We start from the raw sequence: 144,179 nt of genomic DNA on the forward strand, positions 1-144,179 counted from the left end.
TTACGCAAATAAAATTGGCTAGCTTTGTTGGCCTGAATGACCTGTTCTCATCATAACTGATGTAATATTCTAATATAACAAATGAGTAATTTCTGATGAGGTTGTTAGAATCCTTTAATTAAATAATCAAATGAAGTTCTACAGCCAAATTGTTAATAATCTCTCCAAAAAAATAATGGTTAAATGTCACCATCAAGCTTTGAATCAAGCACGGTTGTCTGTAGTATATGGTAAATCACAGAAACAAAGCAAGGTCAGATTTCCATTATTAGGTTTTTTGAGATACTGCATGTTAACCTTGCTATTTATTTGGAGAAGACATTTTTATTCCGAAGAGTATGGCACGTGTTAATGATGTTCTGCTCCACACAAAATATTTTGCAAAAATGTTCAAAACATTTTTCTTATTTCAATAATTAAATATATATTTGTTGTGGCTGGATTGTCGAGGTCTGATGAAGGGGCACTTTAGGTCTGGAGCCATTCCCCAGTGGTAGATACAGGGGCATCTGTTACACCAGTGCATACTATCATCAGCAACCTTCTTCCAAATTTTTCTGGTGAATTCCCAGATTCCCCCAGGCCAGCTCAGATATATAATTCTGCCATTGTACCTTGGGTCATCTCCCATTGTGCTGCACCTTGCATATAACTTTTGTGGGTTGCTGACAAAGGGGCATATGAACTACATGCCCAAACCACCTTAACTTGTTCCTTTCAATCTTTTATTTTTACACTATTGTTTGTTCCCTTATGTACGGTTTTAAACCTGGCCTGTCCTAAACTCCCTGTCTCCCCATACCCTAGTTTAAACAATCCTTGACTGCTCTACTCATTTGCCTCACTGACACTTTGGCACCCCTCCAGCTCAGATAACAGGTCCCAACTGTTCCAAAAGGAGTCCCAATGCCCCAAAATATATATCCTTCACCAAGATTTGAGCCACACATTAAACCTTCTAATCTCCTCAATCTTAACCGGACTGGCTCGTGGCACAGGCAGAACTTGGGAGAAGACTACCTTGTCAGTTCCTCAGCCTGGCACATATTTTTGTAAACTTTGGATCACAGAACTGACAGACTACCCTCACTTATGTCATTTGTTCCAACATGGACAATGCAACTGAATCCACCAAGCTCATCAGCTCTTCAAGGTAGGTCTCCCAACTGTACACCTAGTAGGCAACACACCGTGGACAACTCTCTGATGCCAAAAGAACAAAATCTTGTGTGAAACATACAAGTAAAGTGCAATATAAATGATTAGTTAAGTAATGAATATTATGTATGTCACTGAGCGTTCTTACAGGATTGCCTTTGACACTGATTTCAGGGAGGTTAAAGGAGCACTATATCGGCTCAGTTTGGTTCTCAAAATTCATCTGACCAAGCAGTGAGGCCAAGTCAAACACATGCAGCAGCTGAGTGACAGATGTCAAGAGAAACTGAAATGTATGTTCTGCACCCTCCTTTCCTGGTTAAGGGAGATGGACAACAATTGAGATTTATGAATGAAGTCTTCACTGATCCACCCGGTGATAAATTAATAAAAAAAAGACCATTTTCATGACAAAAGTGTGAGATATTCTCATTTTTAAAAAAAAGTTGAGAAATAGTGGATTTGTCTTGAAGTTTCCACAATTATGCTTCACCTTGAAGATTTCTAGAGCCAAATTGCTCAAAATTTTGATCATCAATTGGACATCAGTTGGGCTTCTTTAAGGTCTAGGACCTATTTTGAATTCACTTTCTATGGACTTGCTACAACTAGTTAGATATTATCAGTATCATATTTTATGAATTTATTTTTCATATAGAAATTAGACACCAATTTGAGATGTCCTACTGTAGAGTTACCACCTGACAGTACATATTTCCCAGGTTGTCTCACAGAGTTTCAGAACATTTTCCCTACTAGATTTTTCCTTTTTTTTTTTTAAGACCTTCATGCTTTGCTGTTCTAAGGTTATGTCTTTACACAATGCTTAAAATAAGTTTAACAGGGCTGCACAGTGTCCCATCAGCCAGCACTACTACTTCACAGTTCCTGTCTTGCTGGCTCAAATCTTTGCCCAGGCCATGTCATTTTCAAACCCTTGCTTGTTTAGTTTTCTCTTAATACTGCAGTGTTCTCCCTTGTCAAGAAGACATGTTTTAGTTAATTGGTGACTTCATATTAAGCCATGTGTGTCATGGACTGGCTCTCTGTCCAGGCAAAAGTTCTTGGCTTGTACCCAAGGCTACTGGGATGGAATATCTAAAACAAAGCCTATTTTGAAATGAATGGATTTGGAAAAGATTTAATAAGTAAATATATAGTGTATAATTTTTGTTAAAACTGCAATATATTATTGTCTAATCATTTCCAGGTTATAACTACTGGAGGAATTACTTATCATGATAAGCCCTGGCACAGAGAATGCTTTCTTTGTACTGGATGTAAAAAACAGTTAGCAGGGCAACGCTTTACTTCCAGAGATGACTTCCCATATTGCCTTGATTGTTTCAGTAATCTTTATGCAAAAAAATGTGCCGGTTGTGCCAAGGCCATTACAAGTAAGTACAACATGCTCATTTGTTTCATAGTCTTTATTGTAGCCCGCAGCATTTTTCTTTTATTGTTCTCTAAATCTTTTCGTAAGTATTCAGTGTGACAGAATACACTATGCCCTGGATTGTTAGATTTATATTTAAACTAACATAATCATGATAGCTTCTAATGTTTCAGAACTAATTCTGAAGTGACAAAATATTTGAGATTTCACCTCTTGATAAAACACTTTTACAGTGTTGCATTTATTACATCAGGTTAATGTGGATGTTACATTTTTTCCATATCCTTTCAGAAGCCTTACTCCGTCAATGGAATTTTTTCACTTAAAAAAAATAGACAAGTATATGAAGCTCCTGGCTGGAAACCCCACCTCCTTTCTTGAACCCAAGAGAGGCCATCACTATTATTACAGTATGAGTGCTTCTAGTAAAGCACATTGAATCATTATATCTGGTAATATTTTGTAGGAACCACCTTGTAACTTTGCTATTGGACTGCAGATTGGATGAAAAGCAATTCAGTACATCCAGTTATAGCTAGTAATCAGTGTAAATTTCAATGCCCAACTAATAATACCTCATTTGCCACATGTTGCTGCTCTACAAATACCACTTTCCAGCTGAACTACAACATCGGGGTGCTCTTAACAATTGATAATTTTTGATAACATTGCTTTTAGAAACATACTGTACTTCTGGAGAGGATAATGTAGAAAGAAGTCTGGTGTACCCAACACTGTTCATAGGGCCTACTTACACAAATATGATTTATAATCAGCATCAGGCATGCAAAGCACATTGTTAAGCTTGGAAGCAACATAAGCATAATAAGTGTCCTTTAGGAGCTTCAAGAAATAGTTTTTTAGGGTCGAGAAACTGCACACAAGATCACTATGTGGAATGCCACACGTCGGCTGGAGTGGTGTAAAGCACACCACCCTTGGACTCTAAAGCAGTGGAAACATGTACCCTGGAGTGATGAATTATGCTTCACTATCTGGCAAGTCTAATGGATGAACCTGGTGTTGGCAGATGCCAGGAGAACACTACCTTCTGATGTGCATAGTGCCTACTGTAAAGCTTATTGGAGGAGGTACAGTGGTCTGAGAATGTTTTTCAGTGTTTGGGCCAGGTGCCCTGGTTGCAGTGAAGGACACCAATAATGCTACAGCATACAACAACATTTTACACAATTGTACATGTTCAGCTTTGTGGCACAAATTTGGAGAGGCTGTTTTTCTGTTTCGTCTTGATTGTGACCATGAACACAAAGCCAGGTCTATAAAGAAATGGTTTGATGAGTTTGATGTCTAAGAACTTGAACCCTAAGCCTAACCCTCAACCCCCCTGAACACCTTTTAGATGAATGGAAGCACCAAATGTGACCCAGGATGTGTCATCTTTAAGGTTGTTGGGCACAATTTTCCCACAGACATAATCCAAAGTTTTGTGGAAAGCCTTCCCAGAAGAAGGATGCTGTCTGAGTGCAAAGGGGGAGGCCAGACTCCATATTAATGCTGTATACTATTTGGAATGGGATATCCAACAAGTTTCATACAGGTGTTATTGCCAGCTGTCCACAAATCTTTGACTATATACTAAAGCATTCCTTGTGGTTGCTTCTCATAAAGTACCCAAAAGGCAAACAAAAAACCTGTTTTGGATTGAATTTCACTTCATTTCAGGTGTTGTTTATCATTTATCTCTTTTTGCACTATTGGGATTAATAAAGTCTATCTATCTATCTATCTATCTGAATCCTTACCACCCGTTTAGTCATCAGACTCGGGAGAATAATTCAATTTATGGACAGATACCTGGCTGGAGATGGAAATTAGATATCTGGGTCTTTTTACAAAATGTTTCATTTTCACTAAGGTAAGAATGTACTGTGATGTTAGGCTTTACATCATAAAAGTCCCATTTGACAATTCCTCACCTCCCTTGTTTTAGATTCTTTCACCGCTTAACTATTTACGAAGGCAGTGCTCCCTTCGATATAGTGTTTACTGCGGCTGCTATTTTGTTTTCGGTGTTTCATCATCTTTCAACTGAGTGCACTGGTGAGATTAAAATAAACTGAGACAAACTGTTTTTGTTTCAAAACACATGACAGCTCATCTTTCAATTTGTGTTTAATCAAACTATACAAAATTTCCATCTTATAGCTATTTCCTTATGTGTCTGTTCACTACAAATCAAAACTAGATACCTTTACAAAACACCACCCATACATTGGTAAATCTGAAATATAATGTAACCATTGGAACTACTGATAAATAAAAAGTTTCCAAAGCAGTTACAGTACATCAGGGACAAGGGAGCATTTTTTATCATAGCGACTTAAGCTTTTTGCCCCTGTTGATCTTCCTTCCATAAGCTGTTCGCAAAAGACACTAATGATTGATGTCCAGTTTTACTGACCATTTGTCACTGTCAGTGCCGCATGAGCCAGTTTTCCCAATACAGTTGACCAAACAGGCAAATTAAATAAATCCACTCCTTTAATTAATGATTATTCTTTCATTTTTAGAGACATTCATCCAACTGAGTAAACACTGTTTAATGAGCACAGTTAATTGAAAAAAATGAATGCATTTGTAATATATGAGTCATCCTAATGTTTTTGTCACTTGAAGGCACTTTAATGTGAAGATTCACAAAGAAGGACTGCCACAATTCAGTTATTTGGCCCTTTCTACATCCAGCTGTATTTTCTGGCTCCACGTCTCCTATTACACAATTGCTAAGACAGTCTTCTGAACACCATCCATTTTATTATTCTAGTGCTAATCTGTCCCTCATTTAAAAGTAGTATTTAGCCAACTCTATATTTTAAGTCATTTTTTTGTTCCAGCCAATGAGCTAATATTGATTATTTGCAGATGACAGTGATGGCGTGAACTGTGGTTTTGCTGTTTCAGAAATGTAGCCTCTATTTGAATATTACATATATTTTTTGATTTTTATTTCAGGCCTTGCAGGAGCAAAATATATCTCATTTGAAGAACGCCAGTGGCATAGCGAGTGCTTCAACTGTATTAAATGCGCCGTCTCACTCGTAGGACGTGGATTCCTCACTCTTCGTGATGATGTCGTATGCACTGACTGCGGTCGTGAAAAGTAACTTCTGGTGAAAGGAAATAGGCAGTCATTTTGTATCGGAAGTATAGCATGTTGTGTTCTTTGACACAGTGGTATGCAGTATATAAAACAGGTGAATGTTAATACTAGGTTGAAAAGTTAAAGATACTTAGAATTTTAAAAAAAGGATAATAAGCCTCCAAAGTCAAAATGTCTAACTTTTTTAGTGCATATTAAAATGTTTTCAGATTTATTCACTTCTGCTTGTTAGCCTTATACTTTTAAATCATATGCTTATTTTGCAAGTTGCCTTTATTTTGCAAGTTTGCCTGATAATAATAATAATTCTTCACATTTTATTTCGCATTTTTCACTATTCAAAGCGCTCTCCCATGCAGGGAGGATTCGGGACACAAACCCATGTTCTCCTTACTGCAAGGCAGCAGCGCTACCACTGTGCCACTTGACTGGTACTGTGATTGATCTGATACTTTATTCTACATAGTTACTGAAAAATCTTTTCCTGTTTAATGATTCTTAGAATCATACACGTTATGAAATTTTAATCAGAAGACAAATAAAAAAATGTTACCATGACCCCGGAGAGTGGTAATGTGTATGTTGGTTAGACATGGAAGTTGGAATTTCACTGTACTCTGTACAAGTGACAGTACTACTATTACTCATAATTTTGTAAAAAGCTGGCCAAGCCATAGTGGCCTACTCCATATTATCCAGCTTGTGGTACAAAATCTGCCAGTTAACTGGAGTCTATCCTGGGATGGTTAGGTACAAGGAGGGAAGCATGTTTGTAGGGGTGCTGGACCCAGTAGCGTAAGGATCCATGGTCACTCACACCCCAGGTAAGCTGATTTGTGATATTTCTTAAATAAAAAGATATTTTGTATTTTAACACATGTATATAATGGTATTTTTTAACGAGCAGCAAGATGTTGCATGTTGGTCAAACATGCAAGTAAGAATTTCACTGTGCTCTGTAAACTTGACACTACTACGCCTACCATTACTATTTTTAATTTCACTTAAGTGTGTCTTTCAGCTTGATCTGTAGAAGTGGTGTCTGGTGAGGGTTAATTCAAGTTGCTGCAGTCCTCTCTGTTACTAACTGACTAACTCCTACCTGTCTTACATTTTTATTTGTTAAGATAGAGGGTCTGAATATGGCTGCTGAAGGGAGCACCCAATAGGTGGCTCAACTTCTACCCAGTTTGATACTTTAAATTTTCAAATGATATTTGAAACCAAAAATAAAAATCCAGGCGGAAAATAAATTTTCTTTTAGCATTCCAGCCTGTACTCGCAGCAGTAAGAAAAACCCCAGAGTACCAGCCACTTCATCTAATTCACCATTCACTTTTTTTTCTCAGTTTTGCCAAATATAGAATAAACCCTAGCCATTTGGGCAGAGGAATACATGAGGTTAAGCACAGTTTTTATCTCTAGGAAATATCATTGCCGCCCATCCATTTTCAGAATGCATTTTTTTCTAGTACAAGGTTGAGAAGACCTGGCAGCACCTATAGTAAGATAGAAAGCCAATAACTTCACATATAAATAATATTTTAGAAGAATTATGTGTGGCTAGAATGAATACTGCATGTTTTGGATGCATACTTACAACAGCAGAAATTTAAAGGTCAGTTCTGTCCGGGCTGTGCTTCATTACTGCTACATTAGGAATGTTTTAATATTTATCGTATGTGTCTTTTCTATATCCTGTAAATTCTTTATTTTCTCCAGAAATGTAAGTGTAATGGAGCTGAAATAAAAGCAAACAAATTTTCTTGTGTTTTGAACAATGCAGTGTCAGATCTGAATTAAGAATGTGATTGAAAACTGCATTTGAAGTATAGTTTCTGTGCATTTGTAGATGTATAGTATGCTGCTTTACATTACTTGTGCAAGAAGCTTCTTTTATAAGATGGACATCTAATTATAAAAGTAAAATTGTTCCTAATTGTTCAGAAAGTTTTAAAAACTGTAACCATATTACTTTTGTTTTCATAAGCATTTTAAAGCAATAAACTGTGGCTTGAAAGTACAGTTATTTGGCATTGTTTTATTTATGAACTGTGTATTTGCAGTGTATGTACATTTTTTATTTTAATTTAAATGCATCGTTGCCCTGCTGCCTTAAACTTTTGATTTAAGCTAACATGGCAATAATGTACCGTTAAGTACTGTATTTCAAGTTTATTCAACTTAATTTTGAAGACAGCTAAACTTGTCAAAACCTTCCATTATACCAACTAAATTGACTTTCCAATTTAGTCAAGTATTTTTATCATATAGCCTAATTGTCGGCTTGCTAGTGGCCTGGACCTAACATTCTCACCATCAGGTGTAAGACTGCCCAGGATGGAGTGCCAGTGCTTTGTGGGGCACACAATGAACACAATGAGTCTTTTTCATTCCTGTTCAGTTTAGAGCTGCCAGCCAATGAAACCCATACATTAGCACACAGTTCAGTCAGAGATACACTCACATGAATAATACAACAACACTGTTATTGTATTCCAAGAAAAAAATGGAATCATAATTTCTTTACGTTTCCCAGATCACAAAGCCACATGAGAAAAAAGGCCCAGTGTGGCTCCTAATATATGTCAAAAGAGTAGCAAACATCAAGCCTAACATTAATGTGTTCTTGCTAAATTGTAAAAACTTATATGAACTATGAATATATGAATATGTTCTCCAGTTTAAGATAATATAAGACATCATTTTCCATTGAGTTATGAGAGGTAGATTTGCAATCCTCTGGTTAAGCAAGATGAGTCTTCATGTATGCAACCAAATATAGGAGACCGCAATAGATTTTTCGTTACATAAAATTATCGCATCTGGTTCTACTCCAAATATTGCTGTTAAGGGGTTACGAATGATTTTAGATTTGAGGCAGTCTGAAACAAATGCCAAATTTTTAAACCAGGATAGTGAGAGTTCCAGACAAACCCCACATGAATTGGAAAGAAGCATCCACAATCATATTTATGTTTCACCATAATATTTCGGCACTAGTGTTACAATTCTAGGGTATTGGAATGTGCAACGTCCATTTTTTACACGTGTTTTGTAATTTAATCTTAATTCTAAAACTTCTTATTTTTTAATTGCCAATTTTAAAATGACAGCGCACTATATCATGTACATTACAGTTTCTGGATTTACCAGCAAATCTTATCTATTAGTTATTTCAAAATCTAATAAGTCAGAATTATTGTATGTTTTCTTGACTTTGATTTTCGTTTAGCAGTTAGGCCTACATATTTTGGCTTTTTCAGGTCTCCTGTCTGTAACCCGTGCCCATTTTGTTGGAGCATTCTCTTTCATCTCCGACTCCTGCCGCAATAATTTTTACACTGCCATTTTTTGTCCTTGTGGCAGAACAATTGGTGTGATTACATTGGACAACACATTTTGTCAAGATTTTTGCTCCCTAAAGAATATTTGGTGATTATGACAGCTTCAAGTAGGACACAAATAAATTCAGACTGCAGCACGAAAGCATGTTTAATGATGCTGACATATTGCAGTAGTTCAGTTAAACTAAAATATTTGATTTGTACTTGGCATTTGTTGCTTTTTGTTTCAGTGTTCGACCATAGTTGGCCAACATTGACTTGCCCTGATATCGATCTTCTATCATTGCAATGTTCGTCACTGACTGCACCAAATTTAGCAGAGTAGAAGTCCAAGTGTGAATACACAAGATGCATCTCTAGTGACATGGTGCTCTCCATGGTTTTGTATGCTTCAAAGTGTATCAACCAGCTGGACATAGCTTGGTGCTTTATAAATAGCGAGAAAATTCTCACCAACTTCCTGGAATATCTTCAATGTGATTTCCATCCACCACAATAGCAGATTTTTGAATTGCTTGTTACTCAGTGTACATACATAATTGGATTAAGGTGAATAACCGGGTTAAACAGAAACCTGCTTTCTTAATAATCTACATTTACATTCTCAACTAATCTTCTGAAGTTCTCCTTTGCCAAAACACTCCAACATCTTTAAACTGCCCTTAAAAATATTTAAACTTCATCATGGGCTTCCGTGAATTTGAAAATAAGCATCACATCTATGACAATTTTCTCTTTGTCTTATAAATATGTTTAGTCAAACTGACACTTTTTTAATCAGTTTCTGTAACTGTATTGCACGCAGTAAACTCTTGTGCTTGACTGTGTGTTTGAGCCCTGCAAAGGACTGGGTGCTTCCTGCCTTACACCCAGTGTTGCTGGAATAATAATAACGCAGGTATTTTTACTTCAATAAGATAAGTAGTGCATTGGGTTACTCGTTACATTAAAAAGTAATTATACTATGTAATGCGCATCACTTTCTGTGTGATACTCCTACTGCTCTCAAAATTGTGTTGCCAAGTTTAGCAGTGTACTCTCAGCTCATCAACATAAATTTGGCGATATCTGAAATACTGAGACAGATCACTTGAGCCAAGAGAAAGGAATAATATGATTGCCGAAACATTTGCCACAGGCAATTTCTTTTGTGGATGCTTCTGCCTGTGGCTGCTAAAAGCAAGTACAAATACATGCTCAGGCTGACAGAATGTCACAGACATATGCAAACTACAAAATTCTTAAGAGCAGCAGGGTTAAGGGTTTACATGGCATTATTAGAAATCGGGTTTCTATGAATAATCGGGTTATTGAAGCACATGTATACAAAATTATTGATAACATGTTTGATTTGTAGGCCAACAAAAATGCTTTCCTTAATCTTGGAATCGTTTATCTGTAGAAACATCTGTCTCACATATTGAAATCCATCACTTTCCTTGCTTGTTGTTTTATATGAAGATGAGGCAAAAATATCTTTTTTGGGTTGACAAGTGGTTTATGAACCACACATCTCTTCTGTGAAACCAAATGCTTATGGATGGGGTGAGTTCTTATTAATGTATGTGACTTTTCAGCATGGCTGTCCCATTCAGAAATGTAATAGCAGTACTTGGTGTATCTGAGCTGCATTCATAGTAGCATTGCCACTACTTTTAAATTACCACAGATATTTCAGTTATAGTTGTTGTACTGTATATCTATACTTATAATATGAATATGAAATCACAAAAAGAAGGAATTGTAATAAAATGCTATATGGGATGGGAAAATGTAAAGGTGATTGTTGTGATCAGCTTGTCAAAATCCATGAGATGCATCTGTGACGATGCGGGTTCAGCTCCATGCTCCTCTTCTATTAGGGAGCCCTTGAACCCATCACTGTCGGTAATGTCACAGATGAGCTAGACAGTGAGGCAATAAACAATTGAGCAAAGGGGATGATGTTTAAAGTGCAAAAGTGCTTTTATTAAAAGAACAAATCAAAAGTGCAACAGTGCAGTTTTCAAAGTTCAATAAATAAATAAACAATCCATTAAAGAAACGTGGAGGTTAAAAGACACAACGAGGTTCAAACATCTACAGGAAGCAGTCTTTAAAAACAAATGACAATCCCGATGCTTTTTAGTTACTCTGGCGGAACCCCTGCTACTCCCGTTTGGGCTGCTCTACAGGCGAGACACTCTTTCTGCAGCTGGCCTTCTACCTGCTCCTACTGCAACTGTCAGTAGCCTTTCCGATCCTCGGCTCCGGTCGGCTTACCCTGACAGTGACCTGGGAAATCCACCAACGGCCAAGGCTCTCATGTGGTGGACACCACGTTCCCAAGTCCTGATTCCCCGCGGTCTTCCGTGGAGAATCATCCACTTTCTCGTCACTCCCGTCCTTCATAAAGCTCTGCGGGAGCGACAACCACTACGCCTGGGGTGTCGGCCTCACACCCAGGTTGTCTGTTCAGCTGCTGTGAGCTTGTTCACTCACTCACTCGCACCGGCGCACTCGCTCTCTCTCCCTTCCATTCTTCCTTCCTGCAACCTCCGTTTCTTTCTTTTACTTCTCTTTCTTTCCTGTTCTTCTTCCTCCCTTAACCGGCTCGCGCTTTGCTATATATGCGGGGAGGACATGGCAGCTGCAGCCCATTAGCCACAGGAACAATCATGGATGTGGGCAGTTTCCCACCTGTGCACTTTTAGGTGAAAACCGCCCACACCGCAGATCGCCCTGCGGCTTGCTACAGCCACCACGCCCCCTCGCTAAGCCGCGAGCGCTGCAATTATTTATTTAATTAAAAATGGCCTTTGGTGGGAGAGCTGTGGACCCATAACACCACAGCATTCCAAGGTTCAAAATAAAATTGGAAAAAATATGATTAAATGAATACCACATAATGGTATAGGATTTCATTTAAGTCAAAATAGACTTTACATGTGAAGTAAGTAACTTGTTACTTGCAGCAGTATGGTCCATCCATCCATTTATTTCCTGACCTGCACAATCCAATTCAGGCTCTTGAGAAGCCAAAGATTTTCTTGAAAACATCCAACTCAAGGTAGGAACTAATACTGTAAAGGTACGGTCATAACTGAAACTGGTCTGGAAACTCCACACTGGGTAAATGGGATTTGTCCAAATGAACATGTACATTTATGAAATCTGATACACTGTAGCAGTATGCCAGGTAATGGATATATGTTATTTATCTTTTGATTTGCTGTTACTGAGCAGTGTTTAAATCCATGTTCATTTTTAATAGGGCATACATTTGTGTGACATACTGCATAAGAGAGATTTCAAGTCCAATTTTTAACTCATACCTGTATAGCATTGTGCAGCATGCGTTAACAGTCTGGTACAATTTCATTTTGGAAGATGTAGATAAAACTATTCCGGTCCTTCATGGTAGGCACCAAAATTATTCTCAGACTCTCACACCACACGACAGTTCTTGGAGTAGCATTGTAAAACGATCTTGGGTCCCTCATCTGTCATTGTTGAATATAAAGTGTTAAAGTGTACCTGCAGTGGGCTAAAAAAGCCATCCATTTCAAATCAAGTTGCATTCTTCAATCAAATAAGAAATTAATATTAATGGCAAACCTTTAGGCCTTTGAAAGGAAGTAACGGACATAGAACAGTTAGTGCAGGAATTTTCTTTGGGTCAAAAAATTCTAGGTTTGTGACATCATAAATAGATTTCCATGATATAATCATTATTACCATTACAAACGATTCTGTTTTTTTCATTATTATATCAAGTGAAAATGTTCTATGTTTATTGTGTCTCTATTTGCAAATTATACTTAAAGAGCGAATATAAATTAACATCTAATTCTGCCTCTTCTGATTTTATAAATTCAGTGTGTATTTCTGGTCAGGGAATATGGACTTGTTAATGTTCCTATAGTTCAAAATCAAATTGGATCATTGTAGAGAGGGTGGTCCAGATCTAATTATGTAATTATTGCATTGCATTGCATAAAAAGTTGCATAGTTAGATCTGGACCACCCTATACATTGATAAGATTGATGACATTTTATTCTTTACTCCAAAAGTGTCATATATCAAATTTTAGAGGTGTTATTGTAACTGCCAAGTTAATGAAATATTCAATATTTTAAAATTTTGCTCAGTTTTCAGGATATGTTGGGATTGGTTTTGGACACTTCCAAAGTGAGTTTAGCTCTTAAATAACTGTTAAACTAAACAAAAACAAAGATTTCTAGTTTTTAAGAATTATTACAGATGAAACATTTAAACATGTATAATTTCACCCAAAGCATCATTAACTTACTTACTTACCTCCACCAATCCTGTTGATCCTTTGCAGTGGCTTGAAACTGAGGTAGGCTCCTCAGGTCCAGTTTCATCACTTTGATTCTAATAACCTTTATTGCTGTGCTTGTTTTTGAGAAAATCATCTGTAGTAGAGAAAAATTACGACATAGGCAATTCAGTAATGTTCCTTTATGCTGCCACTTCATCGGCAGTCCCCATTCCATGTACCTCGATGCAATGGCATCAATAGCTAGAATGTGTTTGTCATACTTTTCTAATCTTTACAAATCCTGAACAATTATCATACTTCAGAATCTTTTCACACTGCTCTGCAATGTCTGTTACCATATCTTGAATGTACGGGATGCATCTCATGTTAGATTTCATCACAGAGTTGTTGATATCAAATGGGTACATTATAATTTTGAGTGCACTAAAACAATTTTTATAGTCAGCCTGTTTTATTTCATTTAAAATATGTAAATCTCTAAGGCAATGATAAGCATTTTTTCAAATAAATTTAAACTCCAAATGTGGGCTCTGTTGTTTCTAGAAACCTTTTTGTCCCCCATGACAGCTTTATAGTGTATTCATGTAATATTGGGGTTTGTTTCATCTTCCCTTTCCGCTTTGTTCTGTTCACTTAAATTTGCTGTTGATTTGTTTTTTAGTCCACACAAAATCAATTAGTTATAAGTTTGTTTGTGAAAATAAAATGTAAACTAAACACAATAGAACATACTGTTTATCACATCACCAGATCCAAATACAATTCAAAAACAATAATGGCATGTTTGACTGATTTGGTTTATACATTTTTGCAATTTCATATAATTGAAAGAGAGGAAATGTCAGCCTTATGTCACAACATGGATAATTAAAGGAGCATTAGTTTCTGTGAATTGTCTGATTGGGTGTGTGTGTGTATTGGAAGGGGTCACACTTCATCAGGGGTCCTCATAGCGCCCAAACACAGCATATCATCTTCCTGGTGCCCTGTCCAGTTGTTGTCTTCACCTTGTACCCACTGATTGCTGGAATTGGCTCCAGCTTCCTTAACACCCTGCCTTGAGTATATGCCTTGTTTGGCGTTTGATCCTGTGTGAGCAGTTGATTTTACTCTGTTTTAACTCTGTTTAGTTGTTTTTACTATGTTTTAATTAGTTTTATTTATTGTTTTTTATTACTTATTTATTATTTTGTTTTTGTTTAAAATTTATTTTAGCCTATGTTCAGCACTTTGGTCAGCGGCTGTTGTATGTAAAGTGCTTTATAAACAAAGTTGACTTCACTTCAGTGGGTTAAGAAAATGGACGGGTTTGGCAGGAGGACAGATTTAAACACAATCTAAAATTATCATCAATTCTGTCATGTCTCCAAACTCCTTCATTATTATTGCTGGTGGAACGAAGTTGAGTGCTTGCAGAATCTTGAATAAGATGGACAAGCTGGTTGGGCTGAATGGCCTGTTCTGGCCACATTTGTTCTAATCTCTCATTTTGAATGTTTGTGTGTGAATTAGTGTGCACACGTGTGTTTAGTACAGCAGCTCACATTTTTAATTTGAAAAAGAGTAGATGAAGAAGAACTTGCTCAGCAGGCTTGTTAGCATAAGAGCCACGTTTGTGTATTGTATGTGTTAACCTGTTAATCTTGTGTGTTCTTGATAAAGATCTTATAAACATGTTTTTAGAATTGTGGCTTGTAATTGTGATTTTGTTTCTTGGGCGGCACGGTGGCGCAGTGGGTAGCGCTGCTGCCTCGCAGTTGGGAGACCTGGGGACCTGGGTTCGATTCCCGGGTCCTCCCTGCGTGGAGTTTGCATGTTCTCCCCGTGTCTGCGTGGGTTTCCTCCCACATTCCAAAGACATGCAGGTTAGGTGGATTGGCGATTCTAAATTGGCCTTAGTGTGTGCTTGGCGTGTGTGTGTGTCCTGCGGTGGGTTGGCACCCTGCCCGGGATTGGTTCCTGCCTTGTGCCCTGTGTTAGCTGGGATTGGCTCCAGCAGACCCCCGTGACCCTGTGTTCAGATTCAGCGGGTTGGAAAATGGATGGATGGATTTTGTTTCTTTTTATATCATTGGTATCATTAATAAATACTTTAAGTAGCTCATGGAAAGCAAACCGAGGACGAAAAATCAGTGAAGCAGCTGTGCTAACCACTGTGCTAAGGTGTGTGTATCGTGGTGACACTATTAAACAAATTACAATAAAAGAGAAAAAGGTTACTTTCTGCTTTACCCTTCTTTTAATATGCACTGCAATTTTTCTCAGTTCTATCTTGAGTTGAGGTTTTTTTCATAATTCTATGAACAATTCTGATATGCAACAATATATGATATTAGAAGAAAACGGGAGCATTACTCATAATCATCTTAAAAAGCCTGCTCAAATGTAAAGCTAACTCCACATTTTACCAAGACTTTCCCCTGAAATCAAAATTAAGAAAAGACTTTAAAATACCTAAACATTAAATTCAAGCGCCTGTGTTCTTTGAAGTGTTATTGAATACTGCATTATTTTTATTAATGTTAGTTTTGATCATTTTTAAAATTTATATCAGTTTGCAATAGTTCGGTCAGAATTTAGAGTTTTACCTGTGACATACTGACATCTAGTGTCAGGAAGAAATACAGAAAAAATAAGACCAATGATGGAGGAAATGAGGTGATTTTTGTGCAGTTTTCTCAGGGGGGTGGGGGGGTAACACTTATCCTGCAAGTAATTGCATTCAGATCATACATCAGGCTGTTGTTGCTGAAATAAAATTTAGATGATGACATAATTTAGTTAGCTTCCTGACACTGGGCACTGGCAGCTGCAGAATCTTGTGATAGTCTTGAGATTTTATTGTTCCCTGCACAGACTCAAGGCACCCTGTGCCAGACGCAGCCCCAAAACATCACCGAGCCTCCTCCAGGTTTCACAGTAGGTATGATGTTCTTTTCTTTGAAAGCTTTATCTTTACATCTATGGTCATAGTGCTGATGTGACTTGCCAGGCAGCTCCAATTTTGTAACATCTGTCCCAGAAGCATTGTGACTCATCCATTACAACTTTAGCAAATTTCATTCTGGCTTTTTTAAGTATTTCTTTCAACAGTGGAGCCCTCCTGGGTCTTCATCAATTTAGCCTACTGTTACTCAGAAACCAACGAATGGTGTGATAAGACACTGAGTTCAGGTTGTACCTCTTTGGAAGTTGTCCTTGGCTTTTTGCCTACCATTCCCACTATCCTTCTACCCATTCTGAGCTTGAGTTTTCCCTTTTGACTGCATCCAGGGACAATGGATACAATCCCATGGACCTTAAACTTAATAACATCTGCAACGGTTATCACAGGAACATCAAGCTGCTTGGAGATGGTCTTCTAGCCTTTGCCTTTAACATGCTTGTCTGTGATTTTCATTCTGATCTCCTCAGACAACTCTCTCCTTTGCTTGCTCTGGTCCATGTTCAGTGTGGGACACATGATGATAATAAACAGCAGAGTGACTACATTTCTCAATTTAAATAGGCCATATGACTGATAGCAAGATTGGAGAAATGAATGATACTAATTAAAGGGAACAGCTAGTTTGAAAATAATCAATTATTTGTGATCTTTTCTGGTTCTATCAACAAATGTATTTCGTCCATTTTAGAATATGTTTCTGGAATAAGTAATACTTGATATCTTTTGACACTTGCTTTGCTCTACTCAATGATACATCAAAGGCATGCAAGTATACCTGGGACAATTCCTTTTCATTTAATCAGTATTCAGGAGGCCTCAAGCTCTTTTTCAATGAGCTGTAAGAGTTCCAACAAATTTGTCAATGTCTGAAATATACCTTGTAGAGGTCCATCCAGTTTTGTTTTGTGTGTGTGCTGTGGCATTTTTCATTTGGTGCAGGAAAGTTAAGTAGCTCATCAGAGTCACTTAGTCCATTTTAAGGAATGGCAAGCTTTTAATTTATAAACCAATGCATTAGCCATCAGTCAGTATCAAAGTCAAGAAAGAAAAGGAGAAAGGAGATTACAGATCATTCTGTTGAGTTTATTTAGTTCGATGGGGTCTCATTTCCTGTGGCTTCACAGGTTCAGGGACCTGTATTCCATTTTCAGGCCAGCTACTGTCATGGTGCAGTGTAAATGTCCTTCCTGTGAACATGTGTTTCTACAGGGGCATTGATTTAAAACCAAACTTTCAACCTGCTGCATGACTGGCACAGTTGTTGTTGTGTGCTTTATGATTGTACCTTTCACAGAGGGATGACTTGTCCAAAACTATTTCTTGCATAATGTCCATTGTTAGGCACTAAAACCATGTACTGGGTATAGCAGGTTCAGAAAGTGAATCGATGGCTGTAGCTTTTGTTTGATATTCTTAAATATCCTACTCAGAGTTACACATGTTTACAACCATACAATGCAAACAACCATATAATTGGCTATATATCTGTTTTTGTGCAGGGTTCCAGGTACAGTATTTACTATAAGAATAGAAGGTAAATATAATGCAGACAAGAAAGCAAATCAAAGATGAAAGAGACAAGAAAATTGCTGCTGCAATAAAAAAAACTGTAATAAGCAAATGACAGGATAGCATAAAATCAAGACAACTGGCAGCAAAAGCAAGTATCTCAGTCCACCCCTTGGAGCTTTTGCCCTTTATGCATTTTCCATTATGTGCAGTTTTCTCTTCATGACATTTGGTGTGTGAGTTAACTGTCAGATATAGACAAGGTAAATGGATTGCTATCTAGTCGAGTGGCATGATGGCATTATATTCGAGGGTTAGGTTCAAAACGAGCTCACTTTGTGTCTGCGCCGGGTTTTCTTTATGTACTGAGGTTATGCTTTCGACATCCCAATAAGTCAACTTGAAATTGTTTAGGACTTTTGCTTATATGTTTAGCATTATTTTTTTTGTCGTTTTAAATATTTTACTCATATTTGGGTAATGTCATTCATTCACCATTGTGTGTTTGTTTTTTATGGGCTCTGCCATTTTGGATGCTTGGATTTCATGAGGGCCGCCTTTTTGTATGACTGGTTGTAGCAGTGCTACTAGAGTTTGAAACTGCAACTCCCAGCAGTCCCTGCAGTGCCTCTGATTGGTTTCTGCTGAGGGTGCAGGGGCTGTTAGGGTCAAAGGAGGTCAGCACGGCTTTTAAAAAGGGGCCAGTGACCAAAAGGAAAAAAAAATAAAGTATTTTGTGTTTTGTGTTTCAAGTTCCTGTCTGTCTCCCTCCCGTTGGGTTTCCTGTGTTTATTCATTTTTGTCTTGGATTGTTTTTTGGTTGGGGTCTGGATTGTCTGCTGTCTGCCTGTTACTTGATGACTGTCTGGGGCTTTATGGCCTCCTGCGAAGAAAGGAGCGCTCCTGAACCGGCCCACCCATCTTCACCATTTCAGGATATACCGGTAGAACTATCTTTACATTCCCATTCAATGTGCGGATCTCTGGACTATTTACCTTCATCGTTACATTTCATCTGTTGCCATTTTTCATGGACTTTACTGTGTGTGCTTTGTTTGTGCTTTGTTGTATTTAATATATAATCGCAGTAAGGGGAACAGGGGCGGTATTGTTGTTTCATGTTAATACATTCTTCATTTGCTGCTTTATTTCCATTGGCTTTTTGTCTCTGTTTGTGAGTGCGTGAAGGTCAGGCCAAGGCTTGGGAGCGTCACTGGAATCTCCACTAAAAAAATAAATAAAATACCATCTGTTCAACGGTGTGAATCTTAGCAGCACCAGACCACTACATGGTTAACAATAATAATAATAATAATAATACATTTAATTTATATAATGTGGTAGGGTTGCTGGCATGCAATGTATGTGCCACATGTAAAAGGTTTTAAACTGAGCAGAGATTGAAGCACCATCAGCCCTTCATATCTGCGAGTTCCACATCCCCAGATTCAATGGATCAATAATGTTAAAAAAAAAATCCAGAAATTTCCAAAAAGCAAAAGTTATATTTTCAGCACACCTTGCACTGTCCTGAATCTAAGCAAATGATGTGTTCTGTAGGCATATCCAGCTGTAGCCTAATGTTATAGAAGTTCAATAAAATGGCTCATAGCAGTAAACCTACAGGTCTTATATGACTGCCAAAAGAGAAGCCACTACACTGCTCTTCATTTGGCTAGTTCTACTCACACAAAGCACCCTTGCTGTACTCTGTAGGTCAATCAACTGACAATAACATTTTATATTCTCTTTTTATAAAAGCAAATCTCTTTTTTGCTCACCTATCCTACCTCCTACCTGCTTTTTCTTTACCAATCAACAAAGTGAGAAACATTTTTACACTTCCCATAGTGCTGCAGCTCTAAAACAAAACATAAAAGATATACACATATTCTGGAAAATAAAGACACTCAAACAAAGAAGACTAAACAATTGCTAAGCAAAAAGTTAAACTGAAATTGGTCTTCCTTAAACTGTTGCTCCCCCACAAGACATTCAAAGTAAATCTGTCCATCAGCCCACAGACACCCGGCCAGGGCACCAGCTTTAAACTTAGGTAAGGGTATCTATGCACACATGTGTGTGCAAAAAGCTGTTCAGCCTAGAAATGACTTTGACTCACACAGACGCCTGTACACAATCAATACACTGTAAATTAAATACTAAAGTTTCAACCAGCAAAACTTTTATTAATGACATGATCACACGTGTGCTTTGTGGCAAACACTGCCTTGCATTTTTTTTTTAAACAAAAGCCCTTCATTTAGAAATCCCGAGTGTGAGGTAATGTGAGGCTGTTGGTGTCACATTGTGTGTGCTAAAAAGCAATTAAATGGTCGACTTAATCCCTCAAAGTCAAAAAGAGAGTGTAAAGTGCTCTCTCTTGAAAAGAAAAAAAAAAGTAGTTCTTTTGAAAAGTGGCATGTTGCTTGCTGTCATGCCACCTCGGTCTTACTTGACTAAAGAAAGTCAAGGCTCAAAGGGGTTACTGAATGCAATGCACGTTTTTTATGACCCAGTCCAACAACTCTCCAATCACCCATCACTCCCACAGTCGCCGCATGTCCTGTCTGAAAGCATCACGGGAACTGTAGTGCTTTTTATCTAATTATATACAATTTATATATACATATATATATATATATGTATATATATATATATATATATATATATATATATATATATATATATATATATATATATATATATATATATATATATATATATATATTGTGAGACTCGCCCGGACACCATCAGACAGACACTGCATCTTTATAAAACTTGTGTTTATTTTTCTTCTTTGCAACCAACACAACACAGTCCCGCATAGCACACTGTGCTCCTTACACCAACCACCGTTACTCCGGGCCTTTCTCTCAATGTCCCTGGGCCACCTGTCCTCTCTCTCCAGGAGCTCTGTCCTACTCCTGCTCCCGACTACAGCTCCCTGATTGGAGGGAGGCAGCCCCTTTTATCCTTACCCGGATGAGCTCCAGATGCTCTACCTGACGTCACTTCCTGGTGTGGCAGAAGTGTCAGGAGAGCACCCGGAAGCACTCTGGGTATCCCTGGAAGGATTGTCCTCCAGGAGTGTGGCGGAAGTAAATATGTCCCGGGCTCTATGAGGCTCAGGGCGCCCCCTGGTGGTGGATACGGGCCCTAACGGGCTTGAGCCTCAATGCTCCCCTTCTGTGGCCCTCTTCTGCTGCAGGGCAGTTGCCCCCTCGTGGCCCGGAGGACAAATGCGCCACCTCTCGGTCCTTCCAGGCATCCCAGCCGGGTCTGACCCCCAGCCTCCTGCGACAATATATATATATATATATATATATATATATACATCTCACCACACTTGTCAAAGTCTTTTTCCCATAAAAATACAGTATAGCAACTATTTACATGAAATTTACATTGGATCAGGTATTATAAGTATTCTAGAGATGATTTAGAGTATACAGGATGATGTATGTAGGTTACTGTATATGCAAATAATTCGCCATTTTATATGAGGCACCCAATTGGTATACACAATTACACAGCAGTACAGCAGGAGCCATTGTCCAACTCTAGTTGATTGCTTGCTTTAAGTTGTAATTCAAAGTAACGTTCTTGGCTTTTATGGTGAAAGGTTCTTATTGTGGCCCTGGCCCAACACCACATATTCTCTCTTTTCTGGATTTGGTTCTTTTTCAGTTTTCTTTGTCACTGTTCTTTGCTCCTGTTTTCTTGTTTAGCTTAATTACTAAAGAAGCAATACCTTTAGCTAGTCCTAGTCCTAATCAGTTAATTGGTTTAGTTAATAAATTTTCTTCAAGTGATGTGGTAGTCAGAAGGATAGTTGTTATGAATTTATTCATGAAATTAAACTTTTATTTAATTTTGCGTGTAATCTTTCACCCTTTTGCAAAGTTTTGGAATCATTTGGGGTTTTTTTATACACTGGATTACAAATGTGATATTAGTTAGGGATTGATGGATTGATTTTCATAGTGTAAAAATATTTTGTTTTCATAGCCATACTTATATATTACCCTTGCCACTGTTTTTAGAACATTAATTTAGATGTGAACATGCCATTCAGCCAACCAAACTATCCCCTTACTATAATTCTTCCAAAATAACATCAAGTCTGGTTTTGAAAGCCCCTAAAGTCCTACTGTCTACCACACTACTTGCTAGCTTGTTGCAAGTGTCTATCATTCTTTATGTAAAGAGAAATTTCCTAATCTTTGTGTCGAAATTTACCCTTAACAAGTTTCCAACTGTGTCCCATGTTCTTGATGAACTCATTTTAAAATAGCAGCCTCGATCCACTGGACTAATTCCTTTCATATAAGGAATTATGCTCTTGTTGTTTCGTGTTCTTGTTGCTATGAAAACATCCTACATTGTTAGGGGTGTGTCCTCAGAGGGCATGACCTTTGGTAACAACACAACAGTTTTAAAAGGACAAAAAGAGGTTAGTTTCCTGTTGAATCATAAAACAAACCTTTAGTGCCTTATAATTCAAACACTCTTAACTGTTCTCTGGTATTTTTTGTCACTTTGATTTTTGACTCGTGATATGGTTTTGGTAGCATTTCAGCTTTCTTTCTGGTTTTGACTTTATTTCTGACTTCTGACTATGCCTTTTCTTCCAGATACTTTTAAAATACCTTCCTAGTTTTCCTAGCAGAATACCTAAAGGACAATTCTAAGTGAAAGGGGACTGAAATCCCACAGCAAAAAACTGAAGCTCTCAAGCTGACCTCGGGTGACGGCTGCTTTAATATTCCATTTTTTCATTTAAGTGTCTTGTCTTAAAAGTTTAAGTTATGGCTGCCCTTTTGGTGTTTAGTGAATTTAACATTTGGAAATAAATTAATATTGCTCCATTTGTTTTTTCATGATTATCTTTTTTTATTAGGATAATGCTTTAGGCTTCATTAATTACAATTTTCCTTTTTAACTTAATTTTCTTTTTGGTTTATTGTTCTTTTTGTTGTCTTTTGTTTGCATTGTTATCCACTTTTTGTTTGCTTATGTAATAAATATAATATTATTTGCTATTACACAATAAGTATACTGTATGTTGTACTGTATTTATTTATTGGTATTTTAATTATGGGTAAGGATTTTATGGTATTGGGTTAACCATCACAATGATTCATACCATACACATTGAGACATCTCCAGACTTTGAAATACTTGAAGAAAACTCGGCTAAAAACAACAAACCGATCACTCGAGTAAGAATTCATTTAAAGTTTTGAATGTAGCCTTGGCCTGGTTTCTGCTTTTGGGTTAATGTTTTTTGATGATCCTGCTAATCGTTTTGCAGTGTTGTGGTCCTAGCCCATCTACCTATTGCCCTGTCTTATGCCTAAAACTTGCACCTTTGCACACACAATCAACCCAAAAATCAAACTAATAATGGGCAGATTAGGTTAACTGGTGATTCGAAATAGGCCCAGTCTGCGTGCATTACACATCCTCTAGGGCTGGTTTGTCCTTAGCCATAAGCTGCCAAGAGAAGCTCCAGCTCCCCTGAATTGCCTTAAGCAGATGTAGAAGACGGACAGATTGATCTCTGAAGTGTACATGTTAGGTTAATCGTGGTGTCAAAACTGGCTCTGCCCTGCAATAGACTTTTAAATTGTTTCTATTCAAGCGCAAACACTTGCAATTACAGTTTTCAAACTCCAGTTTCTGAGAATGTTCAACAAATTTCTTGTATATTTCCAAATATTACCCAAATAGATGTTTGTTATTTTATTGTCAGACGCATTCATTGATTTTATCTCCGATTTTGGTAGTAGACACAGCAATGGAATTTTTTTTTCAAATACTCCTCCTGAAGAAACCTTCATTTATTGATGTGTTTGCTTACCTTGATAAATTATTGATGGTTTACTTGCCATGACTATGAAGCAATTTAATGAGCCAGTGGTTTTCAAATTGTTTTGTCTGGCTGTGAAAAAGATTCTATAGACCAATGGCCACTTTCCTCCTTGGCTGCTACAGCATAAAAAATATATAAATAACATTGGAAAATTGCATTGCAAAAATTAATGTGAATTATTTTAAATAAATGAAATGGAATAACTTTGTGCACATCGCACGTGTAAGGAATTTGCTTTTGTAGTTGTTCACAATGATACATCAAATACTTAGCGTAAGAAACCAAAACTTCTTCACAACACTTCTGGATGGTTCCTTGAACTGTTTCCACTGCTGACAAGAGACTTAGACTGTTGAGACGCTTTCATTGGCTTTCTGGAATGAAGTGACACTCGCAAATGTGCCCAAGAATCATGTCACAGCCTCAGGAGGGTGGTGAGAAGCTTTCATGTGGTTGTATTCATAAAGTTCTCATGTCAGCAGTCAGCAAATGACGGTTTAATCAGAATCAGAATACTTTACTAATTCCAAAGGAAATTACTTAAATGAAAGGAATTATTTAATTACTACATGCCATCATCTTCATACACCAAAATGACTCAAACATACAGCACAGAAGCAAATAAAAGATAAAAAAAGAATTGAAAATATATATTAATGGAGTGGTGAAGGAGGAAATAGTCAAAAAAGTTATTTAACCAAATATAAGTTTTATTTGCAAACAAAGATGGTAAAAAAAGTGCAAGTTCTGATTATTCAGAAAGAAGGATGAATACTTTCTCAGTAAGGTTCTCAGTTACCAGTGTGCGCAGTGCCTAAACAGTCATTTCACTATAGTATATCACATGGCCCAGACACAATCAAATTAACGTTTTCATGCGATTGGTGGGTTTCCTAACATAATTGGTGTTATTGACAGTACACGAATTAGAATTAAACCTCCACGTCAATGTAGAAAATAATTTCCTACCATCAATGTGCAGATCATCAGTCACAGAAACCTCTTTATAAGGAATGTTGTGGTCAAGCTGCTAGGAGTTGCAAAAGATGCAGGAATGTGGGCGAACTGAAAAAATAGGCTTAACTGGGGGTGTGCATTTCAGGTTTGAACCCCCCCCCCCCCCCCAAATATCTTTTATGACAGTTCCAACTGATTGATCAGAGATGGAATTATGATTTAAGTACTTTCTCATCCAACCCCCCTGAAATTAATTCCTGGCTACACTCAAGGCTGAATGTTAAGTGTCCCTTGGAAGAGGCTGAGATTCATATTGCATGGCGAGTGGGAGAGATCAAGCATCCTTTATATCTCAACCTTGTGGAAACCTGTGAAATGCCCATCATCTTCGACAGGTGAGAGAGATGCAGGATGTGGCCCCAACAAAAAAAAAAGGTTGAGGTTTGTGTTAGTTTGTTAAAAGATGGCTTCAGCATTCAGATAGTGTCCTACAGTGGAGGCACTGCTATAGTTCATCCATCTAATTTATTCATGTTTCCAACTGATCAGGTTGCCAGTACCAGCTACTGGAATCTCCTAGTCTAGCTCTACCCACTGCTGCCACCTCTTTGCTATGGCATCAATACCATTTCTACTCAGCTATCCCAGGACTTTTCAACTTCTACCACTAGTACAGAAATTGTACGTTCACAGTACAGCTATCTTCATGACATCTCTTTTCTCCTGTACTGGAATTTATTTATAGATTTTTAACAGTGTGTTGTATATGTTTTCATTTTTTCTTTTTTGATGGCTCAGGTTCCTGTTTAAAACTGCCATTTTCAACAAAAGTTTAGGTAGCAATGTCTCCTCAAGGGAAGGTTTTTTTGAGCATAGTTTCTTTTCACCAGTGAGAGTTTTTCCCTTCTCACTGATCTCCTTGCCAGAGCTTGATGAGAAACTAATAAGAAGAGTGTGAGTGAAACTCTCATCATTTGTTTTTGAAAAACCGGACATTAATCTAATGACCATCATAACATGATATAGGCTGTTAGAAGGAGATCAAAAGTTAATGAGATTCATGGTCTGGGGAGAAAACTGTTTTTACTCCATGTAGTTTTAGGCTTATGCGCTCTAACTTTTCCCAGATGGAAGGGTTTATAAGATCAATATTGGAAGGGTCAGTAATAACGTTGATTGCATGCTTTCTGGACATGGAATTATAAAAGTTATTAAACTGTAGATATTTCTTCTCACACATGGACAGCTGAGGATCACCATCCAGGCTCAGAAAAGGCAAAAGAAGGCACCAAAGCTAATAACGTCTCTTTTCTCCTCTACAGCTCCAAAAAGCTGCCCACTGATGGTGCCTCTTCCACGCCCCCGTTCAACTAAGCCACAACTCTTTCAATAAATATTCGAGGGCTCCCGGAAGATGGAGTCTATTTCTGAGGAACGCAGTCCCGCATGATGGAGCGCTTCAACCTGGACCTGATTGAGGGAGCTGATAATTTGTAGAAGCCAAAGAAGCATCTATTATGCCTGATTTCTGTTGTGCCACCGCATGCTCATTTTTGTTCAATGTTTTTGACTTTGCCAGTAAATGGAGTGGCTCTGTTGGCAGCCCAGTTTTTCTTTGTTTCTCCTCTCCCTCATTTGCACCTCACATTCTGCTAAATCCCATGACTTTGTATTGGAAAAATTAATGAATGACAGACATTCTTAGTAGAGACAGTTATAGCTGAAGACAGAATGATGTCCTTCATTGTTTTTTTCAGAAGATCATGGTGGATTCATCCAATATATTTGTTATTCCTCCATTGAATGAACATTATTCATAATATACAAATGAGTCCATACTGTAGGTATCTCCTCAGCCTACCAAAAACTTTAGGACATTAATTGATGACTGATAACACTGCTGATGTTCACAAACAATGAAAATTCTTATAGCTAAGTTGTCTCCCTTAAAGAAAAATGATCTATGCTGCTTCTAAAAAAGGAATTCAATCCATCATTCTAATTTGATTTGGACCAGAGATATGAAATCAGAGTTATATAGCAAGATCGTGTCCCTCTGTTATGGATGAGAGAGTGGTTGAGGTCAGTGAAGAGATAAGCCAAGATCAATCTCTTACTGGTTAATGGTGCTGAAACAGGCTTCGGCTTCCCAAAACAATGAGTTGGATTAAAAGGGTACAAAAAATAGATGAATGTTTTATTGTTACACGTGTTGGTGAAAAAAAAAAAAGTTTTCAGAAACACATTTCTCTGTTCTGGGGTGGGCTGGCGTCCTGCCTGGGGTTTGTTCCTGCCTTGCGCCCAGTGTTGGCTGGGATTAGCTCCAGCAGACCCCCGTGACCCTGTGTTAGGATATAGCAGGTTGGACAATGACTGACTGACTGACATTTCTTTGTTATTCAAATGAATTTCTAAAAAGCATAGCATGTGAAATACAGCAGCATAACATTCTGCTTGACACTGTACTGCTGATTGCTCTTCCTCACCTCCTTGCACTGACATGGGAATTATAGGCTGCTTTCAATGCATGCTCTTCAAGTATACACAAGTGCATGTTATCTTCTTATATAATACGCTACCATGTCTGTCCATTTGTCTGTCCAGGATTTTAAATTACCTGTAGCTCGCAAACTGTTTGAACTATTGACCTGAAATCTGGTACACATATACTAAGTGACGTCTACATCGGGGTGATGATTGAACTCCTCTTTTAATTTTTATTTTATTTTATTGTAGAATCAACTCTCAGCAGTGGCCAGCAGCGGCCAGCAGCGGCCAGCAGGGCGGCAGTGCAGCATATGCATACGGGTGCCGTTCTCATTCCCTACCACCGTCGCCATCAATTCCCCTACTTCTTCATATCTTAAATCATTCTTGATGTAGATTGAAAACTTGAGTGCCATCTTATGTGAAAAATTAAAGAAAATGTACTAAGTAATTGGCAGCACAAACACAAACTTAATCAGTTTTAACGTGAAAAGATGCCGATGAAAGAAGAGAAGAAGTGGGCCGTTAGGGTGGAGAAAAGAAGAGCTGCTCAGGAAGTAGCAAGCACATCAACCTCTGAACAAACAAATGCTAAACGTACAGAGAAAGAGCATGAAACTAGGAATGCTCAAGTCAAGTGTATTCGTGCAGTGCGCCATTACTGGTGATAAATAAATAATTTTTTATGCTTAGATCCTTTAAATTTTAATTAATTAGATGAATCAGATGATAAATTTGTGTTTGGCTTTTGTAATCTTCATGTGTTTAATTATTTTGTAAAATGGGCCTTATCTGTTCTACTTATTGGTGTCTACTGAGACAAAGGAAGAGACTTTTGACAATATAAGGGAGTTTTGGACAAACAAAGTTGTGCATTATTGAAAACGAAAAAAGTCAGCATCATCTTGCTGAATATGACGTTTTCCAGGCTATGTAGTGCATAAACATCTTAGAGGAAACTGATTTAGATCCTGAATGAAGCCCAAATTAAATAAAGTTAAATTGTCAAAAGTGATGTACAATAATTCTGTTTGTGGCTCTAGATTTTGTTTGATTTTCCTTTTTTTATATAAATGGCAGTAGATTCATTTGAATTAGATTCTTCATACTAAATTACAAGAATTAATATAACCAAGAAAATGTGTTTATTATTATTAAGCAAAATATTTAGTTGTTTATTTTGTTTTGGTTTTTTTTTAGAAACCAAACCCATTGATTCAAAGAACCAGAAAGATGGGACTGGAATTGTAAGGTAAATACATCCTTTATCAGTGAGTCACGGGTGAGTGCAACAGTCGAGATTGCTTTTGCACAAATCTTTTATTCTCCCTCCTTCAGTGAAATTGAAATAGTAAGAGAAAAGCTGATGAAAATCCAGAGGGCAGCTGAAGGCAGTGTGCTTAGCTTTGTTAAACTGTATAACCTTATTTATGGAAGAAAAAAAAAACACTTTTCCACCATGATTGATCCTCTGGATGCCTTTAGCCTAGAAAAGTGGCATTTTGCAAAGGGTGATTTCAATTACTCTTAAAAAAGTCGTTGAAAGCAATGAAAAAAACAGAGCTGCACTCTTTACCATCTCAAGCAGCACTTCTCGATTCAGGCTCTGGTAACCTAATGCCATTACTGATTGTTTAGGGGTGAGCATTAGAACAGGTGGCACACTGATTAGTGCTATGGCTTCAGAGAACTAGGTTTGATACCCACCTTTCATGAAGTCTCTTGCAAAACCCATGTGTTCTTCACTGGCTTGCCTTCATAGCTCCTAGACAGTAGTGATAGCGTAGTTGTCAAGCCCCCATCTACCTGTAATGACACAGTTTTGGTGAGCATGTGAATGTACTAGAATGGGCTGAAGTCCCATCCTGGGCTTCCACCTGTTTTCTGTTCAGTGGTAGTATAATGGGCTACACTCCCCATATGGAATTTACACCCACATGCACAATCATAAAGTGGTTTATGTAGCAAACAAGATTATAATGCAGCATTATACTAAAACTCATTAATCCAGTAAAATTAGTTTTAATGTTTTCCTTTGTGTAAATAATCTTTTTTTTTTTTGCTGTACCTTGAAAGCTGTGTCTTAGTTGGCTCATTCCAGTTCCTTCGCAGCCGAATCATTCAGCAGTATAAACGTCAGCAAAGATATGGAGGTTGGTATCAGCACATTGAATATTTTCAACTTTTGTCTGTGATGTATCTAATTTTCCACCTTGCACGTTTGTCACAGTTTTGTTGAAAGAGAGAAAACGCAAGGCTGGCTTCAAGTGGGCCTAAAATGACAACACAATTTCTGCAGGTGGCATTGAGTTTTTTAAAAACCGATGAAATTCCTCTGTCTACAGCAGAAACGTGCAGGTGTTCCAGATTTGTTGCTATTAGGCTGGTCTTGAAACCCGAAAAATCGATCATAAAGTCATACCCTGACTTATATGCCCATTCAAAAATGCGACACTTCATTTTTTTTTTCTCATCTTCTTGCTTCCTCCAATCTCGCATCAGTTTCTCAGACACATCGAATTTTGTTGCAGCAGTGCAGTTACTAATTTCTTTCACCACTTCAATGACTTTTCACTTTAAACCAGTTTCATATTTTCTTCTGATCGAACGCTCCATCGTAGATAAGGGATGCTCTTACTATAAAGGTGTATGAGGGTGTGAGATACAAAAAACACAAAACAATGCAAACGTCGCTTCAGAATAGTTTGGGTATTGCAGTGTGGTCACGTAGGCATAATGCTTAGGCAGTGTGCTCCGTGGTTACTCTCTCAGGTGGGCGTTAGCATATCATAATCTCTTGGACCAATAGTGTGAGTTTTCTGCATTCGACTTATACGACCGACATTATAAAATACCGGAAATTATATGGTAAAATCAAGCCCAGACTTATCTGCGGGAGAACTTAAGCGCGAGTATATACAGTATCTAATTACCCAATCAATTGGCAGCACCACAATACATAAAATCAAGCAGTTGCAGGTCCGGAAATACATCCTGGTAATGTTTTACATCAAACACTACAATGGGAAAAAAAATCACGTACAGTGGTCTCTAGTGATTACTCAGAATGGTGCAAAACTCCAAAAACATCAATTGAGTGGTAGTTCTTCTGATGGAATGATGTTGATGAGAGACATCAGAGGAGAATGGTCAGACTGGTTTGAGCTGACAGAAAGGCTGTGGTAACTCAGATCACCATGCTGTACATCTGTGGTGAGCAGAAAATCATCTCAGAATGTACAACATGTTGAACATTGAGGCGGATGGGCTACAACAGCACAAGACCACCTTGGGTGCCACTCCTTTCAGCCAAGAACAGAAAGCTGAGGCTGTAGTTGGAATACAGTCATCAACACTCTACAGAGGAAAAGTGGAAAAACATAGCCTGGTCTGATGAATCTCGATTTCTGTTCAGGCACACAAAAAATAAGGTCAGAATTTGGTACCGACATAATGAATCCATGCATCCAAGCTGATATCTGTCAATAGTCCAGACTGGTGGTGGAGTTGGTGTAATGGCACAGTTTGAGCCTGTTATTACCAATAATAATAATAATCCTTTACGCTAATATCTCACTATATTCTCACTACTCAAAGTGCTCTTCACACAGGGAGGACCAAGCAAACATTGCTTGAAAGCCATGGCATATCTGAGTTTTGCTGCTGACCATGTGCATCTCTTCATGGTCCACAATTTACCCAACTTCTAATGCCTACTTCCAGCATGGTAATGCGCCAAATCACAAAGCAAAAATCATCACAAAATAGTTTAAGAACATGACAATGAGTTCAGTGAATGTGGTTAAACACCTTTGGGATGTAGTAGAAAAGAATATTCACAGAATGAATGTGCAGCTGATAAATCTGCAGAAATTGTGTGATGCAATCATGTCAACCTTGACCAGAAACTCAAAGGAATATTTCCAGCTTCTTGTGGAATCCATGCCACAAAAATTGGGGCTGTTTTGGGAGCAAAAGAACTGTAAATGTAAAACATATATACAAGAGTGTAGATAGAATTTTATTTATTTATACTACAATCTGTTTTAATAACTGAAGTGTTCAAACTGCCAGTGAACACTTCATTAAACATTACAGCCTTGTTATGTCACAGTGCTCATTTTTTAGTTTCCAGGAACTCTCTAATACTGAGGGGGATTTCATATTGCATTCAGCTAACACTCAGATTATTAACTCGGCACAGCTCAGCTTTCCAGGGAATACTTTGAGTTGATTAGGGATTACAAATCTCATACCATCTCCGCACTGTTAGGCTGTTGTACCAAAATGAATGAAGAAAATAACAGTCATGGGATTTAATATATTTAAGTCCTTGGGTGAATACTTTACATAGCAACTAAGTATAAACAAACAATAATTATGCATTGTTTGCTGACAAAATTGTTTTAATTTATCTTTTTTTGAAAACTTCAGGAGAAAAGGAAAATAATAGAGATTATATTTATAAAATTATTTTGATATTGTGATATTGTGCCTCAATAGAGTTGAAGCACATTTGGATAGTGTATATGCCAAAATAAACTTAACATTAAATCATCACTAACTAAGCCACATCTGACTTTATTTTTTGGGGAAAACTGTTCTTATAAGTCAAAAATATTGTTCATAAACTATTATAATTTCAGTTTTTAAATATTAGAATAAAAATTCGATCTTTAGAAAAAAAGGTAAAAAGAAATTCCAAGATGCCCAGATTAATGGCACACAATCTGAAGACTCAGTGTTTCCCAGTCTACCTAGGCAGGAAGTTGTTTGATTATGTATGGTATATTTTACATACATACAATATAAAATAGTTAACATTTTAAAGAAACAATGAACCTCGTAGGCCCTAATGTCTAACATCCATCCATTTTCCAACCCGTTGAATCCGAACACAGGGTCACAGGGGTCTGCTGGAGCCAATCCCAGCCAACACAGGGCACAAGGCAGGAAACAATCCCGGGCAGGGTGCCAACCCACCGCAGGACACACACAAACACACCCACACACCAAGCACACACTAGGGCCAATTTAGAATCGCCAATCCACCTAACCTGCATGTCTTTGGACTGTGGGAGGAAACCCACGCAGACACGGGGAGAACATGCAAACTCCACGCAGGAAGGACCCGGGAAGCGAATCCAGGTCTCCTAACTGCGAGGCAGCAGCGCTACCACTGCGCCACCGTGCCGCCCATGTCTAACATTTAATTTTCAATTTGTCTACATAAGTATAAACTTTGTCTCCGTTGCAGTTGCCAGGTAAAAGTACTGTTTAATGGAATGTATCTTACCAATATCAGTATAAATAGTAAATTTGTCTTTTCACATGCTAATATCTTTACTTTTTGTCTGGCAGAAAGTTGCACATTTTTAAAAGGGTTCAATATTTTAAAGATTTTAGTTTTTATAGTGTTTAAATTATACAGATTTAGTATGAATTCCCATAATAAAAAGTGGAACTTTTCAGATTGATGTTATATGTTTATAAGACAACTTGTAAATTTTAAGATAAATTCTTTGAACTTTTATTCCCATTATCAGATGCTCTTCTGACAATTCAGCCCTTTCAGGATGGTGTCATCTTCAAAAAAGACCGAACAAAAGGAGACTCGGAATTGTCTAAAAACTCAATGACCCATGTCAAAATGTCAGGTTATTCTGTTGTATTATTCTTACTTGTAGAAAGGCTGTATTCAGTTCACAGCAATTAAGGGGGAAACATTTTTTAAAAGAACATTTAAAGAACTAATTCATATAAAACCATTTCCAGTAAAATGTTTAATGTTGGTGATGACCCCGATATGATGTGAATTTCCCCCTGGGATTAATAAAGTATCTATCTATCTATCTATCTATCTATCTATCTATCTATCTATCTATCTATCTATCTATCTATCTATCTATCTATCTATCTATCTATCTATCTATCTATCTATCTATCTATCTATCTATCTATCTATCTATCTATCTATCTATCTATGACCAAACCTCTTTTGAGTAACATCAATGTAGGCTGGAGGAGGCACTGTAATGGCAGTGGTGTGATTTGCAGCCCATTTGGGATCCTTTGACAAGAGTAAAACAATGTCTGAATTTACCTCTGAATAACTGAGCATTGTTGCTTCATGATACTGGTGTTCTTTTTGAAAATGACACTTTCAACAGGACAGTACTCCACACCTGAAGGCTAAAAGATATGCTCTGTGTTACTTGTCCATGAATTTTGATTATTTCAGTGACCTTCCCAGCTACTTCATCTGACCCCAAACAAGCATCTATGGATCAGATAAAATAAGCCATTGTGGAATTAGCCTAATTGATTAACCTTTGGTAGTGAAGATTAGAATATACAATATTAGTATTGCTTAAGCAGCTTGTATAGAGAATTTGGATTTATAAATCAATGCATTCTCAATGAAGTCAAAGCAAAACATGTTGTATTAGCTACCTTTAGGTTATAAAAGAGTTAATTATTGAAGGCTTGTTTTACCTGCTTGTTGGGACACTAGCATGAAGTGATGATAAGTCAAGGACAGTTTCTAATATAAGAACACTTAATGAAACTTTATCTCATGTGTGGGTCCTCCTATTCTCAACTCTAATCAAGAGTCAGCTTCCTGTCAATTGACATTTGAGCTTAGGTTTTTAAGTCATTGACCACAACATGTAAATTGAATGGGTTTTTTTTTTCTTTGGTTATATTCTTGAATAAAAGTGCACATGTTTATTTGATATTTGGAATAAAGTCTTCACAAATTATACACATCATTATTAGTATAACATGGAAAAAGTTTCTGCTTTAGGTATGTGTTCAGCATTTCTTGCCTCACATTTCCTTTCATCCTACACTTACCCAGATCTTTGTGGAAACAGAACACACATGAAATGCATGTATTCCAAATAATGATATACTGTATTATTTACCCCATAAAACTCCAGGAATCTCACATGCAGATGAGGAGCCTTGGCTTGAGCTGGGAGAGTTGAGCTCTGTCAAGGCAGGGGATGGGACAGCAGGCTGCTTGCTACTTGTGCTGATCAACATATTTACAAAACAAAAGACACTGCTAGAAAGGTGTGAAGGGATTTAAGGTGGGCCAGGATTACAAGTTTTTTCGTAGGTTTCAGTAATTCCAGGGTTAAACGTCCTCCCGCCTCTCTTAGCTTAATGGTCATTTCTACCACATCATTTAGGGCAGGAAATTAAAATACAACAGTACCCCTACTCTATTCTGCACAATAATGCCCAGGATAATGATGGCTCTAAAGGAGATAATAAGCAGAAGGATGATATTCAGGACTGTGGAAACTATAGTGGGATAAAGCTAATGTCACACACAATGATAATTTGGGAAAGGGTTATAGAGAGGAGGCATAAGGAAAAAAACCATCATAGGGGAGGAACAGTTTGGTTTTATGTCAGGGAGAGGAACAGCTGATGCAGTCTTTGCATTGAGACAACTCATAGAGAAGCATCAAGCAAAACAGAATGGTCTGCATGTGGTTTTTATTGATTTGGAGGTTAATGCCACGTCAAGAAGTCTGGAGGTGCATGAGAGAGAAAGAAGTACTAGAAACGTATGTAAGGATTGTATGAGAGGGTGAGGACTTGTGTTAAAAGTGGTGTTGGGGTAACAGATAAGATCCCAGTTAGAGTAGGTCTGCACCAGGGATCTTCATGCAGTGATGACCCATAGAGTGCAGTGTGGATGAAACAAATCAAGAAGAAGGTATCAGGAGTATTGTGTGATTGAAGAATTAAGGCAAAGATTAAAGGTAAGGTTTTTACGCCAGTCATATGACCAGCAATGATGTGTGGAGCTGAGACATGAGAAGTAAAGATAGCGCAGGAGAAGAAGGTGGATGTGTAAGAAATGAGATAGTTGAGATCGATGTGTGGAGTTACAAAAAATAATAGAATAAGAAATGAGACACTCAGAGGTACGAAAAAAGTGAGAGAGACATCTAAGAAAGTACGTGAATGTTGGTTGAAGAGGTATGGACATTTGATGAGAAGAGACAATAAATATGTGGGCAAAAGAGTGATGGGAATGGAAGTACAGGAGAAGAGAAAGCGAGGGAGGAGATGGATGGATAAAGTAAAAGAAGATCTGAAGATAAAGGCTCTGACTAGGGAAGAGGTACAGGACTGAGCTGTATGGAGAAGGCTGATCAAGCACATTGAATCCACATAGAAGTGGTGGCTCTAAATTAGTCTACCCTTTTATGTAAACAGATTTGTTGGAGTCGACCTGGATGGGTATCTTGCCCACTTAACCAATTCTAAAATAATCTCGCATCCACTCTCTATCAATATTTCATCCCTTGCTTCTGCTCTCATTCTTGCCCTATCTGAAGCAGCTTTTAACTCTTTCTCAGAGTTATTCCGAACCCAAGCTACCATCTTATTTCTAGAGTCAATGGCACTCCAGTTCATATTTGTCTTATTTGCTTGGAGTGTCTCTTCTTATTAATGTTTTTTACAGAGTGTATTAGATTAACAAGAGTTAAGGTCTTTTCATTTTTGGTGGCAGATATGTGCAGTTGCCTTACCTATTCCTTTCTGTTCTTTTCCTCTCATATGTTATTTTCTTTTGAAAACCTTTGAATGTGTTTTTTTGGCAGATAAATCAGGAAACCAAAATTACAGAGCATAGTTATGAAATATTGCAGAGTTTATTTAAATGTAGTCTTTTGTGAAAGTAACCAGATTCTTGACAAGCTGACATATCTGACAGCTATTGCAAACACAATCTGACAACTTCACGCAGACACCACTCTTCATAGAGCACTAGTGCCAAAGAACCGAAACCAAACAGGAACTATGTCCCCATTGTCCATGCAACCATGTTTTCTTCACAGTACTGATGGAGATTTGTGCAGACTTAAAAACAAAAACTTCACGTGCTTAAGTGACTAACAGTATATGTGTTTTAATGTTTTAAAGTAGGTATCACTTTAATACTGTATATTAATTACTTTTTCTTTGTTAGTTATAAATAGTAATGTTTTCAGCTCAGAGGCAATTCCAAATCAATAAGATCAACAGGGATAATTGAATAAACATACATCACTTATGTTAATTTTGTAAAAAAACAGACAATGTAAAGAAAACACCACACAAAATACAACATTTGGATAGAAAATAGAATAAAGTACATTTTATGAATCAAAATAAATGAAAAAGTAAGTAAAGTGCAAATAAATGTATAATGGTAATAAGAAATTAATACAAAACACACATTGTAATATTTGAAAAATAAAAAAGTGTGTGGATGGGTGAACAAATGAAGGATGAGTCCCTTCCCTTCCATGGTCCCTTCCCTTTAATTCTCGAACTGAAATATGACAAACATCAGTGCTCGCGGGCACAAAACAGAAATAACAGCATTGCAAATTTCTCGTTTCAAACTCATAGCTCCTGGAGAGCAGTCAGACATGTGGAGCTCCGTCCTTTACCAGGTTCAAGTCCAAATGAGACACTGACATAATGGGGCATTGGACTTTTATAGCCCCTTGGGCTGAAAGTGGTGGGGTTAATTTCCCTTAAGGGGTGTCTTCTCATTGCTGCAGGGGAAAGACAAAACGAGACCGATACTGACAGCAGCCTGTGTCATCCCAACGGGGTATTGTTTACCTGTAATGAGCCAAGAGTGTGTTGCTCTGATGCACATGTGCACATAGTAGAAACTTATAAAACAAAAAATTTCACGTAAAGGTATTACTGTATCTTCCAAAATTTGTGTTTGCAGCCACTATATCCTCCAGGTCCACAGGCCTTTGAACACTGCGTGCTACTGAATTTAGAGCTCGGGCTGAAGGCCACTCCTGGCACAAGGAAGATCTCAAGGAAGATTTAATCAGCTTTAAAGATGAAAACCTCTCTCACCACAGGTAACACTGATAGGAGTAGTCAGGACTGCCAGGAGACCAGGTTTTGTCCCACTGTTAACCACTCACCCTGTGCCTGAAATGGTGCTGCTGCTAATTTTGGCTGCACATTGACTTATATGGGGCCTGGACAGACTGAAGAAAAATCAGAAATAACCCAATTGTCTAAAATAAATTGAGTCGAACCAATTTTTGCTTCCAGACATGTAAATCCTCTTCATGATTTATGAAATCAACTCTGATTACATTTAACATTTTTTGTAATGTTTATCACAAACACTCTCACAATAGAGGATGGAGACCCCTCCCTTAAAGGGGTTTCCAATTATGTCATGGTAGCATGTTGATGCTGCGCTTAAAAGGAGGAGTTCCCAAAGATTTGTATTTGCAATTAGTATATGTAAACAGGCGACATTCTGGGGGCCCCTCACAGTTCGGGACCTCAGGCAATTTCCTGACTTGCCTATCCTGTCGCTACACCTCTGCTTCAGCAGCTTGCACAGACTCATCGTATCTTTGAAAGTAAAAAATCCATATGACCAAAGGTAGAAAGAGGAAAATAACTGCACATGAATGCCATAATATGTGATGGAGCTGTCAAAAAGATTATTCTTGCTGTCACTTTGTTACATTATTAAACATTTCTGTTGTCTATAATGGATTCAGAAAGTATTCGGACCCCTTCACTTTCCTTATTGTGTTGCAGATTTCATTTTTTATTGGTAAATATGACATTTTACCCATCAATCTACTCTCAATAATCCATAATGACAATGTGAAAACACGCCTTCTGCATTTCTGAGGTACTGTTTACGGCAATAAAAGGAAACTGGAAATAATGTGTTTTTATCACAGATTCTGACACTATATTTTCTTTTGTAAGAATGTGTTCTTGACCACTTGTGTTTTTACAGCTACCGTTTTGGGTAAGGAAAGAAAATTTCAAATCCATTGAAACGCCTAAAGGGGGACGTATTGATGATATAAAATAACAGTTTATTTCTGTTAATATTGAGAAAATCTTATGCTAAGCCCAATGGCCACTGCAGCATTCATAATGCAAACCACAGTAAACCACATCTCTGGGGTTGAAAGGGTGCTGTGGATTGGCAATGATGTGACGAGTACAGCTACACTTTGCTTAAAATGTCAGAATCTCACAAAAACATTTTTTTCCACAAAAACAAAATGGATAGTCTGCTTAACAATTATCAAGTTGAGAATTAATAGTTGAGTATTTTCCTGGCTTGAAAACTGATGCATTTGGTGAGTTTTAAGGCTTTTGTTTTCATTTTGGACTGGTGCCCTACAGGTGATCTTTTAAATGGCAAGAACAGGTACAGTATTTTTTAAAATGTATAAGAAAATGCTTCACTTAGAGCATGGCAAATTAATGTATGCCATGATTGTGAAAGATGAACCCAGTCAACCATAAAGATGATTGCAAATGGAGTAAGACAGTTAAACTGGACAATAAACACTCTTGCATATAGTGTTCTGAGCTCATTCAGCTGTGCACATCCTTTATGGCTATCATCCAGATCTTAACAGAGGAGCCAGAAAAATCCATTAAACACCACTGCAGAGAGATTGAAGAGCACAGAGTTTAAAAAGAGGATTTCCAGTGGGTTAAAAATAGAGAATTATTCATTCTTTAGGGCGAAGCTGTGGCCAGTTTAGTAGTAAGCAAGCCCAGAGAAATGATCCTCTGCTGGAGAAAGTGAGAGTGGCAAAGGTGCAATCTAACAGAAGAAATGTGTGATGACAGAAAAGAATTTAAATAAACAAAATTAAAAAGAGAACTGGAGAGAAGTAGAGTAGTAAAGGCACATGCGGACACATGTATTAAGAACGCTTAAAGAACAAAACTGGCAGAAAGAGGCTGAAGAAAGTCCCGTAGCAGAACACCTATGGGGGCTGAGATTTAAGCAATGAATTATTTGGAATTATTGATGATTAATTTTAATTTCCCGTTGAGGAGAAATAAAGTATAATGTACCTATTATTGATCACTGCTTATCTATCTATCTATTGTGGAGGACAGCTGGGGCCCATGCCCAGCCGGGACGCCCCTTTGTCACTAGATCCGGGGGAGCAGCCATGGGAGTGACGCTACGTCCCACTGAACCTTTGTTGGCAGCCCCCCTGGGTCGGGGCCACATTCATTAAACACGGGGCTCATCTTGGTTGGGCTCCGTGGTCTCCACCAGGGGGTGCTGCATAGAGCTGCACAGCTTAACGAGCCCGTCTGGGTGGGAGCGCAGCCACATCCGGAAGTGCAGCCAGAAGTAGGTCAACGAGCACCTGCAGCACTTCCAGGTGGGCTATAAGAGGAGCCTGCAGCCACTACTCAGCGCACCAGAGTTGGGAGGAGGAGGACGAAGCTGCCCTGAGAGGAGTGGAAGACAAAGAGTGTGATTTGGGGTGATTTTTCTTTGTGTGTGTTTTGAGGACTGTGTTGTGCCTGTGGGGTTCACGGGAAAGATGTGCCCCACAGGTGAAGAAAAAATAAATCTCTTCTTTATTTTACCCATGCCTCCATTGTCAGTCTGTGTCGGATCAGTGCCAACCAAGCGCCAATATCACACTATCTGTCTATCTATCTATCTATCTATCTATCTATCTATCTATCTATCTATCTATCTATCTATCTATCTATCTATCTATCTATCTATCTGTCTGTCTGTCTGTCTGTCTGTCTGTCTGTCTGTCTGTCTGTCTGTCTGTCTGTCTGTCTGTCTGTCTATTATTGATAACTGCTTATCTACTGCATCTATCTAATTTTCCTGGAATGAAGAAGTAATATTTTTAAAAACAGTGTGCCAATGTAGAGTTACTGTATAGTAAATGGGAGGTCCTGCAGACAGATTGGGAATGAGGGAATACTTTTGTTGGAAGTTTTGCAAAGTACATTTTATGTGGGAGAAGAGGAGTTCCTTCCCCAGTTTAAATATTTGAGAATGAATTTAAGAACATTTGTGTAATAAGAACAACGGCCAGCTGGTGGCACTACATTGCTGTAACTGTCAAGTATTGCAATGTCAGTCATGAAGAACCTGACACAGACTGTGAACCTCTAGAAGCTCTTGAATAGACAATAAGTTTTTAAAGATCTGGTTAATTTAAAAATATTTATGTATTTTAACAAATAAGTAATTTGTAATATACTTAAATACATTTTTATACGGATTGGTTTACAATCATAAGAGTATCTGAACATTTATTGTAAGCACCCTTTAAAATTAAACATTGCAGGCTGCAGTATTCCTGCCAAAGGGAAAAAAAGACATGTTTTTTAAAATGATCTAAATAAATACATAAAAAGTGTAAATGAATTTAATTGCATGTTTGTTTAAGGAACCAGATAAGCTTTGACGCAGGAGGCTGTAGACATAAAATCTTTTCTTTTATCAACGTCTCATTATTTTTCAAGTAAGAAATACTCACAGATGACAACTGGCACGTAAAGCATCTACTTTAGTTATGACTCATACCATGCATTATGGAGACACAGCCCTTGAACTGCTTGATTACATTGACTTATTTTTCTTTTCAGGATTACCATAAGGACCCTGTGTTTAATTCCACCAACACCTTTGCTGCTTAATCAGTTTCAAATATTAAATTCTTTATTTGATGTCATTCTTCAAATGCAAACAGAATGCTGTATACCACTTAAATTTAAATGACTACCTATATATTTAAACATATGGTATTTAGCCACTAAGTATGGTAAAAATTACAATTTGAAAGGAAACAAAAAAATTCTTAATTGTCATTATTTATTTAAAAAAACAGACACCAAACAGTACTTTTAGTAAGGAAGCAAGTGTACCCAGTAATTTTGATTCTTAAAGGCCCTTTTCAGCAAAAATGGCATCCTGTGTTCAGTGAAAACTTAACAACATCCCATCCCCTGAGAAGAATTCAATCCCACTCCTCCGTACAAAACTTTGTAAGGTCTGTGATGTTTCAGGGCTTTCTTTTCTGCTCATTCCTCATTCTGCTGTACTGTTGCTTGTGTTTTGGATAATTGCCTTCTTTCAAGATCTATTACCAGTTTGGCATTAGAATCCAGAGAGATGATCTCACATTTTCTACTACATCGCTCTAAAGGAGTGTTTATTTTTGATATGCCTAATGATATCAAAGTCTCAGTGTCTGAACATTTAATTAAAGAAGGTGTGTTGAGAATATAAACAAACATATTGATCATTGATATCAAAGTGTCCAGAGCCTGTCCAACATGGAGCTTCTGTGTGACCTCAAAGACATTTCTTAACCTGTCTGTGTCTCAGCTGTAACAAATCCACATTTAAATAGCTTTGTACTTCTAAAGTAACTTGAGATGATGTTTGTTATAGAAAAGTATTGTATGAAGTGTGTGTTCTTCAAGATCCAGGGGCACTTCAGAAGAGGTGAACACAGTGGAAAATGGAAAGTTAATAGGTGGCAGTTATAGAGAGGTGTTGGGTCCCATTAGTTATTTAGGATACCTTGTGATACCTGGTTCTACCAGGGGACCACTGGACTCAAGACCCTGGGCATTCCTCACCTTGGAGGCAAGCTTATCTTAAAGTATTCCTAGTGTGAAGTTTAAAGGTCATACACTACTAAACAGAGGTGGTGAGTGTTATGTTCACTGTCCTTTTTGCAGTTTCATGATTCAAATGCACATGCATATAACAAACAGCTTGAAAGGAGACATGTTGGAAAGGATCTGGCGGTTACACTACTTAGCTGTTTGTCCTTTTCCTGACCGAGAAGAAGACCAATCTACGACTCTCACCATTTCTTCTGGTCTCTGAAGCATGTAAACCAACAAACAGAATTGAATTGTTCATCTGGCGTCTAAGAGTGAATGGGAGATACTGGTGAACGCCATTCTCCAAACAACCTAGGGCAACAATGGCAATAAACTTGAGGGACCCCAGCCTTTCCAGCACCTCTCTTGTGTGTTTTATGACACAGACAAAACTGCCATATTGGTGGTGCCTTTACCAGCAGTAACCCGTAACAAGAAGGATTTGTTTGAATCATAAATCCATTTAATGCTTGAGTGTGCTTTTCACCTTAAATCTTTACCTTTCCAATGTAAATATGATAGCTAACTTTTTTTTTTATTTCGAATACAAAGCTCATGGGTGTAATTTTATGTAATCAGGGATCATTATGATGTGATTTTGTATTCATCAATACTCGGCATGCTAACTTTAACTTCAAAAGGTAAGTAAGGCACTCTTCTGTTTTTCCAAAGTCCGCTATACCTCTATTGTGAAAAAAAAGCAATTACTTTGTTGAAGGAGAGACAGATATCAGTATATATTTAAACATTTATGAAATAAATAATTTAAAATTATCAGATCATTTTAGTGACCTTTGTTTATTACTAGACCTTTTTTTAAAAAAGTAAGAGATGCACAGAAACAGTTTATATTTCTCAAGATTATCATATAGTTATTATTCTTTAACAGCAGACAGGATGTAGTAACTATGCATATGCAATATAGTGTTGAAGGTTTCTTTGAGAAGATTAAATCATTTCTAAGTACACAGTCTCAAAAATCCATAAAATGTCACAGAAAATGTAATTAACTTATGACAAATCGAATACAAAGCCTTAGGCAATCCCTCAGGCATGAAAAGTACTCCAGAAATCTCCTAGCTCTTTTCAGCTTGTCTTTTTAGTCTTCCTCATCCATTATTCTTATTAAATTATAGATACTTCTTAAATCAAGGTTAAAGAAAATATTTAATTGTCATGCTGTTTTAAGTTATGGTCTTATTAGGGAAAAGAACATTAAATGTTAACCATTACCTTGTTAAAATCCCCTAAAGTCAATATCTCAGTAGATTTATAGATGGATAATACTTTATTTGTCCCCAGGGGAAAATTATGACTTTGCAGAAGTTCAAGAAAAACAGAAATATGATTACAAACAACAACCTTGCCAAGCATGCTAAAGGTAGTTGATATGAGCCGATGTTCAAGTTTGCGATGACCAGAGCATATCATCAGTTTAAAATACATTTGTAAATTTCTAGTAACATGCTAGATTACATCTAATCTTAAAATTAATAAATTGTTTTAAACAGTTTATCAAAAACTAGTAACAACAAAGAAAAAACAGAGAGAGAACACAGAGCTTCTGTGAAAGCCTGCTGCCTGCATGGTGCCTGGAACCTAAACTACACAATGAAAAATGTCTGACTGGGTAAAATACATAACTTTGATATATAAAATATATAACAAAAACAATAATAATAATCATAATAATATTGATACACAGATACAGCAATAACTTTTATTAAAGGCAGCTTAATGGTCTTATGAGTTTGACAGCAGACAGTTCTAGTAAAGAGGAATCAGTAATACTCAATTAGAGCATTAGAATGAAGGAGACGAGAACAGTCCATTCAGCCCAACAAAGCCTGCCAGTCCTATCCATTGAATTCTTCCAAAATAACATCAAGTCGAGTTTTGAAGGACCCTAAATTCTACTGAATACCACACAACTTGGTAACTTATGCCATGTTTATGGTTCCCTATGTAAAGGAAAACTTCCTGATGTCTGTCTGAAATGCAACCTTAAGAAGTTTCCGACTATGTCCCTGTGTTCTTGTTGAACTCGTTTTAAGGTAACAATTTTCTTTTATAATGCAGTCAATTAAGCACTATTTCTTCAAAATATGACTTCTGAAGTTTTGTTTGTAATATTATAAAGTTATGTTTAATGATCCACTGTTACAACAAGATATAATTTACAAGCATTCGTGCTTTCCCAGATATTCAGTTTTGCACTATAAGCCATCTTTTTCCCAAGGTTGTGTACCATAGTCAAGTATTGCTTAATCTTTAAAACATTCTGATAGTAAAATCAAATTAACTGGGACTGGTGAATGATTGGGCTTTTCTTGCAGTCGAAATCAAGCTGACTTGCATTGATCAATTTTACCTTATGGATACCAAAAACCTTAATATATACATGCACTGCACTCAGGTCCCAATCCGGTGCTTCGTCTTGTGGTGGGTGCGGCAAAGTGCTCTATGTAATCGGCGCATGCTCCCTACTTTAACCTCACTTTCTTTATTTATCAGGTAAATACATTCAGTTTCTAACAGTTCATCAGAATATTCTTTAACTCTGAAATATTTCTAACACAAAATGAATATGTATTTTTTAGACATTCAAAATGCTATTCCATCATTTCAATTTTTTCTTGTTAATTATTACCCAAACTGTGACGCAATTATTGTACTTTAATGCTAATAAAAGACCCTTTTATTTATTGTTGTTAAGGCTTTTAATGCACACCTGAAACCTGCTGCCAAAGTTTTGAAATAGTTACCATACTGAAATGTAAAATGACTTGATTGAGATTTCCTTTCCAGCACACAGTCTCTCCTTTGGCAAAAAGCCACTCCCTGCAATCTTTATTCCTGTTCAAATCGTCAGTGGGGTTGCCTGAAAAGAAAAGAATCTTTTTTTCTAGAAAGTTTACTGTCACTGCAGTGTAGCTAGCTTTATCCTCTCCCTATGTTAGTACTCAGTCTGATGGCTGCCACATGACTTTACTTGGAGTTGAGGTCGAGGAATCCTCGGAAACTGAATGATGATACACAGAAAGCTGAAGAGCTATAGATCTTGAACAATTTATACCTGATGAACTTCTGAACAATTCCAGTTGGGTATGTTAAGCTAGTTGGGGTGAAAAGAACATTAAACAATATTACATTTTTAAGTAAACTTATTTGACCAAAACATTTGCACATGTTACTACGAAAACTAATCTTAAAATAAATACATCTATGCTTTTATATAAAACAGTTCAACATTTGTTTCATTTTTATCAGATTCCTGGTCCATGCAAAGCTACTTTGAATGTTTGCAACCTTCCTTAAACCTTGGTTTAAAACTATTTAAAAAAATTTTTGCAGTAACTAATTTTAATACATGTAACATTTACCAGTTCAGCTCATAAATTGTAATCAAATCTTAGGATCTGACTAATTTAAATTTGTGATGATTTTTTTTTCATTTGTTGGCAGATGAGTGATATCTGTTTTGGCTGTAAAACACCCTGGCAACTCTTCATTTGTTTAACTGTCAAGAACTGTACTCTCCGCAACACCAAATAGCACTTCTACGGTGTCCATTTTAGGACATCCTCTTCCCTTCAAAAAAAAAAATTCACTCCTTCCTATGACAAAACTCCACCCTTCCTCCTACCCCCTTAAAAGAGCATGTGTCCTCTGACCTCCAATAAAACAACATCCACATTCCCCCATCCAACCAATTGCTATTCTCCCTTCTGCCTCCAAGTGCCACCAAAATCTCCATCTTCTCTCCTACCTCATATACAAAAAAAACAAGAGAAACGTATGCCGGTTCATTTGGAAAGGGCACACCTCTGTAGCAGTCAGAAGACACTCAGATTCACACCATCCTAATTTGGTGGTTTTTTTATTTTATTTCAGCGATCCCATGAGCATATCTAGCTTTGACCTGGCTCAAACACTCACATACAGAGACACGTAAAATAGCAGTACAAATGAATTGATAATAATAGAGTATGCTATATATAAAACTATATTGAAAAAACAAACACCCACACCTTAACTTCACACAGTTTCCACAATGGTGATAATTATTTAACTAACAGAACAAATGGACCTGACCAAACACTAAGAGCAAAAAGATCAACAATAAACACAACAATACAAAGTTCAAACACACCCCAGTTCCAGATGTAGATGCCGATTGAAGGTGATAAATGAACAGAAGTCCCAAGTGAACAGCTATCTGTATAATATGTAAAGTTTTGTCCTACCATGATGGGGTGTAGGTGAAGAACTGCAGGCATTGATAATGCTGCACAGATGGAGACATTTACCATCTCAGACCAGACTACACAAACATCAGGTACAGGATGCAAACACAAATCCAGAAAACTGTAAAACTTAGGTAAAGGTATTTGTAATCCTATATTGAGGTGAAGAACTGTAACACAAAAGACGAACGACTGAGCTTCTGCCGGCTTCTTCTAGCCTTTAAAGACCATACCATACCTTATTTCTCTCAGCAACTCCTGCATGCACAACCAGAATTGCGTAATAGGAGAGTACTACTGGGACTGCTGGAATTTGTAATTCAGCTACACAGAGGTTAACTATGATGTTACTGTCTAATCATCATTTTTATCTATCAAGCTTCTGTAAAAAGACAAATTTCCCCCTGGGGACCAATAATATTCTATCTATCTATCTATCTATCTATCTATCTATCTATCTATCTATCTATCTATCTATCTATCTATCTATCTATCTATCTATCTATCTATCTATCTATCTATCTATCTATCTGTTTCAAAAATTGAAGTAGTTCAATAAATTTCAGTCTACTCAGAGTGTGAAGGACATGTTTATTGGACAATTGAGAAAAGTAAGAACACCAGAAAACGTTAAAAGCATGGGACGGGCTATAAAGCGAACTTTGACATTCAGCACAATGTCAGCTGGTAGTGTTAAACATTTCAGACTGGACTGTTTGCTGAACAAGATTTATCCTATCACAATCGTAAAGTCCAAAGACTGCATACATTTATTAGAAATAATTTAGCTATGCAACTCAATTTAGGTGACTCATTTTTTAACTAATTCATTCCTTATCCAGTGCCATACTGTAAGTCAAATGACTGAGTTAAGTAACCATTTACACTGTCCTTTCAAAAATCATTATGCTCTCATGCTGTAAACATTATAAAGAAAGATACACTAAGTATTTACAGTGGCAGTGATATATTTCAGAAATATATTCCTATTTTGAAGGGTAATTATGGTTTTATTACCAATATATTTTCTTTCTACTTCTCTGTTTTAGTGAAATGTCATGTAAATAATATTTTTAAATGGAAACAAAAACTTGTGCTGCTTTTTATTATATAATCATTGTTATTTGCCTATTTATGGCTCTGTTGTCATAATAGTAATAACTATTTTTTAGGTCCCAGTATGAAATTAATTTCTTATTTGAATCCCCAGATTAAAAAGTTTAAGAACTCCTTCCATATCATGTCTTGGGCACCATTAATACACCTCTGCTGAAAACCTTTTTTGAACAGTTTCCACCACTCTCTTCACTATTTTTAAGAATTCCCCTACTTCTGGTAAACTATCTTCACCCTTTATGTTTAAGACTTTAAATTACCTTTTTAAAAACCAAAACATATGCTAATCATTTCCCTATTTCTAGCCTTTCGTTTTTGTGCTCAAGAAAGTTGTTGCCCTTCAGCGTAAGTTCATTGGACTTTAGTGAGTTCATAGTAATGGAACTGAGGCTGCATACTGAAGGCTGTTGTAACAGCAGTCATAAGAAGATCAATAACAACATTCACAAATATAATTTTAGTCAAAGACAATGAGCCTTTACAAATGTCTCCATATACCATACTGCTCATTCACTGGGACACTATTGGTGATGCTGACATACTCAGCCAAGTCTCCTCTGGCATTAATCTGCAGTTTCACCAGTCCTATTTCTGATCTCTGTGTCAAGTTACAGGCACAATGCAACAGCAGCACAACATGACTTTCTATTGTTATGTGAATGACACACAACTCTATCTCCAAGTTTCCCTGAACAGTCATCTCTCATTATCCAATTTAATTAAATGCATTAATGAAATCAAAAACTACTTGTATGGCATTAATCTGCAATTGAATTGTAGCAAAACTAAAAATGTACTTGTGAGCATTCATCACCAAATAAAAATAGAGGATTTACTCATAAGACTATCAGTGGCCACCCTATCTGTCTCTCCACCTTGACAAAACACCCATCCCTCTGAGCCATTTTGTAACCTTCTTAATTGAAATTAGAGATAAAAAGTACTAGAGCTTATCCTGACAGAAACCTTGGAGTTAACTCTTGACCTAACACTGGTCATATTACTAACAGTTAGAATACATCATTACATAACCTTAGGAGCACATTGTAGCAAAACATGGTTTAAGCTCACAATGATTAAATACATGTTTGATAAGATTTAGTGCTCTTTTAAGTGGTTTGCTATCCTTAGAAGGGCCAAAACTTCACCAGACTGAGGAATGGGTACTGTGCACATTTTCATGGAATATTATAGCTTTAATGGTATTGGCTTCCCGGTAAAGATCATTTTAGAGGTCCTAAAAACTGCTGCATTGCAATCCACTCCACTCGTATTGCCTTGACTTTGTAATCCTTACTTTAATAATGACATTAAATCTTTTGGTCCCCATCTGTGGATCAAGTTTTCCAAATTTTCTTTCTCCACAGCCCCGTCTGCTTTTAAGACTCTTTTAAGGATTTATCTCCCTTACTATTGGCCTTCTCTTCAGACATTTAGAAAATACACTGATTGATCAAAGAATTTGTGTACTGATATTGTAAAGGAAAATGAAGTAAAGAGATAAAGTATTTAAAAGGAAATCCCCATTAAATTTCCCATTAGTCCTAAGATAGGAAAAGGAAAAATAGCAAAAATGAGCATTATAGAGCTTCTTCACAGTCAGATCTTTAGCTTCTTTGTCTGGGAGCTCCGTCTTCCTTAAAAACTGGTCTGCTAATGAATGGTATCTTCCAGTGAATTCATTGTTTAAATAGCCACTGGACTGGAAGGAAGGGGCATGTAATTTAGACGTGGTAGTGACGTCAGACATCTTCTGCCGGTTGTCCTTCATTCTGGGGATTGAAACGGATATGTGGCTAGTGACCATGCAACATCTAAAGGCTTTCCCCATATGTTTCACTTTACTACACCTCATGAAATGCTTGCGTGACTGGCAGTATATTAGTACTATTATTATTACAATTTTTTCTGATTGCTTACACACAATTTCTGAAACTACAGCTCATTTTTGTAAAACTCTACACACAAACCCTGAAAACACTAGAACAAAGTGAAAAAGAAAATTAAGAAAGCACACTCTTCATTCAAAACCATATAAACCATTATAAAAAGGATACTATTGCACCCAAACTCTACATACAAACTATCAAATGAGTACACCTTTCTAATAATGAACTACACACTGATTGGGTAAATGCAAAACACTACATTCTGTGTTGCTTTGTCAATGTGCAATGCACGGCAGTCTTCTGTAAATGGCATTTCTTCCAAATATATGCATGTAGTCAATAAAACATACAAGGAAGAAATCAAGTTTATTTTTCTAAAAACAAATACATTTAACCCCATTTTTCAGCAGGAACATACTGTATTGTTTGCTTCTTGGCAAAAAATACTGAAGGTGATACAGAAAACTACAAAGGGAAACAATTAGGCAGCCTATCTCCTGTCTGGCCACAACATCTCATCTATGTCACAAGAAATGTTTTATCTGGCAAGGCAGCAGGGAAAGTATCTTCTGGAGTGATGAATCCACCCCTGGCATGCCATCACTTCCATATCTCCACAGGCCTCCTCTATTGCTTGGAGAAGTGGCACATGTTTATATGGCTGACGATCATACACCTTCTATCTCTGTGATTAGAAGAATTCTTCAATTGGGTTTAAAAATGGAGAGTATAGTGGGAGATACAGCACAGATGTTTGTAGATGGTGTGGCACACGGCTGGGGGTGAAACTCAGCCGGGACGCCCACACTCACGCCTCCTCCAGACCACAAGGGGGCGACCACCCTGGTTGCTTTGGGGGCCACGGGTGCAGAGCTTTGAAGCTCAACCCTGTAGGGGCCCGTGGTCATCGTCAGTGGGTGCCTGGATGCCTTGGCAGCCCTGGACCTCAGCACTGGGGGGAAGAGGAGCACGGACACCCGGAGTGCTTCCAGGGATACAGCCGGCACTTCCGCCACACTGGGGCATGTCGGTGGAAGATTGCCGGAGCACACCTGGAGCACATCTGGGGGAAGATAAAAGGGGCCACCTCCCTTCATTCAGGGCTGGAGTTGGGTGGAAGAGGACAAGGTCTGGAAGGAGAGAGAAGGAGGCAGTCTGAAGTAAAGGCAAACTGTGGTTTTGGCCTGGACTGTTGTGGTGATTGGTGCTGTGGCACTGGGTTTTGTGCACTTTATTATTATAATAAACGTGTGTTGGACTTATAAAATGATGTCCTTCTGTCTGTGTCCGGGCTGCTTCCCACAGTGGACAATAAGCCAATTTTGGACCATAGCAGACCGGTGAAAACTCGCATTATCCCAGACAAACCTGGACTGCTCTAGTCCTTTCTAATGGTCATTAGGAATCAGGATGTTACGTAGGGTGTTGAGAAATGTTATGATGTGGTCAGTATTGTAGGGACCAAGAATGGTATGGTAATCAAAGACCCAATTTTGTCCCATGGCAGCACACATAGTAATGTTACTCCCTCACTGTCCTGGAAAACTGATAGTGGCACATTGCCCTATGACATTTCTTGCCCTGCTCTTTGTTCTGTTCAAGTTGAAGCCAACCTTGTCAACACAGGTGTACTCATAAAGCACTCTGGCAGCGTCTAGCGCCATGATTCTCTGAAACAGACAAGGGAAGAGCATTACAGAACACTCTAAACAGATGTGGAGCAGTCAATACTTTATGGTGTAACAATGCACTGTTACTGTATGCAGTAACTATAACAACAATGAGGAAAAAGTTAGGAACGGTTCACCTGCACAAATTCATAGTGCAATTCTTTTACTCTGCCAGAGTTCCTCTCAAACGGCATTCTGTAAAGCTGCTTCATTCTGATCTGGTGCCATTGAAGGAGACAGGAAAATGCTGACAAACTGACCAGTTTGATTTTATTGAAGGTGGAGGTGTCTGAGAGAATATGATTTTGAACTCTCAATTGAATGCTGTTGTCTACCAAGACCATATTCACAATATGTCCCTCCTGCTGTGAGGTAATGAGCCAGATTCTTCCACCAGCAAGTGGCCGTCTTTCAGTTCTGCATGACCATGATATGAGTGGTTAAGGTGTAAGATGTTTTGCAGCATGAAATGAAATGTTGTACATTTACTATAATGTTTATGTCTAGACAATATGTATTATAGATCTACCATAGATGTGGCAATACTACTGTATGTAGTGAATTGTTAAACAATGTAAATAAGTATCATAGCACCATGAAATCTGTAGGTTACTTATCTGTTTTCATTTCTGAATGTTCAGATAACACTAGCTACCATGAAGTGGCTAAGGTTTGGCTGGACTATTTACCCAGTATCCCTTATACTCAAACCATGGTTGACCACATGATCAACCAGGGTGGCACATATTTCATTAGTTATGGAAATTCTTAGTCTTATTCCTCATCCTCATCCTCCTCTTACCCTCACACCTCTTCCTTTCTGAGCCATAGTTGCCTCCATTGTTGTCCAAAGTAAACAAAATGAACCTGTTACTCAAGTTTTGCTATATAAGTGGAGAAATTAGCTGTGAGTGTTAACCAACAAGTGTGGCATTTTGATTGGCTGTGTTTTCCAATGAACGCACAACATGGTTCTGTTTTGTAAACCGTGTGTAATGTTTTGCAAAATGTGTGTTATGAAATTGCTATCTGAGTGCTAAGAAGAGAATGAGCATATTGTTTAACTGTCTTAGTAAAGAGATTTGGTACATGAAGTTGTTTCTGTGACCATCCCTCAAGTTCCACTTTTTGTGTGTAAGCAATCAGAAAAAACTGTGTTATTATTATTATTATTATTTTATTCTGTGTGTAAGAAATGTCGGACCACATCACAGTGGAGCTGATCCCAGCCTATACGCCTATGATCTGCAAGATGAAACCAACTACCAGAACAGTACAGGTATGGAGGAAGCATCTTCAGTATTACAGGAGTGTTTTGAGCATACTGACTGGGGAGTGTTCAAAGAGGGCTCAGATCTAGAGGAATATACATCATCTGTCCTATCCTATGTTCAGTTCTGTACTGATGCTGTCCTGCCCACGAAGACCTTTAGGGTGTTTCCAAATCAGAAACTGTGGTTGGACCGTACGGTGAGGTCCCTACTTAAAGCCCAGGATGCTGCATATAGGTCAGGCAACAGGCTGGCATATAGCAGAGCCCAAAAAGAACTAAAAAAGGAATAAACCTGGCAAAATATAGATACAAACAGAGTATCAAGGAGTATTTTGATAACAACAACCCACGGAACATGTGGCCTAAAGACCATAACAGATTATAAGCACAGCAATCAGCAGGTCAGCTATGACCCTAGTCTCCCTGACACCTTGAACAGTTTCTTTGCACGCTTTGATGCATCTAGCAGCAGGGAGACCGTACCTCTCCCTTGGCTGGAGGAGCAGCATTAGCCTCGAGTCCTGCAACTACTCCAAGTGAGGTCCACCCTGAGGAGGATCAACACCAACAGAGCTGCAGGACCAGATAAGGTGTCAGGTAAGACACTGAAACTATGTGCTGATCAATTGGCAGGAGTCTTTCTGGACATTTTCAACCTTTCTCTACAACTTGCAATGGTCCCTGTCTGCCTCAAATCCTCCACTATTGTGCTAGTGCCTAAAAAATCAGTGGTCACCTGCCTTAATGATTACCGCCCTGTGGCTCTGACTCCGGTAATAATGTGCTTTGAGAGAATCCTCCTAAAGTACATCGAGGATGCCATCCCTGCTGGATTTGACAACCATCAGTTTGCCTACAGGAGGAACAGATCTACAGAGGATGGTGTCTCAATAGCATTTCACACAGCCCTGACTCATCTGTAGTGCCCTAACACTTATGTTAGGATGCTATTCGTCGATTTTAGTTCAGTGTTTAACACCGTAATCCCAGACAAGCTGGTACAAAAGCTTCATAATCTGGGTCTGTCCACATCATTGTGTCTCTGGATCAGGGACTTTCTCACCAACAGGCCTTAGGTGGTTAGAATTGGAGATTGTACATCTGCCACACTGATTCTGAACACAGGCACGCCACAAGGTTGTGTGCTCAGCCCAGCACTCTTCACGTTATTTACGCATGATTGCTCTGCCATCCATGCCACAAATATGGTTGTGAAGTTTGTGGATGATATGACCATGGTGGGTCTCATATCAGACAATGATGAGACTCACTACAGAGAGGAGATACAACACCTAGCACTATGGTGCTCAGCCAACAACCTCATCTTGAACACCAGCAAGTCCAAAGAGATCATTGTGGACTATAGGAGGTCCAGAAGAGCAGAACATGCTCCTATATTCATACATGAGGAGGTGTGGTGTAACGGGTTCACAGCTCACATGAAAAGGCCATTTTTAAAAAAAAAAAAAATATGTGGTGTGTGGCTGAAGTGGTTTCTGGGATGATTTGTGATATGGGCGTTCCTTGCTTAAGTGCACAGGTGAGGAGTCAGCCGCATCCGTATTTGATTCCCACAGGTGAACCATGTCCCCGTCATAAATAGAACCGTGAGGTGGTTAGCGGGGGAAAAAAAAGGAAAAAGGAGAAAGAAACAGAGGTTGCAGGAAGCAGCGTGGAGAGAGAGAGCCAGTGCGAGCGAGCGAAGGCTCGCAGGCAGGTAGCTGGACAGTGAGCCCTAACAGGGGTGTTTGGCCAACACCTATGGCAGTTGGTAGTGGTTGCTCCCGCTGAGCATTTAGTAGAGTGCGGGAGTGACCGGGAAGAAGGACAGCAGGTCACGTAATGCAGAGAAGGCAGCGGGAGTCAGGAGGCTTGGAAGGAGAAGCCCCAATATGAGCGTTCTGGCCGTTGAGTTGAAAGCCAAGTCTCGATCTGGAGAGTGCTAGACCGAAGCCAGGGATCGGGAAGCCCCCAGATCAGTCATGTGGGAAGATGGTCAGCTGCTGGTAGGGCGACTCTCCTGTTGCGGTGCCCCAATGGGAGAAGCAGGGGAGCCGCCAGGTAAAAGAAGACACCGGGCTTTGTGGTTTTTAAAGGATTGCTTCCAGTCGTTGTTTTAACCTCGTTTTAAAGTGTTTATGGATTTATTTATTGTTTTGAACTCCACACATCACTTGTTTTCATGGATTATTTATTGAAGAAACTGTGATGTACTGCACTTATTTATTTTGAATACTGTTTTGTTGTTGTTTTAATAAAAGCACTTGGCACTTTTGTATACCTTCCCCTTGCTCCATTTGTTGTGCCTCACTGCCAAGCTCATCGGTGACATTACCGATGGTGTCGGGTTCAGGGCTCCTGTAAGCAAGAAGGGAGCATGGAGCAAACCCGCATCGTCACAGGAGGCTGTAATGTGTGTGGACAATATCAAGTTCTAGGGTATCCACATCACATTGGATCTGACCTGGTCTTTGAACACATCTCACCTGATAAAGAAGGCCCAACAAAGACTCTTCTTCCTCAGGAAGATGAGACGTGCTGGATTCTCCTCTCGGCTGCTCACAAACTTCTACAGATCCGCTATAGAAAGCATTCTCTGTCACAGTATGACAGTGTGGTACGGCAGCTGCAAAGCACTGGACAGGAAGAACTTGGCACGAGTGGTGAGAACAGCACAGGGGATCATGGGAAGTCCCTTCCTAGACCTGGACTCTGTATATGCTGGAAGCGTGCAGAAGTGGGCCAAATATATAAATATAAATTTCTCACTGTACATACAGTACATGTGGACTTATATTTGATAATCTAAGTATTGTTACTTATGTTTTGTTCACTTGATTATAATGAACCATTTACAACTAAGGGTGCAACTACTTTTTCACTTATTATTACCAGAACTGTTGCTTTGTAAGTGGTGTGTTTTACTGGCTAAGGCTTTGGACTGTGTGTTAAAATCCCACTACTGATACTGCATGGCCATTACAGTTCTGCAGACAAAAATTCACCTCAAGGAGCCAGTGGCACCTGAAAGAAAATAATTAGGAGCCAATAGCTTTGATTTAGGGGGCATATAATCAAATGTGTAAAATATTAATCTTCCAGTCTCTTACCTTTGTAACCTCCATGCATGTGTGCCTAATTCTTTTCCTTCTCCTGTGCAATGTATCCTTCCCTTGTGCTTTTATATGTCTTGATGTTTTGGGTACCTTTTATTCTATGTACAGTATAGTCATAAAGAATTGTGCATTTTACTCAGGTTCAGAAGCTGTGTCATTGACCATCAGAATATCAGTGTTAGAGGGCCATCCAGTGTCATTTGGTCTTCTTTTACTCTTGTTTGAAGTAATCCAGCGTTTGACACAGAGCTCAGGAAACTGATCAAGTGATAGGCCTTCTGTGCTGATTTTGGCTAAGTCCTCCAAGGTGAGTTTCGCATTTTGGTTTTATTCTGTTCTGTACTGAAAAGCCCATGTTCTCACTGAGCTGATGAAATAGGCAGAACAAGAATGATCTCAACAAGATGTAGAATATTCTGGAAATCTGTGTAATAAAGCTCTTTTGTCTTTTTTGACTTCCTGCAAACTGTTGTAAGACTTGTCTGAGAATCGGCCTCAGAATTCCCAACTCCTAACCCCAACTTCTGTCCTAAAACTGTTGCACCCTGTCCACACCTCTCGCCTGCAAATTTCCCTTGGCCCCTCCTCTTAGTGTCTGTTGCCATGCAACATTAATCAGATGGCAATCATGTGATGAGAAGGCAAAAGAAATAAATGAAGAAGCTTGCAGAGGAGATTTACTTCAAGCATTGTGCCTTCCAACTTTGTGAAAGCCTCTAGTGTCCCATCAAATCTGATTTTAGAAATATTTCATTGTTTGGTATTTTTGATGTTTTGGCTGCCATTTGAGAGCGTGCTCCTGTTTTGTACTTTCTAATTGCTTTGCCTGTGTGGTATTTTGCTGTTTTGTGCCTTTTGACCTCCACCTACATTTTGTAAGTTATCCTTTATAATACTACAGATTGAAATAATAAAATAATCATTGCAAATTTTGGTCATATTTGTTTCATTGTCAGCTCACTGGGGTCTGTACCTTGTAGCGGGGCTACATAGTAATAGTGTATTCGATGTATGTGCTGAGTGCATGTTGTTTCCATCGTCCCGTTTACTGTTCGTTATGTGTACGTCAGTGAATATTGTCCCCGTAAGTGCAGAGGGGATGGATAAGAGAGAGAGACCGCAGCCCCAGAATGGAAAGCACCTGTTCACATTCAGTTACATCTGTCTCATTACTATTTAAACGATCAGGAGGGAAAGAGGAAGGGAGGAGGAGGAAGGAGAAAGATGGAGATTTCATTTAACGACAACAGTCCATCATTTCTGTTTGTTTCTCGTTCCGCCAGATTCCCGACAGCTCAATCATCACCAGAAACCCTGGGGTTGGGCTTCATTATCCACCATACGCTGAGGAAACACGGTGAGATTGTTCCATTTATTCGGGAGATTCAAACGCATCCATTTTTTCTTGATCAGTCATCTGTATTCAGGACAGTAATATACCCGGACTCAAATTCACGTTCATTGTCATTTCAGTATTCATTCATTATTGTTATTTGTGTTTTTTGTTTTTTATACATTACAGGGGCAAGGGAGGGTTTGTTATTGTATACATGGTGTTTTCACGTTGCTGCTTTGGTGGAGGGATATATATATATATATATATATATATATACGTGGGGAATTTGCTTTACTGTTTTGTTATTGTGTTTCATTTAATATAATTATACACCTATTTTACCTATCTGCTTTTGTGTGCTTGTGTTTAACCGTCAATTGAGGGGAAAATATTATTTGTTAGAGGTACAGCTTGGTATATGTAGGTTCACCTCAGTAATTCATCCAGGCCACAGGTTTTGGTAGTGTAGCTGCCGGCTGGGTAAAGGGTCAGCTGTTACATCCTCAGCTTAAGTGTGCAGTGCTTTACAGAGCAGAGCGCCACTCTGCTGTCAAGCATCTTGGCTTTTTCCAAAGGAAAACTCACTCTGAGGGACTATGACATACACACTGTCCCTTCTGTCTAGTCTGCCGTACTACTTGAAGTAATTATCAAGCAAATATGAATTGTAGCAGTTTAGCATAGATCATTGTTTTAAGGTTCTGTATATGTTTCTCTGTAGTAAATAAAATTCTACTAGCTACGCAAGAATAATGTGATAAGGATATGGTATCTCGTATTTCTTTAGTGTTTTATTTAATATTAGTTTATATGGCTACTGATGTCCATGTGAGTAATTAACAATGATCATGGCTTAAGGTTTGCTTTGCTCTGGAAAGGGTGAGGCGCACTCATACACAAACCCACCATTTAATCACCACAGGACCATTCGGAGTCATATATTAACCAAACCATGACATTGAAGAGATGTGGGGCAAAAACTGGAGTACCTGAAGAAAGACTTGTGCAGAAACAGGGAGACTCTTCAGAGCCAGAAAAAGCTTCAAACCTGGAGCACAAGAGCATCACAATAAGATTAAGAGAGTCCGTGGAGTGGTGGACATCTTTATATTATACCAACATTTTGCATGCAGTTACAGTAGATGGACTACATTACAATCTGCGCTTGTTAATTAATTAAAAGTGATTCATCGGCAGGAAGAGCAATTTTAAATCAAAGAGAAAGGAAAATTGTTACACCTATCAATGTCAATTCTCCCGGAGCAGGATTTTCAAACAGCTGAGACAGTCAGTTAACAAAGGGAAGAAGAAAGCAGACAGAGCCATAGTGTTCAACACTTATCGTAAAGATTTATGTCGATTCTGCCAAGTTTAATGAAAATGAGGTGGTGACAGCCGCAGTAGATCTGCTGAATAATAATGGAGCAATGTGCGACCCTGTCAGTGATTTACACTTTTTATTTTCCAGATTTATGATCTCTGCAATTGCTACGCTTCTAATGGCAGCAACACGAATACATTAAATGTGCAAACAAACATGTAAAGAGAAGTTTTTGTTCTTTCTTCTTTAAATGAAGATGAGAGGAAATCTGACTATATGAGGTACTTTAATGAAGCAGTTTCAAAATGATAAATAAGCAACTGAAATTTTTCATGAGGAGGAAAAACTGAATAAGTTTGCTAATTAGTAATATTTTCTCTATTTGATTATTAAAGTCTTTCAGCTGTTTAGAGTACGATATACACAAGTGTACAGAATTTGCTTATTAGACAAAAACAATGATTTATAATAAGAAGATCATTTGCCCTTCTACCTCAAGAACCAGTGCTGGTTGTTTAAAATTTGCACTGGATGGGTGTGAATTTTGTGAGAATAAATGGAATTGATTTTAAACAAATTTGGCACTAAATTAGAGTGTGAGTGTGGAATTCTGTATCTGTCTGCACATTTTGTTTTCACTGCATATTTCAATTTTCTTGCTACATTAAAAACTTGCCTTTGGTAAATGATGACTCTGAAATGTTCCTGGATTTAAATTTCCTTCTGATGAGTTTACTTTAAGTGTATAATCGTGCACAATTTTATTAACCTCATGAAAAGGTCATAACCATAACAGAATGACAGACTTATTCAAGAGTGGCAGGCATGAGTTATGGGGGATGGCATATTTGTTTAAAATCACTAAAAAACTGCTGTTGATGTCATTCTTACTTCAGTCTCTACCAGGCATTGCAGGCTGATTAAAAGTAGATGTTTTACAAACACTGGAACATATTTTTGATAAATAAATTAGAAGTACAGTATGTCACACTGCAGAACCTTTTGCCCAATGGTGCTTAGAGATTTGGCCAATATTTTGTAAAAGGTTTTCTTACTTATTTATGTTCTTAATCCTATTTTAAACCATACATTCTGACAGGAGATGGTCAACAAGCATGCAGGAAGGAGTTGCAATTGAAAAGGATACAGTCCAGCAAAGCCATATGAGAGAAAAGAGAACACGAATTGGTACTGTTGACACCTGTCATCATAACTATGAGAAGAAAAGGGGACAGCATGATTTGTACCCATGTAGGCAACCCAGTGTGTTGTTGTCTTATCCTGTATATTTTGTACTTTGCTAACTCCATTGTGTCATTATGAATAGGAAGGTCAAATAAGAGAACTTCCTCCTGCTTATAAAATCCATCCATCAATTTTCTTTATTTCAGCACAGGACTAAAGCCTGGCCCTGTGGCTTCAAGCTACGCCCAATGGGGCACCACTCCACTGCAGGGCATGCTCAAGAATGCACCCACATTCATTCACACTGGGCCAGTTAAATAAATACCATCCATCCATCCATTGTCCAACCCGCTAAATCCGAACACAGGGTCATGGGGGTCTGCTGGAGCCAATCCCAGCCAACACAGGGCACAAGGCAGGAACCAATTCCAGGCAGGGTGCCAACCCACCGCAGGACACACACAAACACACCCACACACCAGGGCCAATTTAGAATCGCCAATCCACGTAACCTGCATGTCTTTGGACTGTGGGAGGAAACCGGAGCATCCAGAGGAAACCCACACAGACACGGGGAGAACATGCAAACTCCACGCAGGGAGGACCCGGGAAGCGAACCTGGGTCTCCTAACTGCGAGGCAGCAGCGCTACCACTGCGCCACCTTGCCGCCCTTAAATAAATACTCCATGCAAAAATGATTTTTTTTTTCTAATGTTACTTACCCAGTGTGTTTGTGTTATGATGTGAACTTATATTGTTTAACAATATTTTAGCAAAAATGCATGTGTTTTGCATGCAGTACACAAACAATTGGATAACTGGTCAGCTTTGGTTTGTATTATCTTCTTCTTCTTCTTTCGGCTGCTCCCGTTAGGGGTTCCCACAGCTGATCATCTTCTTCTATATCTTTCTGTCCTCTGCATCTTGTTCTGTTACACCCATCACATGCATGTCCTCTCTCACCACATCCATAAACCTTCTCTTGGGCCTTCCTCTTTTTCTCTTGCCTGGCAGCTCTATCCTTAGCATCCTTCTCCCAATATACTCAGCATCTCTCCTCTGCACATGTCCAAACCAACGCAATCTCACCTCCCTGACTTTGTCTCCCAACTGTCCAACTTGAGCTGACCCTCTAATGTCCTCATTTCTAATCCTATCCATCCTTGTCACGCACAATGCAAATCTTAACATCTTTAACTTTGCTACCTCCAGCTCCGTCTCCTTCTTTCTGGTCAGTGCCACCGTCTCCAACCCATATAACATAGCTGGTCTCACTACCGTCCTGTAGACCTTCCCTTTCACTCTTGCTGATATCCGTCTGTCACAAATTACTCCTGACACTCTTCTCCACCCATTCCACCCTGCCTGCACTCTCTTTTTCACCTCTCTTCCACAATCCCCAATACTCTGTACTGTTGATCCCAAGTATTTAAATTCATCCACCTTCGCCAACTTTACTCCTTGCATCCTCACCATTCCACTGACCTCCCTCTCATTTACACACATGTATTCTGTCTTGTTCCTAATGACCTTCATTCCTCTCCTCTCTAGAGCATATCTCCACCTCTCCAGGGGCTCCTCAACCTGCTCCCTACTATCGCTACAGATCACAATGTCATCAGCAAACATCCTAGTCCACGTTTCCATCTTTATTCTTTATCACCCTAACCTGCTGCACATCTTTCCCAGCTCAGTCCCTCTGTCTAGCCAATCAGTACAGGTCATTTTCTCCCTCCTTAGTGTCCAACCTCTCATACAACTCATCATATGCCTTTTCTTTAGCCTTTGCCACCTCTCTCTTCACCTTGCACTTAATCTCCTTGTACTCTTGTCTATTTTCTGCATCTCTCTGACTTCTTCTTCCCACTTCTTCTTTGCCTTCCTCTTCCTCTATATACTCTCCTGTACTTCCCCATTCCACCACCAGGTTTCCTTTTCCTCCTTCCTCTATCCAGATGTCACGCCAAGCACCCTTCTTGCTGTCATCCTTACTACATCTGCTGTAGTTTCCCAACTGTCTGGTAATTCTTCACTACCACCCAGTGCCTGTCTCACCTTCTCCCTAAACTCAACCGTGCAGTCTTCCTTTTTCAACTTTCACCATTTGATCCTTGGCTCTACCCTCACTCTCTTCCTCTTCTTGATCTCTAACGTCATCCTACAGACCACCATCCTATGCTTCTTAACTACACTTTCCCCTGCCACCACTTGGCAGCCTTCAGTCTCCTTCAGATTGACACTTCTGCATAGGATGTAATCTACCTGTGTGCATCTTCCTCCACTCTTGTATGTCACCCTATGTTCCTCCCTCTTCTTAAAATACGTATTTACCACAGCCATGTCCATCCTTTTGGTAAAATCCACTATCCTCTGACCTTCTTCATTCCTCTCCTTGACACCATACCTTCCCATCACCTCCTCGTCTCCTCTGTTCCCTTCATCAACATGTTCATTGAAATCCGCTCCAATCAGCACATTCTGTCTCTTGGGTACACTGTTCATCACTTCATCCAACTCACTCCATAAATCTTCTTTCTCATCCATTGCTCACCCAACTTGCGGGGCATATGCACTAACAACATTCATCATCACACCTCCAATTTCCAGCTTCATAATCATTACTCTGCCTGACACTCTTTTCACCTCCAGAACATTCTTGACATACTGTTCCTTCAGAATAACCCCTACTCCATTTCTCCTCCTATCCACACCATGATACAACAATTTAAATCCACCTCCGATCAACCTGGCCTTACTCCCTTTCCATTTAGTCTCTTGCATGCACAATATATCAACCTTCTTTCTCTCCATCATATCTGCTAACTCTCTCCCCTTACCAGTCATACTGCCAAAATTCAAAGTTTCTACCCTCAGTTCCACTCTCTTTACCTTACTCCTCTCCTCCTGCCTCCAGACATGTCTCCCCCCTCTTCTTCTTCTTCTTTGGCCAACAGTAGCCCAATTTTCACCAGCACCCTGTTGACTAATAGTACTGGTGGAGGTCATTGTTAACCCGGAGCTCGACCGATCCGGTATGGAAATTTGTATTGTTGTCCGCATATTGATTTGATTTTTTGTGTTTCTTCGTGCCGGTCCCAAGCCCAGATAAATGAGGAGGGTTACGTCAGGAAGGCCATCTGGTGTAAAATTTTGCCAAATCAATATGCGGTTTGTATTATATGATATCATAATGCTTATCGTATATACTCACATTTAAGTTCTCCCGCGGATAAATCAGGGCTTGATTTTACCATATAATTTCTGGTATTTTATAATGTCGGTCACAAAGGTCGAATGTGGAAATCTCATGCTATTGGTCCAAGAGATTATGACATGCTAACGCCCACTTGAAAGAGTAACCACGGAACACACTGCCTTTTTTTTTCTATGTGGGTGCAGCAATGCGCTGTATTAGCACGTGTTCCTAACCCCTCTCTCTCTCTATTGTGCCCACGTGACCACACGGTAATACCTGAACTATTCCGAAGCAAAGTTTGCACTGATTTGTGTTTTTTGTATCTCACACCCTCATACGCCTTTATAGTAACAGCATCCCTTATCTATGATGGGGCGTCCAATCAAAAGAAAATATGAAGCTGGTTTTAAATTAAAAGTCGTTGAAATGGCGAAAGAAATTGGTAACTGCACTGCTGCAACAAAATTCAATGTGTCTGAGAAAATGGTGCGAGATTGGAGGAGGCAAAAATTAAGTGTCGCATTTTTGAACGGGCGTACAAGTCATGGTCTGATTTTATGATCGATTTTTCAGGTTTCAAGACCTGACTTATACAGAAGTATATAATGTATTTTTATCTCTGAACTCCATGAAAGCATGAGATTAAAATTTTTTTTTCAGTCATCACTAAAAATATACATCATGTATCATATAAAAAAATATCATTTTTGGGACTAGTATTCATATTACTTAACACATGCATCATTAGAAAGTTAGAGAAAACCAACATACTCAGGGATACTCCTCATGGACAAAGAGAGAACATGCAGAAAGTTAGCAGGCTTAGGTTTGAGCACAATATTATGCAGGCACATTTGTGCCAATGTGTTCTTCTAGAGGATCATGGAAGCCTCTTGCAATTACTATTTCCCATTTGCTGCAGATAAGCTGAGCACATGCACACTCCAGGTACCCAATGTTGTCTCTGCTTCTGTCTTGAAATTGACATGACTGCTGTCATAATTGGTAAAGCATCAATTGTAACAGCACAGTCCACTTCTCACAGCTGAAAATAATGTCTGCACGTGGCAGGAATTGACTCCAGTCACTTTCTTTTTAAGCATATTAACATTTAAGCATTTAACACTAGAATTACCAGAGCCTACGAAAAAACTCGTAGATCCGGCCCACCTTAAATCGCTTCTTAAATCCGTTCACACCTCTCCGCCAGCATCCTTTGTCCTCTAAATGTGCTGATAAAAGACAAGCTGCCAGCAGCCGGCTATTCCATCCCCCCACCGACTTAGAATGTGAACGAACTTTTCCCAGCTCATGCCTTTGTTGATTATCTGGGAGTGAAGTGGAGTTTTACAGTGGAAATACATCATTATTTGGAACACACGCATGAAACTATCTTATTGGAGCTCTTGATATCATTTTTAAGATGAAATGCAGTAAAGTGTGTTTATTAAATTTTACATATAAATTTCAAACTTCATTTCAATAATGTATACTGTTAATAATTAAACATGTGAGGACATGGTGGACTACGTTAGCGATGAGCTAGCATCCTGTTCAGGGATTATTCCTGCCTCACACTGTATGCTTGCTGGGATTGGCGCGACCCTGGATGGATAGATGGATGGAATAATTAAACATGTACTACGAAGATATTTCAATGTTCCATAAAACATTTGAAGAATCGCTGTTCTAAGCTTACAGATGTCTTGGCATCTATTACAGAGCTGATCGTGTAGCTATTGGTTACTTGGAGAAAGAAATGGAAGGACAGGAATAGGAGGTTAGTACGTTTGAGAGAGACAGTACTGTTGCAATAAATGATTTCATCTAGAGTTGCGCAGCAAGCATCTTGCAGGTGGCAGGAACAATCTCTGGACAGGGCTTCAGCTTATCGCTAATATTGCAACACCGTGTCCCAATGTTTAAATACATGCTTTAATTCCTATCATTATGAAAATGATATCAAGTATACATCTTAATATTTAAATTGTTTAGAGAGCTGTAATATCATGAATGTAATGAATTCTGTGTCCTGTCGGCAGAAGAGAAAGCCCTTTTAAGAAGCACTTAGTGATTTATACACATACAAAGAACACACAGAATATGAAGCATTTAATGTGCTACTTTAATTTACTAGTTTCTCAGATCCCATCATAACTAAACGATTTTAAGATGAAGTTTGTGATGTTCTACTTTAATGACAAAATAAACTATGTGATTAAAGTGGAAATTTCAAGAGTAAAGTTGACATTTGAACATTTTTTTCAACTGTGTCCCTATTTTGTTTTTTTTTTCTCTGTACCCTAATACACTTCCATATGACACTCAGACGGTGGGCTACGACTTGCCTTTTCACGGCGACTTTGATATCTGTCCACTTCTTATTTATTTTGGGCACTTTGCGACTTTCTGAACTTGAACTTTTGAGTTTCTCCGCCACTCTGTTACTCGATCAACTTCCTTTTGTTGTTTATATCACTGCTTAAACCAACAAATAGTATGCTTTTCCTTGCCTCTACATAGTATTCGTTGAAATTTCTCTGTTTCCCCCGTGCTTTTACCATTGTTTTTTCACAGAACGCAAAACATAAGGGGCTATTTATATTGATTTACATATTCAAAGAGGCATAATTCTGGGAGGAGTTTGGGTGAGGCGGCAAGAGCATTACTTTTCACACTGACCGGGATTTATGAAGTGGAAGAATACGGAAGTTGGTGTACGCACAGATTTATGCATCTAGATTTTTTTGTGCATATGCACATTTCCGCTTTTGTCTGTATGCCATGTTTTAGTGTGAATTATACACACAGCGTTATGCATGAGACCCCTTGTCTTTGCCTAAATTCAGTAAACTCAGCACCACATTCTATGCCATCTGATCAGTCATTTTTAAATTTTTACATGCCTGCTGCTTGTGACACTGTTCATCTGCCTGGTATCTTCCCCTAACCTCCCTTGTCACTGACCTCCACTTACCAACTCACTAAAGGCCATCTAGGGTTTTACGGGCTCTCAGACTTTCTTTTGAATCTTCAGAGTTTTTAGTTCTGCTGTGTAAATCAAATCTATGATAGCTTAAACCCTGAAATGTACTGATGGATGTAACCGGCTTTTAATTTCATGATATGAGTATTTTCCTACTCTGCTATTTGTATCATTAGCAGCTTGCTGCAGAAGACTACTACAGTATCATTCTTTGTGGTTCTTCTTCAGGATGTAGTTACAGAGAAAGATATGAGATGCTAAGGTGCTTCAGGTATACTGGCTAGAATCTGCTTGTTTGATCTACATAAAAAGGATATATAAAAATAAACAGAATCCCATGAAGTGTCTTAGGATAAAACGTAGGTGTCTGGATTCATGAGATCACTCCAGGTTAGGAGCATTCGCTCATACAGCATGTTGCTGCATCCACCACGTGGTCCTTCTGGCATCACTCCAGAAGGACTTTAAATACTAAAATGGAATACCTTTCTATCAGACACATGAAAGGTACATTTAAAGGAGCAGAAGTTAAGTTTGTGTCCAAGAAACCCGCCTCCTGGACCATTGAGGGGGTGGAGCATTTACCAATGAAACAGCTCAGGCACGGCCCAGTCATCAGTTCAGCTTCTTTGTTCCTGTTTGTAAGCATCCTCCCCAATTTAATGCAAACAAGAACAAAAGGATACATGGATAATTAGGTTGTAAACTGCCTTCTGATCCAGGCTTTTTTCCTGAGAAAGAAGAAAGTTAATGTGGCTACAATTTTCATAAATTGTACAAAATGATGGTAACCTTAGTTTTGGAACTATGAGTTAAGATTTTGCTTACTCAATTGCAAATGAAGACTTCTGAAATCTTCTGAATTAAGTTTATTTTTCAGAAAAAGTTAGGCACATTTAACTAAAGACAAAAGAAGACTGGGTTAATGTGTTAGAACAGTATTGTTAAACCAAATTACTGAACTTGAGCAATAATTAAATATGTTGCTTGTACACTCATGCATTGCATAATTCCCACTCAAAGAAACCCCAAAAAATCTTTGTTTTTATTTTCACATTTTAATTAAGCTGGAAAGTTATCTAACACTAACCACAACTACAACCACATCATTATTAAATTACATTGCCAAGAAGCCAATCAAACCTAAGTAATTAACATATTAAATAACCTCCTGTCAACACAAGGAGGAAAGTTTGTTCATGTGGGTTAAGGTGTGCAATAGATTTGCCAGGCTATTGAAGACAAACACACTCAAAGCCACCATTATAACTGCACAAATCTTTGGCACTTAAATTACTGTTATCTCAAGTATTTATCTTTCTCTAATGTTAGAGAAGTGGGTGAAGATTACAAAAAATCTGCAATACAATTTCAAAAAGGGTGGTTGCAATGCAAATTAACTTTTTGTCACCAGAAATAAGCCAAATTACTCAAACGATCTGGAAAACTTTATAAAAAATAGCTATACATGAAATCCTATTTTTCCAATCCACTGGAAAATGTAAAAAGAAAAACACTTGATTTAGCAACACTACTTGGTAACATACACAGATAGATAGATAGATAGATAGATAGATAGATAGATAGATAGATAGATAGATAGATAGATAGATAGATAGATAGATAGATAGATAGATAGATAGATAGATAGATAGATAGATAGATAGATAGATAGATAGATAGATAGAACTTTATTTGTCCCCAAATTTGGCTTTTTACAGAAGCTCTTTAAATACATAAATAAATAAATATACACACACACTTTGGTCTGAAAACACACTGGAATGACCATAAAGCAAGAAAACTAAGAAGAAAGAAAAGTTCTGACTTGAAAATGATCGGCAATTAAATTAATTTGGTTTTTATAATTAACCAAGTTCTTATGACAACCAAACAAATTATGTCAGTTGCACTACAAATAGATAATAGGTAAAGCATGCAACAATACTATGTTTTAGTCGAATCAACTTAATGTAACAAATTTTACTAAAAAATCACTTTGTAAATCTTAAAAACAGATTGATTTTGAATAAAGTCAGTTTAAGATAACTGGGTAATGGCAATATACGCTAAAAATGATTTCTGTAAAAGTGACCTTAATTAAAGTAATGAAATTGTTTGTAAGCAAATTATACTTCTTATGGTAACACCCAAGAAATCTGAGTTAGTTGTACTAGAAATGGATACATAAAGCCTTAAAACATATTCATTTTGAGTAAAGTCAGCTGAGTAATGGCAATGTACCCCAAGAATCTCTTTTGTTTGAATATGGGAGAGAAGAAGAGTGCATACAGACAGTGACCAGGCCAGGATATCAACTTATTTCAGCACACTAATACAATAAATCTGTGCTATTAATTTACAGTTGATTGGCATTCTACTTAAACATCATCCATCCATCTTCTAAACCCACTTATCCAAAGCAGGGTTAAGGGGAAGCTGGAGTTTATCCCAGAAAGCATTGGGGTGGCTGTCCAGCACAGGGTGATCACACATGCGCACACACACACGGGCCAATTTAAAAACTCCAGCCCACCTAACCTGCATCTTTACAAGCTGCTGTTCTGTTGTAACTGGGCTTTCATTGTCTACACACTTTGTTGTCATAAAGATAAGATTTTCCTACCGTAATTAGAATTACAAATATATATTTTTTACAATCAGCAAAAAAAAAAAAGGAAATAATGACCCTCCATCTAAATCTGCTTTTTCAGGTATAGAATATTGCAGAGCCTAGTATACTGTATTAGACTATTCCAGACAAATGCACAGAATTCACTCGAGCTCTATACGTGTAAAGCATAGAATTATTCAACTCAAAATTATATATCGAGCGCATTGCTCTCATTTAAATTTGTCCAAAATGTTTCCAGGGTAAGATCCAACCTGCAAACGTTGCAATCAAGTCCCAGCCTCACTGGGGTCACATGTTTTTGATGTGCACTAAATTTACATCATTCTGGACCAAAATCTTTAAATGCCTTTCAGACAGCCTTGGTGTCACAATCCCTCCTAATCCACTAACAGCTGTGTTTGGTGTTCTTCCAGATGGGCTTAAAGTGGAGAAGGACAAACAAACTGTAATTGCCTTCACTACACTATTGGCACTTAGACTTGTCTTGCTCAACTGGAAGAATCCTAACTTTCCTATTCTAAGTCAGTGGGTAACTGATGTTATATACTATTTGAAACTGGAAAAAATCTAATTCTCACTTAAAGGATCTGTACAAAACATTTTCAAAACCTGGCAGGATCTAATCAATAACATTTTAGAATAAGCATTTACATTGAGGAGGCAGGTTCTCTTCTCTCTTTTACTCCATTTATTTTTATCCATTTATTAATTTATCTATTAAATTATTTTTACTAGCTTTAAGTTTTACTCTGCTGTCCTAGCTCTCTTTCTCAGGGGTGGGAGTTGATTTGTTTTGAACCTTTTTTTGTAAAACTTGAGTTATTTGTTTGGAATGCTATTTGACTAAAATAAAATCAATAAAATCCAAAAAAAAAAAAAAAAAAGAATATTCCAGACAAAAAATGGACATACGGAGTTTCAGTTTAGTGGCACACTGAACAGCACCACTGAACAGCTCTACAATGGACTGGCACCTTGTCCATGGCTGTTTCCTGCCTCCACAACAGCCTCTGGGCTCCTGTGATCCTGAACTTCATTTAAAAGGTTCCAGAATTTTATATTGTAATTTTTACTTTTTAAATTTCCCCTTCTTTAAGTCTATGTACTTTTTTGGTATTTAGGGTTTATTTGCACAGTATTAAAAGGAAACAGGAAAGGTTTTATTTTGTTATAAATAATATGCAAAAATTAGACATATAATCTAATTGCCTTTTTAATTACAGTACACTTAATTTTTCAAAATTAATTGAATGTGTCTTATTATTCTCTTCTATTGATTCTTTCTTATGTGCACAAAATTTTAAAAAGTCCATTAAATGATAAGTTGGTTCAGACTTCCAAGAGTTGTGAAAGTAAAATACAAGGCCTCCTTTCAAAAGTTCAACACTGAGGACAATTGATTCAAAGGCAGTTGTGCAATATTTTGTTAGTAGTGAGAACAGTAATCAAGGATGTCTGCTCAAAGAAGAACAACATCAGAAAAGGGAGCTATTGCTCTTAAACACTGTCATTAAGACACTGAAGTGAAAGGGCAAATCATTAGCTGTTTGCTTTTCTTATTTGCATAAAGCTAACTAAGTGCGTACAGAATTTGACCTTCATGTGTCAGATAAATACATAAATGAGTGTAGTTCTGTATAATTTGTTGGCAGAATATTTCCATTACAGTTTCAGCACAAAAAACCAAACCTCTCTTATATACGTCTGTTCATTGTTAATTTAGGGTTGCCAATAAATATTTGTATGTGTCTCGGAGACATAGTCGAAAGCTATGGCACACTGAGAAATCTCATAGGAAAAACATGCCAACCTAATGTGGCCTGTCTAGAATTAAACCCAGCTACTTGGAGCTGCAAGGTCATAGCAATACCCACTTTGCTATTATATTATTGTTAGCTTGTGTTGTTGTTATTACACATTTATCAGTTTTTAAACTTGTCTAGCACTGCATTTTACAAGTAGGATGGCCTGTCTTGGGCACTTGTCCAGATGGTAGAATTAAGTAGACCTCCTGTCCAGTCATATTCTTTTCGAAGAGTTTCTCAAGTTGTTTCTTATTTTGCCTATTGAGACTCTTGACGGCTCTTAACATTCAACTACTGGTATTTCTTGCTGAAGTAATGCTGTATTGAGTTTTGTCACTTTTCCCACTTTTTGTAGATTACATCGTTTTTTTTTTAATTACAGCTCACACTTCATGAGAAATTTTTACTAAGTGTTACCCTGAATTGGTACCTTAAATAATGGTTAGAGCTGTCTGTTTCTTTGGGTAATCCAGTTTCCTGAGATCTGTACTGCGATGAATCTTTTTCTGGCACTATTTAAGAATCAGTTCATGTTTTTGGATGTTCTGAGACATTGTTTCTTTCACCGGTTCAATCTTTGGTGGGTCTTGGCCAAATTTATTTCTGTTATGTGGTGTTTCTCAATGGGAGTGACAATGCTGATTATAACAACAGTTGTTAGGCATGTTATTGACAGCCATCACAGAGCATTATATTTTTGAATCACTCAATCTTAAACGACAGCTCAAGGTATTGAGTCATCTAAAATACTAGATACTTCACAAAGAGAAGTATTTTCCAGCTTGTTTTACTACCTATATTTCTGGATCATCTTATATCACTAAAAAGGCCTAATTTAAATTGAACACAGTGCTTTATCAGGTGTCATACTGCACCACATACCTCTTGGGCACCACGTTGGCAGGTTTCTCACTTCTTTCCGGCAGCTGCAATGAAACCCTTGTCTTTGATTTAGTGCACCATCAGATTGTTTTATTTTATTTTCCCAGTCTGGAACAGAATCCAATCTAGTTTTGGAAGAAATTTGTTCCTGTTAATCACTGAAACCCCTATGAACTCCCTCTATACCAACATAGAAAATAGGGTTTTTTTTCTTTCTTAGCATCCTATTTGTTATTGGCAGTTTTCTTTCTGCATGTCAATTGTCATGTATGTGGTATGGACTAGTTATCAACTGTCACACATGCAGAGTTGCCCTCTGAGTTCCTTACAGGTACATGATACCACCTCAAGCCAAGAGGGGCTCCTGCACTTAACTGTCTTGTCTTCATTTTTTCTTCCACAGGAACTGCCCAAGGACAGCAACTGGCTCCGTCCCTTCCAGTTCCCAGGTTCCCAGGAGGTGTCACTTCTTGTCTAAGCGACCTGAGCAAAGGAGCTCCACAATAACTGAAGAAGCCACTCGTAACGACTAAGCCAGAGTGTTATGGTGGCAGCATTTTGTTTCTTTTGAATCACATTGCATTTTATTTTTGTTTAAAACCATTATATAGATGGGGACAGATGGGTTAGTGCCACAAATCTTTGTCTGTGTATCAGCCTGTCATTTCCTCAGATGACCACACAGCTTAATAAAAGTTTAAACAACTCCACTTATTGGTCTTGATGTTTTTAGCATATTTAATTCATTTTAAGGTATGAATTGCAACAAGAAAAATGCTGCTGCATCTTATTCAAATCAGATTAGATATCCTTTCCTCTACCTAACTAGAGAAGGAGACAGACAATGAATTAATATTGTAGCGGGGCCACATAGTGTTAAATGTCAGTACTGAGTGCGTCTCGTTCTATTGTCCCGTTTACTGTTTATGTGCATCAGTTAATGCCGTCCCCGAAAAGGGGGACGGATGATGGAAGGAGACCACAGCCGCAAACCTGGAAAACACCTGTTTACAATCAATCAATCACAGCCATCACAGGATTATTTAAGCCATCAGGAGGAGAAGGAAGAAAGGAGAGAAGGAGATTTTTCATTCACGACCACGAGCCAACTGTTCCAGTTATTGTCCACATCGCGCATATCCATCCAGTTTGTTTTTCCATCAGCCGGATTTATTTCAAGGACCTCACCACGAGAGACCCTGGGGTAGGACTTAATCATCCACCACACACATGAGGATTCACGGTGAGGCTGTTACATTTTTTCCGGGGAGAATCAAACATCGCAATTTCACTAATTCAGTCATCCGCTTTCAGGACAGTTTCTTTATTACCGGACTCACGTTCTCATTCATTTTCAGTTTATCATTCATTGTTGTTATTCGTGTTGTGTGTTTATTTGTTACAGGGACAAGGGAGGGTTTTTGTTGTGTATATATATATATATATTTGGTTGTGTCTTGTTATTGCTGGGGTGAAGGGATATTTATATTTATATATGTTTCTATTTTTTACATATCTTATTTCACTTAAAAAAAAAAAAGAAAAGGGTGGAGTGCCCTCTCAGGGTTGGTGGCGAGATCCTGCTTCAAGTGGAGGAGTTCAAGTATCTCGGGATCTTGTTCACGAGTGAGGGAAGAATGGAGCGTGAGATCGACAGGCGGATCGGTGCGGCATCCGCAGTAATGCGGGCGCTGCATCGGTCTGTCGTGGTGAAAAAGGAGCTGAGCCGCAAGGTGAAGCTCTCAATTTACCAGTCAATCTATGTTCCTACCCTCACCTATGGTCATGAACTATGGGTAGTGACCGAAAGAACGAGATCGCGAATACAAGCGGCTGAAATGAGTTTCCTCCGCAGGGTGTCTGGGCTTTCCCTTAAAGATAGGGTGAGAAGCTCAGTCGTCCGGGAGGGGCTCAGAGTAGAGCCGCTGCTCCTCCGCATCGAGAGGAGTCAGATGAGGTGGCTCGGGCATCTGATCAGGATGCCTCCTGGACGCCTCCCTGGTGAGGTGTTCCGGGCATGTCCAACCGGGAGGAGGCCCCGGGGAAGACCCAGGACACGCTGGAGGGACTATGTCTCTCGACTGGCCTGGGAACGCCTTGGGATTCTCCCGGAAGAGCTAGAAGAAGTGGCCGGGGAGAGGGAAGTCTGGGCATCTCTGCTCAAGCTGCTGCCCCCGCGACCCGACCTCGGATAAGCGGGAGACAATGGATGGATGGATGGATTATTTCACTTAATACATATAATCCGTTAAATTTTACATCCTGTTTTGTGTACTTATCTTTTCACCGTCGATTGTGGGGGAAAAGTTTAATTGGTTAGAAGTACGGCTTGATAATTAGATTATTTCTCAGTAAATCATCCAAGCCACAGGTCTTGGGAGTGTAGCTGCCGGCTGGGTAAAAGGGGTCGGCCGTTACAATATAACATAATCACTCAAAGACATTGAAATATACAAGAGGTCTAATATGTTTTATTGATTGAGACCGACATAAATAAATATTGGATTCTAATGTGAAATCTCCTTTGTCAAGAGAATTTAGTTATTAATTTTATGTGAAATAGGATGTTCTTTTCCTGTTGTGTTATAATAAGTTATCTGGGGCCTCGTGTATAAAAGTTGCGTACGCACAAAAATGTTCCACGCTCAAATTGCAATGTGTAAAACCTAAACTTGGCATAAAGCCACGCACATTTTCATGCTAGGTAAAACCCTGGCATATGTAAGTTCTCCGCTCAGTTTAACAAACTGGCGGCACCCAGCGTCAAAGCAGTGCTACTGTTCCTGTGTGGTTTCCCTTTCTTTTTTAGATCCACATCCCTGACGCAGCTTTCTAAATACACTGAAATTAACCGCATATTGTTTATTAGTTTAATGCATCTGATTGTAATTAACCTGTAACAATATAATGGTCCACAGAATGGTCAAATTATTCTAAATACCATAGCTGTTTTAGCGTTGTTACTCTCACTGCACCTTCTTCTTCTTCTTTCAGCTGCTCCCGTTAGGGGTTGCCACAGCGGATCATCTTTTTCCATATTACTCTCACTGCACCACTCGGAGTATTTATATCACTGTATCTGAGTGTGGAATCACAGATCTACAGCAGCTGATTGGACAGAGAAATATCGGTATACAGCATCAAGCATACGCTGCCTCAGCCATGCTGTCTATCGAACTGCTCTCATATGACAAACGCTTCAGAGCTTTTCCTGTACGGACCTCGCGGTTCAGAAACAGGTTCATCCCAAGAACTATAAACACACTCAATCAGTCCATCAAGTGCTCCTTGTAGAACTGTTTGTACTTATTAGTACAATTACCTCACTGTAAATTTGTGATACAGTTATAATATTGCACAACCTGAGCCACTTTATAAAGCACTTATTTACATATGATGACAATATCATTTTTAAGATGAAATGCAGCAAAATATGTTTATTATATTATACAGGTAAAATTTTAACTTCATTTAAACAATCTATATTGTTAATAATTAAACTTGTGAGGAGACGGTGTCGCAGCGCTAGCAAGGAGCTGGCGCTCCGTTCATGGATTGTTCCTGCCTTGCGCTGTATTCTTGCTGGCGCTGGTGCAACACTGGAAGGATAGAATAGCAAAACATGTACTACTAAAATATTTCAATGTTCCTTAAAATTTCTGAAGAATCAGCGTTCTAAGCTTACAGATGGCTTAACATCTATTACAGAGCTGATTTTTTGGCAATTGGGTATTTTGAGACAGAAAAGTAAGGACAGAAATTGGGGGTTAGTACGTTTGAAAGAGACAGTACTGCTGCAATAAATTATTTCATCAAAGGTCATGCATGGTGCAGCAAGCATCTTGCGTGAGACATGAACAATCACTGCGCCACCGTGTTCCCATGTTTAATAAAATGCTTTAACTCCAATCATCATGAAAATGATATCACGTATACATCTCAGTATTTTAATTATTCAGAGGACTGTAATATCATGAATGTAATGGATTCTGTGTCTTTTCGGAGGAAGAGAAAGCCCATTTAAGAAGCACATAGTGATTAACACACAGAGCACATAGAAGATCAAATACAAAACAAAGCATTTAACGTGCTACTTTAGTTATGATGGGATTTGAGAAACTAGTAAATTAAACGATTTTACGATGAAGTTTATGATGTTCTGCTTTAATGACAAAATAAACTACGTGATTAAAGTGGAAATTTTGAGATTAAAGTTGACATTTCATGCTTTTTTCCAACTGTGTGCCTATTTTTTTTCTCTGTACCCTAATAAGCTTTCATATGACACTCAGACGGTGGGCTTTGACTCACCTTTTCAAGGCGACTTTGATATCTGACAACTTCTTTTTTATTTTGGGCACTGTGTGACTTTGTGAACTTGAGCTTTCGAGTTTCTCCAACACTCTATATGTCACTCGATCAACTTCCTTTTGTTGATTACACCACTGTTTAAACCAACAAATAGTATGTTTTTCCTTGACTCCACTTGGCATTCGCTGAAATTCTATTTTCACCCGTGATTTTGCCATTGCCTTTTCACAGAACGCTAAGCTTAAGGGCTATTTATATTGATTTGCATATTCAAAGAGGCATAATTCTGGGAGGAGTTGGGGTGGGGCAGCAGGCATGTGCACATATGTTACTTTTCATGCTGACCGGGATTTATGGAGTGGAAGAACGTGGAATTTGGCGAACGCACAGATTTATGCATCTGGATTTTTTTGTGCATACAAACATTTCCCCTTTTGTCCTTACACCATGTTTTAGTGTGAATTCTACGCACGCCGTTATACATGAGGCCCCTGGTATTTTACCAGGTGAGCAAAAGAATACAATATACTGACAGCGTAGTGTAAATGATCACAATGGATTGTTCATTAAGCAGTAGTGTCCATTGGTTGTTAACATCAAACAGAGCTATTAGTGCATTAGAGATCATCAAGAGTCCAAGAAAATCTGAAAATTAAAGGGACTTTTTTTCACTAAGATCTAAGCAGTGGACTTTCTCAAAATATGCTATTCATTGAAGCAGAAACCTAATAATATTTTTCAGCTTGACTCAGCTCCATTTTAGCATGAGATGAACTAGAGTTGAGCTAAACAATGTTTTATACTAATTGAGCAATAGTAATTTTTATCAATTACTATTATAACTACTATTATTATTACCTATATGGCAAATGCATGTTCTTTTATGACCAGCTCATGCTTATTTTGTCTCACAGAAAGAAACCAGGAGATGCAAAGGCAAAAACGTCAAATGACATAAAAGAAATTAAAAGAGATGTTCATAGAAATAAGGGATCTACTCATTTTTTAAAAGAGTAAAAGAAAACCGTTCTCTTCCTTAATACTCGAACATAATATTTATGTTATGTTATGGCAGCACAAATCGAGGTTGTTAAAAAAAAAAAAAAGATTTGCAATAGGATACATGAAAATAGTATCTTATAATAGAAAGCACAGTTTGACAAGGACAACATCCATCCATCCATCCATTTTCCAACCCGCTGAATCCGAACCAAGGACAACATGCAAATGTGTAATAAATAAAGACAAACAAAAGAATTTTCATGCTATTTACAAAAAGGTATTTCAGATAAAACTTAGAACAATACTCACGTTTGTTGTTAGTGAACAAACATTGTTGAAGTCAAGTTTGAAGATTAGGAATATGTTACATCTGTGGGATGTTTTGCTTGAGCCAATTCATCTCCGACTAACCCCAAATGCTCACCACTTATAAACTGAATAAAAGAAGTGGATGGAATTGATGTAATTTATTTGAGACAGCCAGTGGTGCCAGATGCTAAGGTGAGTCACATTCCTAAATTGTATTGGAATGCTTGTCCAAAGGCATTTTATTGACATCTCAGTAGAAAAATTTACATTTGAAGAGTTGCACTGTAAAATCATATAGATAGCATATTCTAATTTATAGAATACCTTTGTGAATGATCAAAAATCTCATGCTATTCTGAAATCGTAATCTGAGAAACATGACATATACTGTTCAGCTTGTAAAAATGTACACTTTCATTTGAAAATGCACTAAACACCATGTAACTTTTTAGTACAAACTAATATATATTGTTGCACATGCATGTATGAGGATTACCACCCAAGCTCTTCCTAAGTATGTGATACCACCATGGGCCGAGAAGGGGCACTGCCATAAAAAGTCTTGTTATATTCTTTCTCCATAGTCTTGAGAAACTGTCCAGTGAGGGTAACTAATCCTGTCCCTTTTAGTCTCATTGATCACAGAGACGACTCGAGAGGAGCTTCAAGTCTGAGGGCCCATTGGCACAGATGAAACGATTAGAGGTCACCTGGCAACATGGCATCTACCTTTGTTTATCTTTTTCACATCATTGAACATTGTTTTAGTTTGGACTTTATTAGTAAACAGTGATGGCCATGTTTTTTGTTGCCCCTTCTTCACTCAGTGACCACTATATATACACTGCTCAAAAAAATAAAGGGAACACTTAAATCACATATCGGATCTCAATGAACAGAATATTCAAGTGGAAAACATTTACTTAGTAATACTGTGTAATTCCTTGAGAACAAAATAATTTTAAAGTGGTCAATGGAAACAATAATCACCGACCTTTTGAGGGCTGGATTAAACATCACACTAAAAATAAAAGTCAAAAACTGAAATTGCAGGCTGATCCAACTTTTGTGAATTTCACCATGGCAACTCATAATGTGACTCAGTAGTGTGTATGGCTCCCACGTGCCTGTATGCTCTCCTAACAACGTCTGCTCCCCATGTTCCTGATGAAATGGCTGATGGTGTCCTGGGGGATTTCCTCCCAGACATAGATCAGGGCATCAGTGACATCCTGGACAGTCTGTGACAATACTTGGCAGCATCGGATGCACTGATACATAACATCCTAGAGATTCTCAGTTGTATTCAAGTCTAGGGAATGTGTGAGCTAGTAAACAGCATCAATGCCTTCGTCATCCAGGAACTGCCTACACAATCTGGCCACATCAGGCCAGACTGCATAATGTTCACCACAAGTCTCCAGACTCATTCATGTTTCTGTTACACAAGCTCAGTGGGAACCTGCTTTCATCTGTGAAGAGAACAAGTCACCAATGGCGGAGCTGCCGATTGTGGTATTCTCTGGCAAATGCCAATTGAGCTCTACTAGAGGATGTCGGACCCTCATGCCTTCCTCATGGAGTCTGTTTCTAACAATTTGGTCAGAAACATGCACACCAGTAGCCAGCTGCAGGATATGTAGGGATCTGGCAATGCTCCTCCTGTTCTTTACCACACAAAGGTGCAGATACCAGTCCTGCTGCTGGGTTGATGTCCTTCTATAGCTCTGTCCAGCTCTCCTCATTTAATGGCCCATCTCCTGGTATCTCCTCCAAATTCTTGAGACCGTGCTGGGAGACACCGCAAACCTTCTTGTGATGACACATATGGATGTGCCATCCTGGAGCAGCTGGACTACCTGTGCATCCTGAATCAGCTGTAGGTACTGCCTCGTGCTACCAGATGTGACAAGGACTAGGGAATCCATTCCCGGGAATGAAACTGCTGTAATTCCCAGGAAAACAGCCAAGCTCGCATTTATAGCGTGTAAAAGTGTAAAAATCGATCAAGAAATAACAGAGTTATAGTTGAAAATAATTAAGTGGCACAGTTTTTTGGCCCACGGTGTAGTGTGTTGCCGATTAATTCAGTCAACAACAGACCAGCAGCAGTCAGTTTCCCGGCTGACTGCACAGTGGACTGGGAGGAGTCTGCACTCTGCAGCTCACGAATGCCGGGACGGGGCAGAGTTCATTGACGTCTGTGCTGTTGACAGCTTTGAACAGCAACTTGAAATTGCAATGTGTCAGTCTGTTACATCCGCATTATCTGTGCCAAGAAACTTGCCATCACAGAATGATGACAAGAAACTGGATGCATCAGTAAAAGCTGAAATGCCAGTGTTTCAGAGCAACGGCAAGCGCGGGCATTGTTTAGAACAAGTGTATCAGTATCTGATGACTGTGCTGCCTACTTCAGTGGAGGCAGAGCGTGCTTTCTCAGCGGCTGGCGTACTCTGCCCGAAGGTGCACTCTCGCCTGGACGACTGCACGCTGGACACGTTGTGCTTTCTACGCTCATCCCCGGGATTCCCGGGAATGTCATATGGGATTCCGGAATTCCCAGGAATGGATAAACCCGTCTGGGAAAGGATTCCCTAACAAGGACAAGAGCAAAATGCAAAACGAGAGAAGAATCAGTCAGAAAGGATAAGGAGAGAGCAATTGTCTGTGGACACTACTTGGTGTTAAACTATGATGATTAAGCATTCCCTTAATTTTTTGAAGATTCATGAAGCTGCTATCTCCCTAAAGTCACGCTCATTCATCTGTAGTTATGTCAATGGTGGGTGTGAATTGTGAACCATTGACATCAACATGACATAGTGCATCGATGATTGTCCAGTCACATTACTTTAAAAAAAAACTAAAAAAAATACTAATTCACTGCCAATAAATGTGGGAATGTACGGGCTCCGCTCCCGGCACACGTAACTAGGCCATCTAGAGAGGCCAGGGAGTTTGCGGGAGGGGCTCACAGAGTTGGGCTGCTCCGGAGGGGGAGGCAAAAGGGGCTTATTATACTCTCTCGGAGGAGAGTGCCCGCCTCCCTGTGAAACCAGGTCCCCATTTACCACCTAGGCGTACCCCAGACTGGCAGGTGAGTAAAATAAAGAATTGGAGGTTGGACCCAGAGTGGCCGACCCACAAACAGGCCTTGTCCTTCTGGGCAATGGTAGGGCAGTGGCTAAGGCCATTTGAGAACAAGCCCTACCACATAATAGAGCAGGTAGCTTGCTATCTGCTCCTGAAAGCGCTTCCCCATGGCTTCACCCAGCCGGTCTGGAGCAAGCAGTTTATGAACATGGCTGAGCTCATAGAGCTTCTGGAGACTCAAAGGACGGCCTCACAATCTGAGAGAGCAAAACTGTTCCTTTGTCGAACTCAGCCGGAGTATGTCCCAAAGCCTAGCCCTCCTCATACAACCCGGAGCTTGTGCCCGACTCGTGGGCGCGCAAACTGCTTGGAAGCGAGGAGGGATGCAGGTGGAGGGGGAGAAGGGGTTGGTGTGCTCTGGCTAACCCATTGGCGGTCCCACATACAGGCATGGTGATTGTAAACGGGTACAAAACCACGGCCTTATTTGATTCCGGTAGCAACATTACCATTGTTGCCCGCCGGTTTGTGCTGCCGTGACAGTGGTTAAAAATTAAGACCAGTATAGCCTGTGTCCACGGAGAAATCCGTTGGTACAGCTCCGCCGCTTGTCACATCAGTTACGGATGATCGGTACGAAAACTAACCGTGGCCATCCTTCCGAATCCACTACACCTGGTGATACTGGGGCGGGACTGGTCGAAAATTAAATGCGGTGAGACACATACCATTCCTGGTGTTAACTTGGGCCTAATTATAGACGGGGATGAGCCGTCTCAGGCTGCCTGCACGCCGTGTAACCAGCCGGCAGAGAGAGACACAGTGGCCTTCTTGAGTGACGCGGCAACTTCCGGACCGTTGCATCCCAATATGTCATCCACCAGTGCCAAGACGGAACGGGAGGAGACCACGCCGCTTGAGGTCATCCCAGACCCTCTTTCCCTTCTACGGTTTCAATTTAGACAGACCCTGGCTTCTTTTAAAAGGGAGCAATGGAACAACGACTCCCTGAAGTTTGCAAAAAAATGCAGTGGTCCTAGTCAATGGCCAGTGCACTAACCAGTCGATGCCACAGGGCCCTCACTTTGTGTTAGACAACAACTTTCTCTATCGCGTAGCAATGGACGATGGGCAGGAGAGACGGCTACTGCTAATCCCGCAGACCTTCCAGCGGCAGATCTGTGAGTTAGCACACGCCCACCTCCTAGGTGGACACCGAGAAAACCCTGGAGCAGATCAAGCTCCGATTCTATTGGCCGGGAATCAATGAGGAGGTTCGTCTCTTTTGCACTTGCCCAGAGTGTCAATTGCGACAAATTCCTAGGAAGGACCGTGCTCCTCTCATTCCTATTCCCCTGATTGATATTCCATTCCACCGAATTGGGTTTGATTTAGTCGGACCTCTAGAGCCCTCAGCCTGAGGACACAAGTACATTTTAGTCCTCGTGGATTACGCTACCAAATACCCCAAAGCTGTTCTATTGTGCTCAGCTACATCTAAAGCCATCGCACGGGAATTACTAGGGGTCTTTGCACGTGTTGGTATTCCAAAGGAGGTCCTGACGGACCAAGGGACACCCTTTACCTCGGAGACGTTCAAGGAGACTGCCAAGTTACTTAAAATAAACCATCTAAAGACCGTGGTGTATCATCCTCAAACTGACGGTCTGGTGGAGAGATTTAATCAGACTCTAAAGCAAATGCGTCGTAAGGTGGTCAGCGAGAATGTGAGGAACTGGGACCAGCTCCTCCCCCTCGTCCTTTTTGCCTACAAAAAAGCCTCCACGGGGTTCTCCCCTTTTGAATTATTGTATGGGCGACAACCCCGGGGCATATTAGATATCCTAAAAGAAGAATGGGAAGAAGAGGCTCTTCCCTCTACAAACATACTGGAGTATATTGCGCAATTACGCGATAGATTTTGTAAGATTCGGCCCCTCCTTAAAAGTCACATGGAAGAGGCCCAAGCAGCACAGGTCTGATATTACGACCACGGCACGTCTCTCCGGGAGTTCCGCCTACCTCCCACTCTAAGTTGCTTGCCCATTGGCAAGGCCCATACGAAGTTAAGGAGAGGAAAGGACTCGTCGACTATTTGGTGAGTCAACCCAATCATCAGCCGAAGGAGAGGTTTTATCATGTGAACCTGCTGAAACTGTGGAAGGACAGGGAGCCCTACTCATTTTTTCCTCACACAGCTAGCCTTAACTTCGGTGCAGATTTAAGTCCCAGACAATGGCGGGAGCTGGAAACAGTTATCCTGTCTGTCCTGGAGGTAGTGAGTGAAAACCCCGGAAGGACTTCTCTGGTTGAGCACAACATTGTGACAGAGCCCGGGGTTATAGTCCGAGAAAGCCTGTATCGTCTTCCTGAGGGAAAAAGGGCTGAAGTGGAGCTTGAGATCAAGCACATGCTGGAACTAGGTGTGATCGAGGAAAGTCATAGTCCCTGGTCCAGTCCCATTGTATTGGTCGCTAAGCCTGACGGGAGTTGGAGGCTTTGCAATGACTTCTGTCGGCTTAATCAAGTCTCCCAATTTGATGCCTATCCAATGCCATGAGTGGATGACCTCCTCGAGAGGCTTGGGCAGGCTCAATATTTGACCACACTGGACATGACAAAAGGGTACTGGCAGGTTCCTTTAACGGACTCCCAGAAGGTTAAAACCGCATTTAGCACCCCTAGCGGACACTGGCAGTATTGTGTCCTTCCATTTGGGTTACACGGGGCTCCAGCAACCTTCCAGCGTCTGGTGGACAAAGTGCTCCGGCCTCATAAGTCATACAGTGCTGCCTACCTGGATGACGTGGTCATCTATTCCAGCAGTGGATGAAACACCTACAGCATCTCCGAGCGGGGGAGGCCGGGCTGCAGATTAATCCCAAGAAATGTTTATTTGGATTGAGTGAAGCCAAGTATTTAGGCTACCTGGTGGGTCAGGGTACCGTGAGGCCACAGTGCTCCAAAGTAGATGCGATTTTGAAATGGCCCCGTCCGCAAACCAAGCAGCAGGTCCAAGCCTTTCTTGGGTTAGCGGGGTACTACCGTCGTTTTGTGCCCTGGTTCTCGGAGAGAGTGGCGCCCTTGACTGATTTGACAAAAAAGAGGGCCCCGAACATTGTGGTATGGACTGAAAAGACAGGCGCTGTATTTAGTGACTTGAAGCAGGCCCTTACGTCTGCACCTATTTTGAAGGCACCTAACTTTTCTTTGCCTTTCATCCTCCAGACGGATGCTTCGGACACAGGCCTGGGGGCCATGCTAAGCCAAAGTGTCAATGGTGTTGAACACCCCATCATGTTCCTGAGCCGGAAACTGTTGGACCGGGAGACCAGGTATGCAGCGGTGGAGAGGGAGGCATTGGTGATTAAATGGGTGATTACTCAGCTGAGGTACTACCTGTTAGGCCGGGAATTCACCCTTGTCATGGACCATACACCTTTACAGTGGATGGCCCTGCACAAGGAGTCGAATCCACGAGTCACCCGGTGGTTTCTTGACCTCCAGCCATACAAGTTTTTGCTCATTCATCGCCGGGGCACTCTTCACGCCAACGCTGATGCTCTTTCTCTGGTTCACGACCTCTCAGTCAGGGTCACCCGACCTGACGGGTCTGGGCTGGGGGGGGGGGGTCCTGTCACGCACGTGCGCATGGGAGGCAGCTAAAGGGCTTGAGTAAGGGCAGTTCTGAGGCATACCGGGATGTGGCAGAGTGCACTGACTTTTTCTCCCTTTCCTGTAGACCATTCATGGGGGATTCCACCTGGCTCTCTGGACATCACTTCCGGGACTGAGCCTATCGAAGGAGACCTTGCCGGCTCCGGCCCCTGTGATGTCACGTCCGGGCTCGAACCAATGGCTGAAGACCTTCATGAGCCCAACCCCTATGATCTCACTTCCTGTCTTCCCCTTTAAAAGCCTGCACCTTTTCCCTATTCCCTCAGTTCTGTTTTGGACTCGGTTTTGTGCATAGCAGTGCTGTATTTATTTATGCAACTTTGCAGCCAGGAAACTAATTATACGGGTGGCTGCCCCAAACCTTTTCATGACTCTGTGTCGAGTTTCTGACTATATATATATATGTATATATAATATATATATAAATATGTAATGGGGGGCTCCCCGTTCACTTCGCTCACCAGCCACTTTGCGTCTCTGCCACTCACGTTGTGAAGAGGGGGGCTGAGCGCACCCCAAGGAGACGCAGTCGCTCCTCCGAAACCCCCTCTTAAACGGTGATACAATGGGAAAGAAATACAGTTTTTTTTTACCTCCTCTTTGCTCGATCAGCTTCTGGCTTGCTGCTACTGCCATGCCACGTGATCTGCATCTCGCACGGCGCTTCAAACATTTAAAAGCCTGTACAACAGCTGTTCTACTCTTTGTCTTTCATTTCCGGCCCAAATTCTGTAATGATGCCGGTCCCCTCCAAACTCCCTGTTCCCACATGGGAGTCTGTTGAACCAACACTGTCGATAGTTATGACTGAGATGAGCTGACAAATGAGGACAAATCTCATTGCAGGCAGGGGACGGTGAAAAGTGCTTGAGTGCTTGAGTGTAAAACCAAAAGTGTCCATGGTGCAATGTTCTCAACAAAAAAAGAACAGTACACAAATAAATCCATAAAACCAGGTGAAAGTGGGGATAAAATCCATAATTAATAAATCCGCTAAAATAGAGGTTAAAAATGCAGTCTTGCTCTTCACACGATCTCAGCCCACCTCCTTCTGTCTGCCCGGCTCACCCATCCCTCGAGGAGCCGGCGGAGACTCAGCAGCCGCGAACTCCTTTCATCCGACCTCCGTCTTAGCTCCCTCTGAAGTCGGCTCACCTCTCATCTTCCTTCGCGCTAACTCAGTCACCCCTCGGATCCATTTGGAGGTCTTCAGTCCTGCTCGCCCCACTGTACTCAATTATTCAGTGGGGCAAACCAGCCCCTAGAGCACCACAGCCTGCGCTCCCTCATGGAGCCCTAGCTCATGCTGCCTTCTCCATCCAGATGTCTGGATCATCTGCCCTTCACTGCCTTTCACGTTTTTTTAACCTCCATCTTCTCTCCCATTCTATCATGTCTCTTTTTCCCTCCTCTCCCCTTGTGCCAACCCGTACATATACGTCTCCATGGGTGCAGCGCCTTAATCACACACTTCAGGAAGCCGATGAAGCAATTGAGAATGATCGCACCCGCAAGTGCAGGTACAACTCGCCCCAATTACCTCATCAACTCCACCATGGTCATGTAATCTTGCCCATGGAGATGGACTCAGCTAACTGGATTTAAAAAAACTGGTTATATTTTATTTGAAGCCCCGGACCTGCTATACCACAGTGAGTTCTTGAAATTTTTTTTTTAATTTAAAAACGGAATAAGAATCTTAAAATCTAACAACTGCAGTGGGTTAGCGCCCTGCCCGGGATTGGTTCCTGCCTTACGCCCTGTGTTGGCTGGGACTGGCTCTAGCAGACCCCTGTGACCCTGTGTTTGGATTCAGTGGGTTGGAAAATGGATGGATGGATGGAAAATATAACAATAGATAAATTCTGAAAAGAATGATACCAATCATATACAGTATATGTAGGTTTTAAAATAAGCCCGATTTAAAGCGTGACAAAAAACATGACATAAAAACATCACCGTTGCACTTTTAGGCTTAGGATTTTATATATATAGAGTAGCCGTCCATCCGCGTACTAGTGAAACAGGACAAACTTTAAAAATCAATGAACAAACAGGTATCGCTAGCTAAACGGAGGCGAGGTCCACTCCAAAATGTGGCCAGAGGTAGAGCGATTTGAACAGAGGCTGGTGCATGAGTGAGGAGGGCCCTGTCCGGCTCTCCACTCCTGACGTCACGCTTCCCCCTCCCCTCGGCCCACAGCCTCTGTCTCGGATTAGAGAGAATAAATCACTCCTGCAAGCGAAATATGATACTTAGCGCAATGAGAGAAGTCGGAAAATCAACCAGAATGTTCAAGCAAATTATAGAAAAAAACCCAATCTTAATCCGTTAAGTAGTTCTTTTGTGAAAAGCGGATAGACATACAGACAGACTGACATTGGAATATATATATATATATATATATATATATATATATATATATATATATATTTGCAGTTGGAGATCCACGAAGGGAGAAAATACGAATCACGTATAATAAAATAGTTTTTTTCCTGAGCTTTCAACCCCTATCAGGGGTCTTCATCAGAGGAAAATTGCTAGACTTACAAGAATCAAAGGCAATATATAGCAACACATTCAGTATAGGGGGGGGATGGGGGGGTGGGTGGAGGTGACTAAGTCAGTATGATCAAGGGGGGGGGGTTGTATAGTTTAATTATTCAGTATATGTCCTTCTTAAGTTGGCATATGCTGGGTTTATGTCCAAGTGTCTGTTGATGGCGTTTTCATCTGATAGCCAAGACTCGGCCAACTCTCTGGCGCTTTTTGTACTGGCCTTAAATTTTACTTTTACGTTGTCCCAGTTGAATGTGTGTCCTGTCGATTTAGTATGTGCATATATCAAAAATAGTGCGTCCTTTCTTCTGACGGCGTTGCGATGTTCCTGTACACGTGTTGAGATTTTTTTTGACGTTTGTCCTATGTATACAGCTGAGCAAGAATTGCATGGAATACTATAAACTGCGTTTCGTGTTTCGGCTGATGATTTCTTGTTTTTAGCATTAAACAGGACCATGCGCAGATTGTTCGTGGGTTTATGTGCTATTCTGATGCCCCACTTGGTCAGGGTGCGTGCTGTTTTCACCTCGAACGGATACTCAAAATCATTCATTAATCGGAGCCTACACAGCAGACGCCAAAGGAATCAGCATACAATCGACGTAAATCAAAACCCCCACCCCACCTGGCATTCACTCCCGTATCACCATAATGTGTCAGAAGGGAAGGCACGCACCCTGACCAAGTGGGGCATCAGAATAGCACATAAACCCACAAACAATCTGCGCATGGTCCTGTTTAATGCTAAAAACAAGAAATCGACAGCCGAAACACGAAACGCAGTTTATAGTATTCCATGCAATTCTTGCTCAGCTGTATACATAGGACAAACGTCAAAAAAAATCTCAACACGTGTACAGGAACATCGCAACGCCGTCAGAAGAAAGGACGCACTATCTTTGATATATGCACATACTAAATCGACAGGACACACATTCAACTGGGACAACGTAAAAGTAAAATTTAAGGCCAGTACAAAAAGCGCCAGAGAGTTGGCAGAGTCTTGGCTATCAGATGAAAACGCCATCAACAGACACTTGGACATAAACCCAGCATATGCCAACTTAAGAAGGACATATACTCAATAATTAAACTATACAACCCCCCCCCCCCCCCCCACTTGATCATACTGACTTAGTCACCTCCACCCACCCCCCACTGAATGTGTTGCTATATATTGCCTTTGATTCTTGTAAGTCTAAGCATTATCCTCTGATGAAGACCCCTGATAGGGGTTGAAAGCTCAGGGATAAAACTATTTTATGATACGTGATTCATTTTTTCTCCCTTCGTGGATCTCCAACTGCAAATATGCAAACCGTATCACAGACCTTCTCTTCCATATATATATATATATACACATACATACAGCATACATTGAATGCCACTTTAATAAATCTCTTTCACACTACCACCACCAAGGATTGAATGTAGCATGTTCAACAGTAAGCAGCTCAACTGATCTAATAATATTGAAGGATTTATAAAAATTAAATATATCATGAGATACAGAAGGCACAAAGATAATAAAAAGAGATGACAACAGATGATACAACAGAAAATATAAAGTGTGTAGAACTGACACATTTAGCAGAACACAGAACAGAATAGCACAAAATAAAAAAGAATAGTACAGGTCAAAAAAGAATATGCAAGTTGAACGCAATATATAGACTCTAAGTGATAAAAAAGATGGACAGTTATAAAGATAGTGCTTGTAAATAGAAATAAAGAACACAATGGATTTTATTAAGAAAAGCAGTTACAGAAACCAAGGACACTTTCTTTATGCACCAACTCGGCAGTGAATAAAAGTACATTTCAGTCTGCTTATAACCTGAATTCTTGTTGTGGTTTGAAGTTGAAACATTTTTATAACTCAGTCAGAGACCACAAAGCCATTTTTTTTCTTAAAGTGCCATGTTTGTGAAGGCAATTTACAAAAGGTTCATGTTGCTGTGTGCTCTTATACTTTTATATAGAAGATATAAGGCTGCTGTGTTAATGTTGTGATCTCTGGTGAGATTTTACATAATCCAACCTTGGTATCTGTCATGGATCCTTTCTGGTATCATTTTTTTCACATTCATCTAAATAATCATATTGCATCCTCTGTTAGCATATAACTTGTTCCCATCTAAGATGGGCATCAATGTAAAACTCCATGCTAAATTTTGCAGTGCACCATGTAATGCATATGCCTCAGTTATATGCCATATGGAATGGGATTAGTAAAAGCAGTGCTAATGTTTGTGATGTGTCATCTATTGGAATGACATATGCAATGCATTTTATTACTAAAATCGTTTGTGATGCGCCATCTTTTGGAATGACAGAGATATAGCAACTGGACAGACACACAGACTGACACACAGACACTTATTCTTTTTTTTACATTTGATTTCAACTGCTAAAATGACACTTATTATCTAATTTCAGTTTATATACTCTGGCCAAGGTCAATAAGTTTTTAGGACTGGGGTCACTAATAGAGAATTGCAATAATCACCATTTTATACACATCCTTCTTCATACTGGTTCACCTCACCTCTGCCTCCTCTTGCATAACGGTTGAAAGTGGATCTAGAAGCTGTTTTTTTTTTGGAAATACATAGTTTCCAAGGAAGATGCAATGCTGTCTTGAACACTTCCTTAAATAGCTTAGTTTTTGAGGAGAGTTTACTGGATGCGGCAGTATAGTTTTTCCAGGTTTTCCCAGATCCTGCTGTTCATGCACCATTGTTCTTTCTGGAAGAAGCTCCTTGTACATTATTCTCATTCAGTTTGTGAATTATCAGTATTAGCTTACCTTTTGATGGATGATTGTAACATTTTTGTTTCTGAGGTGACTTTCCTGTAGCTACTTGTCACTTTGTTTGTGACTCAAAGAAGAACCATGCTATATACTAGTGAGTATTCATTACTAGAACCCCATCAACCTTATTATTAGGTCCCGTGAAATTATCTGACGTTCACTGAGCTGGTCCCTCAGTGAATATCCTGGGAACAAAAGGCTACCCTGTTTGTCACATCTTGTGAAAAGCCTGTCAACTTCCATGAGAAATGCTGAAGTTCATAGCAATGCTATCGATAGTCTGTGAAGGTTTTCCTCACACAATTCATTTCACCCCATGGATTCTGTCTTTATTCCATACTGTTACAGGATATCAGCATTGGTCATCATATTTAAGAAAATTCCTATTCCTTCCTCTCTCTGCGGCTTACTCCAACTCTACACCCAAGTGCACCTCTTTTGTCTTCTCTTCCCAATGCTAAACCCAGGCACCGCTGTGAATGCTATTTTATTTTAGTTTGATGTCCCTTAGAATGACTGTAGAATGGTGGCAGCGTGGCTGCTGCAGTTTTACCTTTTTAGAGGCGCTCACTGAAGTTGCTTATTTGAATAATGATCTGCAGGCTCCCACTGTTACCATTTTGGTCCTTGACATCACTGTTGCTTTTTTTCTATTTTTTGCCTCCCTCACTGCTGCAAGAAGCAACTCTCTTACTATATATATATGTACTGTATATGCACTCAGTAGCCACTTTATTAGGTATTAGGTACACATGCTCAATAATTCAAATGGCCTGCCTCTCAAACTATGTTTGAATAGGATATTACAAGATTTCAGCCTGACATAATTACAGTTCGTTCATTGACAAAGATCATAATAGTGATACTTTTTGTATTCATCATTAGTAGAAGTTTAAACAATAAAATTGTAAGATCATTCAACAAAGGTAATGGGCAAAACCAGACACATAGTCCAAGAAATGTGAAAATGAAAACACTTCTCCTAAATAATTGTTTCTCACAAGTGCCTAATCTCTCACAAAGTCTGCCCTTTAACTGCTTAAAGTTCAGACACTGCTTAATGCAGGCCACCCAGATATCACAGGCCATGTGGCATGTTTTTACGTTACTAGCAAACCATACAGCATCATTGTGACAAATTCACAAACCGGTGGAGCCGATGAAATCCTCAAACACAAAATGGAGGCACCCATTGCAAGCAAATACATAAAATGGTAGTGCCCATGAAAAACAAGTGCAAAAAATTGTGACAAAATGCTGTTATTAAATGTTAATAATATTCTCATAATCAAAAGTTAGAATTCACACTGCCCAAAAACATAAAAGTCAATCTTACAAATACAACTAAATTATCAAAGTTAACACTTCCAAAATGCCAATCATTAGGATTCAACAATATAGAATGTAGACATGTACAATGAGACATTACAAACAGCCAAACCTGTGATTAAAGTAACTTTGACATTGGTCTGATTGTTGGTGCCAGACTCAGCATTTACACTTTTGCCTTTTCTGATTCTCCTCACTTATATTTTTAATAGTATAATTTTCTTGCACTGCAGATTCTAGAGCTTACAGAGTGATATGATAAACAGACCGCTTTGAAATACTGAAATAGCAGCACCTAACAACAAAGACTAGCAGAAAGACATCAGTCAATGCACAACAGTTTAATTCTTAAAGCAAGATGGATACAGCAGTAGGAGATCATGCTAGGATCCAATTATGTCTACTAAGGATGCGAAAATGAGGCTATAGTGCACACTTGATCAGTAAGATGACTGAAAACTGGAAAAAAGTCACTTGTTTTGAGGAGTCTCAGTTTATGCTGTGATGTGCAGATGGCAGGGTCAGAATTTGACATAAATCCATGGATTGATTCAGTCATGTGGTGTTACTGTAATCGCAGAGTGGGACTTCTTGGTACTCATTAGCCCTATTAACACTAAATTTAGTCGCATTTGAAAGCCAAAGTGTATGCTATGACAGACGGCCTTTCTCAGCCATAAAGGAAGGGCAGGGGGAGTGGACATATACAGGGGCACTACCCCATCTGGAGCACTAGATGGCAGCACCACAATTTCCCACAGGACATCTTGGAAATTGGAGTTCTGTAACTCAGGCCTGTTGGGTGTTGTGGGCGCCGCCAGGGGGAGCTGCAGAGCCCTACTTTGTGGGGCTTTCACCACACCTGGAAGTGCTTCTAGACCTTGTTAAAGAGCCACCTGGAGTACTCCCAGGTGCAGCATAAAAGGAGTCGCATGCCTTCATTCAGGGAGCCAGAATCGGGAAGAAGAAGATGAAGCTTGCAAGCAGGAGACGCAGAGAAGGTGAAAGAGAAAGAGATGACAAAGTGCTGCCTGATGACGGTACTTAGTGCTTGTGTACTGTGCTGTGCAGTTGGAGAACAAGGGAAAGGGTTTCCCACAGCGGAAAATAAAATGTGTGTGTTGCTACACTTGTGTGTGGCATCTGTCTGTGTCAGGTTTGGGGAGCTGGTGCACCACCTGATGGCCACAATGCAAACAACGAAAGCTGAACAGACTGATACTTCCATCAGAATTATGTGCCATCTCTCAACACATGCATCATCTCAAGGCAATTCCACAATGATGACGGTGACATCAGTTTACTCAGCTGGCTTTACAGTCCAAAACCTCAGTTAAGTAGATAGAGCACCTTTGAGATCAGGTGGATGCACAGGAACTGTGTGATGTTATGTGTGAATCAACATGGACCAAAACTCCTAGGGAATGTGCCCAGCAACTTGTTGACTCCATGACTGAAAGCAACTGGGCTGTCCCAGAGACAATGAAGATTCTATTAGGTACCAGACAGCTGTACCCAATAAAGAGACTACTGAGTTGCAAATTTTAATCTGTTAATTCTAAAAGCAGGAGGAGAGCACCAACGTTTGGTTGAATTGTATGGAATCTTCATTATACATTTAGGGTAATATATTAAATAACAGGGTATAACAGAGTACTGTATAATTTTTAAACACATTTTTTTAACCTCATGTTCTTTTTTACAGCATCACATTAAGGACTGTGTTTCTCAAATCTTGTTTTTTTATTTTTATTTTCATTGTGTCGATTAACTTGCATCCCTTTCACTGTGGACCCTTTTTGTAAGCAGCTATCTAGCGTTATCTTAATGTAAATTAAATACTTTATGGTTTAGTATTCTTCACAAACTGAGGGTATGTGGTGCATCCTTTACATTGATATTCAGGGGGTTATATCTTGAAGCTTAAAATAAATTACATTTTATGAAGGATTCAATTCACTCATGCCTCAATATACATCACCATGGAAACTGCTAATCCACAAACGTGTCTGTGTTTTCCAACTGTCTCTGAAAAAAAACAATATTAAGTCCAAGCTAGCCAAGTGTAGTAGCACTATTTGCAATGATTTTATTTTAATTTAAGTTTTTTATTTTTTATTTTTTGTTCATAGCTTCCTGAAATTTTGACAGAAATGAGAAAAAGCAAGCAAGCTTCACCAATGTAAAATCAATCAGGGGTTCAATGATCATGTCATTTTATTGTCGTTAAAGGCGACATCTATTTGACAGATTCCTGAGTGTACTCTGCAGTGCTTAAATTAGATATGACTAATACTGAACTAAGCAGCCTCAGGATCAATTGAGCTGGTTGTTATTGATGTGTATTTAAAAAAAAATTGTGAGGAATCTGATCACTCCTTAGTAAATACATGTCAATCTATATTTGTGTTAAACTATAGGTGTGAAATTCTTTTAAACATACTGGTATTGCTCTTGATCTGATTTCAAACGTTTCTTTCTGTTGACTGCTCTGTGTCATCCTTTATTTAAAATATATTTGTCACAGTAAAACAGAAGACTGTCACACCTGAGTTAAAAGAAAATTTAAAAAACAGTCATCAGAACTCTTCAGTTGTTTTAGATTATTACTTCCAAGCCATTGTTCTGGGAAAAGCCGGTCACTGTCAACCACACCATTCCTTTGTCTGAGGTCAGTTGCAATCTTTAGCTTTGCATACTAATTAAGCATATAATCCCATTATTGATTTGAAATAATTTCAGTGACATTCTGCATTGTTTACACAGAAATATACTTGTTCTCTTTTTCTTTTTTATAATATAAGGTAAACTATGTGGTGTGGGAATTCAGTAAATAACTGCTAACGCTGCCCTAAGGTGGCAGAATAAATTTAGCAGGGGGCATTAGGGTTTCACAGTATTTGTGATTGAACAAACATTCCTTAGTGTACATATGCGACAAACGAGAGACAACAGAATTTCATCTCACACAACGCAATGCCACAGATTTGCACTTTTGCTAAACAAGTCCAAACCAACCAGAGGTTTTATCTATCAAATATATGTAAGATGGCACCTGTAAGTGTATGGGCTCATGCATACAGAACACTCACCACACAGCATTTTTAGAGAATGATAGAGATGAGGAAAAATTTGTCTGGATGGAGCTTGACACCCCAGTCTCCCCAGTGGCTCCAATCATGTTCTGTTCTGGCATATTCTCTGTTCATCCATCTGCTCTCTGAACTTCCTTATTCCATTGGAGGAGAATGGAAATGTGGAGAGTTTCCTAGCAGTACTGCACACACAACTGGAACAAACCTTCTCATGTACATTTCTAAACTCATATTGATCCAACGTGGAATCCCCAATCTACTTAACACTGTTAAGTTTAACTTTGGCAGAACAAATTTTGAACAGATGTGGCAAAGTCTAAAAGGATTAACTGGGAAAAGCTTTTATGTGTGAAGGCAGTCGAGGAGCAGTGGAACAGGTTTAAAAATGTTTTACATACAATGCAGGACAGGTACATCTCAAAATTGGGAATAAGTAGGAAATTTAAAAAATGGGTTGATAAGGAGTTGAAAAGGAAGCTGAAAAGGAGAAAAACAACTGTATAAGATGTATAAGACAATTAACTTCAGTGTTAACTGTAGGGTATATGAGAGCATAAGGACAACCATCTAAGCCAAAAGATGACCCAAAGAGATTCTTTCAACATTTTAGTGGTAAAAGAGCAGTCAAGGAGGAGGTGAAGTGTATCAGGACTAGTAAAGGGGAATTAAAATACACATACCATGAAACAGCAGATGCTCTAAACTTGCATTTTTCTCAAGTCTTCACATGTGAAGAAGTGGATAACCTCCCAGAGGTAACGGGGACTATACTATGGAGGTACTGAGTGATCTGGAAATTGTAGAGGGAAAAGTACTACTTAGATTAAATAGACTAAAATAAAATGAATCACCAGAATGAGATAATATTTATCTTTGAGTGCTTAAGGAGTATAAAAAGTATATACATTTGACAAATATTTTCAGGAAGTCACTGCACACTGAGGAAATTTCAAAGGATTGAAAAATGGCAAATATTATTATTATTATGGTGTTATGCAAAAAGGGATGCTGGGCAGATTAGCCAGTAAGCTTAACGTACATCACATCTGGTATAATAAAAGGTTATTGCCTCGTAGGATTGACGTTTTTATGGGCATCATATTTGTGTTCAACTTTTTAACCCAGAACTAGTGATTTTCTAGAATTTACCCCACCACTTTGATTGACTGACAACATTTCAATATGCTTTCTTGACAGCTGATTCTGTGATATAGTTGAAGCAGGTGTATCTGTTAAACAAAATATCATATTTTGACATTTAGGTACTTGTTACTTTCTTTTTAAGGCAAATTGTGTTCCACAATTGTTTTGAGCTGCGGTTTTTTGAAATTTACTTTTTTCATTTTTTGGTTTTGTGCTTACAATACAGTACTTGTAGTGATTTAATACTGTTTGTGAATTTTTCTTCATTGTGCTGGTTCTGAATTTCCATGAAAGGTTTTTAATTAATTGGTGAAATTATGCAACTTAGTTTTAATAAGTATTTGTGTTCAATACTTATCATGTATGATTGGCTAAATATGAACATTATGTCACAAAAAGAACACCAAGGAGCCACAAAAAGGTTTGGAGTAGCCACCCCATATATCATAGGTCTTTGTAACACAGAAAAGCAATTGGTATTAAGGAGTTCAAATGGAACTGATGCACAGGTAGAAAATGGTGGTATTTAAGGAGGAAGTGACGTCATTGGGCTAGGAACCAGAAGTGACGTCATCGGGGCCAGGCAGAATTCCGAGCCCCAAACTCCCTCCGTCCCGGTTCAGCACAGAATTTCCCTCATTCGAGCCCTTTAGCTGCCTCACATGCACAAACGTGTGACAACTAACAGTTGGTAAGTTTGTTTTTCATTGTTACATGTTATTTTGTTAATGAAAGAACTTTGTTTTATCAGTAATTACGGTGGTTGTTTGAACTAATTTAATTAATTATAGTACAATTAATGGAAACATTGTTTTATAATTTTTCTGGTAAGAGATCATTTTTAATTTCAGTATACATATTCTTGGCAATTTTTAAATTTACATACTGTACATTTCTATGCATTTAATTTTTATTCTTATGTTTAGTTCCACGAATTGTATTTCATATATGTTTTGATCTTTCATCAGTTTTGTACTGTATGTGAATTAATCGACATTTCTTTTTTAATTACCTACATTTAATTTTTTATTTGAAAATGAGAGTTAAAAAGCAAACAGCATCGCAAAGGCAGAAGAAAATTAATCATCACATGTTTATGCTCTGATTTTTCAAAAGACAGGAATAGAATAATATATAATTTTGGGAATATCTAATTATTCATCTTATTTAGTAACAGTTTATTAACTACATTGCATGAATTATTATTTTTAACTATTTAACTTATGAACAATGCAAAGAAACTACATGGTACAAACACAAAATAACACCGTAATTGGAAATTTATTTAATCAGATAAAAGAACTATCAAATAAACTTGAAACTTGAATAAGTACATGTTTTGTTTCCCAAGCTGACATATTCATACAATTATTATATAATCTCTATGTATATGAGAAAGTCGAGTGGAGAACAGTCCAGATGTTTAAGAAAATTAAATCCTGTAGGCTTATTGTTCAGTGACCAAAAGTTCTAATAAAATAAATAAAATTTCCATAAGATACATACTAATAAAATATGTACAAAAAGCATAAAAGAAAATAAAATGCTCATAATTACAGGCTGTAATATTGTTTTGATTTTTTCTATAATGTATATATCTGAAATAAGGCTTATTTAAAAAAGTACTAGTGGTCAGACAGAATTTCATTTAGACTAACTCTTTGTGGCCTATTTGTCCTCACAGGTGGCGCAGTGGTAGTGCTGCTGCTTTGCAGTAAGGAAACTGTGGAAGATTGTGGGTTCGGTTCCTCCCTGTGTGGATAGCGCTTTGAGTACTGAGAAAAGCGCTATATAAATGTAATTTATTATTATAAAAATGCTAGCTGGTTAAAATATGAACTATGTTGAAAGCACAATAAAAATCAACAAATAAAAGTCTAGCATGGGACCCATTTCCAACCAAATGTTTAGCAAGTAAATTATGCAAAGTGACTGTGCCATCCTCTACTCCTCTGTGTGGCATACAAATAAACTGCATAGGATCAAGTGCATGCTCAGTTTTCCCTTAAGATTTCTGACCTAACCAATATTTCAAAGGTTTTCATTAAAACTGGAGAGTAACCAGTCTAAAATTATTAATAGTTTTGGGGACTGGGACTACCAAAGCATCCTTCCTAGGTATATACTGTGCCTGTATAGTCTTAATAAAAATATAGTAGAATACAGAACTCAGTATTTTTGCACAATATTTAAGTTAACGACCACAGATGTTATCAGGTCCATGACTCTTATTTACACTTACCGAGAGAAAGGTATCAAAGTGATGATTATCTTCAAGTTTATGAGTCATTTCCTGAATTTCATTACTACAATCAAATGTATTAAAGCAATTCTAAAAGCAGTTAAAAGCATTAGCAAGCTTAGTGTTGAATCCATTCAAGATAATCTGACTGCTGATTTTTAGATTCCAGGGTTGTAGTTTTCATTCCAGACCAGGTTGAGCCAAAGTTATTTGCAGCCATCTTGTTCTCTAATTCAAATTTATAATTCTGTTTATGTTTTAGGATTTATGTTTTCAGCTCCAATGTAGTTATAGTAAGATCAGATATTCCGTACTTTAAAATGACTTTCTTTTTCTGCATGATGAACTTAACAGATTTGGTCACCCATGGTTTGTTATTAGGACAAATTTTACCTTGCTTAAAAGGAATGGTCATATCCCTGCAAAAAGCAACATATGAACATGTAACATCAACAAATGTGTCCAACTCATCACCATAACACTGTTTAACCACTTCCCAATCAGTGCAGTCATAACATTTCTTTTTTTAGAGCACAGATTCCTTTGTCCAATGTTTTATGTCTTTTGCCTGAGCTTTCCCTCTTTTTAAACCATTTTATATATTTCAAGTGCCCAAGAGGAAGGACAGGCATCCTGGCTGAGACTCAACCTGGCTAGAACAACTTACATTCTTCATTCTGGCACTTAGAGAAGGATGATAAATGGACTGGTCAAACATGAATACTGGGCACAGTACATTCTGCCAAATGGAAGGTCTCAGTGTTCCTGGCATGGACTGGGCATAATTACTGGATTCAAGCAACTCAGGGCTCAGCTGCTAGAAGGAGATGTGGACAAAGCTAATGCCCTTAACCATTTTTAATAGATTTTCCCATCTCACTGCCACCTTCTTCCAATGACCAGTCTTCCCGCACCATTTCTACTATATCAACAACTCCTACCACGTCAACTGGAATAGGCAATGGCAAGTCCACCTCTGACCATTAGTTTGGACTGTCCATAACTGAAGACCAAGTAAGGAGACAACTGAGGAAGCTATACGACAAGATGGAGCAAGACCAGTTGTTAAGGTCTGTGCTGACCAACTTTGTGGTGTTTTCTGTCACCTGTTCACTCTGTCCTTAAGACTCCAGAAAGTGCTGCTGCTATGGAAATCATCCTGCATTGTTCCTGTTCCCAAAGAGACAGGCACTTCTTCTTCTAATGACTACAGACCAATGGCACTTATTACTCACATCATGAAGACCTTTGAGAGACTCATCCTGGACTGTTTGAGTCCTCTTGTCTCTTGTTAAGGGGTAAACAAAGAGTGGATGGGCCTATGGTGTTATGGATAATAGACTATCTGTCGGTAGACCACAGTTTGTGAGGCTCAAGGACTGTGTCTCTGACATGGATGTGAGTACCACTGGAGCACCACAAGGAACAGTCCTGTCTCCTTTTCCCTTCACTTTGAACTCCTCTGACTACAAATATAACACTAGGTCATGGTACTTGCAGAAATTCTCAGATGATTCTGCACTTATAAGGTGTATTGATAAAGAGGATGAGATAGAATATAGGGTCAGGTGGAAAAGTTTGTTTCTTGGTGCAAAAAGAATTGTCTGCATCTTAGCATCAGCAAAAACAAAGAACTGGTTGTTGACTTTTGCCACACCAAAGAGCCTCTATGTTCATTTTCTATTTAAGGAGTGTATATTGAGGGTGTTCACTTTTCTAAGTACATGGGTGTCCACAGTAACGACTGGTTGGACTGGTCTTGGGTCCCAGAGGAACTATATAAGAAAGGGCAGAGCAGGATCTTTTTCCTTAAGAGACTTTGTTTGTTTAATGAAGGGAATGACATCCTTCACATCTTCTATAACTGCAATTTTCTACGCTGTGGTGTTCTGAGCTAGTAACATAATTTCAAGAGAGGCCAACCAAATCAACAAGCTAACTAAAAGGGTAGGCTCAATTATAGGATGCACTGTGGTTGCCCTGAAGGTAGATGTAAAGAAGAGAATTAAAACAAAACTGAGTGGACAATGCTGCACATCCAGGGATACACTTATATACTTTCAGCTAATTAATTATTCAGCAGAAGTGTGTCAAGAAACGCTACTGGGGCTCCTTTATGAAAACAGCAATATGCCTGTATATGCTTCACTGCAACTTTGACTGCCAAGTGATATGTTTTCTTTATTTTTAACTTTTTTATAGTTTTTCTTGTGTGTGTTCAGGCCAAAATGTGCACGTATATTTATTTATCTATCTGTCTACTTATTTATGTAATTATTTATTTAAATAGCTTATGAAAAATTCCAATATGCATAAGAGATTTGCAATCCAATGCATTTTATTACTAAAAATGTTTGTGATGGACCATCTGTTGGAATGACAGAGACATAGCAACCAGACAAACACACAGATACACAGACACTTAGTATTTTATTAAACTGGGCTATATTAGATTTGGTTATATTACCTTAGATTAGATTATAATAATGTTTAACGTGCAGACTTTATAAATCATTGAAGGTATCACTTGGGAAATCAGCACTGGCATCCATCTAGAGTAGACTAGATTAGACTAGATTATCTGAGCATCATCACAGTTTGAGATGGCAATCTTTCAGTACAGCACTATGTCTTTATTAGGGTACAATTAAAGTTCTCCTTTCTATAGTTTACTGTATTAAATAATGTTTATTTTTTTATTCACTTCCTGCATATACTGAGTTCTTACATAACATACTGGTGAGATGTGACTTATCTTATATTGCTTTATAACTTCATTTAGCAATTCATGTTTTAAACATAATTGTAGACATTAAATGAAATGCTGCAAGTGGAAAGCGAGCAGAGCAGATCAGTGGACACAGGATCAGAATAGGTTTCATTTGATCAATATCCCAATATGCTGTTTTTGTTGATGGATTACTTTAGGGAGCCTTAGAAGTAACACAAAGGAAGCTTTTTGCTTTTTTAATCTTTATTTGCTGATTTAATTAGTTGATTTAATTTGAAGTACCTGACTTGTTTAATCTTTTGAAGTGGAAGACAAACTATTGTCACCTATTAGTGGTTTGTATTTTGTTATTCATAATTTGATTGAAATTGGACAAAAGTTACACACATGCTACAATTTGAAAAAGTCCTCAAGCTGTTATTGTATTTAAACTTTATAAGTAATGAGTTTATTTGTCAGCTATGTATTCATTAACAGCATTCAGTGCCTACCTAGATATTCTGATATCGCAGACATAATGCTGAGTATTTCCCTCTTTTTATTAGCAAAGTTGATTTGAAATTGTCTATTTCTGAAGATTTCTTATGAGACAGACATGCGCAGCACATAGTAGTTCAAACCACAGAGTTGGGTTAATTGGTGACATTACTTTGTTTACTTACCATTTTTATGAGGACTGGCAGTGCTATGCAGCATAAGGAAAGACAGGCAGTTCTTTATTTCTTTTCCAGGTTTTTTGTTTGTATGTTTTTCAAAACTGTTTTGTACCTTAATATATCTTTACCTCTTGTAATATTTGCAGGTTTAATGTGGCGTTACAAGTGATGAATGAAACTATAGCCTTAGGTAAGTACAAGATATTAAACTGTTCTTCAGAACAGACAGAGGTCAGTATGGCACAGGTATACTCTAAAACTGCTCTGGTGCAGAGCCACAAGAAAGGGTGGCTAATGTAAAATGGATGACACTGGGTCAGAATTCTTTTAGCCTTGCAATAACCACAAATACCATCATAGGTTAGAAAACCTGCCTTTATTAAAATATATTGACTTTATGTGTACAATAACTCTAAATGCTAGTGTACATGTGCATACACCAAGAGGTCAGATCATTCATTTACATTTGTTTTTTTCCCTTACTAATCAATATTAGAATATTATTCATTTTAAGCACTAGCTTTTACTGTAAACAGACCCATTTTCCAGGAATTGTCTCCAAACAGCACTCCTTCCAGCAGTATGTGTGTCCTAACCCCCAACTGCTTCTATTTTGTAACGTCATCTATTTTTGTTTTCTACTTTGCCTTTTGATGTTACATACAGTCAACAGAATCTCATGCAGTACACAAGTGCACCTGTGTGAACCTGTAAATCCACCCAAGTAAGCCTCTTGCTTTATGTTACCCAGTCAACTACTCATTAGTTTCTTTATCAAAGATGTTTTAAGCTATTCATTATTATCAGCTTAAACAATATAAATATTTCTCCATGGAAGACAATGGTGGGTAAAGAAATATAAAAATAAAAAAACAATCTGTACTCCAAAATGAGTACAGTCATACATGGATCGCTGAATGGACCTTTTGGGCCTAGGCCTAGAGGTACAAATATCAGGGAATGTGTTTATGAAAATTAGACTAACTGAGTCTCAGAAGGTGAATATTGGGGTGGTGGTAAGGATTTTTGGTCCCTTGAAGAATCAGTTTTTAGGTAATATTACCATACTAGGAGTATTTTACAGCCCCTTTTTCCGCTCTTTATAATAATATTGACTAAACCAAAGAGGCCTCTTGATTCATCTTCTTCTGAGATATTGACCCTACTATTCCTCCCTTGGGTGGTAAACTGAAAAACAAGGTGGAATTTTCCCATTGGGATTAATAAAGTATCTATCTATCTATCTATCTCTCTATCTATCTATCTATCTATCTATGAATAGTGGACCAGCCACACTACCAGGGAGGTAAGGTATCTGTGTCTAGGTTGGCTCCATGAGGCTTTACATTTTGTTTTTTTATCTTTTGTACCTGGGATTCCAGCCTCCATGTTTCCAATACTTTATTATATCTGTTATGATAAGCTCTTCTTTTGTTTAATTGTGTTTTGGCCTCCTTGGTAATATACGAGTTTGGGGCCAGCTGTAAGCACCATTCTTCTTCATAGTACTTAGATTTGAATCAATTCAGGTATGCTTTATTTGTGGAGTTTGCATGTTCACACTGTATGCATGAGTTTTATTTCACATTGCTGTTTGATTAGCAGGCCAATTAAAATTAATTCTGTCTGAGATTTGCTATGTTTTTATGGGATTGGGAAGTTATGGAAGGTGGACAGAGCAGGGGATTTGCTTCTTAGTATGTTGTTTTAAAAATATTGTTAACAATCATGACATTTAAGAGCTACATCCATGAATAAAAGAGAAATGAAACTCTAGAATCAAATACATCAACGTTTTGCAGTCTTTGAACTTCACGAAAATGCTAATCATTTTGTCTTCAGCTTCCTCTGGTTGCCCAGGCTAAGAAGTCTGTTAATAACCCTGGGTTATTAATTGTTTGAAGATTATTTCCTTCCTCGGAAATAGCCTGGGGTCTGATGTTCCTGTGTACATACTGCCAAAGGTGTTTTTATATTGACAGAGTTTGGCAAATGCTGAAAAATGACTGGTTTACTATATGGATTAAGAGGAGAAAATAATCTCCATATATCTGTTGACTAAAGTCTTCAGGAAAGTCATATAAGTCAAATCATAATTAGCAAAATTTGTGAACAGTTTACATTATTTTTTTTAAACAACTGTTATAAGCAGATCGCAGATCTTCTGTGAAAGAAAATGAAGCTTAAAAATCCTTTTTAAAAACTTGTAAAAATAGTGAAACTATTTTGAACATTTAGGAAAACCTATTTATATATTACCTGCAAGAGTCTACAATATGCATTGACATTTTTAGGCAAAGTACCAAGACATATTCAACTCAAATGGGAGGCAGCTAAAGGGCCTGAATGAGAGTAATTCCATCCCAAACCAGGGGGTGGCAGAGGGCACTAACTCTTTTTCTCACTCCTTTGCAGACCAGCTATGGGAAACTGTGCTTGGCCCAGATGACGTCACTTCCAGCTCCAGCCTCAATGATGTCACTTCTGGTCCCGGGCACAATGACATCAAGTGTGGTTCTGGGGCCCAAAGATGATGTCACTTCCGGTCACAGGCTTAGCGACATCACTTCCGGTTCCAGCCCCAGAGATGACATCACTTCCTCCGGTTTGCCTTAAAACCGCCATCTTTTTGCCAGCAAGGCAGTTCTGTACTGATCTCCAACCTATCTGTTGTGATTATTGACTCCATTTTCAGCCTGGGAATAATATACGGATGGCTGCCCCAAACCTTTTTTTTTTGGCTCTTTGTCAAATCTTTTGTGTCAATAGGCACTAATCTTTCATTTAAATCCACCAGTGGTTAAAAAAATGAAAATATATTTACTTTTTAAAAATGCTTCAGGACAAAGCATTATCGTAGGTGTGTATCAAAAATAAAGTTTAAGGTTGAATAGTTAAGGTTACTCAAGTATTTCCAGTCATCTAATACACTCTAATTCAAATAAAGCAATACTGTTTATGTGGTATACTACCTGTCCATGATAAACACAATCATAAGGCCCTTCAAAGTTTCAAAATTACAGTACTGAGGTTTTCAAGAGTTTGATTTGACTTTTTTGACATTTATATAAAAAGTCTTTTTAATGTCAAATTGTCTCTTTGCAAAGTGACCTACGATATATTAAATAGAAGAACAAAACACAAAATAGCGGATTGCATAAGTATTCGCGTCTTTTAATATGACACACCTAAATTCTCACTGGTGCAGCCAAAAATTTATTTTAGAAGTTTCATAATTAGTTTAATGAAGATCATCTGTATATAGTCAAAGGGTTTCAGTTAACTGTACTCTAAATGCCACTGTATCTGGAAGGATTCACTAGTGATGGGTAATTATGGTGGCCAAACCTGCATAATGACGACAAAAGAGCACTTTGAATAAGTCTGTTAAAAGGTGATTGAAAAGCACAAGTCAGGGGATGGATACAAGAAAATATCCAAGTCACTGAACATCCCTTAAACATTAACAAATTGAAGAGCATAATAATAATAATAATAATAATAATAATAATAATAATACATTTTATTTATATAGCGCCTTTCCTATGCTCAAGGCACTTACAGAATATAAGACAGAACGGCAGGGTATACAGTATATAGCATTGTACAAACCAGATAAATAAATAAAGAAGATTAAGACAGTGAATTCAGAGAAAAAAAGAAAAAAAAGGCCTAACAGACAACATAATTGATGGTCTCGCACACACATACAGGTTACATGAGCATCTTGACAGAGAAGTAAACTGAGAGAAGGGTAATAAAGTCAAATAGAGCTAAAAGCCTTCCTGAACAGATGAGTTTTGAGTTGTTTTTTTAAAAGAATTTATAGAGTCAGCTGACCTGATTAATTTCGGTAGGTCATTCCAGAGTCTGGGCGCTATACAGCTGAAGGCCCTGTCACCCATGGAGTGTAGATTAGTGTGAGGTACAACAAGATTGCCAGAATCAGAGGACCTTAGTGGGCAGGCAGGCACATAGTGATGGAGAAGGTCACTGATGTAGTTTGGCGCGAGGTTATTTAAGGCTTTGTAGGTTATTAGTAGGATTTTATATTTGATTCTGTAAGACACGGGGAGCTAGTGAAGATGGAGCAGGATGGGTGTGATGTGTTGGCTGCTGCTGGTTCAAGTAAGGACTCTTGCGGCCGAATTTTGAATAAGCTGGAGCTGTGATATAAGATTAGAAGGGGCATCTGCCAGTAGGGAATTACAATAGTCGATGCGGGATGTGATAAAAGCATGGAGAGGTTTCTCAGCATTAGACAAGGAGAGGAAGGAGCGAACACGGGATATGTTACAGAGGTGAAAGTAAGAAAGTTTCTTAATGTGATTTAAGTGGGCGGAATAAGAAAGGGAGGAATCAAAAATGACACCAAGATTTTTTACAGTAGAGGCAGGTCTGATGAGATCACCGCCAAGATGGACTGGGAAGGAGCTCATTTTATTAAGTTGCATTTTAGTCCCAATTTGCAGGAGTTCAGTTTTGTTGCAATTTAATTTTAAAGAGTTCTGCTCCATCCAGGTTTTAATTTCACTAAGGCAGGTTGTGAGCTGAGAAAGCTCTGATAAAGTTCCACTTTTAACATTGAAATAAAGTTGAGTATCATCTGCATAAAAATGATAACCCAGTCCAAAGCTACGAATAATATGGCCAAGGGGAAGCATATAAATACAGAAAAGCAGAGGACCAAGAACAGAGCCCTGAGGAACTCCTTGTGTGACTGGCACTGAGCTGGATCTACCAAGACTAACAAACTCTTGCCTATCAGTAAGATAGGACTTGAACCACTGGAGGGCAGTGCCAGAGATACCTAGCATATTCTCCATTCTGGAGAATATACACACAGCTGCCTAGAGTATGCCATTCACAAAACTGAGTGATTGTGCAAGACGATGAATGAGGAAGGCGACAGAGAGAGCTATGAAAACTCAAAAGCAGTTCCAAGCTGCAGTGGCTCAGAGTGGAGAAACTGTGCATACAACAGCGGTTGCCCAGGTACCTCAGCAGTCGAATCATTACAGAATACTGGCAAAGAGAAAGCCACCAGCCACAAGAAACTGATATGACACCTTGGCTAACGTTTGCCAGAAGGCACATGGGAGACTGAAGTTAGCTGAAAAAAAGACTATCCATCCATCCATCCATTTTCCAACCTGCTATGTCCTAACACAGGGCCACGGGGGTCTGCTGGAGCCAATCCCAGCCAACACAGGAAAAAGACTATATGGTGTGAAAAGACCGAAATGGAGCTTTATGGCCATCAGAGTAAATGCCATATTTGTCGTATCACTGCACGTTATCAAAAACATACCATCCTCACTGTGAAGCATGGCAGTGGCAGCACCATGTCACGGGGATGATTCTCAGCAGCAGGCCATGGAAGAATTGTAAGGATCAGAGAGGTAAAATGAATGCAGCAAAACACAAGGAAATTGTGAGGGAAAATCTGATGCAGTCTGCAAGAAACCTGTGCCTTGGAGGAAAATTTGTTTATCAAGAAGACAACAACCCCAAGCATAAAGCTAAAGGCATGTGGGACTGGCTTAAAAACAACCTTAATGTCCTGGACTGGCTGAGTCAAGAGTCCACCACTTAATCCAATTGTGGATAGATTTGAAAAGGACTGCTCACTCACAAATCCCCATGCAGTCTGGCAGGGGTTGGGAAGTTGTGAAAAGAGGAATGGAGAAAAACTACAGTGCCCAGATGCGCAAAGATGCTAGAGACCTGTCCACATATACCCAAGGCTGTCAATGGCTATCAGATCTACTAAATACTGGCTTGAAAGGTGTGAATACTTGCATGAGCTGTTATTTGGCATGACACATAACTTCTTTAACAGGTTTGACCACCCTAACCCACTCTCACCTCAGAGTACTGCATCCTCCACCCATCTTTCTGCTGATACCAGCATAGGAGAGAGTTCCCCCCACCCACAATTACAGCAGCCCAGGTAAGCAGAGAGCCGAGGAGACTTTGGGCCAGAAAAGCAGTGGGTCCAGATGGAGTATCGCCACGACTGCTGAAGGCCTGTTCTTTGGAGCTGGGGAGTCCTCTACAGCATATCTTCAACCTGAGCCTGGAACAGGAGAGAGTCCAGAGGCTTTGGAAAACATCTTGCATCACCCCAGTCCCAAAGATATCACGTCCTGGTGAGCTGAATGATTTCAGGCCTGTCGCCCTGACGTCACATGTGATGAAGACCATGGAGCAGCTGCTGCTTCACCACCTGAGGCCACAGGTCCACCACGCCCTCGACCCTCTGCAGTTCGCATACCAGGAGAAGGTGGGAGCGGAGGATGCCATCATCTACATGCTACACCGATCCCTCTCCCACTTGGACAGAGGCAGTGGTGCTGTAAGAATTATGTTTCTGGACTTCTCTAGCGCCTTCAGCACCATCCAACCTCTGCTCTTTAGTGACAAGCTGACAGAGATGGGAGTAGATTCATACCTAGTGGCATGGATCGTGGACTGTCTTACAGACAGACCTCAGTATGTGCGTCTTGGGAACTGCAGGTCTGACATTGTGGTCAGCAACACAGGAGTGCTGCAGGGTACTGCACTTTCTCCGATCCTGTTCGGACTTCCAATACAGCTCGGAGTCCTGCCACGTGCAAAAGTTCGCTGACAACACTGCTATCGTGGGCTGCATCAGGAGTGGGCAGGAGGAGGAGTATAGGAACCTAATCAAGGACTTTGTTAAATTGTGTGACTCAAACCACCTACACCTGAACACCAGCAAAACCAAGGAGCTGGTGGTGGATTTTAGGAGGCCCAGGCCCCTCACGGACCCCGTGATTATCAGAGGTGACTGTGTGCAGAGGGTGCAGACCTATAAATACCTGGGAGTGCAGCTGGATGATAAATTGGACTGGACTGCCAATACTGATGCTCTGTGTAAGAGGACAGAGCCAACTATACTTCCTTAGAAGGCTGGAGTTTTTCAACATCTGCAATAAGATGCTGCAGATGTTCTATCAGACGGTTATAGCGATCACCCTCTTATACGCGGTGGTGTGCTGGGGAGGCAGCATAAAGAAGAGGGACACCTCACGCCTGGACAAACTGGTGAGGAAGGCAGGCCCTATTGTAGGCATGGAGCTGGACAGATTGACATCCGTGGCAGAGCAACGGGCACTGAGCAGGCTCCTGTCAATCATGGAGAATCCACTGCATCCACTAAACAGTGTCATCTCCAGACAGAGGAGCAGCTTCAGCGACAGACTGCTGTCATTGTCCTGCTCCACTGACAGACTGAGGAGATCGTTCCTCCTCCACACTATGCGACTCTTCAATTCCACCCGGGGGGTAAACGTTAACATCATACAAAGTTATTGTCTGTCTGTATACCTGCATTTTTATCACTCTTTAATTTAATATTGTTTTTTATCAGTATGCTGCTGCTGGAGTATGTGAATTTCCCCTTGGGATTAATAAAGTGTCTATCTATCTATCTATCTATCTATCTATCTATCTATCTATCTATCTATCTATCTATCTATCTATCTATCTATCTATCTATCTATCTATCTATCTATCTATCTATCTATTTAGTGTTATATATTTGTAATTAATCTAGATCACTTTGCAGAGCTCTGTTTTCATGTTGATCAAAGTCAAAAAATTAAATCCATTGTGATTCAATGTTGTAAAATAATGAAATGTGAAAATTTCCTTTTCATTGACATTGTACAGGCGAGTAAGAGACTTGCTGAGGGACACACAGTAAGAATCTTGCTGCTTAAAAATTTAATGCATGTGAGTTGTCTAATGCAAAAGGTGTGTGTGTGTGTGTTGTAGACAATCGGGAACACCCATGGACAGTATGGCACGGCTATGAGGGAACAGAGATGCCTAAAAGACAGAGGACGGATAAAACGAGCAGATGTAATAGTGGTAGTATTGTCACATGCGCGCAGTGAAATTCTTATTTGAATGTCTATTTTAAGTAACATGCAACACATCACCATTTTCAAGAAACATGAAAGTATTAGGGTGGCACAGTGGGTAGCGCTGCTGCCTGGCAGTTGGGAGACCTGGGGACCTGGGTTCGCTTCCCGGGTCCTCCCTGCGTGGAGTTTGCATGTTCTCCCCGTGTCTGCGTGGGTTTCCTCCGGGCGCTCCGGTTTCCTCCCACAGTCCACAGACATGCAGGTTAGGTGGATTGGTGATTCTAAATTGGCCCTAGTGTGTGTCCTGCGGTGGGTTGGCACCCTGCCCGGGATTGGTTCCTGCCTTGTGCCCTGTGTTGGCTGGGATTGGCTTCAGCAGACCCCCGTGACCCTGTGTTCAGATTCAGCAGGTTGGAGGATGGATGGATGGATGGATGAAAGTATTAAATAATGCATTAAAATCTATACCTAAATTTTATTTACCAGAACACAGCTTACCTGATATATCGCATAATCTTGTTTTCAACTGTTCAGGCCATCAGATATATTCTACCTTCTCAATAAAAGACTTTATTTTGCAAAGCAAAGTTTCAGTAATCTGGTACCATTATTCTGTACATTCAATACATTTTCACTGCATTGTGTACAGAAATATCTGAAAGAATGTGCAACAGTTGGGTAAAGACTAGAATATATTATAAATAATAAAAGCCGCAAATGATGTGCAGTCAGACATAGAGCTGTAATGTGATTAAGAACTTTTCACATTTAAAAAACGATTCAAAAGGAAATAAAAAACATTGTAATATAATCCTCCAGTTTTAAGTATGGAAAGACTATGAATTTTTCATATCTATACTGCCTTAATATTTCAATGTTACAGGCAGACTATAATGTGTCTCCGTTATTTGTATTGCCTGAGTTGATATCCCAAGGGCTATATATGGGATAGGTGGACAGGGGAAATGCACTTGGATGATAGGCTGGAAGGAGAGGCAGGAGTGCTGCTTATAAACATTCGCGCCTGTAACTACTTTTAAAAATGGTGGATTCTGTGCGTTCATGGTGCTATTACAAGGTACAGTACATCCAAATCGTTCACCCATCTTTAAACACTGTTTACATAACAGCTTCATAGAAATACAAATAGATCCTGCACCACCATGCTAATTATATAAGCTACATACATTTGTAGTGCCCCAAAGGCAATGTGTTACACATGTCAAGCCAACAATAATAACAAAAAGAGAAGCAAACCATGTCACAGATTCAAACCACTAATCACAATCTATCAAAATAATTATGTCAAAAAACAGTCAGCAATGTGACTGACAGCCGTGGTATAATGTAAAGCAGAATTTCAAGATGTTCTTTCTTAGCTGAATCTGCTAGGCAGCCTATGCTTTTCTAGCAGTGTGTATTTTTGGTCTGAGCCCGCCCTGATATGTATCTTATGACAGTCCCTATTGACTGATTATAGATGGAATTATGATTTATGTACTTTCTCATCCCCCCAGAAATGAATTCCTGTGTTTAACCATCCATTTTCCAACTTGTTTTTCTTACAGTTCAGGGTCATGGGAACCCCAGGCCTTTGCTAGAAGTATCACCAATCCATCACAGGGCACACACGGGCACTCACTCATACCTGGGTAATTTAGATTTGCTGATTAATTTTGTCTCTGTGTATTTGAGGTGTGAAAAGCAAATGATATACTGTAAAAACCTGGAAGGAAGTCAAATCCAGATCTCTACAGCAGTAGTTGTACTGCATCCTCCATAAAAATTCAAAGATTCAAAAAATCTGTGCACTTAAAGAAAATGTGAATTTAGTATCTTTTTGTATTAAACCATCAGAGCTGGAGAGGAGACTACATGTCCCTAATGATATAATAATCTGAAGTAAAATTTTCAGTATGATTTTAAGTTGTAATTAAGTTTCATTTTTGACTGTCTATATACAAGTGAGTGCATCTGTTTATTATTGTGTAAAGGTTTAGATAATTATTAACAAAGCGTATTCACCACAAGACCTTAAGCAACTGAAAACAACTTTCCTAGTTGGCTTTTACCTGTTTTCAATTTTTTTATTTTATAAAGTACTAGCTACAGTACTTGTCTAATATTGGTAAATAGAATGATTTTAAAATATTTGCTGTCTCTTGCCCTATGTATTCTTTCAGCGCATTTCCTCTGTATTCACGTGAGTCTCTCATAATTTTTGAGGTGCCTTCCTCGCCTCCTGTCTGGTTAAATACTTTCCACTTTTAAAGGTGACTCACTCAGCATTGGCATTTACTTCTCTTCATGCATCTCACACTTGCACTTTCCTCTTTAATCACATCACCAAAGTCAAACTGACCAATCAGATTAGGGTTGCAGGGGCCTGAAGCCTATCACAGCTGGCAGAGGGCACAAGGCAGGAACAAACCAGGACAGGAAACCACTCATTCTCAGAATGGAAACGCACATCCACACCCTAGGGCTAATTTAGTGTCGCCAATTCACCAATGTGGGACAGTGAGAGGAAACCAGTACAACCGCATACAGACATGGGGAGAACATGCAAACTCTATGCAGTGAGGACCCTGGTGTTCTTACTGCAAGGCAGTACTGTGCCATCGTGCCGCCCTTATACTACCCAGTGAAAATTCAAATATATATGAGCAGAACACAAAAGAATCATTCAGAGAATGTCTTGAACATTTATTTGAAACCAGGGACTTGGAATCAAGATAAAGCAATGCTAAGCACTATATCACTGTGCTGGCCAAATTTTAAATCTAAGCATGTAATAAAAATAAAAACAACTGATGTCTAAAAATTGACATTTTATTTTATTGAGGTTGTGTCATTCTGAATTGTAAATCATAGAATGTCAGTCAGTCTGACACATGTCTTTACAGCTGGCTTGATGATTCTCCACATCTGTTTATTGCTCTTACTATATACTTTCATTCAGTTTTCATTTAATATGATTGGTTATGGATTTATCTGTAGTGCACTAAACAAAACTTTATTAAAATAAATTAAATCTAGACCAAAACAATTACAGAGACCAATTTCAAATTTACCTTTTCTTTCCAAAGTTCTTGATAAAGTAGCTGCCATTCAACTTCAGTCTCTTGCTCTTTGCCCCTCACTTAAGAAGTTTTAATATGACATTCTCATCAGTCACAGTACAAAAACAACTTTAATTTGTGTTGTCAGTGACAATGTAATATCCTCTGATGAAGGAGACGCTACAGTTATTATTTTGTCAGATGTAAGAGCTGCCCTTAGCACCAGTGACCACTCTAATCTGTCACACAAGCTTGAAAATCATGTTGGGCTGTCAGTCACCATGCCGGCGTGGATTAGCTCATCAAATCAATTACAGCATGTACAGAAATGGGATGGCTATACTTGATTATTTCTTTCTAGTTAGATATGGTGTCCCTCGGGGCTTAGTACTTGGACCATTAATGTTTTCACTGGAAGATATAAACTAGTTAGAAATCATAATGTTTACTTTCACTGTTATGCGGATGATAGGGATGAGAACGACACTCGTACACATACACTGCACGGCCTCTCTGCTGGCCACTGCCGAGAGTTGATTCTACAATAGAATAAAATAAAAATAAAAAGAGGAATAACCTTGGAGGTCAATCATCACCCCGAAACCGGATAGTAGACGTTACGTAGTATATGTGTACCAAATTTCAGGTCAATAGTTACAGGTGATTTATAATCCTGGACAGACACACGAACAACCACGGTAGCATATTATATAAGAAGATATAAGTGCTGCTGATTTAATGAAATCCAAGATAATTCCAGATATTTCTATTTAAACCAACTCTTTAAAGCTGTTTGTGTATTAATATTTTTAAAAGCCTGGTTTGTCAGTGAACCATTTGGTCAGGTTTGTAATATTTGCAATTGTAAGATTTATAATTGCATAATTAGCTAGTTAAAAAAATACTACTAAAGATTAGTCAAAGTAATTCAAATTTCAAATGTCAAAAACACATGGTGCTTAAATTTCCCAAATCTGTTCCTTTTTTTCTTTACATCTGTCTCAGATTGGAAGCTTCCCATGTGAAATCCGGCTTGTCAATTTTACATTTATTCCTTTATTTCAGAATTCCTGTTCAACAGCATTTGTTTTATGGATTTGAAGTTTTCTTATATGAGTGATCATATTTTTTTATTGCTTATGCCTGTGTACAAATCCAAAATTTGAAAATTACTTGGGCTGTCATTACCAGTACCATTCCATGTAGCATTCAAATATAAGATGGGTGATTTCACTTACAGGTTTTACCAGGGGTGTCCAGCTCTGGTCCTGGTGGACCAAAGTGGCTGCAGGTTTTCATTCTAACCATCTTCTTAATTAGTGAGCCGTTTATACTGCTGATTAACTTGTTTTGCCTTAGCTTTAATTGATGTGACTCAGACCCCTTAGTTGTTTCCATCCATCCATCCATTTTCCAACCCGCTGAATCCGAACACAGGGTCACGGGGACTGCTGGAGCCAATCCCAGCCAACACAGGGCACAAGGCAGGGAACCAATCCCGGGCAGGGTGCCAACCCACCGCAGGACACACACTAGGGCCAATTTAGAATCACCAATCCACCTAACCTGCATGTCTGTGGACTGTGGGAGGAAACCGGAGCGCCCGGAGGAAACCCACGCAGACATGGGGAGAACATGCAAACTCCACGCAGGGTGGACCCGGGAAGCGAACCCGGGTCTCCTAACTGCGAGGCAGCAGCGCTACCACTGCGCCACTGTGCCGCCCCCTTAGTTGTTTCTTTTTCCTTAATGAGCAGCCAAACAATAATGAAACACAAAACAAGCCGCCACATGACCAACTAACCTGAAAATAAGGAAAGGTGAAGGTCTCGGCCATGTTGGTCTGCTCAGGTCAACAAAACATCTTGACGTTGGTCTTAGAAAAACCAGAAAACACCAACAAGTCATGATATTCAATTATGGCTTTAATTAACAGCAAGAATTGGTTTCTCATTAAGAAACCGGTTAGAGTGAAATTGGCTGGAGTTTGATGTTCCAATTTTGCTGGTCATCTATTGGCTCGTTTCATATCTCATTTCTGTTTGACTGCCATTTAATGAAGAAACAAATCAATTCAGAAGACTGAATCCTTAAAAACGGGGCTATTAAAATGAAGGGAAAAGGAGTTAATTAGCAGTAAAAACTGCTAGCTGATTAGGAAAAGGGTTAGAATGAAAACCTGCAGCCACTGTAGCCCACCAGGACCAGAACTAGACACCCCTGGGTTATACTAATGAACAGCCAAATGAATGACACTAATTCAGTGCTCACAGAATCATAGTTAGCAATGACATACGATATTTTAATTGTCCTGCTGTGTGTTTCGGCCATTACATGTCTCTGTTAACACACAGCAAATTATAAATAGGAGATGTGCCTTATCCTTCAAAACATTGAAACATTAAATAAATGTTATTACGTTATTAACATATGGAGACGCTCATGTCATTACTGGTGTAGACAAGCCAAATAGCCACTTTGTTAAAGTCTTGAATCAATGCTACAACTGTTGTTTGTTCTGGCAGACCTCCCACATCTCACAGTCCTTTATGCATAATTGTGGATGCATGTAAGTCGCATCGTGGCATGACCCTGAACTGTGTACACCAGGTAGGAAATGGACAGATGCTGGAACTGATGGACATCTGTAGAAGTGCTCATTGCAATCGGAGGCTCCATTCATTTATAAGGGCTGTGTAGAATACTATTAATACCAACTAATGTTGTTATCTTTTTATGTTCTCTCACAAGTATGTTACAATACTAGTTAAACGATTATACCTCATTTGATCAGTAAACATTTTTTGCTCTCAAAGCGCACACAGATTTGTTTCAAAATTAATCCCATAAAGGTATAAATGTGACAATAACTCGTGCCTTTGTGGATGTTTTGCTTTTTTTTTACTATTAATGCACGACACCAAAGTATTTCCAGACATGTCCTCTTCTTTTCAATATGTGTTGATGTGGTGCTGTATTCATCAACACTGTGAGCTATTTTTATATACCTGTATAGTTTTTACCATGGATATTTGTACCTTCCGGACTAATTCATCTACTGGCACTCAAGCATGAGTGCAGTACCGATTTTCCCAGTATTACCAATATTGTAAAAAAGCAGGTACTGTGACACTTTCAGAAGTTTAGTACCAAATTAGTACTAAAGTATCATTTTTTTGCCTTTCCACTATGGAGGCCAAAGAAAACTTACTCCATGTATCTTTTTCCACTATAACAATTTATTATTCACCAGTTGTCAGAATCGTTTGGTTGGAAGCTTTCAGTAAATTCAAACTGCTGCTGCAGAAATCAGTATTGGAATATGGTCTATACACTTGTTTCTAGATATAACACAAACATGTGGTTTTGATATATTTCATACATACAGTATATTTATTGCAAAGGTGTTTAAAGGCCTAGGTCCTGTTTATTTATCAAATCATATGTACCTGAGCATGCTATATGTTATGATCTCAATATGCTGGTCTATTAAAGATTCCAAGGACTTATTAAACAACAGAGGTTAGGTCATGCTTTTAGCGACAGGGCTCCAATGCTGTGGAATGATCTGTCTGCTGCCCATTCTCCTCAGCATTTAAATCCAGGCTGAACACTCATTATTTAGTCTAGCAGATCCTGATCAGACCTGCTGATTAGCTCTTCTTAATGCAACTCTGTTTGTTAGTCATTTGCACAAAAATACAAGTGTGACAGTCATAATGAAATATTACTCATCCTCCTCTATTCTATGTCCAGCTGTGGTACTTTATGCTGCTGCTATATGGCCAAGCTGCTACTTGTGCAAATGGGAAGTGAGAGCAGAGAAATGGCAAGCCTTGAAATCCAAGGATGAAAATAATTAATCTTATAACACTGCCCATCATGTACTTGTAATATGTCTTCATTGGACTTTGTTTTGTTCCTTATTACTGACTATGGATTTCCCCCACCCCAAGGTTTATTTTCTTTAGGACTGCAGCTGACTGGAATTTTTATTTTCCTCTCCACCATTTTCAGATGGTCATTTCCCAGACATTAGTGTTGATCAACTTATATTTTCATTTTTTATGCCAATCAAATTGAAACCGAAATTGAAAGATTTACTGTGTGTTCAATGTAATTTGTGTATCCATTTATATGTATTATTTATTTATTACTTCTGTTATTGCATTAGAGCTGGAAACTTATATAAGCACTCTAAGCCTGAACTCAGTGAAGAGCACTATACAAAAATGAATCAAACTGCATTGAATTGAGCCAAGTTTAATTCATCATTATTTTAAGTGGTTAGAACTTCATTCCCTGTCTCATCCTTTCCTAAGATGTTCTGCTTTTGGAGGCCAAAAAGAGAAGTCAGCATTGTGAGCATGTACCTCGTTTGTTTTTCCTACACTTTTTTGTATTTTGATGTTCTCACTAAACGTTTGTAATTTGACTCTGAACTGCAATGGTTCTGTCTTCAGTGGTGATCTGAAAAGTATTCATATCAGAAGTATTAGCTGTAATGTTTTTCATAGAGTTTTTTTAAATTATAGCCTTTTTGTATCTTTTTTGTGGGAAGTGGGAAGTATAACTAAAAGATGTGGGAATGCCGGGTTCTGTGTGTAGGTGGGCACAGAATTGTCTTAACTACTGGTAACAAGTGGTAATGGTGAGAGGAACCTTTTCAGAATTAGGTGATGTTAAAAGTTGTATCCCCCAGGGATCAGTGCTAGAGCTGCTGCTTTTTTATATACATAAACAATTTAGATAAGAATATAAAGCACAAACTGGTTAACTTTGTAGATGATTTTAAACTAGGTGGAAAGGCAAATGATAAAGGATCGGCTGGATCATTACAGAGGGATTTGAGCAGAATACAGATGTGGGCAAATTTGTGACAGATGAAATTTAATGCATGTAAATGTATTACACGTACTGTAAGAAGTAGAAATGTTAGATATGAATACACGATGGGAGGACTGAGAATTGAAACTACACTTTATGAGAAGGATTTAGGAGTCATAGTGGACTTATCACTATCAACATTCAGACAGTGTTCAGAAGTCATTAAGAAGGCTAACAGAATGTTATGTTGCATAGCATGATGTGCACAGTACAAGTCAAAGGAGGTTATGTTCAAGTTACTGTATATAACTCACTTGTGTGGTCTCACCTGCAGTACTGTGTTCAGTTTGGTCTCCATATTACAAAAAAGACATAACAGTGCTAGAAAAAGTCCAGAGAAGAGAGACTATTCCAGGATTAAGAGGTATGAGCAACGAGGAGAAACTTAAGGAGTTAAACCTTTTCAGTTTAAGCAGAAAGAAATTAAGAGGTGATGTGATTGAAAATTTTAAAATTATGAAAGGAATTATTACAGGGGATCCATATTTTTTTTTCCTCAGGGAAAGAACTATAAGCACATGGAATTATTGACCAAGTAGTGTGGTAGAAAGTAAGAGTTTAGGGACCTTCATATCTTGACTTGATATTGTTTTGGAGAATCTCGGTGAGTAGGACTGGTGAGCTTGCCAGGCTGAATGGTTTTTGTTAGAATTGTTCTAATGCTCTTGTAAAACACTTAAATAGTATTGTATTTGTTTATTCATGTTAGCATTACTTAGTTGCACAAATTAAAATACACATTAACATGTTTTCCTAATCAGAGATGAGATAGACTGTTCAAGTCAACCCTTTTGGCCCTAAACTCCAAGAGGTATTAAGAAAGACTATGAGACTTTTAACTCAGTAGGTAAGTAACATTCTATATTATCTCAAATTAGAAAAAAATAATGATTTTTAGAGAATATGTCCAAAACTTGACAAAATTAAAAATATGGTAAGAATTAATTAATATAACTTTAGAATACACATGTCAGACCTTAACTATGTTATGCTATTAACTATTCTACTATATGTTAATAAGTTAGATGTGATTTTTCTGCTTGGGTCTCTCTTCTTTTTCTCTTTCTCTAGGGTGAGAGTTGAATGTTGTTTTGTTTTTCTTTATATTTAATTTTTTCTTTTGTTTTCTCTAGACAGATTTTGAAGTACATTTTCAAGCTGATTATATTACCATTTTCACTTTTAAGAACCACTATCAGCAGGGACAGCGCTGACTGAAGGAAACCTATGGCAAATGCAGAGATGATCCAGAACTTGTGGTCTTCAAACTCATCTTGTGTCAGCTCAAAGAAACTGAAGGGCTTTGTCTGGTGTGTAACATAACCAGTTGTGTGTGTTCTTTAAATCATCCTGGGTGATTAGAATCCGCAATTAAATATCTTATTGCACCAGTCATTACAGTGGTACAGAGGTGTTTCCCAACTATTAGCTAATACATGCCTATCTGTGCTGGTAAGTGCAGATGAGTATTCTTTCTGTTCTTAACCCAAAGTATACCTTTATTAGTACAGTTCATCTGAATAGTCTGTCAAAAAGCAGTACAAATTGCTTTTTTATCTGCAGATAAAAGTTACAAACATAAGCATCATGTACACATTTTTCTGCCAGACTCAGACCCAGACCTATTACATTCTGCTGAAGCCTGATATGGTAAAATATGAAAAGAACTTTTTTCTTGCTGAAGTGGCAATGCCGTCACTTCTCAAAGATTTGTAAATTTCACACATTAGGACATGTCAGCAAAAAAAAAATGGCTTCTTTGCACATAGTTGCATTTCCACAACAAGCTGACTAATGCTGCCCTTGTGCTAGCTCTCAAACCGGAGTCCACAGTTTCACACTCCTCCACATTTTACAAATGGATATTAGCCTCCTTTTTAAATAACACAAGGACTCAAAATAATATATCCAGCTTTCTAAACCTTATACTGTGTATGCATTAACTTTCACAGTAATTCAAATAGATTTCAGATTCAAAACTGTATCCTAAATAACCACTAGAAAGTATCCCCACCACCTGTGTACTACAATTTTTATACATCCACAAAGGCAGCACAGTTGTAGAAACTGCTGCCTCCCAATAAGAAGACTGGAGTTTGTGTTCCGGTGCCTACTGCTCAGAATTTGCATATTCGTCCATGCGGGTTTCCTCTGGGTACTCCTGTTTTGTCCCAAAGTCTAAAAATAGGCAAGTTAAATGAATTGGTGTTGCTACATTGGCCTTAATGTTTGTTTGTGTGTGAGTGTGCTCACCCTGTGATGAACTGTTCAGGGATTGTTCCCACCTGGTGCCCTGTGGTTGCTGACAGAGGCTCCAGATTTCCCAGGACCCTGTTCAGGATAAGCAGGTTTGAAAAATCAAAGGATGGATGCACAGACTTATAGTAAATAGGGATGCCTTGCACAATATAATTGTTTATAACAAAACATTATAATTTCAGAAGCTGAAATAATACAGCACTGTATGCTCATACATTTATTTAAAAGTTTGTATGTTAAAATGAATAAACATACAAAGACTTAGTCAGGTGATTCTTTGGTACTCAGAAAAAAATATTGACTTGCTGTATGAATAAACTTAACATTTCTGACTTATTAAATGAATAATGATATAGTGGTCCATTTACTGTCTCAAAAATGTGGAAGAAATCTTGCTAATATGATCTAAGAATAGGGCAATGTTAATAATGTTCTTGAGCAAAATAAACCACAGTGGAGTATTAAAAACTAGTCTAACCAGTTGTTTTTTTTCCTGGTTTTAATATTACATAATGCTTATCTATTGCGGAACATCCAGGGTTTTACACTGTTGTTCCTTTATGGCCATTTGACATTGTAATTTTCGACCTGACACTACACCCATTACTTAAATTTATTTTCAGTTTTCTTTTTAGTATAACTGCTTTTGACTGAGTAGTGAATTAACAACACTGCAGATATTACTGGTACTGTACTTCTGTTTTTAATCACACTGAACACAATTTGTTCATATGATGTATTATTATGTTGACTGCAAACTGCTGAATACGCTAAAATTATATTTTGTTAAAATGGTTTTGAACATTTGTGTTACTTTGACAAAATAATTCATTTCTTTCAGCAATTATAACAGTCTCAAAATACAGTGGAGTACAGGATGTCCTGTGTAAACAGTGTTTGTCTCCAGATACTCTGTTTTTTACCACAGATACTAAAAATACAGTATGTGGAACAGTTTATTTGGTCCTATATACAGAAGGTCTGATGCGTGCAATCCGTTTAGAAGTGGTACCTGCAATTTTGCAAATGGATCAAGGTTTCTGCAACCTCTAATTTGAATAAGTTCAAGTCAAGTCAAGTTGAGGAGCATGCACTGATACAGTGCGTTGCCGCACCCACTACACAACGAAACAACTCGAAATCCCGGTTAGCAACCCCCCGGGCAGACACACGGTCCAGTCCCACCCTCCTGAAATGACCTTCTATCTGCCAGAGCCAGGTGTTACGTGGGTGACCCCTTGGCCTGGTCCAGCTACTCAGGTCCCCAACAATGAGGATTTTACGAGCTGGATCACTCTCGGAGAAATGTGCCACATGGCCATAGTGCCATAACTGACACTCCCTCACAATGCAGGTAATGTGCCTCATTTGGGACTCCATGAACAACTGCTCATTCGACACAAAGTCGAACCAATATTACCCAAGGATATTCCGGAGAGACACAGTACCAAAGGAGTCCAGTCTTTGTCTCAGGTCACTGGATAGCGTCCATGTCTCACAACCATATAGCAAGACAGGAAGCACCAGGACTCTAAAGAGTTGGACCTTCATCCTTTTGCATAGATATCGGGAGCGCCACACACCCCTTTCCAGCGACCTCATGACCCTCCATGCTCTCCCAATCCGTCTACTGACTTCACAGGAAGAGTCACCAGAGACATGAATGTCACTGCCAAGGTAAGTAAACCTCTCGACAAGGTCGACACTCTCTCCGCAAACAGACACACTGCTGATGGCTGTGCCCAAGAGGTCATTAAAGGCATAGATCTTGGTTTTTATCCAGCAAGCCCAGACACTCAGACTCTTTGCTCAGTCTCTCAAGGGCCCCGATGAGAGCCTCCTTTGACTCTGCAAAGATCACAGCATCGTCAGCAAAGTCAAGATCCGTAAATTTTTCTTCACCAACAGATGCCCCACAGCCGCTGGACCCCACGACCTTGCCCAACACCCAGTCCATACAAGCATCGAACAGAGTAGGAGCAAGAACACACTCCTGACAAATCCCAGAATCAACTGCAAAAGACTTCTGTCTGCATGTATTTCAGATAGAATCAACTGGCATGGTGCATGCGGGGAATACCATTTGGATGGCTTTATCCAAGAGTGGTGTATTGTTGCCAGAATGAATGAAGCAGTATTGAAAGTATACAATTCTTCTGTTGCAGTCTCTGCCCTGTATGTGAAAGCAAAGTTAATTACATGGTCAAAGGTTCAAGCCTCAGGGTGCACTAAGGGTGAAGTTATCCTTAGTTACAGTTTATTTATGGTTAAAGATGTCATTCCAAACCTCATGCTTGCCATTGCCTGACAAAGACAATTACTCAATCACGAGCTAAGACATTTTCTTATTCAGTTTCCTTTAATACTTGTGATATTCTACTCTCCAGGTTTTAGACCTTCTCTTTTGTTCCTTGATTTGTTTCACCTTTGCTCACTTTTGGACAGTGTGTCCACTTTTTGTTGTCTTTGTGTGACTAAAGTATAAGATTGTGTGAAGCATTAGCATGTTTTATAGAAAAGCATTTATTTCAAGACAAAAGAATGAAAAACAGAAAAAATGACTAAATGCTTAGTACAATTCAACCCTCCACTGACAAGGTGATTTAATGAAGCTCTTTAATTAATAAAGCCTCATGAGGACTACCAACATGATGTATATGAGTCATGCTTTGTCTGCACTGGCAGGAGAATCTAATTTTTCCACAGTCGTTGAGCTAAAGTACAGCTAATGAAAAAACTACTCAACATCTTAGAACCCTTTACTTTTTTTAATTAAAATTATGCTTTCACAGCTCTCTGAAATATTATAGGAGTCAATTGTAATGCTCATGTCTGTTTATATATCGGCTGTTGTACAAATAAAAATCTGTACATGGTTCATACCAGACCACCGGCAACAACAACAACAACATTTATTTATATAGCACATTTTTATACAAATGATGTAGCTCAAGTGCTCTACATGATGAAGGAAGAGAAAAAAGACAAAATAAATAAGAAAATAGAATTAAGGAACACTAATTAACATAGAATAAAAGTAAGGTCTGATGGCCAGGGAGGACAGACAGCCATTACCTGTGACACACCTGACTGCCCACATATGAAATGCAGCAACTTCAGTAAAGGAGAACTCAAGAGTGTCTTAAGCTGATCAAAATATCCTGGCCCATTAGGAGATAATATCTGCAAAATTTAATAGAGAGAAAGTTTCTGTCACACAGTGAACCCCCAAAAAGCACAAGAGCCTCAGCATGGAAAGGCTGCAAAGGCAAGTCAAACCAAGATGAACAATTCCTAAATGCAAATCTGGCAAACAAAGTAAAACAAAAATAAATTTACAAAAACACATAAAATCACAATTCAAGAAACTCACCCTTCCCAAGCACAATCAAATGAATCGCAAGGAACTGTGGGTTGCCCCTGCCTTTAAATGGCTTAGGCCAGTTTCTTAAGGTGAAGGGCAGGTGGCCATGCCTCCTGGAGGACCACCCACGAAACATAATACAGGCATAGGAAATACAGAAACAATAAAGAAAAGTAACATTAATATAAATCAAAGACTCATATTTAAACAAAAAAAACAGTATGTGAACCCCAGCCAGGCTGAAATACAGCAGCTGTAAGGAGACTGCTTCTGAGTAAGACGTTATGGTTTTGCAAGTGACCACCAGCAGTTCACCACATTGCAGATCTGTGATCGGAGATGCTTTGTGGTTTGAGTCCAAAGCAATACAGACAGCAGTCAAGAATTAGAATAAGCAACCAAGTGTTCCCCTCGATCATCCTCAGTTTGTTTTGAACTTATAATATTTCAATTGACAATTAATGAGTGGCATTTTTGTAATGAGCAGTGGCTTTTGTAAGTCAAATATGGACTTTTATAAGTGTCCTATTTTTAGTTTTGGCCAGAATGTTGTCATGGTGGTCAGCATTGTTAGATCACAGTTGCTAGTGAGATGGGTTTGATTCCAGCCCCTGTCCCTTTTTCTCCAGAGTTTGCTTTTTATGACCACATGGCTTTTATGGAGATACCACACAAAAACATTCTTGTTCAAAACATTTATGAGTGTAAATTGTCCCAGCATGAGTGAGTGTTGTTATGTTATCTGTTATCTATCGACTGCCGTCCTACTCATTTCTGTCTCGGCTGGTACAAACTCTGGCTCTCCATGACCCTGTGATGATTGATTTCAGGAAACGGATGAATATTTTTAGTCTTTTTGTAAACCTCTTACTTTTTAGCACATGTTAAAGCTATAAGCCTCTCTCTTTCATCATATAAAATAATGAGCAGTGAATATTCTATTCTGCACAGCAGCTGCCTAAGAAACCCTTTACACTTTATAAACAATAACAACTTATTAGCTTTCCCAGCTGAGTCTCATTTTCCTTTACTTCACTTTCAGTCTAAATCTGAAAACTCTCAAAAAGGGCTCCATGAAAGACTGAGATGAATAAATCAAGCGTTAGATTTCCTGTCTTATGCAACACTGGATATCCATAGCATTTATTCCCTTTAAAAATGAACATTTTGCACCCAAGGATTCCTTAGGCATACAAATATCAGGAAATGGTGTTTTGCAATCAGAATTCGCTCATTCTATTTTCTGCACGCACCTATCTGTATCATACAACCTGCACTCAAATGGTGGAAAAACATTTTGCTGTCTTTTCATTATGTTTGCTGCTTTCTTGTAGAATTTATTGGCTCACTCTCAGTACTGTCACAGCTGTCAAGCTATAAAAGCAAGTTATGATTTGAATAGCTCTATATTGTGCTCTCAGCAGGCTTATTAAAGCTGTGATCAAAGCGTTTTACATGGTGGCCTATAAAAATATCCTGCGGGCTAAACATAGTACCTGAAAAAAAATGCCTGACTGAATCCAATTAACCCTTTTTTATTACCGAAACAAAAGTACAGTTTATTAATTACCATTCTCCAAGCTGCTGATCAATCAATTCTTTTTTTATACAGACATTTACTAAATTAATGTCATTTTTGTGCATCGTTTAGAATTTGTCTCTCTGGTCTCTTTTTTAAATTTATCAATTCCTCTATGTTCATCCCTTCTTAGTCATATAATAAAATTTATTGAACAACTTCCAAAAGCATTTTTAAATAAAACATTTTTTCAGTTTAAAACAAGCCTGTATAGGGAGGGGAGGTAGTTTTTTAAATTTAATGGAATTTTTTTTAAACACAAAGTTTTACTGTACGTAATTATTTCTTATCTTGATAAAAATGTAAAAAAAAACCCATTACACTGATGCGTCCAAATCTTTCAGGTTAATTGTAAATGTCAGAAGACAGAATACTGAGTTACAATTAAGCATCTATCAGGTCATGAGCTACAGTGAGATTTGGGCTTAAAGTATAAAGTATGCTTGTGTTCATTATGATGAGCTTAATCTGTGTGTGAACTTGAATCTTCTTCTTCTTCTTTCAGCTGCTCCCGTTAGGTGTTGCCACAGCGGATCATCTTCTTCCATATATTTCTGTCCTCTGCATCTTGTTCTGTATGTGTGTGAACTTGAATATACAGTATATTTAATTTCTAGTTAAAGTTCTCTGTTTCTGTGGTGTCACCATATCTTAGTATCTCTAGTTACTGGTATCTACTGACATGTTATATTTTGTGTAAAAGGAAACACTTGAATAGACGGTGAAGTTTTGCATCATGTTGCTAGGTGAAATTCATAACGCTTAATGGCTTTACTGTGCCTCAGACATTTGCTCTTATTGTTCTTTCTTCTTCCTGAGTTAATTTTATGTACGTGACTAGAGGACGTGCATCTCCTAGTACTTTCCAAGTGGGAATATCCAAAAGCCTCACCATGCTGCTGGCACAGCCTAAAGGACATACAGGTGTTACAAAGTTAAAGCATCATGTTCATTAAAAAAGGTAAAACTTTGTAAACGTTCACCGTAACTTGTAGACAGACATTCTCCTTGGTACCCCTTACCTTCCACAGGCCTCCGCTGCCATCACCACACACACTTGTTTATGCGCACGCTTCACCAGCTTGCAATGTAGCCTCTTTAGCATTACATTTTTTCTCAAAAAAAAAAACATGTAAAAAGTGTTGCATTTTATGGCTTGAAAAAAATTACATTTTTGTTAAATCTCATCTTTCTACTGTAGAACATGCAAAACACTAAAAGTAAATGTCAGAAGTGTATAAAGTATAATAATGATACGAACAATAATAATAATAATATGAACAGCATAATGCACACGAGCAAGTGTCACTTTTGGATTCCTAGAATAATTTTCGGTTTCACTGACTATTTCAATTTCACTGCCAAAAGACAGATTCACTTCGTCATCACTGCTGATGAGAGGCGTTTCTTACAAGAGGAGATGATGTGTCTACATCATTGCCTGGGTAACACTCGGGCCTGATGCTTACATAAGACATGTCTTTACTGTTGCCCAAGTAACCCTCAGCACTAACGCTGTTGGCACTTTTATAGCCCGAGTAAATCTCGGGTCTTACGTGAGAGATGTCTAGCTGTATTTTTTTGAGCTCTTTTTTATTAGCCTGAGTGACGCTTGGGCTCATGGTGGTGTAATGAGCTGACACACGGGGGACGCGGAAGGTCAAGCACGGTTGGGGAGGGGGTGGGGGGATGACTACATGTTATTCATATTCTGTATAAGGATAAGTATTAATAGTGTATTTCATTACATTCTGTATTAGTTATAAATTGATCCTATTAGTTTAAACTTTATTTTCTGGATTTGTTATGCTTTGTTATGATTAACTCCCTGATGTCGCTCTATTGGGTATAGTTTATATTTGAGTTTTGCATCTGTGTCTTCTTCACTTAATTATTGAGAAACAGTGTATAGTGTGTTTAAGTCTCTTTTTCTTTAGCGATCATTTTTCTTCTTTTTAATTTTTTTTAATGTTTTCACTGTACATCTTTCTGCACTCAGAGACTGGAATAAAAATATCTTCTTATGTAATAAACTACCGTGGCTGTCCATTTGTCTGTCCAGGATTTTAAATCCCCTGTAGCTCGCAAACCGTTTGAACTATTGACCTGAAAACTGGTACACAAACACTATGTGACATCTACTGTCCACTTTTGGGGTGATGATTGATCTCCAAGGTTATTCCTCTTTTTATTTTATTGTAGAATCAACTCTGTGCAGCGCATGCGTATGGGTGCTGTTCTCATCCCTACCACCTTCACCATCACTTCCCCTATCCTCTTCATATCTTAAATCATTCTTGAGGCAGATTGAACACTTAAGTGCCAACTTAAGTGAAAAATTAAGGAAAACGTAATAAGTAATTGCAACACAAATACTGACTTAATCAGTTTTAACACGAAAAGATGCCGAAGAAAGAAGAGAAGAAGTGGGTTGCTAGGGTGGAGAAAAGAAGAGCTGCTCAGGAAGCAGCAAGCGCATCAACCTCTGAGCAAACAAATGCTAAACGTGCAGAGGAAGAGGATGAAAACTATGAAAGCTCAAGTCAAATGCAGTGCACCATTACTGGTTGTTTTAAATAAAAATCATCTTCTTTTTCACAACCATCTTCCCATATCTGAACTATGTTTTTGTGGTCATCTATGGTCACAAACTACCAGCAGTACACCTGTTCCTACAGGTGGGTTGTGACAGAGCATTCAAAAAAGACTGCAGGTCATTCCTGTCAATTAAAATTCTTACTTGTTTGTATGAGGTGGTTTTCAACAACACATCAGACATTTACAGATCCTCTACAAGGTACTTTTTTTTTACCTTGTCAGTGTTTTGCTTTTCATTACTCAAATGTCAAGCAAAAGTGCAGAGATTTTGTGCACACGCAACAGAGCTCCAGAGTTGTAGGTTGACTTTACACATTCTTTCCATGTGAATTTTTTGTGGACACCCTGAGTTCCTCACTGAATCCCTAAATTGGCCCAGTGTGAATGTGTGTGAGTTTCCTCTTTCTTGGAGGGCACCATGTCTGGGGTTGACTCCTCCTGCAGGTTTAGTGTTTGGCTCCCACACGACTGTAATGGAATAAGCACATTATGAAATCGTGAAATAAATAAATGAAATACCAAGTGCTGTGTGTCTGCCTACAAAAGCTATAAATATAAATCTTTGCAGAGATGGGATTTTATTTAATGCCCTATTACTATAGGTTTTTTATTTTATAACATTATTTTTTCTGAAGCAAGCAATATTTTTTTTATTTCTTTTATTAATTATTGGCTCTGCTTTGTCTCTTTAATTAAATGGCTAATTTTACAGCCTTGGAATTTGAATAACATGACTAATCTCAGAAGTGAACTTTGTGCCAGCATATAAATATAGATGCTATTTTGATTCAAATGTTTCATGTTTGTGTAAAGAATGCAACAGTCTGTCCAAAGTACTAAAACTATTGGAAAATTAATGAAAACAGATAGTGGTAAATTGTAAGAGTTTGTGATTTTTATTTTATACCTACTACTACTAAATCAAAAATATTTATGCATATATTGTGCTGTCATACACAAACAATTAATGTACAAATGCACATATATTTAAGAAACAGACAAAGAAATGACACACAGTCCAAATAGCTACACTGGACAGTGAAAAATTTCACTTTTTGAACATTTTTGGGTATGTCATATGGATTTTAGTATGCTAATCACCTCCATAGATGTGCTAAAGAATCTTATTACATTAAGAGGAACTGATCACTCCATTTGGTCCCAAGGCAGAAAAGTGTGGCAAATAAATCACCTATCAACTGTGATAAGAAGAGACATGAGACATGGCAAGGTTTGGGGCAGCCACCCGTATAATTCTGTAACCTGGCTGCAAAAAGTAAATGTGTAAGTTTGAGTCAAGTTTACAAGACAGAGCCCAAAACAGAACTGAATTCCAGGGGAAAGGAGTGAGGCTTTATAGGAAGTGATGTCGTCCTCGGGGGCGGGACTGTAAGTGGGGTGTCCCGAGACCAGGCGGAGGCTCCTGGTGGGATTTCCCGGGAAAGGCCTGCAGGGAACTTAGAAAGAGCGTTAGTGTACCCCGCCACCCCCTGGCCAGATGTATTACCATTCTTCTCCAAGCCCTTCAGCTGCCTCCTATTCACATGTGTGTGACACAACTGTCAGAGGGGGACACTTTTACATTTTTTTGTGCACTGGGTGGTTCCATTAGGCACCCACTGTTGGGACTGGGGGGTGAGAAGTTAAAAGGCTGTCTGTACTTATTAATGGTATTTGCTGTCCTGCAAGGGAGTCACTGCTTTGAAGTTTGGCCTTAGAAGAATGTCTGTATTTACCTGGCTTGGAAATATTGGTTTCTAATCAGCATATCTGTACTTATTAATGTTTGGTAACCATACATTTTGTTAACTTGTGTTTTTATTAATTGCTAAACCCAGGCAATTTAGATGTGTCATTGATTAAACTGTTTGTCCAGGACTGACAACAGCAGGGGCTGAAGTAAATATAAACTGCTGGCCAGCAGAAGGCAGGAGGGAGAGTCCACAGGAAACGCTGCCAAGACACTCGGACAGGGCACAGGGGCTCGCAGGCAGACAAGGGTACCTGGCTGGCACGACGTGAGGCACAAGGACGGCAACATTTACTTCCAGGGAGGAAAAGACAGCTCCACAAGGAGACGCCAGTTGTGGGTCCAGCGCAAGAGGGAAGCCGCATGAGAGGACCAAGCGAAGCTGACAGACGAGAAATGAGGCGTGCCTAGGTCCCAGCCACACAAGGAGCCCAGAGTGGAGGAAAAAGGAACAACGAAGAGACGCTGACAAGGAGTCAACAATTTGACACAACTTCTGCCGGGGAACAGAGTGCATCCATGAACAATTAAGTGTTGGGGTAACACAGTGCCCAAACTGGACTCTGCACCACTAAAGGTTGTATCCTACAATTCTTGTTTTTACGGACTTTTAGAGGGTGGACTGTGTATTTTCCTTTTAAAAAAGAGGAAATTAATTCCTGATATGTTTAGATTTTGTTAGGTTCGTTTATCTTTTTAATGTACCTTATATTGTCTTGTACAATAGAACTTACTGTTATTTTTTTCTGAATTACTGTTGTGTCTTTCATTGTGTGTTTACTCACCGTCCAATTTAAAGAAACCTGTGTGCTATTAGTGGTAAATTTCAGGAGTTCCCAGTATCTTAATAAAACTGGGTGGCGTAGTCGGATATTTGAATGGTGTCTAAGTTAGATTACCTATAAGTGTGACCAGACACCTGTGACACAACCCAACAAAGATACCTTTGCTTTCTCTTCATGTAAAACTTGGACTGATGAAAAACTTTTGGGAAAGCGATGAACAAAAACGGTCAAATATATCGATTTTTGAGACAGATGTTTCCTTAAATAACTAATGCCAAGATTAAGGAAGGCATTTCTGTTGGTCCAAAAATCAGACAGAATCAAGAGAAGATCAAAGATCTACAAGTGAGGCCAGACAAAACCGCATGGAAGGTATTCAAGGATGTTGAATTTTCTTACAGAGCACCAAACTACATCCAGCAGGTTGACAGCATGCTTCAATCATACAAAACCAGGGCAACATGTCACAAAATATTCACTTTCTGCACTCACACTTTGACTTATTTCCTCTTATCTTGGTGTAGTCACTGACAAACATGGAAAAGCAGGGTCAGAACAAGTGGAATCGTCCATACTGGCCAACTATTGAGGGACACTGAAACAAGAAGCATTAGATGTTGAGTACAGGTGAAAATCAGGAGCAAAACATTTTTGCTTCAGTTGAACTAATGTAATATCAGCATCAGCATCAGTAAGTGATTAAAAATGATAACTTCAATAAAAGTTCAATTTCTGTTTCTTTAAATTGCTATGTCACAACAATCAATCCGACCTTATATTTGTCTTCAGCTTGAAGTGGTCTATCATAATCACCTTTTGAAAAAATGTGTTGCCCAGTGTTAATTTTTCACCGTTCTAATGTCAGCTGGAGTTAAATGAAATCCTTAGATGCATCTCAAGATTGGTCTCTTAAAGAGTCCCAAAGGATATGAAAAATATAGCTCAGTCATTATCCTAACTCAAGGTATCTCCTTACATTTGAGCTAGATTTCTTTCACAAATCGAAGTTTCCTCTCCATATCAAAGTAAACCTAAATAGGAAAAGATGGTGGTATTAAATGACTTTGATAAAGTTTTCTTTCACTATTGTTTACAGTTCTCACATGAATATAATTAGCATACATGACCATGGATACTAGCAAACATAAATCATTAAACTTTAACACAAAAAGCACACATGTTGGCCCTGTTACAAAATCAATCCCTGTCTATTCTATTACTTATCTTTAGTACAGTTACATTCTGGCTGAATTAACTAGTGAACCTCTCCTGTAGTGTTTTATAATAGAGCTTCTTTATCGACTTACCTTCTAGAGAGTTTGAGATTTTTTTTCTTCTACCTTAGCCAATCTTCTATATCCTGACATAAAGAATTTATAAATAATAAAAACAGACTTGTGCTCTTTTACTACATCACACCTGAAAGTGTTTTTGCGTGTGGCTAATGAGATATAGCAATGCTACTCCTCAAGAAGTCAATCAACAAAACTTTAAAGAGTACCACCATCTTAAGACACATTACAAAGCACACAATAGTAAAATTCTAAATAAGAAGATAATATAATTTAAGCCAAACTTGTGACAAAGAACATTCTGGAAGGAGTTTAAACCTGATAGGGCACAGGAGACATTAAGATGTAAAAAAAAGTAAAGGTGCGTTGTCAGGCTTGACTTGACTATTAATCCAGATGAAGTGACTCTTACTGACCTGAGATAAGACGTCTAGAGAGTAAGAGCTATAAATGTAAGAGAGTGTTTACCAAGAACTGCACAAGCCAGCTTTGGAAGAATTGAAAGCTTCCAACCTTCAGATGATCAGCAGCGTCTTGTATGTTAAAATAAAGCAAGCAGTGATGACAGGGAGGCAGGCGTGCACGAATGGAATGCATTGCAAGCAGGTGCCAGAGTTCTGAAAATGGTAAGATGTCACACAGGTAGCCAGTGTAGCCAAACCAGCTGAGAGACAATATGTTCATTGTATTTCATCTACTGTATGTTGTTCTGACAGCCTTTTGAGCCTGCTGTAATCTGTCAATGCTTTCAGAAGGAGAACACTGAAAACCAATTTGCAGTAATCCAAACAAGGGGCTGAGAAGGCACAGCACAGTACTCCTTCATCAAGGCATAGATGAAGATAGACTGATAGAGTCAGGCACCTGCTCAGTGAAACCCCCTGACTTGAGCTTCTGAGGCAGAATCATTGAGTCACAAGACTGGTAAGCTGAGGGCTGTCCTGTCAAGGTAGGCCGGCACCATACTGCACATTCTAGTTATTAAGTAAAACTGAATGAACAGAAGGTGATGTCAAGGAGGGAAAATGTAAAATATTTTTATTTGGTTCAGTCTGTATCCTAAAGAAAATCCAACAAGCTGGTGAAAGTGTCAAAATAACACAACACTGGTTATCAAGAAAAAAGAAACACACTGACAGCAAGCAAAAGGCTGAATGGCCTGTTCTCATATAGAGTGTTCTAATGTTCTAAAAAACGGTCAATACACTGAATTCAAAAATATCTTAAAAAAATCACACAATGCTAGAGCAAGAAAGGAAGCCCGGTTACGTATTTCCTTTGTGCTTCCGATCTTGCAACTGCAGCCCAATTTGTTGTAATTTTGTTTTGTTTCAGTTTTTTTTTTGTATTATATTTTATTTTGGATTTTCTTTTTTATTTGGCAGTTCTAAATTATTCACAATCTGTTTCTCATCACTTTTTTGTTTAAATACTTATTTAAAGATGTATTTTAGCATTTCCCCTCAACACCATATTGTTGCAACAAATAGGTATAAAAGTTAGCTTTAAGACCTCCTGGTTTTCTGACTTTATGGTGTCTGCATTTTTAAAATGATTTTCTGGCTTAAGACTGTGTGCTTTGTTCCTTTTGACTTTGATTTTTGGAACTACTTTTACACTTGCCGACAGATTAGCTAATGAACTTTGCACCACTTTTAACAATGTTTCTTCCCCCATCCTTTTTTTATAAAAATCTGCTTCATCTCTCTTTGTGGTAGATTATTGTTAAATACCAGATGAGGTTGGGTTGCCAAAGACCAATCTTGACCATAGAAAGGTTGGAGTCCAACCTACTCTTGGCAGACTAACTATCTAACTAATGTGTGTTGCGTGCACTGGCATATAAATGGCTGCCATCGCATCATACAGGTGGATGCTACAGATTGGTGGTGGTTTAAGAGGCTCCCTTCTCTCTATGTAAATGGTTTAAGTAGTGAGAAAAGCAATATATAAATGTAATGTCTTTTTCTTCAGTATTCCACCATTTTTGTACCCTAATATTTTTATTTTGTATACTTGCCAATCTGCCTATATAGCAACTTCAATATAATCTTATCATATTTAAAGACTATCAAAGCTTATCTGTATTTTACAACATCTTTGGATCCTTGTGCTTCAGTTGGATTTCATTGTCTACCAATTTCAGCTCATTCCTAATAGAAAACTCCATACCTACAGGCAGATTGCTGGTGTCACAGAAGATGGTTTTGGTACATTGGCATGTGTCAACTTTTTGTATCAATTAAGAGGAAGGAAAACCTGGGATGAAAGCTTGAGGGAAAAAAACAAGTAATAGAAACCTGTGTGTGTATCCTATAAATGGGTGGTGATCACACGGTTCCACATGGGTATCCTTTTAAAGAAGTGCAACTCTCATATAATCACAACAATAAAACAACTGGGCCCTGGCCTGCAAGCAAATATTAATTGATCCCACACTATAAGCTGACCCAAAGATTTGAATCCATGACACGACTCAGACTCAAACACTTCATTATTAAGGAGTACAACTGACTAAATATTTAGTACAATTTGAATGGATGTCAATGTTCATTTTGACAAATGATTTATTCTTAGAAACACCACTGTGACTGGCCTCATCAGCAACAATGATGAAGCTGCTGACAGAAGAGAGGTAAAAGACCTGACAGTTTAGTGCCTGTGGTAGAAATCAACATCTTAAAGAAAGAAACTTGTCCTCTAAAAAGACAAATCTGATAAAACCTTTGAGTCAGTAATCAGCCAGGACAAAAGCTTGTCCATCTACATCATTTATTGCACCTCCAGGACCAAGTTGAGGTGGGAGCATCTCTCACAGCAGTCTGTTACAGTATGATGAGAATGGTCACCAAAACAAAAGATTATGGTTCATTCTATAAACTATAGAATTTACATACAGTGTTAATCAATGCATACATTTCATACTCTGATTGGTTAAAAGACACAAAGTGTTTAGCACAGAGCACAACCAGCCTAAATAAAAGTCTTTTTCCATTATATTTTTGTTCTCCAATATCTCTTAGTTTAGGTATTATCCTTGAACTCTCTGTGTATGTGACAACTGCCCAGTTTTATTGTTTATGTAATATCTGCTGATCTTTATTTTTTTAATTGCAATTAAAAGCAAATAACAATCCATACAATCAAATCAAACATAACAAAACCAAAATTCATTCCCTACCCAAAAGAAAGAGAGGAGAGCCAGCCAAAAAGGCAAATCTTTGAAGAAGCAAGGGAGGAAGAGTATCCTTTTCACCAATATAGAAGATTATTCTAAAATGTTATTGATTAAATCCATTTTCCAGCCCGCTGAATCCAAACACAGGGTCACGGGGGTCTGCTGGAGCCAATCCCAGCCAACACAGGGCACAAGGCAGGGAACCAATCCCGGGCAGGGTGCCAACCCACCGCAGGACACAGACAAACACACCCACACACCAAGCACACACTAGGGCCAATTTAGAATCACCAATCCACCTAACCTGCATGTCTTTGGACTGTGGGAGGAAACCGGAGCGCCCGGAGGAAACCCATGCAGACATGGGGAGAACATGCAAACTCCACGCAGGAAGGACCCGGGAAGCAAACCCAGGTCCCCAGGTCTCCCAACTGCGCGGCAGCAGCGCTACCCACTGCACCACCGTGCCGCCCCTGATTAAATCCTGCCATATTTTTCAATTATTTTGAATAGATTCTCTGAGTAAGAATTAGATTTTTTTTTCCAAATTCAGAATAACAGAACATTCTTCCATTTGAACAACATAAGTCTACATGCTAGAAGTGGAGTATAGGCATTTACGATTTGTTTGTCCTTCTCCACTTTAAGTCCATCAGGGAGTACACCAAACACAGCTGTTAATGGGTCAGGAGTGATTGTGACACTAAGGTTGTCTGATAGGCATTTAAAGATTTTTGCCCAGAATGATAATTTGGTACACGCCCAAAACATGTGGCTTAGTGAAGCTGGATCTTTATTCCAATGTTCGCAGGTTGGATCTTGTCCTGGAAACATTTTGGATAATTTTAAACGAGACAGATGTGCTCGATAGAAGATTTTAAGTTGAATAATTGAGTGCTTTGCACATATGGAGTTAAGAGTATAATCTGAGCATGGCTGCCTTCCACTCCTTTTCTGAAATGTTAAGTGAAAGGTCATTTTCCCCTTGTGTCCTGAGATCTTTGAAAGGAAGCAACTTTAAAATGTTTTTATAAATTGTAGAGATGCTATCTGAGTCTTGAAGTCTGATCAATATTTCTTCTGGAACAGAAATTGGTGGAAGGTGAGGGAAATTGTGCAGGTTCAGTTTAGAAAAGTTTCTAGCTTGAAAGTAGTGGAAAAATTGTGTTGAGGAGAAATTAAATTCGAAGATTAATTGCTTGTAGGATGCAAGAACATTATCAAAGTCTCTATTTGTTTTAATCCTAGACATTTTCCACGCATTAAATACTGTGTATGTCTGACAGGGTGGAAAAGAGTGGTTGTGATGTAAGATAAGAGCTTCTCTGTCTTAAACTGCTTCCTGCATTGGTTCCATATTCTGAGTGAAGGAAGGGCAATTGGATTATTAGTGTATTGACGATAATTTGTATTTACTGGGGCACAGAGCAGGGAATATAAAGAAGTATTGCAAGATTTTAATTCTATTGCAGACCAGGCTTTTGTATATTCATCGATTTATGGCCTGTATATTTGCTGCCCAGTAATAAAATTTAAAGTTAGGTAGTGCCATGTCCTCTTCTCCTTGAGGTTGTTGCAGAGTCGGCCTTTGGATGTGTACATTTTTAGAATTCCAAATAAATGAGGTTATGATTAAATCAAATTTCTTAAAAAAGATTTGTTAATATATATGAGAATGGTTTGAAATAGAAAAAGAAGCTTGGAAAGGATGTTCATCCAAACAGTGTTGATTCGACCTACTAATGTGAAAGGAGGGTGGACCATCTATTCATATCTTGTTTAATTTTTTCCATGCAGACACAAAAATTTGTTGAAAAAGAGCTTTATATTTACTTGTGATATTTACTCCTATATATTTAAATTGGTTTGCTTAGATAAATAGGAAGGTGTCCAGTCTAGTATTGTGTGCTGCAGGGTTGACTGGAAAAAGCACACTTTTATTCAAATTAATGCCGAGTCCAGATATCTTTTGAAAATCTGCTAGTGCTTTTAGGACTGCTGGCACTGAATTTTGTAAGTCACATATATATAATACCATATATGTCATCTGCATATAATGATATTTTCTGTTCAAGTCCTTCTCTGAAAATCTCCTTTATCCCGAATGCATTCTGAAATTAAACAGCCAATGGCTCAATGGCAATTACAAAAGGCAATGGTGATAGGGGACATTCTTGTTGAGTACTGTGTTCTAGTTTGAAGTAGTCTGAAATAATGTTGTTAATACGAACTGAGGCTTCTGAACTAGTATAGAGTATTTTGATCCATGCACATACTGTATGTTTGAGCCAAACTCAAATTTGTGCAATGTGATGAATAAGTAGCCCCATTCATCCATGTCAAATGATTTTTCTGCATCCAAAGATAGTAAGATCACTGGGATGTTCAATATAATGTGTAAATATATTATATTAAACAAGCTTTGAAGAATAGAAGCTAAGTGTCTGCCTTTAATAAATCCGGTTTGATCTTGTGATATTACAGAAGGAAGCACTTTCTCAATCCTTCTAGGTAGAACTTTGGAGAGTATTTAAAACATCATTATTCAGGAGTGAGATTGATCTGTATGATGCACATTGTAAGAAGTCCTTATTTTCCTTAGGAAAGACGGAAAAAGTTTGAGGTAGAATTTTGTTGTCTTTAGCTGCTGTAAATGTTGCTAATAATAGTGGAGCTAACCTATTTAAAAATCTTCTATAAATTTCCATTGGGTAGCCATCAGAGCTGGCTGCTTTTCCACTTTGAAGTGAGTTTATAGTGCCTAGTAATTCTGAGAGTGTCAGAGGTTTATCCAGTTCCACAGCACTAAGAGTGCCTAGCTGTGGTTTGTGTAATGAATCAAGGAACTCATTAGATTATGTCTTATCTTGTTTAGACTGAGTAGAATATAAAAACAATCTAAATGTGTGGGTTATATTTTTATGGTCTATTATTTTATCTCTGTCTGTGTTGGTAATTGCTGTTACTGCATTGCAGACTTCCTACTTGTGAATTTGTTGAGATAAAATCTTATTGGCCTTCTCTCCATGTTCATAATTATGATTTCACAATTTTAATATGAGCTGTTCCATTTCTTTAGTTGTGAAGAAGTTGAATGTTGACTGCAAAATCTGTGCTTTCCTATAAAGTGCTTCATTTGGAGACTTGGCATATTCTTGATCTATTCTGGGAATTTTGCTGATTAACTCAGACACCTTCATGGTTTCCCATTTATTTTTGTGAGAAAGAATGAAATAATTTGTCTTTTTAAATACACCTTCAGAGTTTCCCAGAGTATTCATGCAGAGACCTCTGGAGATGCATTTGTCTCCAAAAAATAATCAATTTGTTTGGATGTGAATTCTGTACAGTGCTCATCAGCTAATGAAAAGGGGTTAAGACGCCAGTTATAAGATGAATGTGTAGGACAAAGTAAGTCAAGATCCAAGATCAGAGGGGTGTGGCTGGAGATAACAATAGCGTTATACTTACACGATTTGATAATGGGGGGAAAAAAAAACAAGATGCCCTATTAGATAGATAGATAGATACTTTATTAATCCCAATGGGAAATTCACATTCTTCAGCAGCAGCATACTGATACAATAAATAATATTAAATTAAAGAATGATAATAATACAGGTGAAAAAAAAAAAAAAAAAAAAAAAAAAAACAGACAATAACTATGTATAATGTTAAATATTAACGTTTACCCCCCCTGGTGGAATTAAAGAGTCACATAGATTGGGGGAGGAACGATCTCCTCAATCTGTCTGTGGAGCAGGACAGTGACAGCAGTCTGTCGCTGAAGCTGCTCTTCTGTCTGGAGATGACATTATTTAGTGGATGCAGTGGATTCTCCATAATTGATAGGAGCCTGCTGAGCGCCCTTCGCTCTGCCACAGATGTTAAACTGTCCAGCTCCATGCCAACAATAGAGCCTGCCTTCCTCACCAGTTTGTCCAGGCGTGAGGCGTCTTTCCTCTTAATGCTGCCTCCCCAGCACACCACTGCATAGAAGAGGGCGCTCGCCACAACTGTTTGATAGAACATCTGCAGCATCTTATTGCAGATGTTGAAGGAAGCCAGCCTTCTAAGGAAGTATAACCGGCTTTGTCCTTTCTTGCACAGCGCATCAGTATTGTCCATTTCAACAAACTACAGGCCAAACAAAACTTTATGTCCATTCTCAGACTGAAAAAGGAGATTATATTTGAAAATAACTACATTTGTATTTTCCCAGATTTCTCCTTTGCAACAGCGGCTAAATAATAATAATAATAATAATAACAATAATTCATTACATTTATATAGCGCTTTTCTCAGTACTCAAATGTGCTGCATACTACAGTATTAAACAGCATCTATGCAGCAATGATATCAGATACAGCCTCTTGTACCCTGCCAAATTAAAAGTGAATATTGAAAGTCAGTGTTACATTTTTAGCCCTCCAAATGAAGCAGAAAAAGAGGTAAGCAGAGGGATCTTGACATCTATTTGAAACATAATAATGAGTCATACTGTGTTCTTAAAAAAAAAGCAAAGATTCTGCTTGCAACTTGCAACTTGGACCATTTGTAATTCGACATTTGCCGTAACCATACATTCTCTTTCCTTTTCGGCCACCTTTCCCTTTTTTTTAACTTCAATTATTATATTATATTGAAATTTATTTCAAAGTAACTAGCCATATAGAGGGTTTTTTTCATTTCACATCCTTGCTTTATTGAATGGGAATGTACTATCATATGTTATCTCAGTCTCCATGGGAACTGTTTAACATCATTCCCTAGGTTTATTCTATTGGGACTGTACTTTTAAATGATACCTCAATTTTAATCTTCTGTACACCACTGCTGAGGGGGGTTCACTTTGTTCTGGACGTGCTCTGTCTCTCTTGGCCTGTCAGAGGACTGGTGTTTCATGAAGTGTGGTCTGCCTCACTCTGGGAGACAAAATGGGAAGGGCATTGTTGGGGAGAGAAAAAGAAAGTTTGGCTATTTCTTGTTTATCTTTTTTACCCCAATAACCGTTAGTGCCAACATAACAATAGGCTTCATAGCCATAACACCTGACAATAATATGAAATCTAGGTCAAAGCTATCATATATAAAAATGTACAGTAATCCCTCCTCCATCGCGGGGGTTGCGTTCCAGAGGCACCCGCGAAATAGGAAAATCCGCGAAGTAGAAACCATATGTTTATATGGTTATTTTTAGAATGTCATGCTTGGGTCACAGATTTGCGCAGAAACACAGGAGGTTGTAGAGAGACAGGAACGTTATTCAAACACTGCAAACAAACATTTGTCTCTTTTTCAAAAGTTTAAACTGTGCTCCATGACAAGACAGAGATGACAGTTCTGTCTCACAATTAAAAGAATGCAAACATATCTTCCTTTTCAAAGGAGTGCAAAGCAAGCAGTCAAAAAAAAAATCAATACGGCTTTTAAGTATGCGAAGCACCGCCGGTACAAAGCTGTTGAAGGCGGCAGCTCACACCCCCTCTGTCAGGAGCAGGAAGAGAGAGAGAGAGAGAGAGAGAGAGAGATAGCGAGAGACAGATAAAAAAAATCAATACGTGCCCTTTGAGCTTTTAAGTATGCGAAGCTCCGTGCAGCCTGTCCTTCAGGAAACAGCTGCACACAGCCCCCCTGCTCACACCCCCCTACGTCAGCGCAAGAGAGAGAGAGAGAGAGAGAAAGTAAGCTGGGTAGCTTTTCAGCCATCTGCCAATAGCGTCCCTTGTATGAAATCAACTGGGCAAACCAACTGAGGAAGCATGTACCAGAAATTAAAAGACCTATTGTCCGCAGAAACCCGCGAAGCAGCGAAAAATCCGCGATATATATTTAAATATGCTTACATATAAAATCCGCGATGGAGTGAAGCCGCGAAAGGCGAAGCGCGATATAGCGAGGGATCACTGTACTACCTTAACTAAACACTATAAAATGTCAACAAAAGTTCAGAAAATATGTTTTTATGACCAAACAGTGAATTTTGCAAGCTGGAATGTCAAAGGTCTCAATCATGAATTAAAGAGAAAGAAAGGATTTGCTCACTTACCAGGTTTAAATGCCAAGATAGTATTTTTACAGGAGATTCACATAATAAGTAAGGACACGTTTTGTTTGCAAAGGGATTGGATTTTACAAATTTTTCACTCTAGTTATATAAAGAAAACTGGGGTGTTGGAATCTTAATACACAGAAATATCTTATTTGTAGTGTCAAACGTAATCTGTAATCCTGAAGGGTGATATGTCATGGTTGTGGGCAATTTATTCAATACTAGACTGATTCTGATAAATATTTATGCACCTGCAGTGGATGATAGAGATTACATCCAAAATGTATTCACATCTATTCCTAATGTGTGCACTCATAAAATTATAATGGCCAAAGACTTTAATTGTGGTTTAAATCCAGACCTGGATAGGTCTTCATCTGCAGCGGCGATAATATCTAATACTGAAAAAACAATTACACAGCTTGTAATAGACCCATGGAGGTTTTTAAATCCTAACCTTATTCCTTCTTTTCACAAGTTCATTATTGTCAGTCAAGAACTGATTATTTCTTCATATCTGCTGATCTCTGTATTACATCAACCTTCCCCTGGTACATTCTTGTCTTTGTTGTCCACTTGACCTTTATCTGGTTTCCTTATTTCTCTATGTTTGTATTGACAGTATTTAAAGAGCGTCTGTAAAAAACCAAATTTCTATCTATCTATCTATCTATCTATCTATCTATCTATCTATCTATCTATCTATCTATCTATCTATCTATCTATCTATCTATCTATCTATCTATCTATCAGAAACTTTATTATTTCTATTCTGCATGAAAACATGAAATTTAATATTTTTCTCAGCCATCTTTACAAATTAAATGGGGAAATTAGCATAATGAAAAATATATATATATAATTTTGGGATTCGTATTCCTTTAAGGTGGCTTCCTAATTTATTGAATTTTATTACTTCAAAATTATATGCATTACTCTAGAATCCTTCTTTGTCTCTAACTGCATGATGTTAACTTTCATCTATGTTTTACACCCTTACCATGGTCTATGGTCTTTCCTCCTCTTGCTCTAGAGAATTTTCAAAATCCCTAGAACTTCCAGTGTAGGTAATCAGTTTGCTGATAAAGTCCATATTCAATTCACCCCATTTGTAGCTGCTACTCTGTACATTGTCCTTCTTCCAACATTCTACTACTTTTCAAAATGGTCTCCAATAGTACATTGTCATGCTCTTTTATCCATTTACAGTATTTTTACAAACTTTTTTTTGCACACATATACTTCAACCACCATTGAACTACTTATGTTTACATACTAATAAATCTTGTCATGGACAGCATTGTAATATGACTGGTAGTGCTGCCACCTCATGGAACCAATGCCTGGGGTTGAACCCTGTGCTATGTGGTTGCCCATGTGCAGTCTACATGTTGTTCCATAGCTTTTTCCTCCTGTTACTCTGTCTTTCCTCCAGTGTTCATTAAAATGCATGACTACATGACATGACATAACTAATGATTCCAAACTGGCCCTCTGTGAGAGTCAAGTTTGAGAAGAAATGTTAAGGGCTTGTTTTGTGCCTTGTACCCATCACAACCCTTAATTGGCTTAATCGAGTTTGTGAACGTTTGTTATGCCTCATCTTTCCTCATTGGCAGTTATTTTTTCTAATTCATTCACCTTGCGAAAAACAAGATATTACTGGATTGTTTCTTTTTGCTACTAATATTCTACAGTATATTGCCTTTGACTGAAGGTATAATTCTGGGTTTTCATTAGAAAGAGGTACACTAGGCCCATTCTGAAATGAGTGTGAAGTAAAAGTAATATGAAAATATGCGAATGCTAATAACAGTTTACAGAAAATTACAAACAGTGTTTCAGCTACTAGGCCATATTTTATCTATAACAGTATGTACCTGTGTTTTCTGAAGCATTTCTGAAAAGCAGACTACAAAGAACTGTCAGAAAGACAGTTAAGGGACCTTGCAATCAGTGGTCAGTGTTACCTTTCTAGCAATGTTACTCAAATAAAGGATCATCTGCTAAACTGAAGTAAAAGAAAAAAAAGTACTAAAGGAGAAACATAAGGGGTGAGAGAAAGGAAGTTAATAGAGATAATCAAGGAAAAAACATTAGAAATTAACAACCAGAAAGAGAACACAGAGGCACAGTTATATAACATGAATGCGTGAGGTTCATTTAAAGAACAGAGATGACAGAATGAGTCAGTGGTTCGTCCCTAAGCAAAAGGGTTGTAGAGTGCAAGATATAAATGATGTACAAATTTGAATATGTGGATGGATGGGGTGTTTGGAAGAAAGAGTGCTTTTTTAAAATTGTTCCTACAATTGAAATATTTCTGCATGCACAGGCTTTCCTGTGTCAAATCTCCACTTGTATTTCTTCACACTGCATGCAAGGAGTCATGCCTTAGAGTTCTTATATGTCCTTTTTTAGAACATTACAGTCACTTGCATTTTGCTCTCTAAGATCAGAGTAGGCTTTTGGAGCATTTCCTGTTAGAAACTCGCAATGTGGTCATTTACACATACAGGAATATCTTCCTTATGCTTAAAGGAAGTGAGTACCTATTCTGGCAGCACTTCTTTACCCTTCAGGGGTGCCTCTTCCATCAAACATTTTCATATCTCAGCCTCCAATAACATGGTCTGCTGGTTGTCCACCTGGATCTCTGCTTCAGTATTTGCCACAGGGTCTCAACATTAGTATTAAACTAAAATACATTTAATCATTAGCACTAAAACATAAGTAACATGATAGTTATAATTTAGATACTAACCCTCACCTATTCTGTTTCTCTTCTCGGTACTCAATGTGGCACTTGGTGCCATGGCCCACCTGTCAAGTTGTTTTGCCTGCCTAAGGTAAAGTCATCCCTGATGGAGGATCACAGGAATCATGGGAAGGAGGGGTTCTTTCATCGGATTGGCTGGCGCAGCGCTGTTTCAGTCATGGAATGGCCAAATGGGGGAGGCAGCTTGATGGATGAGGTCTCCAGGACTCTAAATATATCCAAATCTTCTTATGTGATATCATCTACTGTTAAATTCTGCTCTGTACTTCTAAAATTTTTATTTTTATACTATATTGAAGATTTGTTCTGTTCTGTGTATTGTATTGTATTGTATTGACTCCCTTCTTTTGACACCCACTGCACGCCCAACCTACCTGGAAAGGGGTCTCTCTTTGAACTGCCTTTCCCAAGGTTTCTTCCATTTTTCCCTACTAGGTTTTTTTTGGGAGTTTTTCCTTGTCTTCTTAAAGAGTCAAGGCTGGGGTGCTGTCAAGAGGCAGGGCCTGTTAAAGCCCATTGCGGTACTTCTTGTGGGATTTTGAGCTATACAAAAATAAATTGTATTGTATTGTATTGTAACAATTGGTTTACATGCTTGTCTGTTCACTCATCTTAATATGCCACTGTGAAAAGATCAAAACAAAATACATGTTTGGGGAACCAAAAGGAAGTCGCATTTATAGGTAAATTGGTTATTCAGATGTTTGACCAAGACTGAAGTTGCCAGGAGTCTTATGAGGTGCCACTTTCAGCTCTATGGTTAATACACAGTGGGCCTACCTGAAGGGGTGGAGCTTGAGGCAGGGTTTAAGGTGTGGTTATGGCTGTCCTTCAGGTTCTTAAATTCTGGAGGTAGGAAAGAAAGATAAATGTCTGTCTTGTGCTAAATTGCTTTTCTAACAATGCACTCTTAAAAGTCCATCCGCACAAAAGCCTCAACACTCCTTCACATCTGACTATATGTATATATATATATATATATATATATATATATATATATATATATATATATATATATATATATATATATATATATATATATTGTAAGAGATTCAGCCCGGACACAACCAAACAGACACCGACAGTTTAGAAAAACACACGCTTTTATTAAACTAATGTCCCCAAACACCAGTCCCGCACACACACAGTGCTCCCGCACCACAACACCCCTCTTCGGGCCTTTCACTGTCCATGGGCCACCTTTCCTCTCTTCACGGGAGCTTTGTTCTGCTCCCACTCCTGGACTCTAGCTCCCCGACTGTAGGGAGGCAGCCCCTTTTATCTCCACCTGGATGTGCTCCAGGTGCTTGCTGATGTTCTTCCGGCAGCACTTCCTGGTCGCGGAAGCATTGCCCTTGCACCCGGAAGCACTCCGGGTGTTCCTGGAAGGTCTTTCTTCCACCTGCCCAGGTGTGGCGGAAGTGCAGGTTTCTTGGGCTCTACAATGCTCAGGGCATCCCCTGGCAGTGGCCACGGGCTCCAATGGGTTTGAGCCTCCTGGCTCCATCCCCGTGGTCCCTTCTTTATCCAGGGTGGTTGCCCTCTCATGGCCTGGGGAACGAATAAACCGCCTCCCGGTCCTTCCAGGTGTCTGCCCCCCAGCCTCCTGTGACTATATATATATATATATATATATATATATATATATATATATATATATATATATTCACACACATATATATACAGTATATACTAGTCGTCCCCCGTGACTCCACACACATAGTAGTGAAACAGGAGACTAAGGACAGCCCTGTCCAACTCCCTACACCTGACGTTACGCTTCCCCCTCCCTTCGGCCCACAGCCTTTGTCTTGGATTAGCACGAATATATCACTCCTGCAAGCAATCTATGATTCTTTGTGCAATGAGAGAAGTTGCAAAATCAACTGTACTGTTCAAGCAAATTATATAAAAAAACCTGATCTGAATTCGTTAAGTAGTTTTGTTGTTTGCTAGCTAAGCGGAGGTAAGGAACTCCCCAATGTGAAGAGGGCCCCACCCCCTCCCCTCAGCCCACTGTGTGTCTCTCGGATTTGCGCAAATAAATCGGTACCGCAAGCGAACTATGATACATAGCGCAATAAGAGAAGTCGCAAAATCAACCGGAATGTTCAAGCAAATTTTAGAAAAAAACCCAAACTAAATCTGTTAAGTAATTCTCTCGTGAAAAGTGGACAGACAGACAGACAAACAGACTATGGATTTTACATATATAGAGATATATATATTGTCAAGCATAGGACCAGGTGGGACCAGGTTTCCGAGGAAGATTAACTTTATTGCTGAACAGGCAGGAACAGACACAAGAGTTTTTTCAACAGAATTTTATCTTTGGCACACAAGCACACATCCTGCTTTAGCTCCACCGTTCAGCTTAAAAGAACACAAAGCCTTCTTTTCCCGAGCAGGTTCACTGGCACGGAAGCAGCGGCTGGGGCAGACGCAGTCTAGGAGAGAGAGGAGAGAAGAGTGAGCAGTTTGGGACATCAGAGCTACGTCTTTTAAATGTTCTAAACAATGTACAAGAAGCATGTTATGTGGTAAGCGAGCAAAGCCACAGCTGATCCCGCAAAAGGCCACTTAAGAGTGTTTGTTCCCCATTGAAATACTGGTTAGCAGTGTGTTTCTGTGCCATTGGTTTACAGTTTAACACACAGTCAGTTCACAGCTAAGAGAGTATCAGCACGCACCAGCTGGCATTACACAGTAGGAATATGTAGCAAAGGAGCTTAACTGTATATATATATATATATATATATATATATATATATAAAGAGGGTTAGGTTGTGTATACTGTATATAATCCCTAGACACAACTTAACTCCCTTGTTGGAATGAGTTCTTTTTTAATTGCGGTGTGTTAAATAACCTGAAACTATATGGATATAATATAAAAAGGTGACAAGAAATCACATAGGAGAAATAACTTAGCTTTCTTTAATGACAGCTTACGCAGCATAACAGACGAAGGAAGCCATGACAAGTACCCAGTTTGGGAATGGAGGCCTGATGTATAGAGTCTGCCATTTTCATCGCAGCATTGGAAGAATTTTCTGGATCGGATGACGGATGACGATCTCCCATCCATCCATTGGCTTCAAAGGTGTGTTCCAAGGCTTTATACTCTTTCTTCATGTGCAGGCCCCCACTTCGGTGAATCATGCCATTCCAAACAAGGCAAAGAGGATATAGTTTCATGCTGACTTTGACACATAAAAGTAGTATACAATGCCCATTTCGCATTTGTCCCAGTCTTGTCTTCTAATGCTTGCCTAGCAGTTCTAAATGATGAGGCCCTGTGCTAAATCTGGCTTTATATTAGCTGTGCATGTGAGTAGAAAGAAAAGTAGATTTATAAAATATTTGTATAGAGCACAATGACATATTAAACTTATGTTTCACTAACCTCACTTTTTATATTTTGGAGCACAACCTGAACATATAAACAGTAAGAATCCCTAAAATGTACTCATTAATCTCATTTCTATGGATAACTAATCAGAT

The 144,179-nt window shown here is 38.8% G+C and overlaps 1 protein-coding gene across 2 annotated transcripts in view; it reads left to right on the forward strand.

The window, feature by feature from the left end:
• The window catches only part of LOC114648494 (four and a half LIM domains protein 2-like), a 17,232-nt gene extending 9,532 nt beyond the window's left edge, over positions 1 to 7,700 (forward strand). For both annotated transcript variants that reach the window (XM_028797563.2, XM_051925573.1), the window contains 2 exons: positions 2,369 to 2,555; positions 5,528 to 7,700. In XM_028797563.2, the coding sequence (XP_028653396.1) occupies positions 2,369 to 2,555; positions 5,528 to 5,679 (339 nt within the window). In that variant the 3' untranslated portion in view covers positions 5,680 to 7,700. The remainder of the gene's footprint in view (positions 1 to 2,368; positions 2,556 to 5,527) is intronic.
• Positions 7,701 to 144,179: the final 136,479 nt, after the last annotated feature.

The sequence above is a fragment of the Erpetoichthys calabaricus genome, chromosome 3, assembly GCF_900747795.2.
Source record: "Erpetoichthys calabaricus chromosome 3, fErpCal1.3, whole genome shotgun sequence".
NCBI classification, from domain to species: domain Eukaryota; kingdom Metazoa; phylum Chordata; class Cladistia; order Polypteriformes; family Polypteridae; genus Erpetoichthys; species Erpetoichthys calabaricus.